Here is a 144,179-nt window from a genome sequence, read left to right as displayed (position 1 = left end):
TCAAGTCGGGCACCCAGGAAATGAGGATCACCTGAGAAAATTTGGGTTTAAGAGACTCTCCCAGTATCACCTAGGAACTCTGTGGCAGAGGCAGGGATAGAATCCAGTTCTTCATGGCTGCCTTCAACTGCCTTAAGCATGAGACCATCCTTCCTCTTCCTGTAGATCCCTGCCTCTTTATCGGCAGAGCTTCCAACTTCTGCAACAAAGGAGGTTGGGGTCCCACAGACAACAGCTTCATTCACTAGACAACCCTGATTCATTCACAGAGCAGGTTCATCCTATGCACTGAAGGAGGCAGGGAAGGAAATGTGATTATGTAATTAAAGACGGTCATAAGGCATATGTGCAAAGGGGGCAGAGTTAAGGTTGAACAGGCAACCTTAATTCTGCCACTTCCTAACTTCAGAGGGCTTGACTCTGCAACCTTAATGTTCCGTTTAACATACTTTTTTACATGTAATGTCCTAATATTGAAAAAAAATACACATTTTAAAAACAGAAATTTTATCATGTAGAGCTATAGTGACCCCACATGGGGCATCAGCAGGATTGGGGCCTTCAGACCTATAGCACAGTCCTCCACCACTTGAGCTAAGCTGTATAGTCAATTGCTTGACTGCACTTTGATTTGTTCTGATGTATGTGCAAGAGCCCAAATAGCCAATATCAGTCAGGTTCATTGTGACAGAGTGCAGGGAGTGAGTAGCTGAGCCTGCACGCTGATCACTTACAGCTGGGGCTCTCAAACTGGGGGTCATGACCCCTCAAGGGGTCGCAAGGTTATTACGTGGGGGTTGCGAGCTGTCAGCCTCCACCCCCAAACCCTGTTTTGCCTTCAGCATTAATAATAGTGTTAAATGTAAAAAAAGTGGTTTTCATTTATAAGAGGCTTGCGGTGTGAAAGGGGTCACCAATACAAAAGTCTGAGAACCTCTGACGTAGTGGGTTGATTAGGGCTCTGGAAGAAGCTGACTGGGGTAATTATCTGATCGGGCTGGGTGGGGTAAACATTCAATTGGCCCCATCATACCAGTCTCCAAGAAGCCATCTCGTGGCGTGTTGTTACATCCATCTTACGCAGAAGGTGGGTGCCCAAAGTTAGACCCCTAAAATCAACTTTTTATATCTAACCTGTTCACAAGGAAAAGGTACAGTGTACATCATCTGAATCAGATTCAGCCAATCAGCTGTCTACCTTGTTTTTCTGGGACCTCGGTGTACCCTCTTATCTCTTGGTTCTGAATACATGCATTCCAGGTCCCAAGGGGCGTGAAGGCACCTCCTAGGCCTGTAGGTGGGTAGAACAATCATAGTCTTATCCTTTTCCTTCGGGACATTCCAGCACTGACCTGGGAGAATAACTCCCTGGCTGTTACCATGGCAAAGCACTCATCTGTCCTCACCCTGACAGCTTTGCTCTAGCCAAAACTTACTTCAGTGAGTGCAAAGGATACTTAGCAGAAGTGTGCAGGGTTATTTTAAAAGCACTGCTATTCTGTTATTATTACGTGTTTAATACATACTCATACATATATGGTGCGGATAATACATATTGGTAACATGACATAAGAAGATAAGAACGGCCATACTGGGTCAGATCAAAGGTCCATCTAGCCCAGTATCCTGTCCTCTGACAGTGGCCAATGCTGGTGCCCCAGAGGGAATGAACAGATCAGGTAATCATCAAGTGATCCATCCCCAGTCGCCCATTCCCAGCTTGTGGCAAACAGAGGCTAGGGACACCATCCTTGCCCATCCTGGCTAATAGCCATTGATGGATCTATCCTCCATGAATTTATCTAGTTCTTTTTTGAACCCTGTTATAGTCTTGGCCTTCACGACATCCTCTGGCATGGAGTTCCACAGGTTGACTGTGCGTTGTGTGAAGAAATACTTCCTTTTGTTTTTTTTAAACCTGCTGCCTACTAATTTCATTTCGTTACCCCTAGTTCTTGTGTTATGAGAAGGAGTAAATAACACTTCCTTATTTACTTTCTCCACACCAGTCATGATTTTATAGACCTCAATCATATTCCCCCATTAGTTGTTTCTTTTCCAGGCTGAAAAGTCCCAGTCTTATTAATCTCTCCTCATACAGAAGCCGTTCCAGACCCCTAATCATTTTTGTTGCCCTTTTCTGAACCTTTTCCAATTCCAATATATCGTTTCTGAGATGGGGCGACCAGCTCTGCACACAGTATTCAAGGTGTGGGCGTACCATGGATTTATATAGAGGCAACATGATATTTTCTGGCTTATTGTCTATCCCTTTCTTAATGATGCCCAACATTCTGTTCGCTGTTCTGGCTGCCGCTGCACAGTGAGTGGATGTTTTCAGAGAACTCTCCACCATGACTCCAAGATCTTTCTCGAGTGGTAACAGCTAACTTAGACCCCATCAGTTTAAATGTATAGTCGGGATTAGGTTTTGCAGAACTTTGCATTTATCAACATTGAACTTCATCTGTCTTTTTGTTGCCCAGTCACCTAGTGTTCAGAGATCCTCTTGTAGCTCTTCACAGTCTGCCTGGGACTTAACTATCTTGAGTAGTTTTGTATCATCTGCAAATTTTATCACCTTTTTCCAGATCATTTATGAATATGTTGAACAGGACTGGGCCCAGAACAGCACCCTGGGGGACACCACTATTTACCTCTCTCCATTCTTAAAACTGACCATTTATTCCTACCCTTTGTTTCCTGTCTTTTAACCAGTTACCAATCCATGAGAGGACCTTCCCTCTTATCCCATGACAGCTTACTTTGCATAAGAGCCTTTGATGAGGGACCTTGTCAAAGGCTTTCTGAAAATCTAAATACACTATATCCATGGATCCCCCTTGTCCACATGCTTGTTGACCCCCTCAAAGAATTCTAGTAGATTGGTGAGGCATGATTTCCCTTTACAAAAACCATGTTGACTCTTCCCCAACAAATTACGTCCATCTATGTGTCTGACAATTTTGTTCTTTACTATAGTTTCAACCAGTTTGCTCAGTACTGAAGTCAGGCTTACTGGCCTGTAAGTGCCGGAATCAGCTCTGGAGCCCTTTTTAAAAATTGGCATCACAATAGTTATCCTCCAGTCATTTGGTACAGAAGCTGATTTAAATGATAGGTTACAGAATACAGTTAGTAGTTCTGCAATTTCACATTTGAGTTCCTTCAGAACTCTTGGGTGAATCCCATCTGGTCCTGGTGACTTCTTATTGTTTAATTTATCAATTACTGTTTAGTTTATCTATTTGTTCCAAAACCTCCTCTAATGACACCTCAGTTTGGGACAGTTCCTCAGATTTGCCCCCTAAAAAGAATGGCTGAGGTTTGGGAATCTCCCTCACATCCTCAGCTGTGAAGACCAATGCAAAGAATTCATTTTGTTTCTCTGCAATGGCCATATATACAGTAGCTCACTATATATTAGTCAACACAAGGAAGCTGGTAGCAGTAGAAGGTTGTTATCTTCCATGTGGGCCTGCCACTAAAGGGCAATGGTGATACACACGTATGTCGGTGGTGATTGTTCTCACACACACACATGCATGTTGGTGGTGCACATTCTCTCTCTCAGACACACATGTATGTCAGCGATGATTGCTCTTACACACACACACACGTATGTTGGTGGTGCACATTCTATCTCTCAGACACACATATATGTCAGTGGTGCACCTTCTCTATCTCAGACACACACGTATGTCGGTGGTGATTGCTCTCTCTCTCTCTCTCTCTCTCTCTCTCTCACACACGTATGTCGGTGGTGCACATTCTCTCTCCCAGACACACACATGCTGGTGGTGATTGCTCTCACACACACATGCGTATGTTGGTGATGCACATTCTCTCTCAGACACATATGTATGTCGGTGGTGATTGCTCACACACACACACACACACATGTATGTCGGTAGTGCGTGTTCTCTCAGACACATATGTATGTCGGTGGTGGTCTCACACACATGGCACAGTGGTCTCTCTCTCTCACTCCCCCACACTCATGTAGGCAGGGCCGTCCTGGTGGGGGGGGGGTGCGGGACCCAGGACAAATCAGCCTGTATGGGCCCCCCTGAACATTTTTTATACAGGTGAAATCTGGTGTGGGGAGGGGACACCAGTGCTGGGGGGCGAGGGACGATGGAGAGTCATAGGGTGGCACCTGTGCTAGGGGCGAGGGGGCCCCCTGTTGGTCTGGGGCGGAGGGGCAATGAATGGGGTCAGCCTGGCGCTGGGGTGTTCTGGTGGTGCTAGGATGCTGGTGCGGAGGCGGGTGAGCAAATACGACGTGTGCTTCCCGCCAATGAGTGCGGGCCAGACCCCTGCTACCGGCGCCAGGCCCCCTGCTAACCCCTTGGGCCGGCCTGGCCCCCTGAACCCCAACCCCACCCCCTTGGGATGGCCTAGTGCCCCCCGCATGACACACGCCCATTGAAGTGCGGGGCCCCCCAAAGCACGGGGCCTGGAGCGGTCGCCCCGATTCACCATACCCAAGGGACGGTTCTGCATGTAGGTGTGGCTCTTTCTCTCTCTCACACGCCCGCATATGTTGGCATGTGATGGGGTGTCCCAGCCCCATGCTGGGGAACAGAGGGTTATGGAGCAGCTCTGGGCCCGAGAGGCTGTGCCTGGCCGTGCTCGCAGTGGAGGGGGAGCTGGAAAGGGCAAGGCACAGCATGGTCAGGGTGGGCCGGGCCAGGGAGCAGAGCTGTGCAGGTAGCTCCTGCAGAGACCCAGCAGGAGTCTCTCACTGCCCAGAGCAGACCCCAAGAGGGAGCTGGGGAGAGATGGTGCATGCAGAGCAGCCAGACCCTCTCTGGGCCTCTGGAGAGGCAAGGGTGTGTGTGATAGTGAGTGACCTGGGAAGCAGGCTGGGGGAAACCATTGCCCCTGGAGACACATCTGAACTGCCAGCCCCAGGGCCCTGGGCTGGAACCCACAGCAGTGGAAGGATCTGGGTTCCCCTACTGCTCACCCACAGGCGTGGGCCACTAGGCGCTACTGCCAGACCACAGAGTGCAGCCACCAGAGGGAGAGTGAGCTAGTGCTCTGATCACTAGGAGCCACTCCCCTCACACACGTGTGCAGGTGGCGGTCTCTCGCACACACACGCAACTGTAGCGGTGGCTTAACAATACTCCAGTTCCTGGTGCACACCGGCCCGGAATAGCGACACGGTTAGAGGAGAGGATCTTCGCCCGCCGGCAGGGGGCCTGGCAGATCTCACCAGCTGGGCAGCGCTGAGCCTGGGAGGCTTGGAAGGAGAAGCCAGGTGGTACGGGAAGGCGAGGGTTGTGCGTTTTCCCGAAATCAGCTTTGCCTCCCTCTAGCACCTTCTGCCCAAGGATCCCAAAGCACTTTGAGGCCAGAGGCCAATTCAATGATTCCCACAACCCCCAGCAGGTACATCAGCATTATGATTCCCATATTACAGATAGAGAAACTGAGCTTCCCCCAGAGCTCTCTTGATGTCTCTCAATCCCAACCCACAGCCCTCCTCCCTGCTCCCCAGTTATTCCAGTTCTGGGCTTTCCCCGCACACAGCTCTGCTGATGCTCCTCAGTCTTGACCTCATCCCCCCTGCTATTCTCATCCTGGGCTTCCCCTCCTTCCCCGGCCCAGTTCTGTCGATGCCAGGCTGAGTGAAATGCGGATAGCAGTGATTTGACCCAGCTAGTTGGAGACGCAGCACGAGTCATCTTCTCCGAGGGACCCTGCCTCGTGCTGCCCTTTCAGGCCGGGAGTGGGGTTTCAAAGAGGAAAAGACCCGTGTCAAGGACTGAAGACCCTGACAGCTTTTCCACTCAAAACCCTCCCGCCTGTGCCCACCAGGGAATATGGGGCAGGTGACATCCCCATCTCCAGAGCCAACCAAACCTCCCTCATCCTCTCCGCGTGTCCCCAGCCCAGCCACATGGCAGGATGTGACATGCTTGCCTGGCCTGCTTTGCAGCCTGTGCCAGCTGGGTGGAGTTTCCAGCCCGGTTGGTGACTCATTTGGGTCTGACACTGTGAAAGTTACCTGGTGCTGGGACAGGGAGAAATACAGGAAATACAGGAGCTTAGACAGGAAACTGGCTGCAACCAAATCCCTGGCTTCAAACCTCCTTGGGCTTTGGGTTGTTTGGAGCCAGAGCTGGTCCCAGTCCAAACTTTGTGGGATGGACCCATCGGTGGGTTAGAGTGAGCTCCCGGAGGAGAGAACGTAGTATGGAACAAACAGCCTGCATGGGAGGAAGTATGGTCTAGTGATTAGAGCAGCTGAGTGGCTGTCAGGACCCCTGTGATCCACTCCCAGCTCTTCCACTGACTCACTGTGTAACCTTGGGTAAGAAACGTCACCGCTCCCTGCCTCGGTTTCCCCATCTGTAAAGGAGGGGTAATGATACCGCTCTAGCTCCCAGGGGAGTTTTGAAATGTGGTGAATGTTTGCCAAGTGCTGGGGCACCCTCAGCTGTCTGGGAGGGAGATCTAGGCCAGAGAGAAGGGAAAGGGCTTCGTTGGCCAAAGCGGACACGCAGAACAGGGCCAGCTGGAGAAGCCATTCTCCTATATCCCCCTCCAAGGAGGAGTAGCCAGGGCCGCCCGGGGGGGTAAGTGGAGCAATTTGCCCCGGGCCCTGCAGGGGCCCCGCGAGCCCTGGCCCGGCGGTGGTCCGGGTCTTCGGCGGCATTTCGGCAGCGGGGGGCCCTTCAGTGCTGCCGAAGACGCGGACCACGGCCAGGTGAGAACAAGCGCCGCAGCTCCCCTGCTTTGCCCCAGACCCCCTGAATCCTCTGGGCGGCCCTGAGTAGCTCAGGGGATTGGGTGTTGCATCTGAAGCCACCACAGGACTTTAAATCATAGGTCTGATCCCTAGACAGGCTCCCTCATTGCTATGGAGATAGACAGGCTTCCACTCAGTTTAATGTATTTGTTACGTGAGGCTTTAAAAACACAGCCATGTCCACTCTGTGAGAATGTTAAGGATCCCTGGGCTTCTCTTTGTAAGGGATTTGCTCCACTGTTCTTGGCTACAATTCTCCTTCCCTCCCGCAACGCTTGTGCTCTGCATTGGCTACAGCACTCCACCCCAGAAGTGGCTGCATTTCAAGGGTGTTCGGCTACTGCCGTGATTGAGGTGATCTAAGTACCTAAATAAATAGGTCAAAATCCAACCAGGCCGTGATTCTGCGTGGTGCTGGATGCTCCTAATGCTCAAACCCTTTGCTTGTGAGACACCTGAGATAAACATGAGCTTATGTGGAGCAGCTTCTGCTGTCCTACCTTACTGCTAGTAAGATTGCTGCTCAAAGGATTTCCTGTGGGGCACTCCCAGCAGAGAGTCACTGTGACTGTAACTAGAATGACACCGGCACCACCCAATATTTACTGCTTGGGACATGGAGGGTCTGGTATGTAGAGCAATGAGCTGGGAGCCAACATAGCAGGGTTTTGTGCTGGCTCTGGGATCGGAATGTATGTCGAGTGGTTAGAGCAGGGGGCTGGGAGCCTGGGCTCCTGGGTTCTGTTTTAGACTCTGCCACCGGCCTGTTGGGGGACCTGGCGCAAGTGGCTTCCCTTCTCTGCGCCTCAGTTTCCCCACCGGTAAAGTAGGGGATGGTTTTACATCTCCCAACTTGCCGGAGTGCTTTGAGATCCTTTGAGAAGAGCAAACACTGTTCTAGCCCGTCTGCCCAATCTGTCCGGGCCGAGACCCCACTCCATGTGATCTGCCTTCTTTTACTGTGCTCCACATGGAGGCTAAGGTGTCCCTTTCCCACAGACTGGGTCTCTCAAAGCTCCTCAGAGACCTGCCTAGTTTCCCACCTTTGCTCCTGGTGTGTGAGCATCCCCCCAAACTGTGCTTGGAGGAGCACCCAGTGCCTGGCCCCTTCCCCATGCCCGCTGCCTGAGATCCCAAAGCTGCGCAGAATAACTCAGCCCCTGCATCTGGGGCCAGATGTTTCCCCAGAGCTCTGGACCCTAGCTCTGAGCTTCCCCATGAGTAGCCAAGGGACGGTTGGCATGTCTGGGGGTTGCAGCTTTCTCTGGAAAGTTTCCAGGCTCTGCAGCAGATCGCTGCCCAGGGGTGACTCATTTCCCCCCCGCGCCCCCCAGGAAGGGGAAGGAGGAGATGAGCAAGTGCTGGAGCTGTGTCTGTGACTCATCCTGTTCCTGGCTCTCTCGGGGCGGGAGCGATGGTCCCGCGCATCTTGCCACGGGGATGACCTGCCACGCAGCGAGTCCCCGGTGTTCGTGGCACAGCAGGGCGTCCCCACGTGAGGGCACGGCGCTGGCTCAGGACGCAGTGCCAGGCTCTGGAGGGGCAGGTGGCTGGGTCTGCTGGTGGCTGGAGGGCACCTTCTCCCAGCAGAGATTCCTATGGGTATTGTGTCTCAGGCAGGCCGCAGGTCCAGAGACCCCTGCTACGCTCTATTACAGGGTAGAGTCTGCGTCTCCCCCAGCTGCTGGCTGATGTCTCCTCCCTTGTGGGGGGCTGGAGGCCTTCCCCGCTTCCCTCCCTAGCACCACTGCCAGTCCCAGACTGGAGCAGACCTGGTGCTCCGCGAGCAGGGGGACTGGCCCTTGTTCAGAGGCCCGAGGGGGAGTGGAAGGTGCTTGCTCCTCTGTCAGCTACACGGCTTCTCCGAGGGGCGCCACAGAGCAGGCGGGGGTCAGGCGTGCTGCTCCCAGCCATGCCTATCCACTCTGCAGGGCCGGGATGGCCAGGGGATGTGCTTTTCCAAAGGCAGCCCCTCCCCTCCTACTCTTTTCCTGCCCAGGGGACAGAGGTGACTCCCTGGAGGTGGGAATCGTCTGTTTCTAGGGTCCATCAGCGCAGTGTCTATGCGCTGCCCATGGATCTCAGCTGCCTTTTCCTGCTCTCATCTGCCCTCCACAATGTCTGGGGCAGGGGTATTGCAGCAAAGGGGCTATCGATACCAAATGCCGTGCAGTTTCTAGAGGATCACCACCCGGGACATCCCTGAGACTGCTGACAACGAAAGAGCCAACAGAGGGACTAGAACCCCGCGAAACCAGGGGCCCTTCAGCCCTTCCCCCTTACAAGGGCATGTGGGGCAATATGTGGCCTCAGAGCCCATCACGCTTCTCTAGTCAGTTCCAGGTTCTGCTCTGCAAAGCCTTCAGTGTGGCAGAAACCAACGTACCGCAGCATTTCCGCCCACGGCCTGCTGTGCTCCTCCAGGCCAGAGCACAGCATGCAGGAGCTGGAGATGAAGTGCAGCCCACAGGCCAGGGTATGTTGGGGGTCCCCCTCTGAGCCTGAGCCGTCAAGGATCTGAGTTTGGTACTGCCCCAGCTGCAGAGGCCGTCTCTTTAGCTCAAGCGGGGGTGCTGGCTCTGCAAAGACTGGTGCTTTTACCTCTGAAACTACCTGGTTCTATCCCCAGCATCAGCCAAGCTGGTGGCCACAACTGATGCCAGGTTAGGGAATTCAGCTGAGCAATAAGTTTCCAGAGGAGGTTAGTCCAGGGTCAGAATCCCTTTAGGTCCCATGGCCAAGACCTTCCTCTTTGCCAAAGCCTTTTTCACCCTGGCAGGAATAATTTATAATTACCCTGATATTTATACACACTCCAAGCAGAGCTGCCTCTAAGCAGGGAAGGTAGAAGAGCTGAGACTTCAGCGGATCCACCAGGGACCTAATTATAGGCCAGTCTGGTAGCAGAGCCTATTATTAAGATGCCTAACATTTCTCATTATAAGACTCTGTTTTCATTTATGTATAACTTCACCAAACTTTAGCCCACTGGACTGAAATCTGCCACCCCAGGAGTCTGCCTTGGGCTGAATTTTGTGAAAAATTTCAGCCACAATGGTTCCACCACTTCTGAGAACGAGGCTAGAGGAAAACACACTTTATGGCCTGTGTTAAAAAATTCTGGTGACCTTTTCTTTGAAAAGCTCTAGCGCTCCCATGCTCTGGAGCAGGGCATTGACATTTGGCAGGAGAGGGACCTTTGGGAGAGGGATGTGCCTTGTGCCATCCCCATGAAAATCTGGCCAAGTTAGAGGCCTTTGAAAAACTGCAGTTTACACATGCTCAGTAGAGATTACTTAGACCAATTAAACAGTAATACGTCACCGGGACCAGATGCTATCCACCCAAGAGTTCTGAAGGAACTAGAGGGACCAGATGTTCCAATTTTATAGGGACAGTCCTGATATTTGGGGTTTTATCTTATATAGGTGCCTATTACCCTCACCCCCATCCCAAATTTTTCACACCTGCTATTTGGTCACCCTAGAAGGATCTCAGATATGAAATTGCAGAACTACTAACTGTGGTGTGTAACCTATCACTCAAATCAGTTTCTGTACCAGGTGACTGGAGGATAGCGACTGTATGTCTATTTTAAAAAAAGACTCCAGAGGCTATCCTGGCAATTACAGGCCGGTAAGCCTAAATTCAGTGCCAGACAAATTGCTTGAAACTCTAGTAAAGAACGGAATTATCAGACACATCCATGAAAACAATATGTTGGGGAAGGGTCAACATGGTTTTTGTAAAGGGAAATCATGCCTCACCAATCAATCTACTAGAATTCTTTGAAAGGGTCAACAAGCATGTGGACAAGGGTGATCCAGTGGATATAGTGTACTTGGGTGTAAGCCTTGCATGAACAATGAAAGGAAACAGAGGTTAACAATGGACAAAGCATGAATTCACAAGTGGCCTTGTAAATAATATGTTGTTAGAAGATAAAGAAATAGTAATCAGAGTAGTGTGTGCTAAACTTACAGCAGCAGTTTTGTTTACTGACACACTTTGTAACACGTTGACAGCTCATGATCCATACAGGGATTTTTTACAAACTTAGTAAACCAATCATAAAGCGTGTCATACAATATAGAACAGGGGTCGGCAACCTTTCAGAAGCGGTGTGCCAAGTCTTCATTTATTCACTCTAATTTAAGGTTTCCCATGCCAGTAATACATTTTAACGTTTTTAGGTCTCTTTCTATAAGTCTATAATATATAACTAAACTATTGTTGTATGTAAAGTAAATAAGGTTTTTAAAATGTTTAAGAAGCTTCATTTAAAATTAAATTAAAATGCAGAGCCCCCCCCACCCTGGACCGGTGGCCAGGACCTGGGCAATGCAAGTGCCACTGAAAACCAGCTCACGTGCTGCCTTTGGCACCCATGCCATAGGTTGCCTACCCCTGATATAGAATGAAATGCACATGTGTTAGTCTGTTTTAGAATATGTATATAATCTGACTTATTATGTCTTGTGGAGTTGTGGTGTATCCTAACCTACTTCCCCTCACTCTCCCTACCTGAGCCTGATCACTCAGGTGTAGCTTTATGAAATGCCAGTAAAAAACCCTCAGTGACGCATCTGGATTCGAAGTGAGTTTTTGCATTCCAGAGACCTGGATAAAGTGTTCTCCCAGAACTGAACAAGGTGTTCTGGATAAACTGAGTGGAAAAGGTCTTGGAGGGAATCCCAACAGAGCGAAGGTCCTCTCATGGATCAATAACCGGTTAAAAGATAGGAAGCAAGAATAGGAATAGATGGTCTGTTTTCACAATGGAGAGAGGTAAATCATGGGGTCCCCCAGGGATCTGTACTGTACCTCGCATAGAGGGTGACAACTGCTGTCACTTACTCCAGTAGCTCAAGTGACAGAGGTCCGTGTGGTGGATCTAAAGGTTCCAACCCTGTTGATGACCCATGTGGGTGCCAGGGTGGTGCCACATGATGAAATTTCTGATTTTTCAGTTTGCTTTTTTAAATAATGTAGGAAATTACGCCCCAAACCCTATGTCCTTTTAACATCATTGAGGTTGCAAAGTCTAGCACTCAAATTAGGAAATGCCAGAATTAATGTTGTCTGGGCAACCTTAATTTGCCCGCCCCCCAAGTGCAGATCCATTTTGATACTTTAATTCCATGATCACATGCTAGTTTTTCCACAGCCTGGAATCCACTGCCTTTGATACGGACAATTCACGCTGTGATCCTTCTGGACCTCTTCTAGTCTCATTGTTATGTGTTTATAATGGGAAAGGAAAACAATCACATTAAAAGCACTGAAAAACACAAAAACCTCTTGCAAGACTAGAGATGAGATGAGTCAAAATCAGACTCACCGTTGTGTGGGGGAGACGCTTTCAAACTAAAAAGGGCTTTAGATCCCTTCAGAAATGTAGGCAAACAGGAGACCTTTCTTGGAACATGGGCATGGCCAGACTGGATGCACCCCATGGGATGTCTAGTCCAGTGTCTGACAAGGGCCAGCATAAGAACCCCCCCACTATGGACAGTTATGATCCAGAGGCCTGGGACTGCAGGGGGTGAGATATCTGCTGTCTGTTTTAGGTATTTTGGTGACCCCTATTACCATAGGATCTGAGAGCTGTACAGTATACAAGTGATTTAGCCGCACAACACCCTTGTGACATGCAGCGTTGTTATAGCTGTGTCAAAACCAGGATATTAGAGGCCAAAGGGGGTGATATAATATCTTCTATTGGTGAGAGAGACAAGCTTTCAAGCTTACACAGAGCTCTTCTGCAGGCCGGACTGTTATCCCCACTGTACAGATGGGGAATGGAGACACAGAGATCATGTGATTTGCCCAAGGTCACCCAGGGGGTCTGTGGTGGGATTGAACCCCGGTCTCCTAACGCCTTACCTAATGCCCTAACCACTGGACAATGCTGCCTCTCCACATAGGCCACTGGTGCCTCTCCAAACCCTCCAGACCAAAAGCCCTGCTCACGCTGGCCCCGGGAGAGGTCAAGACAGCTCTGGGACTAGTTGAGGGCCTGAAGCTGAGAGAGGTGCAGCACTTAGGAGCCAGACGATTCAGAATTCAGACAAACAGAAGCACAGGGGCCTGGCTGGCTCAGGGAGCGACACAGGCCACTTTGCCTTGAACCTAGGCTGGCAGTGACGGGGCGCTGGTTCCCTCTGATGGCTCTGTGGTAGCCCATGTGAAACTGGGTGGTGAATCTCAGCCCAGATCCCAGGGGGACCTGAGTTAGGGTGACCAGACAGCAAATGTGAAAAATCAGGACAGGGGGTGGGGGGTAATAGGAGCCTATATAAGAAAAAGACCCAAAAATCAGGACTGTCCCTATAAAATCGGGACATCTGGTCACCCTAACCTGAGTCCACCTCACAAAAAGCACCAGCACAATTGGCTCCCTTTGTCGGCAGCCTCAGCAGAGAGGCCAAAGGCTGCATGGGCCTGGAGAGAGCTCCTCCTCTCTTTGTCATGCCTGGCCAGGAGTGCGGGCTGCCCAAGGGCGGCTTGCTTTGCTGCTATCAGCCCCGTGTCTGGGGGAAGAACTGCCTTCCCACACGGACCACTGCTCCGACTCAGGGCAGCAATTACTCCAGACCAGTGGTTCTCAGCCTGCGGCCCGTGGGCCACTTGCGGCCCAATCAGCACACAGCTTCGGCCCATGTGACATCCTCAGGGCCATACAGGTAGTATTGGATGCGGCCCACAATGGTAAATAGGTTGAGAACCACTGCTCCAGACCGATCAAACCCAGCCCAGCGCCTTCTGTGGATCAACTGCTGTCAGCAGGGACAGATTTTCCTTTGTGGTGAGCTGGGGGGCGGCGACTGGCAACCTGCTTTTATCCTGCACCGCACCAGGCGAAAGAAACAGCTGGAGGCCGCGCTCCGGATTGTGCTGCTGCATCTCTCCGGAAGGCTCTGGCTCCCTTAATTAGAGGAAGGGCTTCATTAGCGGGTGTTTGTACAGATGAGCTTCGGTGGTGATTATTCCTCCCTTCCTCCGAGCTACTGACTCACTTCTCCTGCTCCCTTTCTTCACAGCTCACCTCGAAACCTGCCTTTGCTCCGCAGCTTGAATCGTCTCCTTCTTCCTCCTCTGCTCCCTGTGACACTTAGCAGCTAGGATGTCGGAGACTAGAAAGGGCCTGTTAGCTCATTCAAGCCGTCTTCCTCTCACGGGGAAAAGGACCCTAGCCCCCACCCTGACGGCTCATTAGGATTAGCTCCCTGCAGATCAGACGGATTCTTTGTGCTCAGGTGAAGCAGGGAGAGAAGAGAGAAAGCAAGAAACATGAGTGAGAGGCCCTGAGATCGCCCCAGACTGAAGCAACTGTGGGTAATCGTTAGCGGTACTGGGGACTGGGCAGTGGATTGGGGGACCAGGGTTCTACCCCCAGCTTTGCCACTCATGGGCTGGGTGACTTTGGGCAAGTCGCTTCACCTCTGTGTGCTGCTGCTTTCCTGCTCGCTCTGTGTCAGTCTTGTCTATGAGCCCTTTGGGGCAGGGACAACCTCCCTAGCTCCGTGTTTGTACTGCACCTCGCACAACGGGGCCCTGAACTCAGCTGGGCCCTCTAGAGCAGTGGTGGGTGACCTGCGGCCCCCCAGGGTAATCCACTGGCAGGGCACGAGACAGTGTTTATATTGACCGTCTGCAGGCACGACCTCCCACAGCTCCCAGTGGCTGTAGTTTGCCGTTCCCAGCCAATGGGAGCTGTGGGCGGCCGGGCCTGCGGATGGTCAATGTAAACAAACTGCCTCACGGCCCACCAGTGGATTACCCTGACGGGCTGCGTGTGGGCCTCAGGTTGCCCACCACGGCTCTAGAGGTTACAACTGTAAATAATGACAGTGGGGGGGTCAGGGGATCTCATGTTGGAGGCAGGGAATGTCAGAGGCCATGGGGGAGCAGAGAGCAGGATCATACCATAGAGCCAGAGATGGCAAAGGCCCACTAGGTAGCCCCGTACGGCCCTAACCCAACTCCACTGTTGGAGGGGACCAGGACTGGAGGATCCATGCCATGGTAGATGCTTTGGCCCCAGGCCACCTATGCACTGCCCCCTGTGCAGTGCTGGACAGGGACCTCTCCCTGGAGCTGCAGAATATCCAGTTCTGGTGCTTTGGGGTCAGTGAAATGGCGGGGGAGTGGGGGTGGGACTAATCCTGCAGTTTTCACACACACAGACGCCACAGAAGTCAGCGGGCTGCAGGTTCAGGTGCCAGGACAATTAGCACAATTACTGCTCTCAGGTGATGAGTTAGCGCAGGGGTAGGCAACCTATGGCACCTGTGCCGAAGGCGGCACGCGAGCTGATTTTCAGTGTAGAACCCTGCTCACACTGCCCGGGTCCTGGCCATTGGTCCGGGGGGCTCTGCATTTTAATTTAATTTTAAATGAAGCTTCCTAAACATTTAAAAAACCTTATTTACTTTACATACAACAATAGTTTAGTTCTATATTATAGACTTATAGAAAGAGACCTTCTAAAAACGTTAAATGTATGACTGGCACGCGAAACCTTAAATTAGAGTGAAAAAATGAAGACTCGGCACAGCACTTCTGAAAGATTGCCGACCCCTGAGTTAGTGGATCCACCAGCAGCCTGAGGCAGGATGAAGTTCTTGGGACCACAACCCCAACATTTATACTCTGCCGTGGCCTCTTCATGGTGCTGCCTCGCAGAAGAACAGCAGTGGTCTGGGAACAGAGTTTCAGAAAGCCTTTGCCAAGGTCCCTCGCTAAAGGCTTTTAAGCAGTCATGGGATAAGAGGGAAGGTCCTCTCATGGATCAGTAGCTGGTTAAACGACAGGAAACAAAGGATAGGAATAAATGGTCAATTTTCAGAATGTAAAGAGGTAAATAGTGATATTCCCCAGGGGTCAGTACTGGGACCAGTGCTGTTATATTCATAAATGATCTGGAAAAAGGGGTAAACAGTGAGGTGGCAAAATGTGCAGACAATACAAAATTACTCAAGCTAGTTAAGTCCAAAGCTGCCTGTGAAGAGTTACAAAGGGATCTCACCAAACTGGGTGACGGGGAACAAAATGGCAGATGAAATTCAATGCTGATAAATGCAAAGTACTGCACATTGGAAAACATAATCCCAGCTATACATACAAACTGATGGGGTCTAAATGAGCGGTTACCACTCAAGAAAGAGATCTTGGAGTCATTGTGGAGAGTTCTCTGAAAACGTCCACTCAATGTGCAGCGGCAGCAAAACAGCGAACAAAATGTTAGGAACCATTAGGAAAGGATTAGATAATAAGAGAGAAAATATCATATTGCCTCTATATAAATCAATGCTATGTCCCCATCTTGAATACTGTGTGCAGTTCTGGTCGCCCCATCTCAAAAAGATATATTGGAATTGGAAAAGGTACAGAGAAGGGCAACAAAAATGATTAGTTGTGGCACCTTAGAGACTAACAAATGTATTTGAGCATAAGCTTTCGTGGGCTACAGCCCACTTCTTCGGATGCATGTCCATTCCATGCATCCGAAGAAGTGAGCTGTAGCCCACAAAAGCTTATGCTCAAATAAATGTGTTAGTCTCTAAGGTGCCACAAGTACTCCTGGTCTTTTTGCGGATACAGACTAACGCGGTTGCTACTCTGAAAAATGATGAGGGGTATGGAACGGCTTCCGCCTGAGGAGAGATTAAAAAGACTGGGACTTTTCAGTTTGGAAAAGAGACGACTAAGGGGTCATATGATTGAGGTCTATAAAATCTTGACTGGTGTGGAAAAAGTGAATAAGCGTCTTAAAGAGCCTCCTTTACTGTATCCGACGAAGTGGGTATTCACCCACGAAAGCTCATGCTCCAATATGTCTGTTAGTCTATAAGGTGCCACAGGACTCTTTGCTGCTTCCTTTAGTGTAATTACTGATTTAGGGCATAAAGGGAATGCTGGGGGTGACGTCTGGGTTTCCATCAGGCAGCCCATGCAGAGCCACAGGGGACTTGGATAAATACTGGATGAATGGCAGAGCACGGATGAGAATGAAGGACCTGAGTCTCCTCTCACTTCCACTGGTGAAAATCAGCAGTAACATCTCTGAAATCAGTGGGGCCCTGCCAGCGTCACACTGGGGTGAATGAGAGCAGATCCGACCTAGCAGAATAATTATTCACAGCACACTGGCCACATGAGGAACAGTATAGAGCAGGGCGATGCAGGGGTTAATAGCGGGATCCACATTCTTTAGGGGCACCATCCAAAGCCCACCGAAGTCAATGTCAAGCCTCTAACTGACTTCCAGGGCCTCTGGAGTCAACTCTAAGCCGGGAGGAAGGGATGTGATTAGAGTGTCCAGCTCCTGGCTCTGTCACTGGTGCTCTGTGATGTTGGGTCCAATCCTGCAAGGTTGGGTCCAATCCTGCACACCCTCAACACCCACCGACATCCACAGAAGTGGGGGGTGCTCAGTACCTCACAGGCAGTGTCAAGGCCACCATCTTGAGATTGGTCCTGCTTTGAGCAGGGGGTTGGACTAGATGACCTCCTGAGGTCCCTTCCAACCCTGATATTCTATGATGCTATGATCTCTCTGGGCCTTGGTTTATTCATCTGGAAAATGGGGATAATGTGACCGGCTACACCTCCGGAGGCGGACAGTGAGTTGAACTGAATGAATATTTGTGCCTGGGGTCCACAGGGGAAGGCACCAGGACGAGTGTCGAGGTTTTATACTGAGCTGCTGCTAATCGAAGCTAGAGCTTTTCCTGAGCTGTCTAGAGCCTGGGTGATCCAATTTGCCGGTGACTCCAACATTGGAGGAGAAAGAGATGCGAAGGCGCAGGGCAGGCGTAAACCATAGAGGCATGTGGGGATAAGACCAGTGGATGCCATCTGGGACAGGAGGAAAGTGGACATGACACGGCAAGGAGACCCTGCACTCACCGAGCGGGGGCTTTGGTGGCATGGGCACATGGAGCTGGGGGGGGGTGGGTGGGTTTCAACCGGCTGAGGAGCTCTCTGTATATATGTAAATAAAATGGAGGTTTTGGTTAGCTGCCTGCTCTCTGGCCTCAAGTGATTGTTTCCTACACCGGCTGCCCCAAGGATATAACAGTGGGGGAAGTGACCGGAGGGCAGGGAGTGACTCCCAGAAACATATGGGCTGGTAGCTGTGAACTAAGGCTCCCTCCCTACCAAAGGTCCCTGGGGTTCCACCTCCTGAGAGTTGTGTGGGGTGGGGTGGGGGGGTTGGAATTCCTCCCTAGAGCTTGAGGCTGTCTTGACTTGCCTGCCCTCCCCTGCACTGTGGAGCCCCTCCCTCCTTTTGGGGGGGGCAGATCTGGGGAAAGCTGTGGTAAGGAGCGCCCCTGGAAGCACGACTGTGCTGACCAGGCCGGGCGGGGGGGGGGGGGGTCGTCGTCAGTGGATCCAGGTGGCAGAAAAGAGGCAAAGAGCATCTGAGCACATCCTCCGCTCTGTCCTGAAATCTGGGTGGATCAGCAGATAAAGGGCCCCCAGCTTCTTGGGCAGGGAGATCAAATCCTGGCCCCCCCATGGACGAACTGGAAGGAAACTCCATGCGCTCTGCTCCCCTACCCAGGCTTCTCCTGCAGAGGGGCCTGTGAGTGTGACTCGCAGGAGAGGCAGAGAGGGTGAATCTGACTAGGAACCCGCAGTGTGACTCTGTCGGTAAGAAGCCAGGGCTGCTCTCTGGGAGAAATCACCTGGAACAAACTCGAGGCAGGTAATAGCCCTAGTGCAGCCACACCTGGCATTTCCCACAGCCAGACCGGCTCCCCGTCACCTCGGGGCCTATCGGGACCATGCAAAGAAAGGCAGCAGAAGCGATTTGTGGAGGGGAGGGAGAGCTGTGGAGCCACGAAGGCAGCTAAAAATATAGTCGTGTCTCTGCAGGGGAGGTCATGAGAGTCTATAAATACCAAGAAGATAATAATATCAATAACGAGAGGAGGGAATAAGACACAGTCTCAGAGGATGAAAAGCAAAGGAGAGGAAAGCTTAGCCAAGACACCAGAAGGCAGGTCCCTGTAGGAGGAAGTGTTCTCCAAGGGTTAGTGCAGATGACTGTGCCCCAGGACTCCTGGGTTCTATTCCTGGCTGTGCTACTGACTCACTGGTGACTTGGGCCAAGTTACTTCACTTCCCTGTGCCTAAATTGTTCCATCTGTAATTTTCACTGCACCTGGGGTGGGGAGGGAGGATAGAAGGGGTCAATTCATATTTGTAAAGCAGCCTAGCCAAATCTTCATGAATATCCTTACAGTACTGAGGATGATCATGAAAAAAAAAGCATCATATTCTGCTTGCTTGTTGAGTAAACACAATCATCTGATCACCCTCGGGTTAATGGGACTTTATAGGGCTGCTGTAGAGCCTTTTCCAAGCAGCACTAGTAATGTTTTATTGTTATCACTATTTTCTTATATACAGAAATCTATATTAAGGTTGCATAGTTAGATACACAAAAGTTAGGAAATGCCAATTAAGGTGCCCCACATAACCTTAACTCTGCCCCCTTGTATGTCTCCATTACACTACAGTCTGCAATTATATGATCACAAACTGGACCAGATCTTCATTCCACCTACTTTGTCCTTCTCCTGTGGCACAAAGCTACCAGAAAACCAGTGGAGTTGGCCAGTTCAGGATTCCCTCCTGCCTCCAGATAGCATAGAGCCAGTAGCCAGCTCTATATCCCCACCTCCCTGCCTCCGGCACAGGAGATGTGGCTAGGTGGATGGGGATTGGACAGCATGAGGGTTTTCTCTGATATAATTGCATCAATGCAGTACAACTGGTGAGAATTTTCCCATTGTAGACAGGAACCATAACTGCTTCCTCCTAGTGCAAAAGCGGATGAGTGGGTAAATGCTGAGGGGACCAGAGAATGAGAAAAATGGCAAAGACAATGGAAAAAAGGAAGGTATGGGGAGAAGCAAAATTAAGCAGAGAGCAAAAAGTAAGGTCCTTGTGGTTAAGGAATTAGACAATGGGGGTTATATTCTGGGTTCTGCCACAGACTCACTGTGTGACTTTCTGCAAGTTATTTGGAGTGCAGATCCACTCTGAAAAGTGACTCTCTCAAAAGGATGTTGGGGCTCCTGTGTTTATTGTGTCTCCAGAACAAATGCACAGTTTTGGGTAGTTTATTGTTCTTAGCTGCCAGTTCAGCAACCCCCACATGGGATCTGAGACTCAAGCTGGGTTTTAGCTCCTGCGTGCATTATCATTGCAGTTGCTCAGATACTACAGGAAGGCACAACCTGAAGGACCGTGGCAAGATGTGCTAGATGCTGTGACCCCGTCTCATGCCCACACCGGTGCAGAAGCTGGTGCAGAGATGGAGGTGGATGGCCAGGGTCCAGTTTGGCAGACTTACGTGATGCATAGGCCTTCTGCTGGACCTCTGCATGGGGTGGATTCCCGCAGTGACTGGTGTGTGAGTGTCTGGAGGATGGGAGGCCTGAATGTTACCAGCAGCTGGCCCTGAGTGCTAGGAGCAGTTACAAAAATGTTGGGTGGGATTTTCCAAGGTGCTTAGTCTTGACCTAATTCTGCTCCCAAGGGCAAAACTACTTGAGTATGTCTACACCGCAGCTAGGAGCAAGCCGCCCAGCCCTAGTTAACAGACTTGTGCTTGTGTGAATATTGCAGCCCTGGTGGAGGCTGGGGCTAGCCACCCAAACTTACCCCAAAGGGTGGGGTGGGCTTGAGCTCAGATGGCTAGCCCAACCCTCTGGCTGGTGCTACAATGTCCACACAGGCTTACACAAGCCCTGCTAGCACAAGTCTGTCTATCCAGGCACACTCTAGCTGCAGTGTAGACTTACCCATTAAGACGTCAATGGGAATATCAGCATCTGGAGATGCTGTATGCTGTAGACTTCTCCCAGCTGCTGAAGAGTGTACGGGAATCTTCCCGAGACGACTTGGATTTGACACATACCAAGCCAAGGAAGCTTGGCAAAGCAAACACTGCACAGCAAAGCCAAGCTCTGTGGAGTAGGCAGTAAATGTTTCATGGTGACCACTTTACGGCCGCAACATCACAAGGTATTTTAACAAATCTGTGGTCAAATCTGTGCGCTCCAAGCGCGTGCCTGGGGCAGCAAGCCGTGCGGGGCACCCTGCCGGTCCCTGCGAGGGTGGCAATCAGGCAGCCTTCGGCGGCTTGCCTGCGGGAGGTCCGTCAGTCCCGTGGATTCAGCAGCAATTCAGCGATGGGTACGCTGAAGCCATAGGACTGGCGGACCTCCTGCAGGCAAGCCGCCGAATCTGTGGGACTAGGGACCTCCCGCAGGCATGCTGCTGAAAGCCGCCTGCCTGCTGTGCTTGGGGTGGCAAAAAAGCTAGAGCCGCCCCTGCATGTGCTGCACACCAGGCCCTCTCAGAGGACCAGAGAGGCCTGGGCCACTTCCAGCTTTCGAGGTCCCTAGCCATAATAAAAATAAAAAATGACGACACATGAAAACAAAATAAGGCACCAAACAGAGTGAGACATAATTTGATATTCTTTTATTTAACAAATGCTTTTCTAGCCTTTTTCTGTGCAAATGCACTAATTATTGAGGAAAAATCTAGCTTTCGTGCAGTGTCACAGTTGATATTAAGCATGGCGTTCAAATGCTCTTGTCCAACAGTTGAACGGTGATAGTTCTTTACCTGCTTCAGCATGTTGAAGGTGCGTTCACCTGAAGCCACTGATGAGGCAAAGTGACAAAAATACGCAATGCAATTGTGATATTAGGAAACACTCCAGAGAGTCCAAGTTTGAGTATTTCTTGAAGCAGTGCCTTTGGCTTGCAATCCAATTTAAAGATCGTCGAATATATTCGTTTGAGGAAGATGACCTCGTCACTGAGATCTTTTGAGATTTCTTTGTTGTCATGTTGCTGAAATTGTTCAGCTGCAGAAAGTAGATCTTCATTACTCAGTCTGTTGAACTGCCAAAGAAACCCAAAAAGTGTACAATTTAGTCGCAGTGACTCAAATCGACGTGTAAGATCTGATTGAATAGCGTCAACGATGACAAGGAAGACATTGACCCTGTAATGCTGCTCAGCATCATAAGAACATAAGAATGGCCGTACCGGGTCAGACCAAAGGTCCATCTAGCCCAGTATCTGTCTACCGACAGTGGCCAATGCCAGGTGCCCCAGAGGGAGTGAACCTAACAGGCAATGATCAAGTGATCTCTCTCCTGCCATCCATCTCCATCCTCTGACGAACAGAGGCTAGGGACACCATTCTTACCCATCCTAGCTAATAGCCATTTATGGACTCAGCCACCATGAATTTATCCAGTCCCCTTTTAAACATTGTTATAGTCCTAGCCTTCACAACCTCCTGAGGTAAGGAGTTCCACAAGTTGACTGTGCGCTGCGTGAAGAAGAACTTCCTTTTATTTGTTTTAAACCTGCTGCCTATTAATTTCATTTGGTGACCCCTAGTTCTTGTATTATGGGAATAAGTAAATAACTTTTCCTTATCCACTTTCTTGACATCACTCATGATTTTATATACCTCTATCATATCCCCCCTTAGTCTTCTCTTTTCCAAGCTGAAGAGTCCTAGCCTCTTTAATCTTTCCTCATATGGGACCCTCTCCAAACCCTTAATCATTTTAGTTGCCCTTTTCTGAACCTTTTCTAGTGCTAGAATATCTTTTTTGAGGTGAGGAGACCACATCTGTACACAGTATTCGAGATGTGGGCGTACCATGGATTTATATAAGGGCAATAATATATTCTCAGTCTTATTTTCTATCCCCTTTTTAATGATTCCTAACATCCTGTTTGCTTTTTTGACCGCCTCTGCACACTGCGTGGACATCTTCAGAGAACTATCCATGATGACTCCAAGATCTTTTTCCTGACTCGTTGTAGCTAAATTAGTCCCCATCATGTTGTATATATAGTTGGGGTTATTTTTTCCAATGTGCATTACTTTACATTTATCCACATTAAATTTCATTTGCTATTTTGTTGCCCAATCACTTAGTTTTGTGAGATCTTTTTGAAGTTCTTCACAATCTGCTTTGGTCTTAACTATCTTGAGCAGTTTAGTATCATCTGCAAACTTTGCCACCTCACTGTTTACCCCTTTCTCCAGATCATTTATGAATAAATTGAATAGGATTGGTCCTAGGACTGACCCCTGGGGAACACCACTAGTTACCCCTCTCCATTCTGAGAATTTACCATTAATTCCTACCCTTTGTTCCCTGTCCTTTAACCAGTTCTCAATCCATGAAAGGACCTTCCCTTTTATCCCATGACAGCTTAATTTACGTAAGAGCCTTTGGTGAGGGACCTTGTTAAAGGCTTTCTGGAAATCTAAGTACACTATGTCCACCGGATCCCCTTTGTCCACATGTTTGTTGACCCCTTCAAAGAACTCTAATAGATTAGTAAGACACGATTTCCCTTTACAGAAACCATGTTGACTATTGCTCAACAGTTTATGTTTTTCTACGTGTCTGACAATTTTATTCTTAACTATTGTTTCAACTAATTTGCCCAGTACCGACGTTAGACTTACCGGTCTGTAATTGCCGGGATCACCCCTAGAGCCCTTTTTAAATATTGGCGTTACATTAGCTAACTTCCAGTCATTGGGTACCGAAGCCGATTTAAAGGACAGGTTACAAACCTTAGTTAATAGTTCCACAACTTCACATCGGATTCAGTAGGTAAGTTGCAATTGGTGGAGAACTCAGATGAAATGCCAATATTCTGTACTACTAATTTGGACTCAGTCAGGATCGCATCCCATTGTTCATGAATCTGTTGAATGTCATTGATAAGACTTTCAGTGTTATCCCTCTCAACATCAAGTGTAGCATTGCGTGCTTCAATTACCAGATTAGTTTGGTGGATCATTGTAAGTAGCTTCATCCACAAAGATGACATCGGAATGCATTCAAATTTGGGCATGTGCTTCTGAATAGACTGAAGTTCAGTTCAAGCCTGTGCAGTGAGATTGAGAGATTCAAGCTCATTTAAAGCCTTTCTGACTGAATTCAAATACTGTGCAACTGGTTGAACACCATCAATCTGTGCAGACTATCTAGTTTTGGACATCCCAGGCACTGAAATGGGAAGATATTGCTTCAGAATTTCCCACCTTTGTGAAATGCTACTGAAGAGATTGTACATTTGCTGAACAATTCCAAAGTAAGTAATTGCCTCCTTGCATGATTCAGCACAGTCAACACCTACAAGGTTTAGTGTGTGGTTTCCATAGCTGGAGAAAATGCAGTTTGAATGATGCTCAAGCAGAACTGCTTGTACACCTTTGTACTTCCCATCCATATTAGATCCATTGTCATAGGCTTGACCAACACAGACTTGAAAATCTAACTTAAAACCTTCTAGAATTGCTAGTACTCGAGCAGCAATTTCTTTTCCAGTTTTTCTCATGAAATTATCAAACAAAATAAACCTTTCTTCAATTGAAAATATCAAATAACTAGAGTAGTCTGTTCCTTGTGAGAACAATCTGGAGTGGCATCAACAATGATTGAAAAATACTTGGCATTTCGAATCTCATCAAGAATTGTGTGTACGAATAACCCACACAGCTCAATAAACTCGTTTTGCATGCGTGTGGAGAGATAATGGACTTGCATGCACTTTTGACTCTCTCACGTTTAACATGCTCTGGTAAAAGTGGGTCATATTTGCTGAGGAGCTCAACTATGCCTAGAAAGTTTCCATTTGCACAATCACCAATACGTTGACTGGATCCGAAGAAAGCTCAGAAAGAAAAAGGATGACATTCAGGATGCGCTCAAGAAGTTTTTTCCAGTTATTAGTTTCTGTAGAGAGTTCAGTCGAGAGTAAATTCTCAACTGAACTTTCAGCTGATGCTGCCCTACTGGCTGATTTCGATGCAACATAGTTTTCTTTGTGTGACGTTGAACTCTCATGGGATGGTATTTGGTCTTTCAACTTCCTCCAACCTCTGTCGATGCTCCATCCTGATTGATCAGAGAGAACTGATGCATTTGCAGCACTTTTGTTTAAAATGAAGCAGGGTGCATAGTACAGAAATTGTTTTTCCGTACTCCAGCATAACCAGTCTCTTGTGCAGGTCTCACCATTTGGAAGAGTTTTTGTCAGCAGATGAGTAGGAAAGGCATGATTATCAGCATCTTGTGGACTGTTACTTGGAATTTCAAAACAACTAATTTGAAGAAAAGATTGCATTTAGGCAGCATTGCTCTTATCAATAATTCCAATGTCAGTCACAGTCAAACCTTTAGTGCTCATGAATTGCTCTTGCTGAGTAAGATCTTCCTGTTGCTGTTGAGTTTCTTGATCGTACACAGGATCTTCTGCTGCATCTGTTACTGTTGGCACATCTCCTTCTTGACTACTGTCCTCATGTTCAGGTACTGGCATTGAAATATCACCTGTCGCAGTTGCAGAGTTTTCATTATCTGTAGCATTGTTTGTTGGGTAAGGTGTGTTTTCCAGTGGTTTGAGAAATGAAGTTATTGGCTTTGAGCTCTTAGCTGCTGCTTCACTCAACTGTTTTCACCATCTCTTGCTTGCACCACTTTCAAATCTCCTCTTCGTAGTGATCTATCCAGTCATTATGTAGCCTATCCACACTTGAAATATTCTGCTGTAAATAAGTAGCTTATCTACACTTGAAATCTTCAACTGTAAACATGCACGCAAATGCTGAATGGTACAGAACTGCTGAAAAGCCTTAAAACGAAGGAATACTAATTAAGAATACAAAATGAAACAGTCAGGTTATTATCCTTATCACTGAATCAAAACTCAAGAACTCAAGGTATAATATAACAGGCTGAGCTAAAGACAAAGGGATGACATATATATAGTAAACACAGACACGGATACAGACAGAGGGATAATGTCCAAAAATTTCAAACATATATCCTCACAAAACTCACTGTACAAGATTGTCCTCACCTTGAATGTGGGCCTATAGACTACGAAAGCCTATGATGATGGCCAAGCTACCAAACTAGGGCTCAACCAACCAATCAGTCACCTCTTTTAGCTACCACATGAAGATAGTAATGAGGAATTCTCACACATAAATAATTCCTTAGTCAACCAGACGTAAAACTATAAAGACACTAAAATGTAACAATTCTCTGACTTTCAACATGCACTTGATCCAGCACCAGCCACTAGTAGTGGTTTGTTTATATAATCAACTGATCTGAGAGGACACGTTCATCACGATCTAATCTTGTGCCATCAGAACCGATATATTTTTATTAATATTTAGGGACATTTTTAACTCTTTAATATGACAAAATCTATATCAGTTAACAAAAAAATTATGTCTTTTATCAAATCACATCTCTTATTTGCTTAAATTTGCTGCTCTAAGCTGAGAGAGTGTGTCACATTTTGGTCTGATAAGGATGTGCATAAAAACAAGTTACGAAACTTATCAAATGCCAAAAAATTAACAAGTGCCTAAATTTGAGGCTCCCTTTGAGCTTGAGGCCCAGGCCAAATGGCCCTCCTGGCTCCCCCTCTGATTGGCCCTGCTGCACACTACAGACACTCATGCTGTGTCCACACTTAAAAAGCAACAGCTTCAGTTCCGTAGCATGTCAGTGTAATCACTTACTACTGCGATGGAGGGGTTCTCCCGTTGCTGTAGTTAATCCAGGTGGTACCTGGGTTGATGGAAGGTTAGGTCAGGGGGTTTGGTCCTCTTAACTATGTCTCTCAAGGGTGTGGGTTTTTCACATCCCTGAGAGACGTAGTTATGCCCATGTAAAATCAGTGTCGACCAGCCCTCAAAGCTTCACGGCGATGGCTGGAACAGAGCTCTGATCCACCTGCTCTGAAAGTACCAACCCCCGTCACTTGAGCTTGAGGAGAATCTCACTTAGCGATCTAGGACCTCTGAATGCACAGTACCGATTCCATCCAGTAGAAGGTGCATACACACGCTCTGCAGTCTTCATACAGTGTTTACATTTCCACAGTAACTTTTGTCCAACGATCTCAACATGTTTTACAAACTTTCATTAATTTAGTCACATAATCCCCTGCTCCAGGAGGCAGGTAAGTATTATTAGCTGTATTTTCCAGATGGGTAAACTGAGGCACGGTTAAATTATCAGCCCAAAGTCCATCGCAGAGGTGGGAGTAGAACCTAGGCGTTCCAGCCCCCATGTCTTAATTACACAGCCTTTCTTTCCACTTTGGCATATTAGCCAGAATGTTATTAATTTTGCAGTAGAGTCAATTGGAGAAGCTCATTCATTGGTAACATTCGACTCTGCTCTGTGTCCCTGTTCCTGCTCTGCTAACAGCCTGTATATAAAGGGTTGGACAGGCCCAAGAATACATTTCCCAGATCGCAATACTCTAAGGTCACACAAGGTCAAACAGCTGTTTGCTCCCATACGCTGCTCAGTTGTACCTGATTATGAGAGATATCACTCATTCCAGCTGCCCGCTCGGATCGGTGTCCCTTGCACATGGACCCTGCATTACTTCTCTGTAAATTATTGACAGCCGGAAAAGCAGAAACCAGAAACTGAGCTGGTGGAAAATGTGATAAACCTCCTGGAACAACTGCTGAAACTCTGCTATTGGGGCTGCGAGACTCTTCCCCATGTCAGGATGTATATGGAGTCAATAGTGAACTTCTTGTGTGCTGTGAATACAGTGTATATTGACAGTCCAGTCATACGCAGCTTGCAACAAGATATTGCTATATTTATTATGCCTCACAAAACCTGTTTGAGGAAGGTGTGGGTAAAAGTTGATTTTTACAGAAGACTTAGAGACACATTAAATGTTCACAAACCAGGGGTTCAAAAACAATGGACACCATCAGGCTGAGGGACATAAACAAATATGGGAGTAAAGAGAGTTTGGAAAATTGAAGTTTACAAAAATGGGATCTCCCTGCAGTATCCTCATATTGCAGCTGGGGTATAGAGTGGCTAAGTGACTTGCTCAACAGCAGTCAGCGATGGCACTGGGCGTAGAAGCTGGGAATCTAACTGCCGCACTATCCCACCCTCAGCAGGGAATCCAGGGGCCCATGACTTGTCTCTCACCAAACCCCAGTGCTATCAGCTAAGCAGAACACAAACAAGGGTGGAAACCATGACTGCGTGCAGATGAAATCTAGGCCAGCTGCCGGCTGTCATTGCGCAGACACAAGGTAACATCTTTTATGGGACCAACTTGTCAGTGGGCGAAAGAGACAAAGTTCCAGGCTCCTCTGCAGGTGTCGGAATGTACATGCACCTGGCTACCAAGGAGCTTGCTGGGAAAACCTGGGTCTCACCCTACAATTTTAGGCAGGGGGGACAGGGGCTTTAACACCTGCAAGAGCAGGTGCTGCAGGGAAAGTACTCAGCTCTATTGCAGGGGACAGGAAGGGACAGACCTCGAGCCGGCAGCCTGAAGAAGCCTAAACTGCTTCTAAGTCGCTGCTCCCCAAGGCTGGGCCACACACTTCTTACGCCTACAGCGCCTTACCCCAGCGCTCAAACGCATCCCCCTCCCGGGGGGGAAGAGACTACAACTCCCAGCAGTCCGCGGGGGGGGGGGCGGCGCGCTCTCCGCGCTCGCGTCACTCGCCGGCCCGCCAATCGGAGCGGGCCTGGGCGGTGAGGTCACTGTGGGTGACGTCAGAGCTCCAGAGAGAGGCTCTCCGGCAGAGGCGAGCGGAGCAGGGCTCGGGGCTGAGGGGAGAGCGAGTCGGAACTGGGGGAGGCAGGAGCGGCCAGGCCCCGCCAGCCCCAGGGCGCAGCAGCAGCAGCAGGAGGAGGAGGGGGCTCGCCAGCGGGTCGGTGCCCGGCGCCCCCCCCCGGGGAGCCGCCCCTGCCGGGTCCCCCCCCCCCCGCCGCCCGGAGGAGCCGGGGCTCTGACAGCCCGAGAGGAGGAGCCGGGCAGCCGGGGGCACCATGTCCTCCCCCAGCCCGGGCAAGAGGCGGATGGACACCGACGTGGTCAAGCTGTATCCTTCCCGCGCGGGGGAGAGCCCCCTACAGCCCCTGTGGAGGGGAGGGGGAGAGACCCCCCCCCGTTGCCCTGTGTGTGGGGGGGGAGACTTCCCCATGTTGCCCTGTGGGGGGGGGAACCCTCCCCCATCCTCCTGGGGGGGGAGAGAGACACCCTCTCCTATCTCATGAGGGGGGAGGGCAGAGAGAGACCCTCCCCCATTTCATGGGGGGGGAGAGAAAGAAAGAAAGATCCTCTCCCATCGTGTGGGGGGGAGAGAGACGTCCCCCACCCCCCTGTGTGTGGGGGGGGACCCCACAGGGAGGATGGGGGAGAACAGCTTCCCCCATTCGACAGTGGGGGGGAGAGAGTCCACATCCCCCTGGGTGGGGGAGAGAGAGACCCCTGTGAGGAAAATACCCTGGGGGAGAGACCCTCAGCCCACTGGAGGGTGACCCCCCCCCCCAGTGGTGTACGATTGCCAGGGTCAGTCCCTCTGATTTCCCATGGTGCAGGGGGGAGAGAGTGCCCCTGTGAAACCAGCTCTGTCTGTGGAGGGAGAGGGTGAAACTCCCCTAGACCAGCCCCACCTCTGGGGGACCCCCTTGCAAACACCTCCCCAACACCAGCCCTTCCCACTCTGCTGAGGAGAGGCCTCCTAGAAAAGCAGACCCCTCTCCCCCAGTCCTGGGGACTCCAGATCTCTCGCCCAGCCTGAGCTCCCCCCACAAACACCAGATCCCCCAGCCTAAGGACTGAAGGCCCTTTTAAACCACAGAGCCTCAGCCTGGGGGATATAGGCTACCCCAAGCACCTATCCTGCGGGGAGATTAGTACCTTTAAGGAGTGGGGCAATGGGACAGGATCCTTCAGTCCAGCCTAGGGCAACTCCTTTTCCTCCCCCTGGGATTGTGACTCCCCCAGGGTAAGGGAGAGACTCCCCCTCCCCCCATCAGATATTATGACAGCTGGTGGTCAGCCTCGGAAGGGGTGTTCAAAGGACTATACCCCCCCTTTCAGATGACACCCCCACCCCTGGCTCCCCTCTTTCCCCCAGACCCCTTCCCTGGAATGTAGTTCTACAGCTTAGGGTGGTGAGGAGTGGGGCTGAGAGAATGCGGAGGTCTTGTCTAATAGCTTCAGCCCAGAGAGAACCTTTTGTGATGTTTATTATCATTTACTCCATGGTTTCAGCCTGCAGTTCCCAAAGCTTCTGGTGCCAGCCTAGGGATTTGTTTGTTTTTTTTAAATTTTGGGGGTGGGGGGGAAGAGCCTAGTTTGCAACAAACCAAAAATAAGGTGCCATGGAGTGGGAAGAAGGGGTTTCAGTGCAATTGAAAAGTCTCTCTCCCCCCCCTCCCCTTTCTTGCTAGAGGTTTTGTTTATGTAACACTCCAGTTTAGGGTAGGTTTTTTTCTTTCCTAATGGATCTATTTTTATTTTTCTCAGTATTTTTATTCTCATCCCTCATAGGATGGTGTATCCCTCTCTTTTGCTGTCTGGAGTGTGGGTGGCTTTTGAAATATCGTTGGGAATTCGATTATAGAATTGTTTTATTAATAGTTTTGTTTACGTGGTGGTGGTGTGGTGGTGGGGAGAATCGACATAACCAACTGAAATGCTTTCAGAGATATTTTCTCCCCCAGGAGAATTTAGGGGTGAGGGATCTGTTTTTTGATTGTGGTAGGAAGGTTGGGGGTTGATAGATCTGATTTAGTTGCTAGAGGCAGAGATAAACAAAGTTATTTGGTTTTGTTTTTTAAAAGAAGGGATGAAATCGACAACACTGATGTTTATGGCATGAGGACAATTTACCCAAAGAAAACTTGCTAATGTTTTGTGTGTATGTTTTTATACAAAGCTTCTTTATTTATTTTTAATGTTGTTTATAACAAATAGGAAATGACTACCAATCCTGGTAGACTCTGAGCTATTTTTATTCTGGAGTTTAGAGTTACAACATGTCATACCCTCCCAAATGCAAATTTCAATTGATGGTTAATTTCACTAGGAGTAGGGTTGAGAACTCCAGCTGTTTAGTGGAAATAATCTTCATTGTGTATAATTTTTGAAGAGGACTGTGCTGGAGTGTGGATGAGGCCCATTATGGCCTGATGCATTTTCTCCCCCTTTTTTCCCCCCTGCTTGGTAGCCTACGTCTAGAATGACTACAGCATTTTAGGTGACAAAGAGCAGTTTTTGGTATATTATGGCTTGGTGGTAGATGAAGAGCAGTAAATAGGTTGACATTCCTCCCAATCTCAGTTAGTTTCCGATCTCCTGCTCTTTTCCCCTGACAAGAATCGAGAGGCTTTTTAAAACTGTAGCTTTTATTATTGTTACCCCAATGTTCTTGGTATTTGAGACAGAGGGGTGGAGCGGTTTGTTTCTTGTGGACAGCAAAGTTAGGAAGTTGTGTATGTCAGATGACTCGCCTCTCTACCTTCCTCCTTCCCCAGTCTTTTTGTTTGTCTGGCCTTCCTTCATATCTCTGGGCCTACACTCTGATTCATCCTAAACTACTGAGCCACTTAATTTTTCTGGGTAATCCTCCTATCTGTAAACCGATCTGCACATTATCTGAAATAAGTGTGTGTTTGAGGGGTGCGGGTGGGGTGGGGATTGAAGCTGGTTATGGTGGCGAGTAAATGAGAGAGAACTGTACTGAAGGAATGCACTTGAATGTGGCTTGAATTTTTTTTGTTTGCTGCCATTTTCATTACAATCTCCCGTTTCAGCCTCTCTTTAATGTCTCTAGTATATAATCATGGCTCAGATTTACAGCCTGCCAAGAGCTACCTTGTCTAGGAAGGAACTAGAGAGCAAGTTACAAGTCTGCTGCCTTTTACTGCTCTGACAGGTTTAGGAGAGGAGTGGAGTCCTTCTTTATTATTCCTATTTTCAATCCCAACACGTCCATGTCCTTTTGTAGATGTTTCTTTGTGACCAGAGAACAGGAGAGGTTGGTTGCTTGTGCATGCTCTCTCTCTCTCTCTAAATTGCAAGGGGGAGTGTTTTTTTTTAACTGATGTTTAATAATCAGCTGGATGATTATGTTCTGACACTGAGTCATTCATTGTTTCTCTTCTGATCCCTTCTCTAAATGCTGGAAAGAGCCTAGAAGCAGGGATTTGCGTTGCATTTTGACACTGTTGGATTGATTGTCTCCTTCCCCACACCCCTCTCGAGTGTCCTCACTGCCTAAATATCAGACCCAGTAGAGTTGTTCTATTACATGCAGTGCTGTGCACAAAAGATCAGAAGCTTCCTGTGCCCCCCACTGGAGAATGACTTTCAAGGAAGTTTTATACCCAGAATATAGGGAATTACTCAGATTACCTGAGATCTGATACTGGTGACCGTAAAAAAAAAAAATAATAATAATAAAAAAAAATTGATCAGCCTAGAGATGTGCATAAGTTTCCTCCTCCCTTCCACCCCCATACTTCTCCAGGTAGAGGGGGGAGCTTGTGCAGCTCACTATGTCCTCGAGGCTTGTGGGACTTGCTCCCTCCCCTGTTGCATGGCAGTTGCAATCCCCTCTCGCCCTGGATGAGCCAGTGCCCCCCTGTGAAATGACGAGCTGCTTGTTTTGGAAAAGTGTTTGCAGGCAAAAGGCCTCAGGCAGAGCTTGCAACTCAGCCGATTGGTTGCTCTGTTACTACCCGGAAACCGAGGCCTGGGCGGAGCAACACGAACAGCTGATAGAGTGTGTGACAAGAGTGTGTTTATATACTGGAGAGTGGGGGCTGGGGAAAGAGAAGGAGGCCCAGTGGAAGCCTTTGAAAACAAGCACAGGGCAATCTTTGGAGGAATGGGGTTTTTTTGGTGTGTGGGGGAAATTTCTTATATAGGCAAATACGTACAACGGGTATTGGGTATCCCTGAAATGTTAATCTGTGAGATTTTTGGAGTCCTGCAATTACATTTCTTGGAGGTGATTCTGGTAAGGATTACAATAGTATTGAGGTTGGGAGTTTGTTCTGCACCAGAATAGCAGTGTACATATGAATGCAGTTTATTTGCAGACTCTATTTGAACTCAGTTTTTCAGAATTTTACTTTATTTTCCTTTTATATAGAGAGTCTTATGACTTGATCACAATGTCTAAACTTTTAAGTGTCAGAGCTGAAGTTAGAAAATAATGTCACACGCTGTCCATGAAAGGAATTATAAATACAGCCACATTTAGCTTGGTGAATCTTGTCTTTTTGGCTATTGGGACACAAATAGCTGCTGCAGCAGCAAAAATTTTAAACTGCTGAAACTTTGTGAAGAACAGATACAACTTTAGATAATGCTTTCCCAGCCTAGTTGACAGAGGGATGACTTTGTTCGAATGAGATCATTTTAAAGTTATTCCAAAATTATCTGAGGCTAAAAATGAAAAATAAATGCTAAGATACATTTACCTGTGTATTGATGAATGATTTGTAATTGCAAAAGACAGTACTATTGGGTTAAATCAGTTGTTAGATTAGCTGAATCAGAGGACAGAAAATATCTTATGTTCAGGATAAATTTAATTTTAAGCTAAAACTTTCACAAGGTAGAATGTAAATCCTGAAAACATCATGGGGAAGTTTTTAAATCTTTTGGTCTCCATTTTAATTGACTCTGAAGGAATGGGGGAAGTCATGATACTTTTTCAAACTGATGAAGACTTGGAAACAAAATGCCTAGAGTTAGGGCTCGGGAATATGTGGGATTTTTTTTGTTTTTGTTTTTTTGGCATTAGTAGCTTGGGCTGTGGTAGCAAACAAGATATTGTTACTTATCTCAGTTGAACAGTGACCAGTATGCCTCATATTCACGGTCTGAGTGCATGTTCTCCTACCTGCCATTTTAAGAACTTAACCCCATGTATCATTTTGCTAAAACAAAAAAATTCTCTCAGCCTCAGTGGCAACCTTCAAAAGTATCATCTTGTTTGGTTCAGAGCGGAATTTACCTCTACTAGCTAATGAACCCCCCCCATCACCCATAAGTTCCATTGTTGCTTTGTCAGTCTGATTGCAGAGGTCACTGAAGCTTAGACTTGCAACACAAACCTGAAAGGGTGCTGCTGCACCTGCATCATAATATAGTCCATAGTTTTATGTCAATAACCATTGTACAATATGAATTTGGTTAAAACTTTAGATTGTAAAGATAGAGCAGACATTTTAATCTGACCCTATTTAAAACAAAGACTTTGTGGATTTTTCAGCATTTGAGTCATGTTAACTACTTGTGCCTACCATACTACTTGGTTTCAGAGCAATGATTTTAGTGGACTGTATGCCATTGCAGTCTTTTTGGGGATTACGTTTATGGTTCTCAGAAGCAATTATTGGTAAAACTAAACTGGAATTAGATTGCTGAGAATTGAGTAAAGTATACTTTACTAAACACTTACTGATTAAACAAATCTTGGAAGCAGTTACTTGATAGTAACAGTAAAATACGTATGTGTGCTTTTTAGAAAAGCTAAGTGGCTTGCTTTGTAAAATCATGTCTTTATTCTTATTCCTTATATTGCCATGTTTAGAAAGGCCTACTTTTAACACCAGTTAAAATGCTTTTATGTAATGTGAGGGCATTCTTCTGTAAATTGGTAAAGATTCAAAGTCAGTTGTGGATGATTTTGTAGTATAGTCACTAACTCTTAAAAGGGAAGCTCTTGCTATGATGAGAACCCCAAAATGTGTTAAAAATCATTTCTTGGCAGAAAGCAAATAACCTCCTACATCTGTCATGGCAGTGAATCACTCTCACACTGGTAAATTTCAACATGTAGGAGTAGCCATAAGATGCCCCCTGTTGAATCGTTGCCGTCTCCTCTCTGGGTTCTTTGGGTTATGTTTCCATTTGCCTCTGAGACCTTTGATGTAATGTCCTAAGTAAAAGAATGGACTGCAAAACACTGTTTTCTGTTATCAGTGCTACAGTAGACTCAAAAATAGCTGTGCTCTCTAAAAATCTTCTGAAAGGCATACGCATAAAATTGAAGCCTTGAATCTTCTGTGTTCCTGCACTGTTGCTATTGAGGTGCCCAGCAGAATGGTGTTGGAGTAGTGTTAATGCTCTTGCTACAGAGTGCTGTTGGTATATTACCTTGCCAAACATAGTCTAAATCAGTTCGAAGTAACCTGGGTTTCTGCTCAACAACACAATGTGAGGCCTTGTGATTTATTTCCATCCAATTGAGAGGAAAAAGTCCGTCCGTTCTAGTAGATGTAGATCAGCATACAAGTTGAGCTTTGTAGGATAACATCCTCAAGCATTACAATTTGGGTTTTTTTAAAGCAATTTAAAGCAGCAGGAGTGGGTAACAGCAGACAATTAAGAGGTGAGCAGCACAGCAGGAAGGGAACACATGAGCACTGCAGTGGTACAGAACGATCACTCACAATTGCTACATAACTTGTCATTCTTAGCACCTGTTGCTATTTTGTGCACTTTTAAAACCATGTAATTGACCACCATAACCAGGCTATATAAACAACAGATTACTATTAAAAGTAGAAAAGTGCCCACAGTTAAAGGGCCATGGGACAGTATGGAACTTTCTACTGGCCAAACGGCTATCCTGAATATAGCCATTAAGGTGTAAATTTGAAGATGGTAAGCGACATTTCTGAGTACTCAGTCATTTTTTTCCCTTTCCTGGAGTCCTGCCCATGCTCCTGGCAAGAAAGATGAAAGGTAACTGCTGAATAGCACATTTTTGAATGTTAGATGAGGCTATATATGTGGGTACATGTGTAAGTATTTAGCAGTTCATTATTTTCCTTCTCTTATTGTGTGTGCTCAACTCCCCTGCTTTCATCACATTTTTCAGTGGCCTCTGTCCATATATTTCTGGAATAGCCCACGTACACAGGGTATTGCTGTTTGCTTCTCCCCACCAAATAGTGCAGGGATGACTAAAGAATCATGCGATCTTACTGTCTCTAGTTCTAATAGGTCATCCAGTGTGTCTGTGTGCCAGCACCCTGTTGATCCCTACAGAACACTTGAAATTGAACTGCAGAAAACACTAGAAAATATCCCAAGTGATGGCTCTTCCTTAACATCACTTGGGTGACTATTCTATAGTCTAATAGATCTTGCTGTTAGGAAGTGTCTCTATTTTTGTCTGAAATTTTCACTTCTTTAATTTAATCCAGTTTCTCCTTGTTCTACCCTCTTACAGCACCCAAAATTCCTCTGTCCTTGATGTTGACACACTTCAAATACTACTAGGCTATAATTTTCCCCACCCCCAGGTTATTCATCACTAAGCCAAACTGTCCATAGAGATTCCTCACAAATCAGTCTCTATAGCATTCTGATCAATTTTATTTATATACCTAGGTGTTATATTTAGCAATATTTTTCTGGTAATGAGGTGCCTGGAACTGAAGAGGGGATTGCATGCAGTGTCTGGAAGGAGATATCTATGATTGCGTGGCCTTCAGGCCCTGTGTTCCCATTCATGTTTGCAGCTGCGACTGATGCCAGCTTCAAAACTAGTGTGGTTTTAACTGATGCTGCTTTCCAGGCACTATTTCTCATGGTGGTCTTGACGTTCTAATGACTCTAAATCACTTGCCTTGTTCTCCGTAGCAATATGAACGCCGGGAATAACAAGTTGACTTAGTCTCCAGAAAGAGGCCAGGTTAATCATGCTCTTCACACACTGCTGTTTTTGGTTTGGGATACCATATCTCACCCGTTGCTGAATGGAAGCATCTTTGTCAGTAGTGTCATTATAATTGCCATGTTGACTGACAGATCTACTATAACTATAGATTACAGGGCACGTTTTGCACACAACATGAAAGGAATGTAGTAAAATACAGAAAGTAACATCTGACTTCAATTTCTATTTAATCACTTTGAAGGGACTTCTAGTGTAGCCGTTTAAATTATATTCTTTATTCTGTAATGATGAGTGCTGCTCTCCCACGCCAGAAGTGGCTGCATTTTAGTGGCATGTACTCGCTCTAATTAAAGTGCAGTGGGATCCTTTAGCATAAGGGGAAGAGTATGGGTGTAAAAATAACTTCCATTACAGTATTAATACAAATCATTAGTTACTGTATTGGTCATTCTAAAACATTCTGTAATACCTATGAAAATTTGAGTCTGCAAATTTGGGTTCTTTCTGTGACATCAGCATTTTTATATTTTTATATCAAATTTTTGCTAACACCTTGTTAGTAAAATTAAGTAAAATTCATTGATAGTAACTGCTTTTTAGAGGCTTTCCATCCTCTGTGAAAGTCTGAGGTGTGAGGCTCTAGTTTAGTTATTAGTCTAGAGGCTACCAAGTCAGCCTCTGCAAGTGTGTCAAGGCCCTGTCTACATTGGTGCTAGATATGTGAGCTCTTTTGTTTGAGCACTTTCCTTGCTAATGACAACTCATTGCAAAATTTACTTAACATTATTCCTAAATTCCAGTGTGTTTTATATGTGGCCTTGAACATTCATAATACGTGTTGAGGGTGAGACCTGGAATCAAAGTTACAAATTTGCAAATCATTGCTGCCTTCTTAAATGCAAGATAACCTTGGTATAACAGCTGGTTGTTTCTAGTCAATTATTTGTGGAGCTCTGATAGACTGGTTATATTAGAGAGACGGTATCCATAATAATGAGTGGTGTTGGGGAGCAGACTGGTCACTGCTATTCATCCTGTCTCATAATATAACAAGGGAACAGTCAAATGGAAATACATTACATTTAAAACTGATTAAAAAATACTTTTTCACACAACACATCATGTATAGAACTTGCTGCCACAAGATGCCATTGAGGCTAAGAATTTAGCAGGGTTTAAAATAGGATTGGGCATTTATGAGTAACAAGAATATCCAGAGTTGTTATCGAAAAGGTGGAAAAAACCCAAAGGGATGTCTACACAGCCCGTGTTGGTAGATCTGGGCTAGCAGGGCACGTGCTGTGTAGACAGCACTTTGAAGTTGCTGCTCAGACTCTGAAGCCCACCCCCTGCTCCCTAGGTTTCAGAGACTGAGCTCCGGCCTGAACTGCAAGTTCAAAGTGCTCTCTACACAGCTGTTTTTAGAGTCCTAGCATATGCCCTGTTAGCTCTCCCCAAGCCCTGAACCTGCCACGGCGCGCTCCCCAGTCCAACCCTGGCCGGGGGGGGGAGAGGGGAGAAGGACAGGTGCCCCTCCCCCCGGACCTGCTGCGGCTGGGAGAGAGGCGCCTCTCCCCCCCCCAGCCCAGGTGCTGCTGCAGGGACAGAGAGTGGGGGGGGGGTGGATTCCTCTCTTCCCACTGTAGCCCGAGTGAGCCCCATTGCACCCAAACCCCTCATCCACAGCCCCACCCCTGAGCCGAGCCCCACCCCGCACCTCAACCCTCTGCTCCCCAGGCCTGTGCCCCCTGCCACATTCCAAACCCTTTAGCCCCACCCCACCACATGAATTTTATGTGCACCAATATGGAGGTCTTGTGTCACATATCACCTCTATATTGGTGCACATAACAAAATTCAATCCCCACATGGGTGGGAAAAATTAGAGGGAACACTGGCTGTGGGATATACCTTAAGCATTCTGGAAGGGAGAATCATCCCTTTTCAGGGCATGAGCTGACTTCTAACTAATGGTGGGTAGGAGGGAAGCTTTCCAGGGGCATATACTGCCAGGTTTCTTGCGCTATTCTGTAAAACAGCTGGTACTCCCCAGTGTTGGAGGTGCATCCACTGGACCTGATCTGATCCAGTACAGCAGCTCTTATGATGGTTCTTGGCTGCTCCAGTCCAGAATAGAATAGAAGAGAATTCTAGACTTTTCTGTATAAAGGAGCAACTAAAAGTTGCAAAGTATCTGAAATATTAATTCTGGATGTCCTTGATTTACCTTCTGTGCACTGGATTAATAGAGGCAAAATTGAAATTATTTATAAAATATTAACATAACCTCTTTGGCATCTTAGGAGACTAAGTGTTGCTTCATCTGTCCTCACAATGGCAAAGTCATGTGCCCTAAAACTGTTAAGGGAAAAACCTGGAAACATGGGAGAATGTCATCAACAAATCCACTGATTTGCAGTGGAATAACTATGGATAATGAACCTAGATCATCTGCAATGTATTGTCTGCAAAGACTTGACTGAGCTTAGAGCATTTCTAATCTTAAACAAGGCTGTCTGCAGAGCTGAGAAGTTCTATTTTTAAACTGTGCAGTGAATAAAGACTGAAACTTTGAGGCTCTAGTTTAGTTATTAGTCTAAAAGCTACAAGGCCCTGTCTACACGCTGCTGAATCTGTTATCTTACTTCTGTTCAAGTATGTTCCTTGCTAATGGGGTTTCCTTGCGATGCTGAGCTGCAAAAGGCTTGAGTAACTTTGACTTCTTCTGTGTGAACAACTTAAATTGAAAGATCTCTTTAAAAAAAATAGGGTTGGGGTTTTTTGGTTTAAAATGTGCTGTTTTGTTGTCTAGGTTAAAAAATGAAGACCAGCCTTTGGGATCTGCAATAGTGGGACCCTAGGTGTTGGCTACTCTTTTAAATAGTCTCTAGTCCTCTTTGCTGTATAGAGCGTAACATAAGCAGATGGCTGGTATCTTCTATACATTTCATTCATTATTTACAGCCACCTAGAGCTAGCCAGCCTTGGAGCTCATAGCTGTTGGGTCCTGGTTTGGTGGGGAGCTTGCCAGTTCTTGGCTGCTTGGGTTTCTTGTGACAGCACTAAGACTACTGTATGCTCCCTCCTAGCAGGCTGCTGCAACTGCGGCGACTCCTTTGAGCTCCCACTCCGGCCTCCCTCAATGGTGTAGGGGCAGTTCCTCCATGTAAGATGCTATCAGCTGAACCAGCTCCTGCACGGAAGTGTGGACCTATCTCTCCATCCTTCAGAGCCCCAGTGCTTGGATACGGTTGTGACGGGCACAGTGTAAGACCCTAGATGGCTAGTAATAGCACCCCTTAGGGAGCAGGGAAGGGGAAAGGAGGCAAGAGAGGGAGGGTCTCAAGACGGGGCATTGCAAAGGCCACTGATAATGAGGGGGGTGGGGAAAAGGTGGGAAGAGCAAGAAGAATGGGACAGAAGGGGAGAGCAAAGGGGAAGACAAACACGAGCGAGCAAGGAAGCGAATGATGGAGAACGGGGACAACCACAAGGAAATGGGATTCTAGGTTTTCAAAGAGAACAAGAAGACAGAAATAGGAATGGTAGGGAGGGGGTGTGGTGGGGTGCCCACCCCACACAAGGCCTGGAGGAGTTTCAGTGGCTGGGCAGGCCAACTAACTGTCCAAGCTGCACCTGCAGGAGACAAGGAGCAGGCCACTAATTGGAAATGTGCCCAGCTGGGCATAAACAGGAGGGGCCTGTGTAAAGCCCGGGAGCTATGGGCAGCAAAAGGCTGCAAGGAAGTAATCTACAGTCACTCCCTGGAGGAGGGAGCTTGGGCTGGCAAACCCAGAAAGAGAGGGAAGCTGGGGGGAGGGATAGCTCAGTGGTTTGAGCATTGGCCTGCTAAACCCAGGGTTGTGAGTTCAGTCCTTGAGGAGGCCACTTAGGGATCTGGGGCAAAAATTGGTCCTGCTAGTGAAGGCAGGGGGCTGGACTCAATGACTTTTCAAGGTCCCTTCCAGTTCTAGGAGATTGGTACATCTCCAATTATTACCTAAATGGATAAGTAGGAGGAAATGCAGGGAATCAGCAGCAAGGGGTAGGGCTGTACAGGCCTTGGCTGCTTGTGGTCCCTGGGCTGTTGGGAGGAGGGCTGAGATTTGTAATTTTAAGCACTTTGAGGCATCTATTGAATCATGAGTAACCAGCATTAATTAACTGTTGCAAGACTAATTTAAAACTCCTCACAATGTACTAGTTGCTTCCAGCTTGGGAAACGCTTCTGGGGTGTTCGTATGGAATCTCAAGTATTGGCAACTGTGCCTGGGACAGCTTGTGCTTCTGTATCAGAGGAGGCTGGCGGAGGCCCAAATGTTACCCTCCCCCTTTTTAAATTAAGCGTGTGGGGGTGGGGGACTAAGGTCAAATGAAACAGGTTAAGTTTGAGACACGAGGGCAGAGAAGAGAAATAATCTTGCTGACATTCCCAAAACCTTTAAAGCTGGCCCTACGAAAAACCACCATGTGCTGTTGGGTATTGGTTACATGTAGCAGTAATGCAAGTATTAAACCTTACAATAACTTGGCAGCTTCCATGCTGTGCTACTGCCCTGGGAGAGTGATACATCCGTATCAGTGGTACCTAGGAATAGTTTTGCTTGGGTTTTGCTACTATACTTAGTCAATTTGCATAAAGTTATTTTGTGTTTGGTTTACAGTAGTTGCAAATTTGAAAAGGAAGGACAATGTACTACAGGTGAGTGCTTACTAAGGTCTGAGTGGCGTATTCATCCTTCATAATCCCTTAAATCAAATGCCAGTATTGTAAATTAAATAAAGGAAGAGTAAAAACTCCAAAAAAAAATGAATCTCTTTGTGTCTTGGAAAATGTCATATCCACACTGATGTGACTCAGCGTAGAGTTGTATTGACTTAGTCCTGAACTCCGTTTAAAACATCACACGTTTGTCATTTAGGCTATCATTTTCAACATGCCAGTGTGTCACCTTTGAAATAAGGGATGCTGTGAAAACAAAAGGAAACTAGAAATGATGTGGCATTAATAAATTTAACATGCCTGACATCATAGAAAACTTAGGTTAGTCCTTCTGATTTGAATAACTACCACAGTTAGTTACAGAAAGCCCATGTGTGACAGCGGTGAGATGAACATGGATCCAAAATGAAGAACGTGGCATTTAGATTTGGTGGTCTCTTCAGTTGAAAAGTTAGTGGAGATCAGATCGTTGTAATTTAGCACCAGTGTCCAAGTACTTTCCCTGGGCTCCTTGAAAGGAAAGGTATTTGAGGAGAGAGGAGTACTAGCTCAGTCTCTATTGTAGTAGCAACTATATCAAACAAGTAAAGTTGGTCTTTCATCACGGCTCAAGATAGAAGTTTCAAAGCAGTGGTGAGGGTTGTGGCCTGGCCCCCACCTTCTATCTGCGGCCCCCCCCGGACTCCTTCCCCATCCAACCCCCCCATTCCCTGATGGCTCCCCCGGGACCCTTGCCCCATCCACCCCCCCAGCTCCCTGCCCCCAGACCCTTGCTGCCCCATCCAACCCCTCCTCTCATTCCTGACAGCCCCCCTCCCCCCCCGGGAGCCCTGTCCAGCCACCCCTTCTCCCCATCCCCTGACTTCCCCCGGAACCGCTGACCCTGACTGCCCCCTTCTGCCCCATCCAACCCCCCCCCTCCGTCCTGACTCCCTCCCCCAGGACCCCTGTCCCCATTCAACCTCCTGTTCCCCCCCAACCATCCTGACTCCTATCCACACCCCCGCCCCCTGACCACCACCCCGAATTCCCCTGCCCTCTATCCAGCCCTCCCTGCCCCCTTACCGCGCTGCCTGGAGCACTGGTGGCTGGCAGTGCTACAGCCGCACCGCCCGGCTAGAGCCAGGCCACGCAGCTCAGTGCACCGGGTCAGGCTGGGATCTGCAGCTGCGCTGCCCCAGGAGCTCACTGCCCCGCCGCCCAGAGCATTGCACTGGTGGTGGAGCAAGCTGAGGCTGCAGGGGAGTGGGGACAGCAGGGGAGGGGCCAGGGGAGAGCCTCCTGGGCCAGGAGCTCGGGGGCCAGGCAGGATGGGCCCGCGGGCTATAGTTTCCCACCTCTGGTCTGGTAAGTGTTTCTCTGTAGAAGTGCTGTTTTTTTACGAAGAATAATTCATTTGAAACTAAACTTTTGACAGTGGTACCATTCTTGGATTGCTTCATTCACAAAGCAGGCACATGGCTCAAAATAAGAATCAGATGCTTACATTTTATTACTAATTTTTTGTTGAACAGAATTGAGTTCAGTTTTTTAATCACTAAAAGGATGTCAGATTTCTGATTAAATCTGACTTTCTGTAGAATGTTAAATTCATGTTTATGGCTTAGTTTTGCCAGCCATTATGATTTTTATTGTGGTTGCCACAATATTTAGTGGTTTATTTTTTTTCTTAAAGCTGCAGCTCTTGGAGTCATGGGAGTATGAGAGAATCTCAGCTTTTATTTAAAAATAAATTTTGGGGGCCTGACCTGTGATTCTCTAGTGCTTGGAATTGGCAATATTGATATCTTCATACCTAAATCGTCTGATTATGAGTTTCAACATTTGCTGTGTTTGGTGGGGTAAGCAGCGAGAGACTTAACGGTAAATATTTAAGCCCTACTATACATAGAGTAAGTGCAGTGCTCTGAGCATAAATTGAGAGCAGCAGCACCAGTAATGGCTGGAAAAATGCCCACAAACGAGGGTTGTGGTTAAACGTGAGACTGAAACGTGAGGGTGTATTTCTTAAAGCAATCACTTAAACTAGAAGCCCTATTTATATTACTAATTTGTTGATATAATTTTTGTCAACAGGGACATTGAGAATTTTTATGCTTTTATTGACAAGATGTAAAATTGCAATGATTAGTTATAGGAGAGGATATCAATGTTAGTGATCCTCACATTCAAAAAAGAGGAACCATATTTCCCCATTTAAAAACCTTCAACAAATAAATGCACACATCTCCTTTCGAGGAAATAAGATACTTTGAACATGAAATGCTTAAATTTAGTTAGTCTCCTAGATTTCAAGGCCAGAAGGAACAATTAAGTAATCTAGTTTGACCATCTTTCTCATTTAGCTCATGCTACTTTTTAGAGTGTAAAAGTGAGGTTTTTAGGAGACAAATATTGATGGCCTAACTCATGTCAAGATTAAAAACAGACCATTATAGATTATAACAATAACCCAGTGTTACATAAATGAGTCAATTTGTATTTAACATCTGGGCTGCTTTCTCAGCTTTGTCCAGATCAGGTTTAGTAGAAAACAGATGAAGACTTGGGGCCAGATCCTCAGCTGTTGAAAATCAGCATAGTTCCTTTGACTTCATTGGAGCTACACTGGTTTATATTGCCTGAAAATCTGCCCCTTAAACTGCATTGTGTCAGTTCTTCAAATGTCAGTTGATCTGCACGGGAGGGAAAAGGTATTTTTGTCAGTTTACCCGGGCACTTTGGAGGAAATCAAAGAGGAAAAATCGCAGTTAAGCAAGACGCATTGGATCTTATTAATATTCACTCATGGCACAATTTGAGACTGGGCTCTTTAGGTGACTTCACAAGTAACATAATTAAATACAAAATTTATCAGTGTTCCTCTCGAGAACATCTTGAATATTTGTGGGGGGGAGGAGGCAGAATGAGGGAGTCTTTCTAGAAACTCACTTGAGGCCTTGGTCCTGTCACCTTTTCCTGTCAGTTGGGGTTACTCATTTGAGTAAGAGTCATGTCTGAGGACAGTCTGGTTGGGTTAGACCTTTAAACAGTCCTTATTGGCATCTCTACATTGTTACTCCCCAACAGTTAAAGATACTGGTGGTAACTTTCCATAAACTGCTTAAACAAGACCTACGCCTTCACTGGAAGGTTGAAATTTCCTTTAACAAATCTAAATGTCCTATATGTGCAAGGATCTTCCCAATATATTTAGGGACTAGTCAGGGTTCTCAGGCTTTTGTACTTGTATTCAAAAACATTTTGTCAAAATATAAATATTCTAAGTAACTTAACAGTGGTTTCAAATTCTCCCATGTAACTCTACAGGCTTCCCAACACATCGACTTCTCAGCTGTTACTACCAGAGGTGCAGTTCATTAGTCCTGCAAAGTGTCCATTTTCTAAGTGTCCTATCTTGCATCCTCTAGAGTTCTGCATAAAGTTTGTGATCTGCAGAAGCCTCAGCATAATCACCAGTAGATAATATGTTCTCTTTCAAACTGCTGTGGTACCAATCACCTGCCGCCATGGTAGTAATCATTGGGAATCTGTTGTGTCCAGGCAGTTGCACATAAAACGATCACCAGTCCAGGGCTTTGATGCCAGCATATTAAAGGTTTGTTGTCTTGCTGCTTGTAACTTCTTGTAGAGATGATCTCCTCCAAGGAGGAAGGCAACAAGGTGGTGTGGTGCCAGAGCACAGTCTGACCCAGGCAGTACAGTAATAGGGCTGCGTATTTTGGCTGTTATGGCTTTGTACTTTTAGCCAACTTCCCACCAATACACACTCTCTATTCTCCATGGCACCTTACACGAACACCAAATTAAGTCTTCTTTATCCACAGGCTAGGTATTGGATGGAAATGATGATAGAGAAGTTTGCATTGCTGACTCAGAGAGGTGCTATCTAGGCATACGCTGGTCATCAGTGTCCATGCCCTCTTCAGTTCTTGCTACCGTCTGAGACTACTGACAGGTTCACCAACTGGTATGGTAAATATGGAATATAGACACTCTGAATGAGATCCACCAATTTCTTCCACGTTACTAACTGATAGTTCTGTGGATTAAGAGCTCACTTTTGATCTGGGCTAAAGTCAAATAGACAAGCTAGAGGTGTGAGGCTTCGTATTCCAGTCCCTCAGCTCTCCAGTCCCCCATTTCTAATTTTTTTTGGCGAGGGCTGGTCTAATATTTGCATGCGTAAGACAACAGCTTGCGTATGCATTGAACTCACTGAGATGTGAGAGTCTGCAAGTACTTCTTGATTTCCATATAGTGCAAGTATGTTGCATATTAACACACCCTGTAAAAGCACTAAAATAACACTTTATACAAGATGGGTGGGGGGGCAGAATGGTTCAGTGAATTAGTAATAATGACCTTTTCCACCTCTTTAATTACTGGCTTGAATCCAGCGCAGGTTAGTAGTGACTGAGAAGGGCCTGGTGTCTTATGAAATGAATTGATCTGTCCATTTTCTAGATCACAGGATATTTGTTGGCAATCTCTGCAGAGGCCAGAAAGAGAACCCCTTGCACCCTAAAGGTGACCCTTTTTGAAACCTGCTGGTTATTTGTGGAAACATTTCTTTCTCACTTCGGGGAAATTGGGGAAAACCATTATTTTCTTATTAATATGTGAAATCATTTTAAGGAGAAAAGGATTTCTGCCTCCTTGCTTTCTAATTCTTTTCCCCTCACCTAGCTGCCATCCTGATGGCTTTAATGGAGAGGTATATAGGTAGGGAAGCTGAATGAAAGATTTCAGTAAATGTAAATGTGCTTGTGGATCATGCGGCTTGGATTGTTTGATCAACTCTATTCCTTAACTATTTTATGATTAGGAGATTGAAACAACTTCAAATTGGGGGGGGGGGGGGTTGTGCACTGGCTTAATGGCTACTTCCTGTTTAAACTTAGTTGAATGTTGGAGGGATCTTGTTTATTTGCATCAGCACAATGGTTAAGTTTCTGTACTTGATTAGTAGATATTCTGTAATCAAAGATTGTTAAAGGTGTCAGGTTTGTTTATAATTTTGATTGATTACTGAAGGCTGTGACAAATGCTTGTCTTTGAAATTGTTACCGATCTATGTGAGGACACCTGTAATTCATAGGATCTGCTCTAAGTTCAGCAGTAGGTCTCTTACTTTGATGCTGTCATGTAAATTTCTGCTTTCGGTTTACCTCTGAAAGTAGAGAAATTCAAACTCATTGATAGGAAGCCACTTACAATGAAAGCAACTGTGCTGTAGAGAACAGCGGTTCTCAAACGTCCTTGTACCGTGTTCCCCCTTCTGACGACAAAAATTACTACACAACTCAAGGAGGGGGGACCGAAGCCTGAACCCCCCTCCGCCCCAGGCGGCGGTGGGGGGCAAGGTCGAAACCCAAGGGCTTATGCCCTGGGCAGGGGGCGTGAAACCTTAGCTCTCCTTCCCCTTGGGCTTCAGTCCCGGGTGGTGGCGCTTGGGCTTCGGCTTCAGCCTTGGCCCCAGCAAGTCTAACACCAGCCTTGGTGTCGTGACCCACAGTTTGAGAACCCCTGCTGTTGAGGATTTAAATTCACTCTAATTAGATTTCAGAGCAATTACAATAGTGTCATTTGTCCCTGGTCTAGCACTGACCCAAAGATAAAATGTCAAGGAATACTCTTCCTATCATTGTTCATCAACTAATTGTAATTAAGCAGTATTTCTTTTCCTCATCCCCCGAAAGAGTTAGAGTACAAAGCTCAGAGTACCTGGGGGTCCAAGAAATGAAATTCCTTTACGTTGGCATTACAGTTGATAGCGGAGATTAGATTACCTTGATGTATGCAAAATTTAGTTACAAAGATAAGTTATTAAACTGAGGCTGTTCTTTTGATGTGTAGAACAGAAATGTAGCGTATTGTTGCATTTCGGGAAGCCTTAGGGTGAACTCTTTCCCTCTGGCTATTGGAAATGGGTGGACATACATTTAAATTGTTAATTTATAAAAATCCCTAGAACTCTAATCTTCAGGCAAATTATATGATTCTCATTAGGGAATTGGGAGGGAGGAGGAGGAGAACAAGTAAAGCCTGATCTGATATACCAGGAGCAAAGTCTGGTAACTGAAGCACAGGATTGGGAGTCAAGAGGGCAGCCTGGCTTCTGTCCTTTGGCAAGTCACTTAAATCCTTTCTCCCTGTTTCCCCACCTTTGAAATGTGCACAGTGATACTTCCTGCCTAATAGAGTTGAAGCTTAATTCATCAGTATTTGTAAAGCACGTTATTTCCTGAGTTGGAAGGTATCGTTATTATTATTCCAATAACTTGTCCAGCTACAGTGAACTCCTGAAACTTTCTCCATGGCAGTCTCGAGACTGTCATCAATTTATCCCCCCTCAGTTCATTCACAAGGCCCAGTGTGTGATGTCTTTCAGATGGAACAGCAGCAAACAACCAAATGAGGTTATGGGATTCCCTTTCAGAACGCTCAGTACTACTTCACTAATGGTTGAAGATCATATTGAATGATGTGATATACTACATTTCTATAGCTTTCCTCATCCACTGCCCATGTGGCGGCGTGCTGCCTCCGTCATGCCAAGTTTAGTTTTTAAAGGGAGTCTCTGCCTTGCTCTGAGATGTAGTCAGATCTCAAACTTAGTATCATTTGTGGAGGCTGCGTCAAGGCTAAAGGGGAAGCCGCAGTGTTTGTGCCATACACAGAACATCTTGCTAACTTTGTTCTGGATGCAGCTGTTTAATTATTGGCTTGTGGTGATCTGCTAGGCAAGTAAAATGCCATTGTGTGAATTAGAGGTTGAATACTCACAGTACTGCTTTCATTCTGGTGCTAGGACACACTACATACGGGAAAGCATTCGACAATGCTGTGAATGATGTTTAGATTTGACTAGGCATTGTTAATGATTTGTGAAATTTCTGCACTGGCATATTAACTTGTAAAAACAAAGTCCAAAATACTTTTTAGCTTTCTTCTTTGACAGCATTATTTTAATCTCTGAAGCTTGTATTTCTGTTGCAGTATGGGACCATTGTTACTGAAGGAATCACACTTTGAGACTGAGTCAGCATTTGTTTAAAATCCCTACCTCTTGAACACAGCAGTAGACCTTTTGTCATAATGAAACTTCTTTAAGAAAAGCCTTGTAGTGTTCAACCCCTCTGGATTTGTTTTAATTTTATTTTTCCAAGAGGCTGGTTAGGTATTTTTTTAAACACTTGCCTTTAGCAGGTATCCTGATATTTAACTTTTTGCTACTAAATCTGTCAGCATGGGTTGGTTAAAAGATGAATAGCTAATGGAAAAAATAGTCAAAGCACCAGACTGAGTTACTAAAACCTCATGGGAGAATAAACAAGTGAACTCTTTTCTTGCAGGTGGTTTGACTATTAGCTGAAAATATGGCATAGCTTTCTTGGGTACATATTTAGCTCTGTGGATAGGAAATGATATGTAACTACCGTGTGTGACCCTGAAAACTTGCATCTATTAGTGTTTGCTCAGGAGTGATATTGTAAACGGAAGCCAGTCTGACTTTTGACCTAAGGTTTCAAACCAGATGTTGGTGTAACAAACCAATCTGAATGAGAAGCTTATAAATGAAACCCTTAAATGCTGATGGTTGAGTTGATTGAGAAAATGAGGCAAGGGCAAAAATTCTTATCTTGTGAATCTTGTCTGTCTACAGCTAGCAGCAGCTGAGACTTCCCATCTCGAAAGCTATTTAAGAATGTCTATTGGAAAGGTATTGAATATGTTTCAGTGGTGAGTATAGTTACTGTATAGAATGATAGCAGACAAGAGCAGTTTGTTTGTAATTGTCTGCATTTGCTTGGTTTTAAAAACTGAGATGTCTATCTGCAAAGGGTACCAAGCAAACGTATGTATAATTTTTAAAGCAAAATCAAAATACAGTCACTTGTTGGATTATAAAATCATATAACTCTTCAGAACTCTTATCAGGTTTCGGGTTAAAGGTGACCAAACAGAAGAAAAATTGGGCTTGTGCCCTCTTGCATCTGTGATGTGTAAAGAAGGCCTGATATCTTTTTACCCCCAAATCTGTTTTTCTCGTTCTGTAGAAATTCGTGTTGTCTACTGAGGAAGTCTCTGGTGACTGGAGAGAGCTTACAATATTGTGATGTAAGAGGCTGTTAAGATGAGCAATTAAATGTGTTGGGGATGTTATTTGAAGTTTTGTGAAACACCTGTTTAGCTTTGATGCCAAATGACTGCTTTGAAGAAAGGACATCTTTGTTAAAGATTGGAAAACTCTAGTTCAGATTTGTGAGTTTCCAATAAACATTTGACATCCCAAGATGTTCTTCAACAGTATCAAGGGAAAGACCATACTTTTAAGATAAAGAGCAAGCAGGAAAATCTCTTAAGCCTTTTAGGACTTCTTTATACATCATAAAGAAGCAAAAAAGAGTCTAAATTAATATCTAAAAATCTTTTTGCAAGACACAGTAAATATCAGGGGAGGGATGTAGTCCCCTCTTAAATCCTGAACATAAAGTTCATAAAGGCTCTTAGTTACTGTGTAGTTGCTACATCAAATAGGCACTTTGCCAATTAACAAATTACTTTGTTAGTCAGCTGCATAAGCCACAGGTGTTGGCAGTGGGGAGAAGAGAGACAGACATCCCTAAACCAGCATTTGTTATAATTTTCCTCTTTATTACCAGTCAGTGAACCAGTTAAAATGGGGTGCAGTTTTGCTCAACTTTAAACAAAAAATTAACTGAGTATCATCTTAGAAATTCAAGGAGAAGCAGAAATGTATTTGCTTTGAAAGAATGTAGTTCAACCAAAGTGGCTTGAAAGGAACTGAAATTAGCAGGTGCCTGGAATATGACCCACCCTGAAACTAACATCCGTATTTCTTGTAGTGTGTCATGCATTACTTCAAATTTGGCATTAATGGCCACAATGGGAAAAGCTAATTTCAACCAGGCACTGACTTTTCAACAGGTTACTTAAGGTCAAGGGAACTTTTTTTAATCACTGACTTAATTCTTTGTAATGCAACTTGTTGCCTTCCGTCTCCTACAATCATGCTATAGAAAAAAATCTAATGGGTTCTTAAAGATTTTTGTTAAAGTTGCTTCCGAGTGAGGCTGATAAACCAAGGTCTGGGCTTTGGCTAGCACATTCAGGAATTCTGAATCAAGCAGTGAAGCATTTTGTTGCAGCACAAACACATGCAGACCATATCCTATCCTCACACCAAGATGGACCAGGGACTCCAAAAAGTCTGCTTGACAATAGCAAGGTCCCTGTCTGTTTTATATGGAAAGTGCACAGATATGGTTTTGTATTACTGCTCATCATCGAGGTAAATTACATCTTACATAGAGCAGTAAGGCATTTCTGAAGCAGAGCTTCCTTATCTCTCCCATGATGCACCACAAGAAGTCATGAAGAGGGCAGGTTGTGATGCGTCTTGGGAGATCATGTAACCAGAGAGCCTGGCTCATAGGGAAGAATGGGAGCATGAGGCACCTGGACTGTAACTCCCATGAGGCAACATAGGTGGATGCTATTTAATGCCACGCTGCCCTGAAATGCAAGGTTTTGATTTGGTTCAACAAACTGAACTATTTTATTCAGATTATCTCTACTTGAAACAAAGTATTTTTTCAACTTTCCTGACAAACTTTCAGTTTTCAGCCAAAATTTTTTACTTTGTCGAAATCCCAACACTTTCTATGGAGAAATATTAGTCAAAATGACTTTTTTGGGTTTTCCACTGGGGGAAATTCCCATTGTTCCCTGATTTCTGGTCATAGTTCAACCATTAGTTGTTTAGGGTAGTGCTGTGGATTACTTGTGGACACAGATTATCCTTGCCCCAAAGAGTTCACAATCCAAGACTTAATCTCAGCTCTTGTTCAGCTGTAGTCATAGTTGAGGTTGTTAGGCTCGATCACAATTCCTAAACGGTTGTGTAGGTTACTTAGGACAGAGAACACATTAATGGACTCTCATAGAATTTGAAAAACCTCTTGGCAGAAAGAGGCCACATTTTAAAAATATATGCGTCTTAGGCAGTCTAAAAATTGTTTCCAGTCTCTTCCTTAGAGAGAGGCTTTTGTTCTAAAACAAAAAAACACACACACACACCTGTCTGATCAAAAAACTAAACTGGTGACCCTTTTTTGCAAACTTTGACTAGATTTCAAATTGGCAATGACCCGTAACAATTTAAAAAATAGTCTCAGGTACCACATCTTCTCTTGGGTTGTCTGGCTACATTTTGCAGTTTTACAATCACACGTTCATCTCTCCTCTAATATCTGTCTTCTGGGTTGGTGTGGGAAGGGCCTCATGAGCAGAGACAATGGCAAAAATAAAATTGAAAGACCATTTTTTTCCGTAGTCTTTCAGTTAGCTTCAGTTCAGTTATCTAAAAAGTTTGACCTACTGTTTTACAAGTGTGAATTTTAAAGACCATCAATCACTTTATTGGAAAGATTGAAATGTGTAAAATCACTTTGGTAAAGATGTGTTTAACTTGCTAAATGCTTGAACACCACAAATTGAGTTTAATCATCCAGTTTGGAGACAGCTTATATGGCCCTTTAAACTCAGTTTACTGGTTGGGCTAGTCTATAATAATTTGAGATCCACCTTCGGTTTCTTCTAGGTGTAAATTCTGTTTCCTTCAAATTAACTTTCAACATTATAAGTAACAAACTCAAGTACAGTGTGTGGTGTGACTTCATGGTTCTTGTGGCTGTCATGAGTTGGTCTGGCAATGCAATCTGACCGAGGTGGAAGGACTAAGATGGCCTGTATGAACAGCATAGCAAAACTGTAGCTCTGGTATGTCCCATAATAGTTCAAATGTTTTTGCCTACTCCCAGAGCAATACCCAGTCCTGACCCCACTCCCAGAGCCAGCATGCCATACCCTCTCCTGCATGCCAACACTCTGCCCCAGCCCCCTCCTGCACCCAAACTCCCTCCCAGAGCCCGCACCCCCTCCTGCACCCCAACACTGTGCCCCAGCTCGAAGCCCCCTCCTGCACCCAAACTCCCTCTCAGAGCTTGTCCCCCAACCTCCTGCCCCAGGCTCAGCCCAGAGCCCCCTCCCACACTGTAAACCCCTTGGCCCCAGCCCAGAGCCTGCACCTGAATCCCTACCCTAGCCAGTGAAAGTGAGTGAGGGTGCGGGAGCAACAGAGAGAGGGGGGAATGGAGTGAGTGAGGCACGGCCTTGGGGAAGAGGCGGGGTAGATCCTGGATTGCCCTTAAATTCAAAAAGTGATCTTGGGCGTAAAAAGGTTGGAGACCACTGCTGTAACACAAATGGGTCAAATGAAAGTCAGTTACGACTCCCAAACCAGCTCCTCAAAGAATGCCAGATAGGGGAGAGTTTGAGTAGAGAAGAGATCCCTTCCTTTAGAAGACCCTGGCCACACCAACAGGGTCATGATTGATACCTGTTCACTTCCATAGTGTAATCATACTTATCTGTTTGGCTGTTAACCCTATGACAGGGGTTCTGGTTGCTCTGTGCTTCACTCTCTTGAGATATTTCCCATTTTAAGGTTGTCATTCAAAAGGTGCATATGGAAGGATTATTCTGTAGTTCAGAATGAGCTGTAGTCTCAATAAAACAGTCCTTGCCTGATTTCCAAACTAATTAGGCTGAAGTCTGGCGTAGAAGTGCTCAACGCAGGGACCTTGTCCAATGGAAAGAGGAACAATTTATGATTAAACTTCACCCTTCACTCCTGATCTCGGTGATCCTCCTTTCCTGGCTTGGCAATAGAGTATAGGAATGTTTGCTAGATCTGTTGCTTTGCTCATATAGTATTTAATGGACTTGCCCAGTTCTGTTCAGTTGTCTCCAAACCTGCCCCCCCCCTTTAACCTTCCATGAAACAGATACTGTATGGAAGGAAATGTACATATGGAAATAATTCTCCCTTGAAACTGAAACACAATTCTTTATAAAATGTCACTTCTTCTCCTTTCATAGCTGATGCCTTGGAGGGAGGGATAGCTCAGTGGCTTGAGCATTGGCCTGCTAAACCCAGGGTTGTGAGTTCAATCCTTGAGGGGCCACTTAGGGATCTGGGGAGAAATCAGTACTTGGTCCTGCTAGTGAAGGCAGGGGGCTGGACTCAGTGACCTTTCAGGGTCCCTTCCAGTTCTGTGAGATAGATATATCTCTGGTTAAAGTAGATATGAGTTGGGTCATCAATTGTTATGCTTTTTAAAAATCTGTCCTTGTTCAAACAGGAATTTTGGGGAAGTTGAATGGCCTGTGTTATACAGGAGGTCAGACTTCACTAGAAGATCACAGTGGTCCCTTGTGGCCTTGGAATCTATGAATATAAGCGGTGTGTGAATCTTTTTAGAGTGAACTATTGATTAAGGTTTCTAACAGGAGAATGTGTAGATGCTTAAACAAAAAACTACTTTAGATTACTATGTATTAGAGCTGCAGTATCCACTGACTGGCATTTGACTTTCCCTGCTCCAGGAGATCATGATACAGTCCACAGAGTTGAAGAAAATAAATAACTAGATAGTGATAAACCCTGATATAATAGTTATCTTGCTTTTAGGGTGAAGCCATCCCTAAATATGGAGTCAGAAGGAACTTTCATTGTGTCATGTTGGCAGGAGCTATGTGTGGTAGGAATTGGGGTCTTTTCCTTTTAGCATTGAGCAGGGATCAAATGGGCATATTGTACACACTTCCGTCATTGCAGTGGGAGGTGGTCACTGATGGACTGCAGTCCTTACTGTCTTTCATTTGTTTCTACCTTAAGTTACTATGAGTTCCTGATTTAAGTTTTTAAATCCTATTTACTAGTACAGCTGCCAAAATAAAGTTGGAAGTCTGCTAGTAAACCAACCCCCCTCCCCCTAAACAAAACAAAACTCGTTGTTGGTACATCAAGTCACCTTAGCAATGTTCTGGTAGATCCTTCCACCACTTCTGTGGATTGGTACAGAACAGATGACTAAGTGGGTAGGTCAGGAGTTGTGCTAGTTAGGGCTCAGAGTACTTGGCAAATGTTTGGCATATTTGTAGTGTCAGAAAGTTCTTCGATTTAGTTTCAAGAAACAAAATGCTGAAAACTGGAGGCCGTGAGTCATTAGATGCAGGGAAAACCCTGTCAATCTTAATTTTTAGCCTAGATTTTGGGGAATTTGTCTAGAATGGAAATTTAAAGATGACTTGCAAAAGAAACGTGTTGTCCGTTGCTGCTATGTGAAATGGTAAAAAGCATAAGGGAAAAAAAACTTTACAGTTAGAAGCTCACATTCTGATCTGGTTTGTTTTTTGTTTTGGGGTTTCTTCTGGAGCACTAATAGGATTTTAACATCACAACCATAAAGGAAGTGAAACATGATTGATTAAAGGGAAAATATTTTAGTAAGAGAGGGTAAGACTTAATATTCTTGATATTTAGGGTTTAAAAACAAACTTTTTTAGACAAAACCTTTCAGCATGTATCCCTCGGAGCAAAACTCAATTGGTTTTTCTTTGTAGGTCACTTCAAAAAAAGTGAGAACAGTAATCATGTTGCAAAATTTTGTGTGCATACTCCTAATGGCATCAAGAGAGGTGTGAATTCCTGTTTTACTGAGATGAGTACTGGTTCCTGCAGCAGAAACAGTGAGTGTGACTGGCTTTTCATGAGGTACCTGGCCTTTCACAGTGCTTATCACTTGCAATGCTCTTTGCAAATCCAAAGTACCATATAAACACTAATCATACCTGAAAATATCCTCCATTTTTAAATATGCAGATAGTGAGATGCAATGTTGACTTATCCCTTAAATAGCTGAGGTGTCCTACTGATCTCTTTAAAAAGTAAGCGGAGTGGTATGTTCATTGCTGTCCTCCAAAATGTAAATAGCTGTCATCCATCCAGCTGTCTTCCACTGGAACAACAGCAGTTGCACAAAGGTTCTTGAAAATATATACAGTAACTCCTCACTTAACATAAGAACATAAGAATGGCCATACTGGGTCAGACCAAAGGTCCATCTAGCCCAGTATCCTGTCTACCGACAGTGGCCAATGCCAGGTGCCCCAGAGGGAGTGAACCTAACAAGTAATGATCAAGTGATCTCTCTCCTATCCTCCATCTCCACCTCTCTGACGGACAGAGGCTAGGGAAACCATTCCTTACCCATCCTGGCTAATAGCCATTAATGGACTTAACCTCCATGAATTTATTCAGTTCTCTTTTAAACGCTGTTATAGTCCTAGCCTTCACAACCTCCTCAGGTAAGGAGTTCCACAAGTTGATTGTGCGCTGTGTGAAGAAGAACTTCCTTTTATTTGTTTTAAACCTGCTGCCCATTAATTTCATTTGGTGGCCCCTAGTTCTTGTATTATGGGAATAAGTAAATAACTTTTCCTTATCCACTTTCTCAACATCACTCATGATTTTATATACCTCTATCATATCCCCCCTTAGTCTCCTCTTTTCCAAGCTGAAAAGTCCTAGCTTCTTTAATCTCTCCTCATATGGGACCCGTTCCAAACCCCTAATCATTTTAGTTGCCCTTCTCTGAAACTTTTCTAGTGCCAGTATATCTTTTTTGAGATGAGGAGACCACATCTGTATGCAGTATTCAAGCTGTGGGCGTACCACCGATTTATATAAGGGCAAGAATATATTCTCCGTCTTATTCTCTATCCCCTTTTTAATGATTCCTAACATCCTGTTTGCTTTTTTGACCGCCTCTGCACACTGCGTGGACGTCTTCAGAGAATTATCCACGATGACTCCAAGATCTTTTTCCTGATTCGTTGTAGCTAAATTAGCCCCCATCATATTGTATTTTTTCCAATGTGCATTACTTTACATTTATCCACATTATATTTCATTTGCCATTTTGTTGCCCAATCACTTAGTTTTGTGAGATCTTTTTGAAGTTCTTCACAGTCTGCTTTGGTGTTAACTATCTTGAGCAGTTTAGTATCATCTGCAGACTTTGCCACCTCACTGTTTACCCCTTTCTCCAGATCACTTATGAATAAATTGAATAGGATTGGTTCTAGGACTGACCCTTGGGGAACACCACTGGTTACCCCTCTCCATTCTGAGAATTTACCATTAATTCCTACCCTTTGTTCCCTGTCTTTTAACCAGTTCTCAATCCATGAAAGGACCTTCCCTTTTATCCCATGACAACTTAATTTAAGTAAGAGCCTTTGGTGAGGGACCTTGTCAAAGGCTTTCTGGAAATCTAAGTATACTATGTCCACTGGATCCCCCTTGTCCACATGTTTGTTGAAATGTCCTCCTGCTTAACATTGTTTCGAAGATACGTCACTGCTCCATTAGGGAACATACTTGTTTAAAGTTGTGCAATGCTCCCTTATACCGTCGTTTGGCTGACTTTACAAGGGAGCATTGCACAAGTTCCTCTTCTCCACCTCCTCCCCCTCCTTTCCTCCCTCCCTCCCTCCCCAGCGCTTCCCCTGCTGCCAAACAGCTGTTTGGCAGCACTTAGGACTTTCTTGGAGGGAGGGAGCGAGCAGGGAAGTTGCCCCCTCCCCCCCACCCCCCCGGCAGGCAGGGCCACCCGGAACTTAGGGGCTGCAGGGCCCTGGTCTGCAGCTCTAAAGCCCCTTTTGGAATGCAGCCCTGCGAGCACGGGCCAGAGGACTCAGGAGGAGCAGGGGCAGCCACTCAGCCAGCGGCCGGAGAGAAACGGCGCTTTCCCCTTCAAAGCTGGCCGGAGAGAAGCAGCGCTTTGAAGGAGAAAGCGCTGCTTCTCTCTGGCCGCATGGCTGCCCCTGCTCCTCCTGAGTCCTCTGGCCCGTGCTTGCAGGGCCGCATTCCGAAAGGGGCTTTAGAGCTGCAGGCCAGGGCCCCGGGGCCCCCTTAGCCCAGGGCCCCGCAGCCCCTCAAGTCCCTGTGTTCCGGGTGGCCTTGCCTGGCGGGAGGAAGGGGGGCGCAGCTCCCAGAATTGCAGCTCCCAGAATCACGGCCATGGGGATGGTGCCGCGCTGCACAGAGCCACCTGCACACCCCCTGCACCAAACAGGAGCTGCCCCAGGTAAGTGCTCTGCACCTCCTGCCTGCCCCAGCCCTGAGCCTCCTCCCACACCCCTACCCTGAGCACCCTCCTGCATCCTAACTCCCTCCCAGACCCTGCACCCCCAGCCCTGAGCCCCAGGGGTAAGCCAGGGGCACTTCCCCACCACAGTACAGTACTGTATATAATGCCTTTTGTCTGCCCCCCAAAAATTTCCTTTGAACCTAACCCTCCGCATTTACATTAAATCTTACGGGAAAATTGGATTAATTTAACATCGTTTCACTTAAAGTTGCATTTTTCAGGAACATAACTACAATGTTAAGTGAGGAATTACTGTATAAGAAATGGGGGAGGGGGAGTGATCATTAAAGTTCCAATAGTAATGAGGTGGACTGCCAGGAAGAGACTGGAACCCCAAATCTGAATTCAGACTTTTGCCAATTTTGAGATGTTTCAGCATTCTGAATGTATTGCCTCTTCAGGGCAGGAACTGTCCTTGGCTGTTTGTACAGCACACTATCACACGTGTGTCTGTGTGTGTGTGTTTGTGTTTGTCTCTCTCTCTCTAATTAAAAAGACAAAAACAAAAAAGTCAGTTGGCCCTGGCACTTATGGCATGCTCTGACTCACTGTACAGGAGTTTGTAACCAGTTGCAACAAAAATCCCCTCCCTGTTTCCCTCTTTAGCAATCTCTTCATAGCTGATATTTCTAAATGAGGTTTGTTTTCCAGATTGTCAATTAAAATTTTTCAACGCTTCAAATTGTTAAAATTCTCAAGGGTCTCAGATAAGGCTAATTATCTTCAGAACTTAGTCTCCTCTCCCCTTTTTTCGGTCTTGAACTAAAAGTTTTGAGCCTCTTATCCATTACAAACAGAAACCTGAACTGCATCTAGGCTTTTGGTACTTTCTGATGACTTTTTACTAACTGAATGTGACATAAAGTCAAATTCTCATCTTTAGATAAGACACCAAAACCAGCAAGGGCAAAAAGATCTCTGAGGCTAATGGAAACAAAATGAAAACTGTTCAAGAGACCTGGGTTTATTTTTAAGCCTTGTAGGATGTCTAATATGTTACAAGTTAGGTACTTAGTGAAATAGGAGACTCATGACACTTTCTTTGCAGATCCCCATTGTAGGAGTTGTGTGCCCTGCTATACAAGCCAAAAAAGCATTTCAAAGTAGTATAACCCTTAGTCAGTATTCTGGAACAAAGACTGTAAAAGGCCTCTGTCCTCTAATGATTTCTTATTTCTCTTTCTGGTGCTCTGAGTCCTCTCCCTGGGTCTGACTGTTGTTAGGATTTGGCAAGCTTTAGCTATATAGTGACTAAATCAGTGTTGATTCTTTGTAGTTCTAGGAGAACTTGTCTGTTCAGATGGATATGGAGCCAGAAATTAGGTCTAAGTCGGTGGTTTTGCCCCATAAAGTGTCCACTTTCAGACAAGAGTCCTCCGTGGTCAATGGTGTGGAGAATATGAATAAGAAAGTGTTGTTTATCCTTCACATAACACAACCACCAGGGGTCACCCAATGAAATTAATAGGCAGCAGGTTTAAAACAAACAAAAGGAAGTACTTCTTCACACTATGCACAGTCAACCTGTGGAACTCATTGCCAGGGGATTTTGTATAAGTCAAAACTATGAGGCTCAGAAAAGAATGAGACTCGTTCATGGAGGATAGGTCTGTCAATGGCTATTAGCCAAGATGATCAGGGACACAACCCCATGCTGTGGGTCTCCATAGACTGACTGTCAGAAGCTGGGAGTGGACGACGGGTTGGATCACTCAGTAATTGCCTGTTCTGTTTGTTCCCTCTGAACCACCTGGGATTGGCTACTGTGAGAGAAGGCAGGATACTGGGCTATAGAGACCAGTGGTCTGACACAGCATGACTATTTTTATGTTCTTATGTGCTTGAAAAATTTGGGTGAGAGGCACTCAACAAGACTGCTTTCTGTGCAGATTTTATACCCAGTGTCTGATGAAAATGTAGTTGAACTCAAGGTCTGTTTACAGAATAAGCCTTGAGTATTCCTGGACACATGCAGCTCTCCAGAAAGAGTTTTCACAGGTTTGATTCAAAGTATATGGCATCACAAGACTCTTAGAAATCCTTGAATTAATATCTTAGATCCTTCACTGACAGATATGAGGACAGATTTGCCTCGAGATGGATCCAAAGTCATAGGATCCTATTTCTGTAGGTTGAGCTGGTCAGTCTTCGAGAGGCTCAAAACATTCCTTCAGTGCCTCTGAAAATGAGGCAGCATAGGCAGGCATGCTGAGTATCCAGCAGCAGGAACTACTCTCCATCAGGCTAGCTCTTGGACCAGCGGGTTGGTTCTGATTGTGCCTCGGCACAGGTAGACTCCTTGGGATCCTACAGGCCCCAAAAGTGGCAGGATGTTTTTTAATCTGAGGCAGCCATTCACTTGTTGGAGCCTTTGGAACTGTCTTCTCATTTAAAATTTGTTTTTAAGGCCATGGAAAGATGTCTGAAAGCAAATACACCTCTACCTCGATATAACACTATCCTTGGGAGCCAAAAAATCTTACCACGTTATAGGTGAAATTGTGTTATATTGAACTTGCTTTGATCCACCGGAGTGCGCAGCCCTGCCCCCCTGGAGCACTGCTTTACCCGTTATATCCAAATTCATGTTATATCAGGTGGCGTTCTATCAAGGTAGCGGTGTAATTAGGTCAGAGTCTGAATTCTTCACTCCTCAGATCTGGTACGTTAGCGATGGATGAATTTTCTCTGGAACGATCACCCCTTAGGGGGACAGTCCTGTCTGGTACAGTACCGTCTGGTCCTCAACATGATTTATGTTTTGTTCTTTACCTGAATAGATTTCTCCCTAGTGATTCTACACCTGAGGCGATTTTGGTTTATGGCTTCACCTTGACAGCGTAGTAAGATCTTTTTTGAAGCAAGAGGCCCTAGTGAGGTCTGTCCAGATTGGTAGGGACCACTTCCTGTCTCTTGTAGTCATCTCCAGGACCATGTGTACAAAGGGATGACTTTTGAGACTCTTTAAGGATGGGAAGAAACAAGCGGGACAGTTATTGGAGGTCCTCAGTCTTCCATTGGTGATTGTTCTTGACCTCTCTTTCCCTAGGTGATGACAGGGCTTGTCAAGATCTGATAGGCAAAATGGTTGAAATCTTTGGCATCTATGTAGCTTATGTTTAAAATGAAATCGAAACCCCATACAATTAGAGTTGAGGCAAAGGCAGAAGGTTATATACTTCAAGTGAGTGACAGACTCCTGGAGCCGTGCTGAAATGTGGAGTCACTTTGTGTCTATCCCATGTGTGTCCTGAAAGCCCGATTACTACAAAAAATTTTGTCTTATGTGTGATAATACTTCCAGTGAGAATGTCTTAATGCTAAAAATTTATCTTATTACTTTCCACTAGATTTCAAATGTTCATTTAGTCACATTTGTTGCAGTTTTGTATACCAAGATAAAGGGTATAAAATTATGCATAAAAACAAAGAGCATAACAGGTCTGTTGCCTGAATTCTGTTCAGCTGTCTTTGTTTTTTGGAGATGGGAGTTTTATCTATAATGACACTTGGCAAGCAGGTACAGTAATTAGGCATTGCACCATGCAACTCATTTTGCTTACTAATAGCTTGTGAGCATCACAACTATTGCATACCTGTGCTCAAACAGGCTTGCATTTATGGTCAGTGTGGACTTGCAAAGTGTACAAGTTTGTGTACAACAGATGCTTCAAAAGTTTTGTTCCTTAAGTCAGACTCATGGGACATTTAAGTGATGTTTGATTAGTCTTAACTAGATCCACTTGTATGTAAATGGACTCGCAAAGTTGAATAAATGTTAATAAGCTCTTTTAATATGAACATTTTACTCTTTTATGCTTCACTCTGACAGATTCATGGAAAGGCCCAAACTTCCACACCTGTAGTTCATGTTTATGCTGTGGGAGCCCTTCTTGCCCTGTGAAACTTAACCTCAGTGTGTCAGTGCTGAGCTGCAGCAGCCATTTTTCTGGAAGGTGGTGGAGGAATCTCTCTCCCTGTACACACACAGACCCAAAATAAAAATAAGCTGACAGTTGTCCCTTAATATGAATTCCCGTTAGCTTGCTGTCAGAACTTTGCATGCCAACCTTTCTGAGCTGGTGAGACAGCAACATTAGCTACCCAAAGTGAGAGTCTTCCTGGTACTTTATCACGGGACCTATTACAGGATTTGCCCTGTGTTGGTTACCACGCTGACTTTTCAGGTGCCATCTGAAAACAATGTTTCTCTCCTCCCTAACAATCCTTTTAAGGTTTTGACTTAACACTTCCGGTTACAAGATCAGCTCGTAATGGAATATTTTTGATGCTGAGGGTGACTGTTCTGAAGTAAATAGACCAGGGGTCTCAAACTCCATTTACCTTAGGGTCAGTGCCAGTCCTCAGATCTTCCCAGTGGGCCAATAATGTCACTCATGATGCCCAGAACCTGCCCCCCAAAACTCCACCCACCCAAATTCCACCCACTGCCTGCCTACGGTTCTGGGAGGGAGTTTGGGTGGGGGAGGAGGTCTGGGATGTAGGCTCTGGGCTGGGGGTGCAGGAGGAGGGGGTGGGGTTGGGGTTGCAGACTGGGAGGGAAGAGGGGGAGGGATGCAGGCTCTGGGATGGAGTTTGGGTGCTAGGTGCAGGCTGGAACGGGGTGGGGGTGCAGGAGGAGGGGTTGGGGTTGCAGGCTCTGGGAGTGTGTGTAGGAAGGAGGAGGGGGTGCAGGCTCTGGGAGGGGTCGGGGGGTGTGGCACTTACCCAGGGCTCCAAAGCGGGGTGGGCGGGGGGGCCTTCGTGCACTGCTGCCTCCAGGTACCGCCCCTGCAGCTTCCATTGGCTGCGGGGGCGCTCAGGGTGGGGACAGTGTGCAGAGGCACAGCCCCGCCCCAGGGCCACAGGGAGAGGCTGGCAGCCATGTGGGGCAAGCGCGCAGGAAGCAGCTCAGCTCTGCTGCACTGCCAGTGGTGGGCGGGACCCTGGGCCATTTTAAATTGTCCGGGGGACACGTGGGGGGGGGAGCCCCCGGGGATGGCAGGCGAGGCCAAGGGAGAGACTCGGCCCCAAAATTGCTGGAGCACCACGGGCCACATTGGGGAGGTTCTTAGGCCGGGACTTTGAGACCCCTGAAATAGACTTCACAGCATGTGGTCTGGTCGATAGAGCAGTGAGCTGGGAGCTTGGGAAGTCCCTAATTCTAGTTCTAACTCACTCTCTCTCTCTCAGTACCTGTTAGTAGGTTTTCTAACTTGATTTAAACCAATCAGTCAAATGGGTTTACTTATGTCACCGGGATGAATGGAGGATTGTTTGCACAGTGCCTTGAGATGAAAAGTTGCCAGCATAAATATTTATATTTTAACATACTGTTGAGTAGAAAAGCTTCCTGTGTATTGTGGGTGCTGGGAGCTCTTGGAGGACAGCCTGAAGCATCTCGCTTATAAAAATGGAAATTCTCTGCATGTCGTGCATTCCTTTTAGTCTGAAGAAATGTTTTTACCCTTATAGTGCTCAGCTCCTCTCATCAGAAGCTTTCAAAGTGATTTGCAATGAAGGTTCCCCATTTGTAAAATAGGGGCGATACTTAAGGTACATAAGTAACTAACTGAAGTTCATATGGGAGTAGAAGCTGGATTCCCTGACTGTTAATTCTCCTGATGCCTCCCTCAGAACTCACATATTAAAAGCAATTGCTGTTGGGTCATATTCACAATTGATTAACACTGCTTTATATTGGAATATTTCAGCAGACTAGGAGACTGAAACATCACTGTTAATTGTTTTAACTTGTTACTGAAACCAAACCTTTTTGCCTTTCAGTGCTGTATTCCCTTCACAAAGCACTGGCTGCTTTGATTTTTTTGTAAGTTACTATAACTTAATGTTTAAAAATAGTTCTCTTCTAGTGTTCTACCAGCACATCATCATCGGCCCCTCTGCCATCTCTCTAGAGACCTCTTGTGTTTTTTGGCATTGCAAATCAAATTAACTTTAGATTGCCATAATTTGCATTCTTTCAGTGGGAGGCCATCTGACAGCACTAGGCAGCCAAGTAGGAGTGAATGCACCAGGGCTTGCCATTGTCATAGAAGAGACATGCGGAAAAACTCTGCTTAAAAGTATAAACAGTTAATACCAACTTAGAAACTAAAATGTGATCGGCAAGAAAAGTTGCACTCTTCCTGTTTAGTGGATGTTGCCCCAATGCATTTGAGTAGGGAAGAGGGTTGTCTTTAAACCATGGCCTTGCCCCATTGAAGATGGTGCTCCTATGGTTCAGACTTCAGTGTGGGCAAGTGCAATCAAGGTTTCATCCTTTCATATCTGAGCTACCATTGTTTCTAAATTTTTAATTCCCCTGCTCAGCTGCATACCAGTCACTAAGGTGGTGCTGACAAAGAGTTCAGTTTTTAATGAAAGCGTAGATTCTGCAGAAACAGATAGCAACGGTCCCTCTCCTCCCCACCTCATCAGAGAGCGCTTTCTGGAGTTTTCAAGTTCTGAACACTGTTACTCCCCCAGTGTTAAAGAGAAAAGTATGAGAAGGTTACTTTGTTCTACTTAACATGGGGGTGGAGGCAGGGAACTCCCTCTAACACTTGTGGAACTAATGTCCATTAATAATTGGAATATTCAAATATATTTCAAGGCTTTTAAATTTCATGTCTGTAAGGATCAGTGGTTCTCAACCTAGTTATCATTGTGGGCCGCATCCCATACTACCTGTGTGGCCCTGAGGATGTTACATGGGCCGCAGCTGTTTGCTGATTGGGCTGCGAGTTGAGAACCAATGGTAAAGATATTCTGAATATTAAATTTTAGACTGTTCAGTGTGCCATGTTTCCAGTAAGGGTCATGACTGTTTGAGTTAATATGTTGTCATCTAGACTTAACGTTTTCCTTTACTTAATACATCAGTATTGAGAGCAAACATGAAGTCACAATCCTAGGAGGACTCAATGAATTTGTAGTGAAGTTTTATGGACCACAAGGAAGTAAGTATATGTCCTGTGCTATTATGATGCCTGGAAACTGGAAGTTGGAGCAAGAGGTCAAGGGATGTCATTGCACTTAGGTTGCATCTTGACCACAACCTGTCCGATTTCTCCCAGCTGACAATAGGGGAAGATGGGGATGAGAGCTGAATTTCAAACCTTAATATTGGGTGAAAATCATCCTCTCTCATAGCTGAATGGCAGGTTAGTAGTTTTGACTGCTGTGCAAAGCCACAGCATTACCTTAAAATAGAGCTTAAATTTCAAAGGTCCTGAGCGGCACCACTCCTGGGGCTCGGCACTTTGGAAAATCTGGCCTGTCAGTCGAATTTTATAAAGTGCTTGTTTACAAGATTGAAGGCAAAGAGAGATTTTTCCGAAAGAATTAGCTCTCTTGCTGGATCTCTGTGTTTTAAATTAGTAATGTCTCTCTGGGTAAGTAGATTATTCTAACTTTTTTTGTGGTCTGAATAAGACTCTTGGGCCTTTGTGCTGAAAACTAATGTAGTATCAGTTAAAATCAGAGCCTTAATAGAGACCAATGCCCTTCACATCTTGGGAGAATGGCCAATACTATGGTCTTCCTATCTGTGCTCTCTGCCAAAGGAAGGAGGTTTGACATGAGGGCTTATTCTAAGCGGTGGTTATTTTTCCAGGTCTTTTTTTACTTAATGCCATTGTGCTTTTATTCTAGGCAGCGTTCTGCAGTATGTCTAATACCTGCATTTTTCTCTGATTGCAGCACCATATGAAGGTGGAGTGTGGAAAGTTAGAGTGGACCTTCCTGATAAATACCCTTTCAAATCCCCATCTATAGGTAACCAATCATCACTTCCAATCTAAATCTATCTTGTTGCTCATGTAGTAGAGTCGCTAACTATTTTATAGCATTTTCACAAATTAAGATATACCAACAATTACTGTAATTACTTTTTCACTGATTTTTTATGTAGCGACTTTACTGAAGTCAGAGGCCTTCTGCAGGTTTCTGATAACCTTAAGATTAAAGCATAATATTAACATTAAGGTATAGAAGGATGGTCTTGTACTTGAATTACTGGACTAAAATTTAGGAAGTCTGGATTCAGTCCCTGACTGAGCTACAGACTTTCCTGTGACATTGGGCATGTTACCGTCTCAGTTCCCCACCTGTAAAAATGGGGATACTTTCCTATCTCAAAGGATTGTAAAGATAAATTCATTAATGTTTGAGAAGCGCGGATGCTTACAGTGACTGCAGTGGGGTGCACTCACAGGTATCTGGATAGCATTATTCATTAACGTGCCGTGCGGTCTGTGGGCTCTTTATGCTGTAATGTGCCTTCTTGGATTGACCTCGGATTCAGAAGTAGGCTGTCAGTGACCACCTTTCCAGCAGCATGATTTGGAGGCCTGAAATGCAGAAGCTGAAACCCGGTTTTACTAATCACCTTGGTTTTACTAATAACAATGTTCTTGTCGTTTGTGAAACACAATGTAGGGCTCTGTTGCTATGGTCAATATTAGCAGCAACACTATAAAATTGGGTCGTGCCCATTTGGCTGAAGTAGTAATTATCCTTGTTCACATTGAACAAATCAATATCTTGGCAAGCCAAAGTTCTTATTTTAGGGCATGTCCATTGTGTCTTTCAGTCTTGAATAGCGGTGATCTAATTTCAGTATTTTTAAACTTCTCCAGTTTGAAAATGAATAAAAAATAGCTAGCATGGTTTTGAAAAACTGAATCAAATACAGCTACATGATTAGGTTTCAACATCGCTTTCTTGGATTATGAAATAGGTGCTGCTAACTCATGGAGTGACATGATAGTTGCCCGTTGAAAGGGCAAACTTGTAGTTCAATCCACTGAAGTATTTTGAGGAGTCTTCCATCTAAAGAACTGAGAACAGCTTGAGGAAAATTGATATGGAAATTTGACAAAGTGGGTTGGAGTAGATGCTTCCCTTCCAATCCCAACATCCTGATGTGCAGACCGTGGGTATTTGCTGATGGCTTAATACTCTTACGTGGAGACTGTTTTGTTTAAAATCTTCGCCTCTTGCGTGCGAACTAATCTTTCTGGTCCTTCATATTAGCTATGCCCATTGTGTCATTATTCCCCATCTTGTATCTTTATCTTACTTTTATATAAAAATTCTTGTATGCACGTCTAATCTGAATAACCACATGATCTTCTGCTACTACCCTTTGGCCTTCCTCTCACTATCGGTCTGTCACATGGACAGACCCCGGTTGTCGGCAGGTGGGATGGAACCTGGGATCTCTGAAGCTTAGTGTATGAATCTCTACTGCATGAGCTAAAGTCACATGGCTCCTAGCCAAGGCTGTGGCAGATTTATCAATCTCTCAGTGGTTCTCAACCTATTTACCATTGTGGGCCACATATGTAGCTCTGTTAGATGGGCTGCATCCACACAGTATTTATACTACCTGTACATCTTCAAAAAAAAAAAAAAAAAAGGTTTACTATTTGTTCTGACAGCAATATGATTCAAATTGATACAATACCTGTCATTTCAACACTGGCAAATGTCTATAAAGAGCTTTTTAAATTAGCAAAATAAGTCAAAACGTTAACTGTTCAAATTAATTTATGTAAGGACGACCTGGCCTGGTGTGTTTGCCATCCTCGCTGCTTCTGGGCTGAGTGCTCAGAGTGCAGCTGCGGAGCCTGCGGGGAGCCCTGGCCAGGGCTGGGTGCCCCCCAGCCAGGGAATGCCCCTCATCACCCAACTCCCTTGGGACTGTCCCTCCCGCCCCTCTCAAACACTGGGCTGGTACACATGCCTTCCCTGCAGAGACAGGGTGCCCTGTCCAGGAAAGACTGGCTCTCCCAGGGACAGCCCTCTCCAGCTTCCAGTTCCCCACCCAGGGACTGCTCCCCATCATCTCCCAGTCCCCCCCGTCCTGGACTGCCCCCTGGCACTCAACCCCCCCCCCCATCCAGGGATTGTGCCCCAGTATCTAGCCCTCCATCCAGGGACTGCCTCCAGTCCCCCCACCTAGTCTGTCCCCCGTGCACCACCCTACCCATGCCCACTGGTCTCTTACTCAGTTGCAGGTAGCTCAGTCACCCTGCCTGCCACTGCAGTTCTAGTGCTGGGGAGCCTGCTCAAGCCAGGGTCCCTCGACCTGCGGGATCAGGGGGATGCTGAGCATCCTAACTTCCGGAGGATGATGCTGGGCCCAATCCTGCTAGGAGGGGGCTGAGGCTGAGCCTGATCCTGTGCTCCCCCATTTTTGCAACCAGCTCTGTGCCTAGCTTTGTGCCCAGGGCAGGTACCCCTCCCACCCTGTCCTAGTTATGGCCCTGAGGATGTCACATGGGCTGCAGGTGTGTGCTGATTGGGCTGCAGGTTGAGAACCACTGCTCTGCATGGTGTAGGTGCCACTGGGGGCGGGATGGTGCTACACCAAGCAGACATAGGTTATATGTCCACCCTGGAGTCGTCATGTCTTTTCAATTGTAAACTCTTCAGGTTGGGGCCTGTCTCTCTGAGAAGTGTAAAACACCCCAAAGGGTGCTATAAAATGATTCTCCCATCAAATCAGACTCCCACCCCCAAAACTCCCCATAAATGTTTGTATCAGTTTGCAGACTATAAGTATAGTGCATTGCCATGCCAGCAATCTTAGATGGGAGTGAGAGGCTGCCCTCGACAAAGGGTACTGTGCGCACAGCCTCTGCCTATCTTATTTAATTTAACACATTGATAGAAAGTAATTCTACTCTGAAAACTCTCTCAGTGGATCTTCTCCTTGTGTGTATTGGAGTCATGCTGCTGACTTAGCTGCAAAAATAAATTTTGCTCCCACAAGCCCTGCAGAGCCTACACAGCTAAAAGTAAGCCAGATTCTATTCCTTGTACATCAGTTGTTTGCTAGGTTCTAGTCAATTACATGGAAGATAGTGACATTGCACTGGTGGTGTTGAGGAGAACCTTTAGTACTGGTTGTGCTCTGCTCTGGGATCAGAGACTGAAGTAAACTGAATTAGCAGAGCTGACAAAGAGAACATCTTTTTTTTTTTTTGCTTGCAAATTGAGCATGTTTGATTGTAAGTTAATTGTCTTGCTGAGTCTCAGTACCCCATTCTTACCTCACCAGATACCCTCTTGCACTCGTACTCTGCCTCACAAATACCCACCTGTGGCTGTCAAAGGACTTCCTCCCCCATTGAAGTGTCTGCTGCTCTGGGGTCCATCCTCTCCTCTTCTTGAGAGAAGGCTGCTAGCAGCTCAGGTTACCAGCTGGGTGGAATGGCATTGAGCGGAGTCTCCAGGCTGAATACATCAGAGAATTTTAGGGCTGAAAGGGACCTTGATAAGTCAACTAGTCAAGTTCCCTACACTTAGGCAGGACTAAGTATTGTCTAGACCGTCCCTGAGAGGTGTCTAACCTGCTCTTTAAAAACCTCCTATGTTGGAGATTCAACAGCCTCCCTACATAATTGATGAATGCTAATAGCTCTGTTTGGTTTAGTCTCAGACCTGGCACAGTGAGCAGAATTCCTATCAGCTGCTCAGCACAGGAACTTCTGGGAGGAGGGAGCTTCAGCTGGGAGTGGAATTGGGCAATCACTGCCAGGGGGATAGGACAGAAGACACTAGTATCCAGAGGAGGCAATGAGGCAGCTGCAACAGGGAAGAGGTTTGTATTTTCTTTGGGTTACATTTCTGCCACCTTTTACTCCTGCACCTCAGTCTGGCATATAGGCGAGAGCCAAAGCTGAGTGAACGTTTGGGCCTTCTCTCCAGGGACAGCAAGATTTCACTCTAATGTTCTTGTGGAGAGGGGGAGAAAGTACCTCATGCCATTCTCTAGTAACCAATCTAACTGATGCCGGAGTGATGGAAGCTTTGGAGGAGCTCTGTCCAGTCATCCTCAACTAGAAGCTGTGCCAGGTTTGAAGGAGGCTTGTGAGTAAGAGTCAGAGGAAACACAGCAGTAATCTGCGACTGGGTTGTGTGCTGTTCGGCCAATGGGACTCCCTTCAGTTCCCATGAGGCAAGAGGTTGAAGACACTGTTTGCCCTACCCCAAGCCTGGGATCACTAGAGTTCGGGGAAATTAATGAATATGGTTTAACTGGCAAGATTCTTCTCTGATTTGGTCTAACTAGTTTACTGATCTGTAACAAAAGGAGAAAAGGCAAGATCATTTCAGTGTGATGGAGATTTCTATAAACAGATGACACGACTGCCTATGGCAGGCACAAGAAGTTTAATCCCTGCACTCACTAGAGCACTAAGGATATGGATTACGCTACGCCAGTTGCATGCAGAAGGCAGTGTAAATTGTCTGTGTACATCAGTGGATCATATAAAATAGAACCAGTTCTCTTTTCTCCTTAATTATATCTTGTATGTTGAAACTTTTAAAACGAGTGCTCTTTTCGCAGCTTTCCATGTTTCTCTCTAGCGCTCTGGAAGAACTTGGGTATATTCCATTCAGGTTTTAGAAACCGTTAATGTGAACTGGAATGTAACACTTTTTCCCAACAAAGTAGCATAGTGGCTTGGGGAAGTGTATTGCATATTCAAGGTGCTCTTGATGAAGTGTTTAGTCCTTCCTGTGCTTAAAGTGGACTCCAGTAGACAGTTTCCAACCTTTTAGAAACCAACTTTTATTCCAACATGGCACAGAGTAAGGTGCACAAGAATTTGACTCATCACACTATTGGGAGCTTCAATGTATTCTCCTTAGAGAAGTGTAACTAAAATAACTTTATTCAGTTTGTTAAACAGGGGTTGGGCCGGGTTAGTACCCAGAAGGTGAACCTCAATGGAAAATCCAGATGCTTCAAGAAGTGGCGTAGATAATTCATATGTTGCTCTTCTTGATTTTAATATTAAACCAGTGCTCCAGGCAAGTATTAGTGACTCTGTGCTGCTGGAGAATCTCTTTCAGAATAGATTTAAAACTGAAATCCTGCCTGCTTGTCTTTGAAGATCATATGGCACTTCTTTCAGGAGAAGTATTAGCCCTGGTGTGGTGGCTGCTTTCCAGTTTTGGTCATTGTTTGCCTTATATAACTGAATGTGTGTAAGGAATTACTTCCTTTCCTACTCAGCTTTGTAATATTGTTGTGCTGTATTAAATAATTCCTCACCACAGAGGTGGCACTCTCCCAAGTGCTTCCCATTTATAGCTTATAAAGCATCCTGGGCTCTTCCTGCATGAAAGGAGCAATAGAAATGGAAGTTGTCATCACTAATGCATTTGCAGCTTTCATTACCTTGGCCTGTGGGTACCTGCCACTTACTTCTGACTATGCATATTCATGTTATCTTTGTGCCTGTCATATAACTCACTGAAGCTACCAGGCTCAAAATAGTCTTGATGCAAGATCTGATTTTTCTTTCAAAGCAAGTGCATTTTTATCAGAAACTGGCATTTCCTTTTAGAATGCATGCATATAAGCCCAACATCCTTGTGTCCGGCTCTGACTCTGATCCTGAGGCTTCAAGTGTGGAAAAACTGAGCAAATTTATACGCTGCCACTAAAATCCTGGCCCTTGAGAGTTGAATTGAATCCACCCAATTCAGACAACTCTAAAACTTGTAATATTTAAGTATTTGTAGAGTTGGCTTTTGACGTTGGTTTAAGCTGCTTTTCATGGTGCCCTCAGCAGTTGGTTTCATTATTCCACCCCCTGCACATTTATTTAAAAAAATAAAGCTCTGTTAGACTTAGAAGTTCCTTCTCTTTCTCCGTTGGGTGATCTGTTTTGAGCTGTTTACTATTTCAAATACCCTGTTGGCCTTTCATTTTTCCTTTAGGTTTTGATATCTTCAGGAGAACATGCTTTTTAGCTTCTTCCTGTTCTTTAAAAGGAAAATTGAGATGTTTTTAAATGTACTGTTTCAAGATCCCAAATCATGAGAATACTTGGTGTAAATGTAAAAATATAATTATCTCTTCATAAACTTCCAAAGGCTGAGATTAGGATTTAATGCAGGCCTGCACAACATGCGGCCCGCGGAGGCTCACTGTGCGGCCCGTGGGGGGATTCTAAATCCCGCGCACACGGCGCTCTGCGGGCAGCCCAGAGCCCTTTGAATCCTGGCGGCGGCTGAGATTTAAAGGGCTCAGGGCTCCCCGCCGCTGCGGGCAGCCCAGAGCCCTTTGAATCCCGGCCACTGCTCCAGCGGCTGGGTTGGGGCTGGGATTTAAAGGGCTCGGGCTCCCCTCAGCGGCAGGAGCTCTGGGCCCTTTAAATCCCTGCCCCAGCCCCGCAAACCCAGCTGCCGGAGCCCCGGGCCCTTTAATTTGCCCCTGAGGGCTCCCAGCCACCTCTTCAGCTGGGAGCCCCTGGTTGATTTAAAATCAAGTATCACCTCCCCACCCCCAACCTTCCTTTTTGGCCCACAGCTGTTTTGGTGGGGTGGCGCTGGGGAAAGAGGATTTGTTTCTGCAGGGCTGGGCGCCGCTGGGGCGGGGTGTTTCCACGGGGCCGGGGGGTTTCGGCCCTCAGCTGTTTTCTTTGGAGTAATGTGGCCCTTGCTGCTTTGAGTTGTGCAGGCCTGATTTAATGGGTCTCTGTCCTGGATGCCACAAACACATAAACCCAAGACAAGTATTTCCTGCCCTACTCAGATGTTAGGTGATGTTGCCAATGGCTTGTAAGAAGAAATGGAAACCTAGGAGCCTGAATTCCTGTTTTGGCATCTAAAAGCTGCTGTGTATTGCTGGAATCACTTTGGTTCCTTATTGCTATCTTTTCTCTGCAGCGTTTTGGCTATAAGTGCTCATAATATTCCAAAAGACCACAATTATATCTCAAAATAACTTCCATGTATTCATATATCAAGTCCTTGTTTCTCCTCCAATTCTGTGGCTTGTCTAATTTAGCCACAGTATCTTGCATTTATATAGCACCTTTCATCCCAAAGTAAACTACCTGCTATATATAGGGATCAGTGCAGCCACTTCTGGTGTGAAACATGGTAGCTACTTAATAGTACTTGGCAACGCTATACAAGATCACCAGATATCTCCTCGGCTGTACTCAATTTTTATTTTTTATTGCAAGTTCTATTTTTACTTCCAGCTCCTAGCTGGATTGCCTTACAATTTGCTACTTAAAATTTCATGAGTCACTTATCACCCCTGATCATTATTAATTGCTCTTGCACGTATATACCAGTTCTTACTCTAACCTATAAGAAACTTGAAAATGCCCATTCCTCCAAATATAGAGGGAAGGCTGAAACACCAGAAGGCAGTATGTATCCACTCCTCCATTCTGTTCTGTTGACACATACTGAATACTCAGTACAGCTTCCCTGCCACAGTCAGGGAATGATGGAAACAGGCTGACAAAATGTAGAAGCTGCTTTCAGCATGACTTGGCACAGATTCACAGTGTCTCTTGTGCCAGTCACCGAAGCCTGTGTGTCATGTGACAGTTTACCTAAACAATAAGGTGAATTGACTCTTGGAACAATTCCCACTGTGGCAGTTCTGCAGGTTTTGCTAGATTTTCTAGAATCTGCTCTTTAACCTTGATTTTAGTTAAATTGGTGAATAGTGTCTTCCTAGTTAGGAAAGGGATTATCTTTAATGATTAACCCAAGACTAGGAGGCCTGAGATCTCAGGTCTGCCACTGTTTTGCTGTGACTAAAGACAAGTCATTTAACCTCTCTGGCTGAGTTTCCCCATCTATTTATACATCAGAGCTTGGAGGTATAATGTTGCAGAAGTATCTAAGATACTGTATTAAAAATGCTACAGACGTGAAAAGTACTGTAATAAAAATAGCTGTGGGACAGTTTACATTACTTGTGATGTTTGCAATGTAAACTGTCCCAAGCTGTTTTGTTAGTGATTTGGTGTTATAAAGCACATTTCACACTTAGCTTAAAATGCTTAGAGGTAAACAAACAGCCAAATCCTGTACTAAAATAGGCTCTGTGGTCCAGAGCTGGAGTACCAGATTCCAGGACCTCTACCGTTGTGTAATGAATGCCTCTGTGCTAAGGTGGTGCAGTGCAAACAGCACTATTTGTCTGATATTACCAGTTAATATGCTGAATAATCTCTTAACCTGAGATTCCTTAAAAAACCTTTATCCGTAACTTTTACTGGCAAGGAGAAGAGGTTACCTAATGCAGAGCTGTGCACAAGGTAGTAATCCGCCATCCCCTGTGAGGTGGGTAGTTATGCCCGCTTTACAGCCAGGGAAACTGACACAGATGAAATGACTTGCCTGAGTCCACAGAGAAGGTCTGTGCTGAGCAGGGATTAGAATTGAGGTCTTGGCTTCTAGCCCTGTGCTTGGTCCCCTCTAGATCACACTACACAGTTTTTGAGAGCTCTTCTGGAAGGTGGCACTGGTATTCCTCCCTCCCATTCTTTGTGTCTGCATTACATATGACCCTAACTCCATTATTATTTGTATTCTGATAGCATCCACCACCCTGTTGTGCTAGGTGCTGTACAAACACAGCACAGAAAGATGGTCCCTACCCCCAGGCGCTTGCACTCCTGAGTATCAGACAAGACGAAAGAAAGATACAGACAACAGATGGGGGAATACAAGGAAACAATGATACAGTGTTGGTCAGCATGATAGGCAGCAGTCCCAGCACACCAGAAGCTTAACCACTGTATGGTTTGAACCCAGTACGTCTTGGTTCAGAGGCAAGAGCACAACCGCAGAGTTGTGCTATAGTCTGACTGAACCTTTACATCACTCTAACAGGATGCTAAAATCACAGCTTCCTTGTGGCGGTTTGCATGTTAAGTACTGCGCTGAGACAATGGGCCAGGAATGGCCAGCTTATACTGAAGCTGGTTACGGTATTTGGCTGTCCATGTGGCAGTAACAGAGGCACGTTACATAAGAGAGATGAGATTCTGCTGCCATGATGGGTCAGGCAGGAATGAGGTTGAAAAGTCCAACTGGCCTTGACTTACGAGATGAATACCCTCATGAGGACTTCGGGGGGAGGTATAAGTTTGAAACCAAAAACAAGTGGATATAAACTGTTTACACTTCTGCTAGGTTCCACTGAAATGGTCTGAACTCCTTTTAAAGGTGGCGTTGCTTTATTCCTGGTGCAGTTCAGTCCCATAAGGTTGTTTCCTTGTCAAGAATGAAGAGACAACTCTGAAAGTTGAAACTTGCTATGTTCGTGCCCCTTTCTTGTCTTGTTTGTGTCAGCAAGGCTACCTCTCCCTGCTCTTGTTAGAGGGCTGTACTATGCATCAGAAAAAAAATCTTCATGGGACCTCTCACAACCTACCGGCTAACTGGCTGTACTTTGAGCACAGATAAGTAATGGGCTGCCCTTTGAGGCAATGCCTGGCGGATTGCAGCCAATTCCTGACATGGAGGGGAAGTAGCAACTGGTGTAAGAATGTCCCAGCTGCTACAGGCCAGCACTGCAGGTAGTTTGTGCAGTGGCAGTGGTGGAAGGGATAGTGAGACAGCTTCCAGTCGATGTTCCCATTGATTCTTTCTCCTGCACTACCATATTTCCAGTACCAAAGCAGTCATTCTGCCTGAAGAGGTGGACAGGAGGCCCTGATGCAGGCAGGACAGTCTGTCTCAAACAGTCCGTGGTGTTAAACTCCAAAGGCATGTCTACACTGGAACGAAGAACCCAGGATACAGAGTCTCAGAGCCTGGGGTCAATTGACTCTGGCTTGTGAGGCTTACACTGTGGGGCTAAAAATAGCAGTGTAGAGGTTCCCGCTCGGACTGGAGCCTGGGCTCTGAGACCTGAAGAGGGGGGTGGTTCTTGGAGTCCTGCTCCAGCCTGAGTAGGAATATCTAAACTGCTATTTTTAGCCGCACAGCCCAAGCCTAGGTCAGTTGACATCAGTTCTGAGGCTTGGCACCACAGTGTTTCTTTCCAGTGTAGATATACCCTAAAGTTTGAATGACCTAAAGAGCAATTAAAATATGAAATATGCCTTCAATGGAAAGAGCTTTTGGCTCCAGTTCATCAGGTAGGACCAGGACAGTTGCCCTTCGAGATAGCAACTAGTCATTTTGGTAATCTTGCTCTGCCTCTAAGGAAAAGTATATCCGAGAGAAGGTAGTTTGTGATGGTGAACAAGCACTGCCAGTACTTTAAACCCTATCTTTGGGCTATTCATAGCCCCATCTTACTTGGCTGACCACTGTCTCCAGAAACCATCCTTGATGTCTGCTTAAAGAAGTCTTAAAGAAGAGACCAAGGACAGGGTAGGCCTGTTACTCAGTGAGGGCGGAAAAACAATAACAGAAAATGTGGAAATGGCAGAGGTGCTTAATGACTTTGTTTCAGTTTTCATCAAGAAAGTTGGTGGTGATTGGACGTCTAACATAGTGAATACCAGTGAAAATGAGGTAGGATCAGAAGATCCTAAAATAGGGAAAGAACAAGTTAAAAATTACTTAGACAAATTAGATATCTTCAAGTCACCAGAGCCTGATGAAATGCATCCTAGCATACTCAAGGAGCTGACCGAGGAGATATCTGAGCCATTAGCGATTATCTTTGAAAAGTCATGGAAGACGGGAGAGATTCCAGGAGACTGGAAAGAGGCAAATATAGTGCCAATCTACAAAAGGGGGAAATAAGGACAACCCAGTGAATTACAGACAAGTCAGCTTAACTTCAGTACCCGGAAAGATAATAGAGCAAATAATTAAGCAATCAATTTGCAAACATCTAGAAGATAATAAGGTGATAAGTAACAGTCAGCATGGATTTGTCAAGAACAAATCATGTCAAACAAACCTGATAGCTTTCTTTGACAGGGTAGCAAGCCTTATGGATAGGCGGGAAGCGGTAGACGTGGTATATCTTGACTTTAGTACAGCTGTTGATGCTGTCTCACATGACCGTCTCATAAACAAACTAGGGAAATGCAACCTAGATGGAGCTACTATAAGGCGGATGCAAAACTGGTTAGAAAACCATTCCCAGAGAGTAGTTATCAGTGGTTCACAGTCATGCTGGAAGGACGTAATGAGTGGGGTCCCGCAGGGATCAGTTTTCAGTCCAGTTCTGTTCAATATCTTTATCAGTGATTTAGATAATAGCATAGAGAGTACACTTATAAAGTTGGCGGATGATACCAAGCCGGGAGTGGTTCCAAATGCTTTGGGGAGGATAGGATTAAAATTCAAAATGATCTGGACAAACTGAAGAAATGGTCTGAAGTAAATAGGATGAAATTCGGTAAGGACAAATGCAAAGTATTCCACTTAAGAAGGAACAATCAGTTGCACACACATAAAATGGGAAATGACTACCTAGGAAGGAGTATTGCGGAAAGGGATCTAGGGGGTCATAGCAAACCACAAGCTAAATATGAATCAATAGTGTAACACTGTTGCAAAAAAACAAACATTATTCTGGGATGTATTAGCAGGCATGTTGTAAGCAAGACATGAGAAGTAATTCTTCCACTCTACTCTGCACTGATTAGGCCTCAACTGGAATATTGTGTCCAGTTCTGGGCACCACATTTCAGGAAGGATGTGGACAAGAGAATCCAGAGAAGAGCAACAAAATTGATTAAAGTCTAGAAAACATGACCTATGAGGGAAGATTGAAAGAATTGGGTTTGTTTAGTCTGGAAAAGAAAAGAGAGAGGGGACATAACCGTTTTCAAGTACATGAAAGGTTGTTACAAGGAGGAGGGAGAGAAATTGTTTTTCTTAACCTCTGAGGATAGGACAAGAAGCAATGGGCTTAAATTGCAGCAAGGGAGGTTTAGGTTGGATATTAGGAAAAACTTCCTAACTGTCAGGGTGGTTAAGCACTGGAATAAATTGCCTAGGGAGGTTGTGGAATCTCCATCATTGGAGTTTTTTTAAGAGCAGGTTAGACAAACACCTCTCAGGTATGGTCTATATAATACTTAGTCCTGCCATGAGTGCAGGGGACTGGACTAGATGACCTCTCAAGGTCTCTTCCAGTCCTGTGATTCGTTGTGGCACATTGCTGTGAATACTCCATTCAGAGGGCCATCTTTGCAAGGTGTCTGAGATCTATGGTATGCTACCATTGTGCATGTTTTTAGTGAAGGTTTTGACAAAATGAGAAGCCAGTACCCTGAATGCACAGATCTGTCCATAGAAGCCATCTGAAGTAGATGACAGAAGTTGGGAGTCTGTCCTCAGATACAGAAGTCTGTAGCTTCTCATACCAGAGAGGTTAACTGGTTTCTGTAGAAATCATCCCTTGTGAACTTCAATTTATTTTGACTATCAAGATAGCTTCTTACTATAGCCGCTTAGTCTGTAAGACACAAGTTCACTTATGTCTCTTTCAGTGAAGGACAAACTTTTGTAGGTTCAAAAGTATAAGATGACTCTGAGAATAGTTCACAGGTTTAGACTCTTATTTCTAAATTTCAGACATCAGAATGCCACTTCACTGTCATTCTGCCCAGAGAGCCAAAATCTCAGAGGAAATTTCATTAAGGTGCCAGGAGCCCACTGAAATCTGTCCAGTTCTTGAAATTTTACAGACCTGTTAACTTATTTTGTTTAGCGAAGCCAAGAAAAGACTGGCAGCCTCAAAGCTGTGTATATAAAGGTCTGTGCAAGAATAAATTTATGTATGGTTGGGCTCTGTCAGCCAAAGAAATGGCTGCTTCAGTGCTTTCAGGGAAGTATCGAGAAGACTTTTTTGCAAGGAGCATGTTGGGCACTCAGTACATACATGTGCCTGTTATCAAGGGAGGGCACCTTACCCTCCTCTTCTAATTCTCATCTGGCTTCCTCCCATCACGATACAAGCCTATTCTGGTCTCGTCCAGCCTAAAAAAGCAAAAGTCCTTGACCCCATCTGCCTCTCTGACTTAACACCTCATCTTCCTTTCACCTTCAGACTCAAATACAGTCTACAACCGTTGCCTTCGAGTTCCTCCATCTCCACCCTTGATCCTCTCCCATTAAACTGTTCTCTCACCCAGATATCTAATGGCATCTTCCTGGCCAAATCTCTACTCCAGGGGTCGGCAGCCTTTCGGAAGTGCTGGGCCGAGTCTTCATTTATTCACTCTAATTCAAGGTTTCGCGTGCCAGTCATACATTTTAGCATTTTTAGAAGGTCTCTTTCTATAAGTCTATGATATATAACTAAACTATTGTTGTATGTAAAGGAAATAAGGTTTTAAAAATGTTTAAGAAGCTTCATTTAAAGTTAAATTAAAATGCAGAGCCCCCCAGACTAGTGGTCTGGACTCAGGCAGTGTGAGTGCCACTGAAAATCGGCTCGTGTGTCGCCTTTGGCACGCGTGCCATAGGTTGCCTACCCCTGCTGTATTGTATTTAAAAATATGGTTATGGAGAACATGCCAAAGAACTTAGCCAACTGGAAAACAGCTTTATATTTAAGACGTATAGCTTCCAGTTCACTGAAATCTTATGCTCCAATACGTCTGTTAGTCTTTAAGGTGCCACAGGACTCTTTGTTGCTTTTTATATATGTATGTCATTTCAACCATGCCTAGTCTTTATTTGGAAATATAGACGACATTCATTATGCTAACTCATACGGTAACACATCTCTACCTGTAATATTGCAGGACTAAGTGACTGCACAATTTCAAGTAATGTGTGGGACTTGAAGGGCCATTCATAATCAAGGACAAAATGAGGAGGGCATGGGATGGAAGTATCCTAGAATGCAGATCAGCTTGGCCTAGAGGAAAAGATGTCTGAGATGGAGGACAAGTCCTGTGGAGAATCTTGAAGATTTGGAATGAGATGTCATAGTGGATTAGGAAGCTGATTAGGAATGTGGGCAAGGGGAATGAGCGTTTTGTAGTCCTTCTTGCAGATGAGACACTCAAAATTTGGAGAACTTGAGCCTTAGGACATCATATAAGGGAGGGAGTAGCAATTTTCCAGTCAAGAAGCAATGAAGAAATGAATAAGTTCTGGGAGAAGAGTGATCAAGATGTCAAGTGTGGCTGGTGGTTAGATAGAAAAACTTGCCTCTTCACCTGTACAATTTTGGAGTTAGTCTGGCCATCTAGGCATATAATGAGCAGGGTGAGTTTGGTAGAGATTTCAGATACTCTTGGATGTGGGATCTCTCCTGTTAAGGAGTGAGTATATAGATTTGCAGGCTGCTATAGTGGTGCTAGGAACTGACTAGTCAGAAGAGGAGTAAAGGGCTAAAGTGTGAAGGAAATATAGATATAGGCGGGGAGGGATAGCTCAGTGGTTTGAGCATTGGCCTGCTAAAGCCAGGGTTGTGAGCTCAATCCTTGAGGAAGCCACTTAGGGAACTGGGGTAAAAATCTGTCTGGGGATTGGTCCTGCTTTGAGCAGGGGGTTGGACTAGATGACCTTCTGAGGTCCCTTCCAATCCTAATCTTCTATGATTCTATATGGGTGCCTTTTGGGATGGATGGAATACTACAGCCTAACCCGAATTAGAGGGGAGCCAAATTCTGAATCTAGGAGAGTTACAGGCAGCAGAATGGAGAAATGTCATTCTAGCAGCACAGCTAGTCTGTGCTTCAGTATCCTGTTTTTGTTACCTTATACTTTCCACCTACCCTTGTGTGTTCCTTCCACCTGATAAAAGTCTAGTCTTTTTTTAGATTTTAAGATCCTTAAGGCAAGGACTGTCACTATATATGTCTAGTGCCTAGCACAAGGAGACCCACAACCTGGTTCAGTCCTCTAGATGCCACTGCTATATGAATATTTGATGATGGAAGAACATCCATTTCAGGCTTGCTTCAGTTTCTCAAAGTGAAATATGGAAAGGCTTTTAATAGAGGTTTGTGTATCTGACACTAGTTACTTAAAGTGGAGGCATTAAAATATAAAGAATCAAAGAATATTTTAGATGAACAGGGATATCTGTTTGCAGAGAAGTTTCATGTGGTTAGGTAATATTTGTGTCTCTGGAACAGTCTGGGATGATTTCGGCATAATTTTAAGCTTGCATTGTATGTGTGCGAGTTTTGAGCAGGTCAAGTAAATATTACATTATACTTGTGTTATAAGAAGAAACAACAGTTAATTCCGTATGTCAACTCCAGCTGGGATCCATTCTGTCACTCACAAATTGAGATCACTTCCTCCTTTGTCTGGAGATGGTATCAAAATATTTCTTCAGTTTTCTGCGTAGAATAGCCAAATATAACATTGTAGCGGCACAAGTTTGAACTCAAACACCTTGTTTACTACAGAGCAATATTAGGAATGTAAAACTGATAAAGTCTTGATTGAAACAGCAAAAATATTATTGGATACCTACTGTATCATTACAGGATATGCAACCTCCTTAAAGGGTCAAAATAAAACTTATGCCCAAGATTTAACCATCAAAGTTATTTGGTAAAGCTTCTTCCTATTTTTTTATACATGTCACTAGGAAATTAACTAGAAGAGACAAAATAATGCTTATTGCAGAAAGTTCAGATTACTTACCTATCAAGCAGTGTTCCCTCAGGTATTCTGGCCTCCAGGGTTATGTTGTTGCACAAAGTGAAGAAGGCTGTATTTTAAACTCTGGAAAACAGCAGTGTTAAGATCTTGAAAAGCTTTTGATGGAAATTTATATGAAGGTGACAGCAGCCCTGATGGGGATTTATAAAGAGCTAAACTTATTCAGTGGCAAGTTAGTAGATGCATGTATAAATATCAATTTAGCTAGAAGGGAAATAATCTTTAAGAGCATCACCTTGTATCCCCTCAACAGTCTTTGTTATGCATCTGTTAAAGTCCCTTCACCACAGAATCTAGGCGTTTATCGCAGAAACTACAAAATCTAGTCTGTAAACGGAAGCCTAACTCTGCGTCTGTTACCAGCGGGAAGAGTATATGAAACACTTAGACTAATGAGCTTTTGGGGGCAGAGATTGTGTTCCTCTATGTGTACAATATACATCACCTAATGCAGCACATATTATTATAACAAAAATAAGAATACTATGCTGAGTATAGGCTTATAAGAAAAAGTAGTCTCTTCTATTGCAGGGCATGGGGAATCTGAGGTGCCATCTACACTTTACTCTCAGATGAGGTCCAGCCTCTCATCTCACAGCTGGATTACTGCAACATTCCCTCTGACCTTGACAAATGCAGTCTTGTCCTGCTTGTATCCATCCAGAATGCTGCTGCAAAGATCATTTTCCTAGCCTGTCACTTTGACCATGTCATCCCTCTTTTCACATCCCTCCACTGGCTGCTCCTTCTCTCACATCAAACAAAAGCTACGCCTTCACTTTCAAGGCCCTTCATGTTAGGGTTGCCAACTTTCTATTTGCAGAAAACCGAACACCCTTTCCTCCACCCCTTTCCCAAGGCCCTGCCCCCACTCACTTCATTCCCTCTCCCTCTGTCGCTTGCTCTCCCCCACCTTTGCTCACTCACTGATTTTCACCAGGCTGGGGCAGGGGTTTGGGGTGCGAGAAGGGGCGAGGGCTCCGGCTGGGGCCAGAGATGAGGGGTTTGGGTACAGGAGGCTTCTCTGGGCTGGGCCGGGGGAGAGGGCTCTTGTTGGGCTGCAGGCTCTGGTGTGGGTCTGGGGATGAGAGGTTTGGAGTGAAGGAGGGGGCTCAGGGCTGGGGCAGGGGGTTGGGGTGCGAGCTCCAGGAAGGAGTGTGGGTGCAGAAGGAGGTGGGGGATGTGGGCTCTGGATGGTGCTCACCTCAGGCAGCTCCCGGAAGCTGACGACATCTCCCTCTGGTTCCTAGGTGGAGGGAAGCATGGCCAGGCAGCTCCGCGTGCCGCCCCTGCCTGCGGGTGCCACCCCCACAGCGCCCATTGGCCGCAGTTCCTGGTCAGTGGGAACTACGGTGCCGGAACTTGGGCCAAGGGCAGCGCATGGAGCCACTGGGGCTGCCCCTATACCTAAGAGCCAGAGGGAGATGCTGCCAGCTTCCTGGGAGCTGGGCGGAGCCAGGCAGGCACCATGCCTGCCCCGTTGCAGGAGGCCAACCGGACTCTTTAACGACCCGGTCAGCAGTGCCGACTGGAGCCACCAGGGTGCCTTTTCTACTGGGCATTCTGGTTAAAAACCAGACACCTGGCAACCCTATCATGTCATAACCCCACCCTATATCTCATTCACTATTGAGATGTTGATTCCTGACTAAGATCAACACGTCACTTCCATTGCCCACTTGTTAAATTTTCAATCAGTCACTTTTGTGTTTTCTCCCATGCTGCCCTCTGTGCTTGGGAAGAGCTCCCTGTGAACATCCACAAAAGTAGCTCATTATTCACCATCAAAACTCTACTTACAGCACTTCTTTTCCATGATACCTACAGAAACTTGACAACAGCTAGGTTGCTGGTGTGCGGAGACCAGTGCCTAACATGCTGACCAATATTCTCATTTTCTTTCCCTGCCTGTATCCATCTCTTCTCTTTTACTTATATTGGAAGCTCTTTGGGGGAGGGACAGGCTTTTTGGCCTGGATTTGTACAGCATCTAGCATAATGGGGCCCAGTCCATGACTAGAGATCATAGGTGCTACAGTAATACAAACAATGAGGTTAATTTAACATTAGTTAGCTAACTGCTGAAAAATGTGCCCCTGGGTGCTGTTTAGCAGATGTAATCTTAAAGTGCAAAGCAAGTTAGTTTATTGTGACATTCTTGTCGCTGTCAAAGCATAGAATTTTTCATTTCTGTAAACTAGAAGTCAGAACAAAAAGCATTATCAAAATAGTAACTAATTTTAGTTCAGACCACACTTCTTAGTCTTGAAATTGAAACATTTCTGTTGCTGTGTTTTCTAAAGATCTGAGGTATCAATTGTTCTCTTGCTATATTGCTACAGAATGTTGACAAGTGTTAACTGTATGTTTCTGCAAGTACCAGATGCCTCTAAATGCCTTACAAAAGCTGCTTAATATTGAGATTGAAAGTTTCTAGCAGACCTTTGTTGGAAAGACCATTTTAGAAAGAGAGTTTAATCCTAGAGCAAATGTTAAGCTTAGATCTTTTTGTTCCAAAAACCCTACAGTTTTTTGTAAAGCATTTTATCTAAAAAAAAAAAATCACGTGCTTAATGGTTCTGATGGGCAATATTTTTCAAGATAATACTGGATGCAAAACCTTGAAATACAGTTGTCAATATAGAGGGGCTTTTGTAAGCTTGAAGTGAACAGCAGAGACCCTAGGGTCAAATATGACTTGTATATTTGAAAGGTCACATAGCTATATATAGCTAAGCCAAGGTTTCCATTGAAATTATTCAAATGAGGGCTCACTTCTTTTCTGTAAACTGCTTACCAAGCGTGCTGATTTTTTGTGGCTACTTTCTGCTGTTAACCACTCTCTCTCTTTACAGGATTCATGAATAAAATTTTCCATCCCAATATTGACGAAGCGTAAGTAAATCCTTAGTATATGGTATTTCTGATTAGTGGTACTATTTAATTCTAGTTGTTGTTTTGCTTTCATAAGAAAGCCAAAGCAGCTTTTTCATAGTGTGCTAATAGGGCTGGATAAAGCTGTCGTCTAATCTAACACTAACAGTCCAGGGTAAGAATTTGATCTGAGAGGATCGTGTTTCATAAAACTATCCCACAGGTAACTTTTCCAGAAGAGTTCAGGCTGTATGAAGTACTGGGTAGGAAACATACTGCAGGAGTTTTCCTCGTGTGATCTATGCATAGGCAGCATTGGGTGCTTTTATAAATAAATGAGGCACATGTTGTGGCATAGAAGGACCAGGGTTGCTAGTTCCTCTTTTCAAAGATACCTTCTCAAGACAGTAACTCTAGCTGGACTCACCAGCCCCTCTGTCGGTGAGCATTAGTTCATAAAGTATGTAAAATACAGACTAGAAAACCCTTCTTAAAGGAAACCATAAAAATCTGGTCACTTTCATGTAGTCAGTTTGTTGAGATAGCTGTTGATTCAGAGGTTCTCAGCCTTTTTCTTTGAGACCCTCCCCACAACATGCAATAAAAACTTCAGGGCCCAGCTGGGGGAGGGGCAAAGGGACTCGGGGCTCTGGGCTGGGAGGGGGCTTGGGCATAGGTGTAGTTTGACTTCTGTTTGTGGGTGGCGGGGGCCAGGAGGGCTCGAGCCAGCTCTGCACAGCGGGGTCCAGGGGGGCAGCGCCACCTCCACCCCCAACTCACCTCAGCAGGCCACCCAGCCTGTTTGGGTGGGGGCGGGGGGCAACTAAAAATTATAACTCAGAGGTGCGGGGCTCAGCTCAAAATGTTTGAAAAGAGCTCAGGGTGCAGGGAGGGGGGGTGGCTAGGAGCTGTGTGGGCAGGGGGGTAGCTCAGGGTGCAGGGAGAGGGGTAGCTAGGAGCTGTGTGCGGGTGGGGGGGTAGCTCAGGGTGCAGGGAGAGGGGTAGCTAGGGGCTGTGTGCAGGCAGGGGGGTAGTTCAGGGTGCAGGGAAGGGGGTAGCTAGGGGCTGTGTGCAGACAGGGAGGGGGGGTAGCTCAGGGTGCAGGGAAGGGGGTAGCTAGGGGCTGTGTGTGGACGTGGAGGGGGTAGCTCAGGGTGCAGGGACAGGGATAGCTAGGAGCTGTGTGGGCAGGGGGGTAGCTCAGGGTGCAGGGAGAGGGGTAGCTAGGGGCTGTGTGCAGGCAGGGGGGTAGCTCAGGGTGCAGGGAGAGGGATAGCTAGGGGCTGTGTGCGGGCAAGGGGGTAGCTCAGGGTGCAGGGAAGGGGGTAGCTCAGGGCTGTGTGCAGGCAGGGGGGTAGCTCAGGGTGCAGGGAAGGGGGTAGCTAGGGGCTGTGTGCAGGCAGGGGGGTAGCTCAGGGTGCAGGGAGAGGGGTAGCTAGGGGCTGTGTGCGGACAGGGAGGGGGTAGCTCAGGGTGCAGGGAAGGGGGTAGCTCGGGGCTGTGTGCTGGGAGGGCTCCCCTACTGGCCCTGTCCCCCGAGGGCTCTGCCAGCCATGGAGCCGGGTCCCCCCACCCAGGCGGCTCTTACCAGCTGCATGAGCAAAGCGGTTCTGGGAGCTGAGGAGCAGCTTCAACCCCCAGCAGCATCAGGAGACGAGGATCGCCGTGGCGGCCTGCTCCATGGCACCAGCCAGAGCAGCAGCTGTACTGCACTGCCTGGCTGTGGCTTCCCGCCTCCGACCTGGCTGGGGGTTGGGGAGAGGAGGAGGTGGAGAGGGGGCTGGAGCTGCCTGAAGACTGCCCTTCTCCCCGCAACTCTGCCCATGGGCTCAGGGCTTCTGCCCCGTGGGGAGCACCGGGGCTCAGGGCTCCAGAATTCAGCCCTGCGGCTCCCAGCTTCAGCCCCGTGGGAAGTGCTGGGGCTCAGGCTCTAGGTTTTAGCCGTGGGGCTCCGCAGCCCCCCCCCAAAGGGTTCGCAGACCCCCTGTTGAGAACTGCTGTGTTAAATGAAGCCCCTCCTTCCTTTCCAGTCTCTTAGTCTCACAAGTGAGATCCCCCTGTGTAAATACTGGCTCCAAGTTACTGTGCCCTTTCTCTTCATCCCTTGCTTGGAAAAATCTCGTTTCTGTACCTAGTATGGAAGCTCTCCTAGTCACTATGGCTGCCCTATATTTTGCTCTAACCAACGTGTACATAATTGGTCCCTGCTTGGTGTGGTGAGGAGTGTGGGGGGGGGTTAAAACTGTTAAATCCTACACGTATTTTGCTAACTTGTACATGTTTTAATTCCATTCTCTCCATCTGTTTCAGGTCAGGAACTGTATGTCTAGATGTAATTAATCAAACTTGGACAGCTCTCTATGGTGAGTTTGGCAATCCACTGAGTGGTGACACATTTCATCATTTATTTGGTTTTAATACCCTAATATAGCTTGTTGGAGGTAAGTGCTCAAAGGTCTATTTTGGAAAGTGTGAGCCAAATTGTAGGGTTTTTTTCACTGAACCAAGTTCATTTTAGTAACAAAAGCTTGATATGAAAGTATTGCTTACGCAGCTCCTTTCATCCCAAAGATGCTGAAGGATTCTGTAAACATTGTACTGGAATCACTCAACCCACCACTAAAGTGCAGCCGTCTCTGAGGTGGAATGTGGCAACTGCTCAACAGTAACGCAGCAACATTTCAGGATAGGAAGTGAGAATGCTACAGTATCCAGATGAAAATAGGGGGGAAATTTTTAAGTAACCAGACTGCAGTAATCCAAATTGAAATTTAGATAGGAAGGGTGAAAGCATTCTTTGACTCTGGTTGGGACCTTGATCGATTTTTTCTTTAGAAGCTAGCATCAGAAACACTTACTCCCCTTCACCATCAAATTGAGGCATTGTTTCAAAACAACTTAGGAGAAGTGATACCATCCACTAATTTGTCTACACCACTTCCTGGAAAACTTGTTTTCCTGGGAGGTCTCCGATCCAATTACTGGCCAGACATGATTCTGCTTTGCTTTAGAGGTCTAACGAGATCAATTTATAGTGACAAGGACTCAGGAAAAGAAACGGTTAAACAGAACAGATATTTAATAGCTCATTCTCTTGCATGGCGGGCTGCATCGAACTTCTCAGAGTGTAGTAAATGGACACTATTCACACTTCGATGTATAGTGTTAAGCAGTATGCACACAATATAAACGCTTTACCTTTGACTTTTCACCTTGAAAAGTTGTCTCATCTATTTCTAGTTTCCCTGGTTTCTTGACTCAATGTTCTGAACCTATTGCCAAAGTAACAAATTGCTACTTTAAGGCAGTTTGGTCTTTAGTTTTCTTACAAATATGCAATGGAAACAGTGGATCCAAGTACTGGACCTGCTACATACCTGTAGTAAAAATGCCAAAGTACTTATGTTGGGACTGCACAATGAAAAACTCACGCTGTTATGTTGCAACTGCGGCTAGGGGTCAGGTTTTCTATTATATGTATTTTTTTGCTGAGGAATGCAGGAAAGACGAGTGGTAGTTTATAAGGTGAGGAGAGTTTTCTTTTACTTCTACACTGATCGTACCAGGAATGTTCATTCTCAGGAGTGGACTTTACCCTGAGAAAACCGAACAGTGGGATAAGTAGCCAAAGTACTAAATGAGCAATGTGCAGTTTTGTTCAACAGTCTTAAAGCAGCTGCAGATGACGTGTCTGACTGAGAAATTAGAGTTGCTTCCCTGTGTTTGCTATTCTGATGTTGTACACTAGCAATCTGGGTACTGGTTTGTAAGCTGTGCAAAAATCGCTTCCTGTTTTGAGAGATGCTACTGTGGACTGTTGCAGCAGGGTTTCTACAGTATTTACGAACAAAATGTCATATGAACACTTTTTGTAATTGATTTCCTAAGAATGCTTCTGTATTCTTGGCATTTTTGTGGACTGTAAAGGGAGGGAAAACAACTGCAGTACTTACTGCTCTTCTATGATGTGTAAAGGTGATCTCAGAGCTTTCAAAAATCTATAACTAGTATACGTTATAGACAAAATCAGGATGGAGTGTTGGTATGTTCCACCACAGGGGTGCTACGTAAGTGGTGTTCTACACCAACCAACAACTTGTCAAATAATGCACTTGTTTAATGCCATTCATCTTATTCCAAACGTCGTTATTTATTCTGGAGGGTGCTTTGGAACACTGAAGAGGTAACTCCTTTTTGTTCATTGATTGTGCTGCTGGTGTCGTAGTCTGCATTAGACCTACCTTTTTTTTGCCCCTCCAGTTATAAGCCATCAGTCACCTTGACTTTTAGAGAGACAGCCGTATACTCCAGGAACACAAGAAATTTCTCTCTGCAGCAGAAACAGAAGGATCTAATTTTGGAGGGTGAAAGCAATCTTGGGAAAAAATCTTCCTATATAAAATAATACAACTATTTTGTTGTGCCTTTGACCTTTAAAACAACCAATCCTGTATCCATAGAGACGGTACGGACTAGCTGACCCAATAGAAATTAGATGGAAACTTATGATTGCTACTAATAAATCCACTAGATTTAAGACCATAGTTTAGTAGATTCCTTTTATTTAACTAGTAAAGCACCAAACCCTTCTTAGCACAACAGTGCCTTCATTTTAGACATACTGTGCACGTCCAAGCAATAATAAAAATGAAGCATTGATTTAGTTGGTACTTGTAAAAAAGAGACCTGGAGAAGGCAGGCATTTAAAGGGAAAAGGGGCTATTTTGAGCTGTCTTTCATTTGGGCTTTGTTGCTCTGTCGCTAACTAAACTCCTCTTTCCATTTAATCGTAAACTGGGAAGCATTAAGTATTTCTAGTTTTCCCAGTGGAAGGAGTTGAAACTGGCAGCTGGGTTATAAAATAAGTCCACATAAACTGAAGCCATGTCTACACTTACCGGGAATCCACACTGCTGCAATCAATGCAGCGGGGGTTGATTTAGTGGATCTAGTGAAGACCCGCTAAATCGACCGCAGAGCGCTCTCTGGTTGACTCTGGTACTCTACTGGAATGAGAAGAGTAAGGTAAGTCGATGGGAGAGCATCTCCCATCAACGCAGCGCGGTGTAGACACCGCAGTAAATCCACGTAAGCAGTGTCGACTCCAGCTACGTTATTCACATAGCTGGAGTAGTGTAACTTAAGTCGACTTGCCTCAGTAGTGTAGACAAGGCCTAAAAACAAACCTGTTGCTAATAATGGCTTAAGTGCTAGAGTAGACAGAAGGAACTAGTTACAATACCATCGGAAAACAGTCTCGTCTTCGCTTGTGCCACGCTATTTTTCTGATCCCTTTTGAGAGTAGGACTACACTTCGAGAACCTGTTGCACTTCAGCCTACAAGTAGCTGACGGTGACAGCTGGCATCTCAATGCACCAGCCTTGGCAAACTTGGCCCAGAGACTTTGTGTACTTCTTAAGAGTGTTTCTTGTAGCCTTCCGTTCTCTATGTGCCTGCCCTTGAAAAGGGCAGTGGCTTTTCTGTTCAATAGGAAAATTTTATGTTTTAAAAAAACTGGCATTTTAGAGACTCTCTTGTATAGCTTAGCGGCAAATAACTAAGGGTTGGTGTATGCACAAAGTTGCATTGGTTTAACTCAGGGGTAGGCAACCTATGGCACGTGTGCCGAAGGCGGCACGCGAGCTGATTTTTCAGTACCACTCACACTGCCCGGGTCCTGGCCACCGGTCCGGGGGGCTCTGCATTTTAATTTAATTTTAAATGAAGCTCCTTAAACATTTTAAAAACCGTATTTACTTTACATACAACAATAGTTTAGTTACATTTTAATGTTTTTAGAAAGTCTCTTTGTATAAATCTATAATATGTATGACTGGCACCCAAAACCTTAAATTAGAGTGAATAAATGAAGACTCGGCCCACCACTTCTGAAAGGTTGCTGACCCCTTGTTTAACTAAAGGTGTGGTGTTGCACTTACTTAAAACTGTGCAACTCCTGTGTGTAGGCAAACCCTAATTTCCGTCCCTGTTATGCCACGTTCACAGTGAAGTGACTCAGCTAGTCAATACCCTGGAGTTTCTACATATGCAGGATGTGTTAACGCAGGAAGGAAGATTTGACAATAATTGAGTAGTCTCTTCCTCAGGGCCATGTCCAGCCAGAGGTTCCCACCGTGTGTTCTGTAGGAGCACTTGCAGGTGGTCTGCAGAGAGCTAGCAGTTCACATGGTGCTAGTTCTCCTAGGTTATGTCTACACTGCAACTAGACACACGCAGCTGGCCTGTGCCAGATAACTCAGCCTGAGCCCCACGAGCCTAACGGGCTGTTTAATTGTGGTGTAGATGTTCAGGCTCCATCTGCCCAAGCTCTGGGACCCTGCCCCCGCACTGGGTCCTAGAGCCTGAGCTCCAGCCTGAGCTTGAGAATGTCTCCACAACAACTAAACAGCCCCTTAGCCTGAGCCCCACGAGCCCAAGTCAGCTGGCACAGGCCAGCTGTGAGTTCTTAATTGCAGTGTAGACCTACAATGTAAACCAATAGGGGTAAGATCCGGGTGCAGGATAAGTTTAATCTTGACCTATTTAATAAAGGCCTGAGAGGTACAGATCAGATCCTAGTGCTGTCTCCATCAGGATCTGATGTGCTGAGAAACTGTGGGTGGGGTCTCTTCCTCCCACTCCCCCCCAAAAAAAACCAACCCTCTTTTTTGATTAGCAGCAGTAAGAGACATTTTTGTTGTTGTTTGTGCTGTAGCTACTCCATCAGGTTTTCTTTGCCACCAGAAAGGAGGTGAAGGACGAAGCGAGCCTACGTACTACCCAGATGAAAAGAATTTGCTAATAAAATAAAAAGATTGAGTATTTGAAAGGGTGTACCTGCTTTTTATTTAAAAAAAATATATATCTACATGCACCTGCTAGTCTTTAACCGCTGAAGTTAAACATTGTAAAATCACCCTCCTAACCACACACTGAGGGCTTACTCTTCCATCTGTGTGGGCGAATTCAGCCCTTCTGGCACCTGCCTGAAACATCCAAGAAGGGATAGCACAGTCCATTGCTTCACACCGGCATCTTTGAAATATGGTGCATATGTCTCTTTTGGAGGTGGGGTGTGGAGGATGATTTTATGTGTTCTCAATTACTCACCAGCACCAGAAACATGTTTCCCTGTCATGGATTATTAGTGGTAAATGCCAACTCGCAGTAAGGCATTAATGTGGATCTCTTCGCATGTTGTTAATTGTTTTGAAATGGGAGAATGAACTTGTTGGGTTGCTTTTTTTATTATCACAAGTGTCAAAGCTCTGTAGAAATTGTATTATCCTGAGATGTGTCACTTTTAAGTCTAGGAACCAACTTATTTAAAGACAGTAATGTGAGAGGAAGCATGGGGAATTTGGTGTGGGGCAATTAGGAGGGAAAAGTGTCCAAAGTTTAAAGCATAAAAGAATGGTCTGGGTCTAATTCCTGCTATACTTGCTGCATGACCTTGGGTATATCATTTAACCTCTGCCTCCATTTCCTTAAGGAACAGTGTTTCACAAATCTCCATAGGGATGCTGAAGAGGTTATTTGTGTTTGTAAAGTGCGTTGAGATCTTCAGATCAAAGATGCTGTAGAAGTGTAAAATACTTTGGGCATAAAGTATTGGAAGCTCCATTATCACCCAAATTCTCAACTATATGAGCAGTCTAGGATAGGAAAACGTGTATGAATTTAAGCTTCCATGAGCTTTACACCATCTTAATATCTGACTATGGCAATACGCAGTCTCACTGACATTTAACTAGGTTGTCTGTGGGTCTGAGATGTGGATGTGCAATGTGATTTTGTGTTAATTTGTCTTGCAGATCTTACCAATATATTTGAGTCGTTCCTGCCCCAGTTGCTGGCCTATCCTAACCCCATAGATCCTCTAAATGGTGACGCTGCAGCCATGTATCTCCACCGACCGGAAGAATACAAACAGAAAATTAAAGGTGAGGGAGTCAATGGAATGTTGAAAAATTAATGGTATTGCTTTGATCTATTGCTGCTTGGGAGAAACATGTCCTCTTCACTATACATCTTAAATACCTTTTCTCTGATGACCACTGTTGCTCTAAAATAAATCTATTTAATTTTAGAGCAGGATAGTCTTCTGGGAAGAGTGGATGAACCATTTTAAATTTAAAGCTGGTCTGTAGAATACAGTGTTGGGAATGGTTCTGCTTAGCTTGGATGTGGGGAATGTCTTGGCAAACTATTAGAAGTTAGAGACAGAAAGGAACTAAGTTAAAGGCTGTTTCCCAAGGTCCCCAACTTTAAAAACAAACTTCAGAAGTTTGGAGGAGTTAGGAATATTTTTGTAGCTAAAGTAGAACAGAAATTTTTCTGGCTGTTTTTTCCCTGGGGTATTTTATTTAAAAGTAAACAAAAAATAAGGATATTCAAAGCTGTGCACCAGTCATGCCATTAGCTCACCCCATTTTGTGTGTGTTGGAGCACGCATGTGCCTGTCTGGCTGCCTTTAAAATAATGTAGGAATTGTCATGCTGGATCAGTGCCAGATACCTCAGAGGAGGTATAGGAACCCTTCAGTAGAAAGATGTTGGATAATCTAATCCCATATAGGTCTCATCTGGGTCTCTAATAGTAAGAGATTGGCATAAACCATGAAGCACACAGACAGGGAAGACCTATTATTCAACAAGGAGGAAACGAGAAAAAATGCAGCAAAGGCTGAAATAAATGACTTTTTTGTTTCAGTTTTCACCAAAAAAGTTAGCAATGATTGGACTGCTAACATAGCATCAGTGTAAATGAGGTAGGATCTGAGGTTCAAATAGGAAAAGAACAAGTTAAGAATTACTTAGACAAGACAGATGTCCTCAAATTGGCAGGGCCCGATGAAATACATCCTAGAATACTTAAGGAACTGTCTGAAGAGGTGGCAGAGGACTGGAAAAGGGCAAATAGAGCACTTGTCTATAAAAAGTGGAATAAGGGCAACCCAGGCAATTATAAACCAGTCAACTTAACTTCAATACCTGGAAAGATAATGGAGTAAATAATCAATCAATTTGTAAGCACCTAGAAAAAAATAAGGTGACAAACGTCAAGAACAAATCCTGTCAAACCTAATCTCCTTCTTTGAGATAAGCCTTGTGGACAGGGTGAAAATAATAGATGTGATATAGCTCAACTTTAGCAAGGCTTTTGATACTGTCCCACATGACCACCTCAGGAGGAAACTAGAGAAATATAGCCTAGATGAACCAAGATGGTTCTACAACTGGTTGGAAAACCATACTCAAAGAGTAGTTATCAGTGGCTCACATCAAGCTGGAAGGGCATACCACGGGGCAGCGGCCGGAGCCCAGAGCATTTTAAATCACCGCTGCAGCCCTGCCTATCGCTACCCCGATAAAATGGCGTTTCACCTATAACGCGGTAGGTATTTTTGGCTCCCCACGACTGCGTTATATCGGGGTAGAGGTGTATCTTCATAAATGATTTGGATAATGACAGCTTTTGAGGACAGGATTAGAATTCAAAATGATCTTGACAAACTGGAGATACGGTCTGAAATAAATAGGATGAATTCAGTAAGGACAAATGCAAAGTACTCCACTTAAGAAGTAATCAGTTTCACAAATACAAAATGGGAAATGGCTGCCTAGGAAGGATCTCGGGGTTATAGTGGATAACAAACTAAATATGAGTCAAGAAGATAATACTGTCACAAAAAAGGAAACATAATTCTGGGGTGTTTTAGCAGGAGAGCTGTAAGCAAAACACGAGAAGTAATTCCTCTACTCTATTCAGCTCTGATAAGGCCTCAGTGGGACTATTTTGTCCTGTTCTGGGCACCTCACTTTGAGAAAGATGTGCACAAATTGGAGACAGTCCAGAGAAGAGTATTTTGCTGATACAGACTAACACGGCTCCCACTCTGAAAAATGATTAAAGGTCTACAAGGAAAGGTTGGGGGGGAAAAGGGGTTTGTTTCGTCTGGAGAGGAGAAGACTGAAGGGGAACATAACAATCTTCAAGTATGTAAAAGGTTATAAAAAAAGAGGGTGATAAATTGTTTAAGTTTAACCACTGAGGACAGGACAAGAAGAAATAGACTTAAATTGCAGCAAGGGAGATTTAGGTTGGACGTTAGGAAAAACTTCCTCACTGTAAGGGTAGTTGAGCACTGGGACAAATTACTTAGGAAGGTTGTGGAATCTCCATCAATGGAGGTTTTTAAGAACAGGTTAGACAAATACCTTTCAGGGGTGATGTAGATAATACTTAGTCCTGCCTCAGTGCAGCGGACTGGACTAGATGACCTATCGAGGTCCCTTCCAGTCCTACATTCTGTGATTTACTATGCCTTCCAAACATTGTAATCAATTCATCTTACATACCGTATGCATAAGAGTCATGCGTCCACTTTGAATACTCTGGCTTCTTACCGGTTTTGCATGACTACCATAAGATAGAACTGAACGCTGCCATTCTGTGAAATCCCTCTTTGTAACGGTAGTATTTTTAAAAAGTCTTGGACATGCTGGAGTTGATGCAATGGATTCTAGCAACTTCTTTGCTCTGGAAAATTAAGTATTGTGAATACATAATTTATCTCATCTTCCCTTTACCTTCTCATTTTTTTTAGTTATGAAAGTATAAAATATCTGCTTGTTGTGTGTGTTGGGGATTGCTCCTAGGACTGACACCTGGTACAAAGTTCTCAGCCTGCCATAATCCTTATGAAGTGCAAAACCCTTAAATAAAGATTCATAATGGAACCTATAGGAACCAACTACACTGCTACCTCGATATAACATGAATTTGGATATAACGTGGTGGTAAAGCAGTGCTCCGGGGGGAGGGGGGGCAGGGCTGCGCACTCCAGTGGATCAAAGCAAGTTCAATATAATACGGTTTCACCTATAATGCGGTAAGATTTTTTGGCTCCCAGGACAGCGTTCTATCGAGGTAGAGGTGTATTGTGTATACAGCTGGAAAGATTTTTGTTTAACACTAGTACAGCTTTTCACTCTTCAGCTATAAAACTTGTTAATGGCCACAGAGGTAAGAGAACCTTTTTAGTCTTTCCATCCTAGAAGAGAGGAAATTGGGGGGATATTTTTTTCCCAAAGGCACAAAGAGCCAGTTAAGCAATCAACTTCTATTGAAGGTCAGTGGGATTTGAGTGCTTAACTCCCATTTGTGCCTTTAAAAAGAAAAAAAAATCAGGGCTTGCACTTGATATTGGTGCATAATTTTAGTAAATGGTTAAATACTAATAGAGCTGTGAATGGGGTATAGATATCGCAGTTTTGCATTCCTTTGGGGCTAAAATATTTGAAGCAATGTTGGTTCTTTCTTGGTGTGAAATCTTGATTTCAAACCTTTGTGCTAGACACTTGAAAATATACTTCCTGTGGTATCTACAAGGCCAGCAGAATGTACACTGCAGTGTCATCTTGCCTTAATGGATTGAAAAATGACTAGATCCTCCAGTGTAACATGAGTTTAACCCAAAAAGAGGATTAATTGTTTAGACATGAAAGTTCCCTGGAAGTCGGGAATTTCCAGAGGTTAAAATGAATGGCCATCCTGCTGATGGCTAGGCAGCCTCTATCCAGTTTTCTAGTATTGCCTAGGGAACAAGTGTCAAGGGTTGAAATGTGTTGATGGGTGGTAAGTATCTATTTGAGCTAAAGTTGCCTCTGTGCTTTATAAGCTGTGGGCCTTGGGTCTTTTGGGCGGTTTCTGAGAGTCAGTGAAGTGGCAGGTGGTCACATGGCTCCTGTCCTTGTTTTTACCTGCGAAATGTCAGGATGACAGCTAGCTGCTGTATCTAATTGCTTTCTTAGTAGTATTCTCCCACATAAGCAGGAGTGGTAGTGAACTTGGGGATATTGTGTGGTTGCGAATGGGAAGAGGTGTTCACAAGACTATCTGAGGTGGTGTGTGTGATCTGAAACTTCTGGAGAAGAGGAAGGGTGGGACCCTGTTGCTGGGGTGTGCTGAAATGTTTATCTGGGCCAATACCACAATTTTTTTACTAGAAGTTCAATTGATAAGCAAGACACACACCAAAACTGGCACCCAAGAAGTGAAATGCTGCCTTTGAGCAGATCATTCTTGTTAGTATACAAGATCCAGTTGTACGGGACCAGGGCACTTTCCTTTATCACATTATTGTATTCATGATATGGTTTCCAAAAGGGTAGGGAGCCTGACCGTCTGAATGTCTTCACGCTGCATGCAGCATCACTGCAAATGTTCTACACTTCCTGGTGTTTACAGAACGATCGTTATTGAGCCATTCGGGCAAATTCTCACGACACAAACTTCAGCAACCTCTCACAGGTGAACAATGCAAATTAAACCATTAGAGAGAAGCTGCTTGTCATTAGAAATCAGCATGTGCCTCCATATGAGTTTGAAAGCCCCTTTTAGCCATTTGGCTCAAGTACTTTAAATGCAGAGGGTCCCTGCAGTTCAGCAGCACTTCAGAGTCTATTCTTGTAGCAGGTATTAAAGCATCTAGTGGCCTAATTCCGTAGCCTCAATTCCAGAAACCTTGGCTTCTTGCAACTTAGCCAGCTGGTGCCTGTATAGACAATTAACTGTTTGAAGATTCTGATGTACTGTGGGTAGCTGTACGTCATGCTAGAAATAAGCACCGCAGAAATTTGGAGGCAGTGGGAAGAAAGATGTTGCCAAAGATTTAACATCCAGTTTAACAGTCTCTTCTACTGAACTGAAAGATGCAAGTAGATTATTGATGTTACTTAAACAAAACTAGCTTTTCAAATGCAAGTTTCTATGGTCATGTGTATCTGGCATCTCTTATTACAAGTGACATCCCACAGTTTCATAAGCACATCTGTCTCTTGGCATGACATGAAACAAAGGATTGCCAATTAGCAATGTTTTAGGCCGGTGGAAGGGAAAATACATTGTGCAAGACTGATCCTCCCTCCTTTCTGCCCCATGAAACTGAGTTAAGGAAAAGAGCAACACTTTCAAGTCCTTTAGGCTGGGATTTCTTGATATTGAATTCCAGTTCATAACATCTCCTATTGTGGGAGCTAGACATTAAGCATAAAGGAATGGCTGCTGCTTTAAAAAATCTGTTTTGGGGCGTAGAAGCAACCCATCTTGCCTTCTGCTTATGTCCATCCTGTGAAAACTGCCAGATTAGCAACTGAAATCTAACCACGGAGCAGGTACCGCATAAGAAATGCTCACCTCACCTTGCTCATGTACCTCAGTCCCAAACTAGAGGGATGTACCAGACTTGGTTAGCTCGGTTTACATAATCTGTTCAGTGTGGGCAGTCATGCTCAGGTGGGAGGCTGGGTTCCAGGACCCTACCCCCTTGCCAGGCTTCAGAGCCCCGGCTCCAGCCCAAGCGGGAACATCTACGCTGCTATTTTTAGCCCTGCTGCCTGAGACTCGGTGCCACAGGTTTTTCTTTGCGGTGAAGATCTACCCAAAGATACTGGGTTGGAGGAATGATCTGGTTTTACTTTCATCCCCGCATGTACACCCTTCTTCAAGAGGTTTGCAAATTCAGGACATGGCTGCTCTTAGAATGTCATGTAGTGTCGGCCAAGAGCCTCCTCTGTAGGCACATGTAGTAAAGTGATTGTGACCCTCAGATTTGGACATTAGTCTCAATAATCCTGCTCCCAAACTGGATTACTACTGTGCATTCTGCATGGAGCTATACTAGAAAATCTCTCATGCCACAGCTTGCACAAAATGCATTTGCCTTCCAGAATCCTATTAAACCAGTTTTGTGACCTGTGCTGGCTCCTTAATTGCTTTTGGTTGTAATTCAAGGTGTTGATCTAGATAACTACAGCCCTGCATGGTTTGGGTCTTGGCTTTGAAACCTCATCTCTTTCTAGGAACCACGGCAGTAGCTGAGATTGGCTGGGGTCCTTGTGTTTAGAGCTCCTAGGATTAAATGTCTGGAAATTGATGGCTGGGAGTTCCTGGGGAGAACCCTCTAGAATTTTTTCTCTGCTACTCAGACTGCCCTTGTCTGATACTAAAGCATAGTGCAAGGCCTGTCTCTTGGGGAATAGAGAGGTGGGTTGTTGTGGTTTTATCTAGGGAACACAGGTTTGCACTAGGTTAAAAGCAGTAAATCTGTATTCCAGCTTTTTCTCCAACCTTCTTCATCTCCTCTCATCTCTTTCCTTCTCTGGAAGTTATGGCAGTATCATCAGTCTCTAATTCCATAAAGCAGTGTTCTTTAACTTTTCCATCATGTGGATTGTACCTTGAGAGGGTCTCCAATTCTCCTTTCCCCTTGATACTGCGCGCACTGCATTGCCTCCCGTTCCCAATGGCATAGCCATACCGTGGTACTAATAGCAATTGCTGATACATAATATGAAAATAAAGTATTCAAGATACTGTATTATAGGTCAGCAGGACAGACCAGTACAGTAGCGCTCAGCCTTCCTGCCCGATGACCAAGTATGGCCCTTGTAGAATGTCCCAGATTTTTCTTCTTTTCCAGGAGACCTGGATTCACTATGACTGTGAATTTTCACAGCCTAACCCGTTGTGCCCCTAACGGCATTGTGGGCCAGCTCTTATCTCAAGTTTCATGACAATGTTTTTTGGGGGGGTTTTTGGCTGACCTCTAGGTTGGATTTTTCTCATTTGATCACCTTAATATGGGATGAGTTTCCATTTTTATAGCAAATGGGTTCTCAACATGAGGCTTTTAAACTGGTGCATGTGCAGAAGTAGAAAGGGCACTGGCTGTTTCTAACTCCAGGTCTAGTGTTCAGTATCCTAACAATGTGTGCGTTATCAACATGTATGCCTCAGGACTTCATGCATTATCCAAGGGTCTCGTACCTCCCTTTGATTTCTCTAATATGGCTGTTGTCAGATGAGGTTGACCTTTGGTCTAAACCAATATGGCAATCCCTATGTTAATTTATATAATCATGTTTTATTATCCACATATGGCACTATCCCACCCGCTGTTACATTAATTTCTTATTCAGCCATGCTCAGTACCAACCCATTTTTATAAATGGCTGTGGGAGTTGAACATATGCTGATTATACCCTTTTCTTTCCTCACATACAGAATACATTCAGAAATATGCAACAGAAGAAGCACTAAAAGAACAGGAAGAAGGTACCGGGGACAGCTCATCAGAGAGCTCCATGTCTGACTTCTCGGAAGATGAGGCCCAGGATATGGAATTGTAGTAGAAGAAGCAACCTGCTTTTCAGAGAGACTATTATTTCCTAACCATGAGAAGCAGACTATAATATTCATATTTAAACAAAGCAATTTTTTTTATTACTAAACAAGGTTTTTATGAATAATAGCATTGATATATATATATCACCCTTTAGATCTTGATTTCTTGGTCATTTCTCAAACCCAAGGTATATAGCATATTCCCACATTCCATTTTGGTAGCAATATGCAGCCCGAATGCATGCATTCATAATTCCATTTGGTCAAGTCAACTTGTGTGCTACTGAACTGTCAGCTCAAACAGCTGCTCTGATAGGTAGGGACTTAGAGATTTCCTTTTTATCAGTGGTTCCGCAGCTACCACCTTGGATGATAAGATGGAACAGAGCTTTCGCAAAGTAAAAAGTCTAGGGGATAATGTAAGAACGCTTTTAGATCAGACATTGAAATAAAAAGTGCTCCTTCAGGTCAAACTCGCTATCATAGTTTATGTGGAGTTGCATTAAAAAAGTGCACGGAGTTATTCAGAGCATCGAAGCTTAAAAAAAAATGACTTGGATTTTAAGTACACTTTTATATTGGACTTCTGCCCACCCTCTGAACTATAGGGACCTACAACCACTCATCTGTTTGCTTTTGGGACTTTGGAAAGCCTTCATCTGGACTTTACTCATTTTCTTGGTCTGGATTATGAGCTGTTCCCTTTTTTCAGGGGGAAAAAACACAATGCTACATGAACAGTGCTTTAATTTACCTGGAGCACATACAAAGGCAAACTCTTTGTCATAGTGAAACTGCTACCCTGTAATAGCTTCAAGCTTTCCTTCTTGCTTGAAGTATGATCAAACACCTTGCAAACTCTCTCTCCATCTCCTAAAAGAGGGTTCTCTGACCAGATGGACTAGCCTTGCTGAGAGCTTCAGACCCATGAAGATTGACCCATTGGCCATAGTTCATGAATCCGTTGGCACATTCTCTCTCCCATTTTTGTTTTCCTGTTTTCCCTTCTGCAGCAGCTTGGTAGCCATCTGCTTGTGTGTACAACAGACCAAACTAAAGTTTAACAAAGAAATGCTCTAGGAATATTTGATTGATAAAAATAAAAACCATAAATTGGGGAAACAATTGAATAATATTTTCAAGAATTCTTCTGAATGAAAAATTTGATTTCGTCTGGTGTATTTCAACATACTAAGTTTTTTTATTATTTTTATTTAATGGTAAGAGAACCTAATACAGTAAATGCCTACCTGGGTTGCCAGTGATACTTGAATTTGGATAATTGTGCATTTGAAATCCTAACTAAAATGGATTTTAAATCTGAATGTTACTTGCTGTATTCTTAGGGTTTTCTGAGGGGTTTGGATAGACAGACAGATACTTTAATTTTTTTGGTGAAACCTTCAGGACAGTATGTGGAATTCAACCCACGCTGAGTGACTCTTGAACAGAGAATTTTGAATGACAGACTGGATTGAGTAAACACTTTTTTCATTGTCCCACAAATGTTTTTCTTTTAGGAATGCCACCAAGTTTTGAGTTGATGGGGTTGAAAGATACAATCCTTTTTTAATCCATAAAGCACAATCAGTTTCTCTCCCCCCCCTTTTTTTTTGGAAAAAGCTATATGAAGTACAATTTTGCTTTAGCATGATTATTTTCCTTAATAAAAATAACATACAAAGGGTTTACTTATTTTATGTTAATTACGGGCATGAAGCAAAAGGTTTCTCTCTTTTTTTTAATAAAAAAGCAGTAATGTAGGACTGTGGTTAGTTACTGTGCTGAAGCTCTTTATCTAGCATTTGTGGCTTGTTGGAAGGGTAGTAGTAACTATTTAACATGTAATGGTGTAGTTTAACTCTTACCTAGCACGCTGGTTTCTCATTACTTTGGGGAGGGGGCAGAACTGTGTTGGCACTGTTTAACTTGCTTACCCGCTGAACTAGCAGTTTGCTTGTGCTATAACCTTTAACTGTAGGTGCTATTTAGGGGTAGTCTTAAGTGCTGGGTGGTGATATCAGTTTAAAAACAACAAAACAATAAAAATTTGTATTTTTTCAATATTGTATAAAAAATAGTGTTCTAATTACCTCTAATTTTTTTTCCAGGTAACTGTATTACTCTTCCCCCAGTCTATTCAATGACCAGGTTTAACACAGTGAACACTTTCATTCATCTCTCATTTGAAGAAGCCAGTTTTCTAATAAAAAGGTGTCCCGTCCTAAGCTTCCAAAAGAATTACAATTAGAGCTGAAAATCTAAGGTAGACTCCTGGAAAAGTAAGCACATGTTTTACTGGGTTGATTTTCTAGGTTGTGAAGATGCAGTTTGGCTTCTATTAGTTGTCCAAGTTGCTCTGATTCCTCTGCACGTTACTTTGTGCATACAGGCAGCCGAAGCAAGGTATTTGTGGGTATAGATCTGGAACTTCTCCAGCAAGATGTTTCCTTGGATATTAATGGAGCTTTACACATGAAACCTATAGCATTGCCTGCAGCATGACGAAAAGATCATCTTCTTGGTAAATTTCATGTTTGATCATTCTCCCCTGTAGTGATTGCAGCAGGAAAGGAAGCCCTACAGTAAATTGTCAAAACACCTGCAGTTCAAAGGAATATGGCCTAGTGTAAAACTCTTGTAGGGAATAAATTCAAATGGATTTCCCTTCTTTCTAGACTGGAACAGCTGCTTATTGCCTCATTCTGCCCTTTTTCCCATCTTTCACCTCCCTCCCCATCTCAAACAAGAACCGTCTGTAAATAAACTACACACCCCTAGTCTGGAAGAGAAAAGTGGAATCGTTTTGAAGCGGGATGACCAGTTTTTTTTGGTTCAGGTTTCTTTTGAAATGCTAATGTTCTTTTTCTGAAAGAACCACTGCCATTCTCTTCCCTGTTCAGATGACTGAATCTCAAAGCATCAGCCCAGGTGGAACTTAACAAGCCTACTCCAACATGACTACGTTTGATCCACTGTATGTAGATTCGTGCTTTCAGTGAATCCCTGAATATGAAAGCTTGTTAGTAACCTATTCTAGCTGTTATGGAAGTAGGCTCTTGGCTTCACGTCTGATAGCTTGTCACCTTGTTCTTGAGCTTTGTGTGACTTATACAAATTGAGAACTATCAAAGCTGCCCCAGATCCGCAGAAGCGTCTCAAGAAGCTACCTACATTGCCAACTAGGTTAAACTTGAATTTAATCAGGCATGTTTTCAACTCTCCTTGAGGTTTCCAAGTGTATTTTCTTGGTTCATTTGACTTTCCATAATAATTTTAGACTTTAAAAATAAAAATTAAGGAAGGGAGTCTTGGCGAAAGCAAATCTTAAAGGAGTGGCATCTTGATATGAACTGAGTGGAATAATAATGCTTTGTAAATTAACTGGGAATGTGTAAACCCTCGGTCAGAGGGGGGAAAATGGAAGTTAAATGCTATTTCCGTTACCCCTAACGTTCAGACTGGCCACTTAGGTTTATGGGAATATTACGTACATAGTCACTTCTGTAATCTCCCATATCCGTGTTTGATCTGCCTGCAGTGCACACAAACCAGGGAGATGGAGTCCCTTTTCCCCATAAGGGATGAGAAATGCTGTAACCTGTGCTGCAGTTGGGTTGCCCTGGCTTTTTCCCCCCTCCCAGCAAGACTAATCACAGGGCATTCTGATGTAAGTGGTAGCTCTCAGGTATGCAAGGACACCCCCCACCCCCACCTTTGATGTCAGTTCTATACCACAACATGCAGGGGGCATTGAGGAGAGGGCAGGGCTGTTGGTTGGTTTTTCTTTTGCTTCTTTTTGCTCATCTGAATTCCGCTGGCACTTTAGCAGGAGCGTGTGCAGCATGAGAAATGGCCATTATTTTACTGACTGTATTTGATACCTGTTGTGTGATACTTGAAGAGATAAAGGGTGTTTTCCCTTCATTTGAGTCTAAGCTTTTTTCTTTTCTTTTTTTTCCCTTTTTTCTTGCATTGTGATGATGTAGTGGGCATGCCTGTCACCATGACAAATGCCTCTTCTCTAAGAATATAACCTCTCAAATAGTTGTGTATAATTAAAGAACTGTAAACTTTTTTAAATAAAAGATGTATATACCTTGACACTTGACTGGTACTTGATCAGTAAGGTCTCGCTCTCATAGGCAGCATCCCCAGTGCCTCCCGTCTTTTAAACCTCCAGCCCCCGAGATTCAACGGCAGCTGTTAACCAGACTGCCCAAGATTCTGCCTTCAAAACCAGTCCAGGTTTTTTCTGTAGGAGATGCTCTGGTGGAAGAACATCCTGTTGCATATGCAGAGTGTCTGACTGCAGTGTTTGATGTAACTAGGTTATTAAGTCAGGAAGTTTGTTAAAAATAGCTGTACTGTACCATTGTGATGGGTGCAGTAAAAGAACCTGATTAGACTAGTATAAATTGGTTTATTTGGTTGTAGGCTCATTGGCAGTTAAGGTTTGTGAAACTTGCCTCTGGCCAACACTAGATGGCGCTATTTGCCACATTCTCCACAAAGTGGTCTGGCAGATTTCAACCAAAACTGCTGTAAATTCGAATTATGCCCTAAATGTGTTGGTAATGTGAGCAAGCAAATGAGCAGGTTTCTTCATCTTGTTAGAATGGATGTTAAGTGAGCTCTTCTAGGAAAATACCTAATGCATTATATGTACATAGATCATGCCAAGTACTTTATAAAATGTGAATTGGGGGAGGGTGGGTTTCCAAGGTGTTTGCAGTTTAAATTGGCCAAGGACAATGTGGAGACAACGGTGCCAAAGCTAGAAAGCTGACACCTCAACAGTGAGATCTGTGCAGGAAGGCTTTGGGGAAAGTGGATTTGAAGGGTGGGTGGATATAAAAGTATTGACTTACAAGCACAGTGTGTGTCAGTCATTCCAATTTTACACCTAAAGGACATACATAACCAATGCTCTTTCAATAAGTTTCTCTAAATGTAAGAAGAAATGAAGAGGTCTGTACATTTTTCCTGAAAACTGAATCTGAAATGTATTAAACATAAAAGCAAATGGCCTCAATTCAGAAGCTAGCTCAGCCATTCAGTAACAAGTACTAAGGGATTCCAATTGCTTGGTCAGCAGGTGAAACAAAGTTTTTTAGCTTCAAAATACATACTTGTCCTTGGAGTTTCGGTCTTTTTACGAAGCCAGTGCCCTATTAAACATGCCGCACAGCAGTTATGTTGGATGCACCAATGTAATCTGGGCTTTGTACAAGGCAGGAGAGCCCTATGTCAAATGTGTGTGTATGAAACGTTTCCACCTGGGTTGGGCTCATGCCTGTTCATCACAATCTGTTAATGGACCCCCTTCATCTCGTCTGTTACCCATTGTTGTGTCATGTCTGAACTAGATTGTAAGTTCGTTGGGGCAGAGACATGTATCTAGTGCATATGGCATTGTACAATGCTCGAGACACAATATTTGCAAAGATTTTCCATAGCCTTCCCCTTGCAGATCTGCTTCTTGTGGTTTCATTAGCTAAGTTCACATCTACCAGGGGACTTGCTTATTCTAAAAAAGCGAGTGGAACTACTTTGAGCTCTCCAGAGAAATATGCCCGTGGTTGAATTCTGGAGAAAATCCTTTACGTTTTCCAATAGTTGTGGTTGTCTTCGTTTGTCTAGTGTTTTGATAAGGTATGTGTGTGCTGGGTTTATTCCACTTACAGGTCTACCTGAATTCCCCCCTCTATTTTCAATGGGAAACACTATTTCAGCCCTATCCTAAGCAGCCATCGCAGTTGAAATACATGGTTTAGCAGCTGCCTTGCTATACTTAGTATTTGTATTACAGTAGGGCTGGCCAGGTTGTCCCACCAAGAGGTCTCATTGTGCTAGTACAAACATGCTAGGACAGTCCCTCCACTAAAGAGCTTAGTCAAAACAAGATGCAACAAGTGTTTGTAATGGGGGAGAAAGGACCAGTGTAAATGTGATAGGAGCATGTGGTCACATAAACCACCAATGGCTGAGTCCATTTCTTAAACTGTGGTGCACCTCTCAGGATTACACTACAGATCTATGTACCAAGAGAAAATTAAAATCCTTATCACGTCTACAATGCAGTGCACTCTCCTATTATCCAGTTCAGTCCTTTTCTTGCTCCTACCGCCATATATTTCTTGTATGATCTGATAACACAAATGTGGTGATGAATATATATTTACTGAAAAATAATTTGAAAGTTAATTCACTGCGGTTTCTTCAGCTGGTAAATGGGTAAGAGACACAAGACGTAGCTTTAAATTCAGAAGAAAAATAACTGCTGTTATGAAGTACTTTTTAAAGGGTTTTGTTTGTATTATTTCTGAAATCATGGAACACAATACAGTATAAATAGATAAAACGTTGATAGCTATTTCATTTCTCTTCCTAGCTGTGGTTTAATTGTTATGGCGAACAAGAACTTTTATTCATGAATGAAGTTTTCCCTTTTCCAAACCCCTCAGGTCTGGCTTGTTTTAGAGGGAAGATGCTTATTTTACAGCAAGGCAAGCTATTACAGATAACAATTCTTTAGACGTCTATTACAACTGCTGCAACAATTAGTGTCTTGGGTCTATAGTTCTCATTTGAGTTGGTCATTTCATTGTAATTTAATTGTTTCTGGTTGATCGTAAAGGTGTTGAATTTTTTTGACATATTAAATTTACTTGTTCATGACCCAGAAGTGGAGTTTTTGGTAACGTCTGTAGAAAAACAACTGAGCTCTTATTATGAGCTGGAACTAAACTGGTTTCTGACTGAGGCCTTTGGACGCTACTGCAATGTGAGGGTTTGAGAGGAGCAGGGTGAGATTAGTAACTGCTTCCAAGTCCTAAATCCACATTTCCGTCATGTGACTTGTGGAATTCCTGAATCTAAATAAATTAAATTGCACTTGATAGTACCATCGCTTGTTGGGGGTGTAGTAAGATGAGGGCCTGACATATAAACTCTTGTCAGAGGCCTAGACTGAGGCCTGAAGCCTGAACCAAAATATTTCCAGGCACTGCTAAGCAAAAGCTGGCCTGTGAGCCAGAGGCAGGCCTCACTCACAGAAATTGGCAAGAAGAGGTTTGTTAGAAGCAGGTGCGTTCACACACAAGGGCTAATAAGAGGAACTTGTGCCAAGATGGCACCTGGAAAGTCTGATACAAGGACACTCCATAGACATAACAAGGAACAGGCAGGTGCATCTTAAAGACAGGACAGCATGATGGATAGATCTGTATGTCTGGAACAACATGATCAAAGGGGAGACAGCACCCTAACGAACCAAGAGGCTGTACCTTAATACGTCAAGAGGGATGAGTGATCTGTCCTGTAACTGTATAAAAGTAGGTCCCGGAGTGCACATCTTGGCCAGCCTAGGGGGCAATGGAAAGTCCTGCCACTGACTGAGCCGGTCCATTGCCAGGGGGGGCACAAATTCATAGCATGTCTTGTAGAGTCTATAGGAAACTATTACTGTGCTTCGGTTGACAATAAACCTGGCTCGGGTTCCTTCGTACTTTACTAGAGCCTGTGGTCTTTGGGAGATCTCTCGGGGTTTGCTGCGTCAGCGACCTGCGCAGAGCCGGGGCAGCACACAGAGGGAACACGCACGCAACCGACTTATCATCGAACAAGAGCAGAGCACCACACGGGTAGCTACTGACAGGGGGATGTCAAATGAAGGTAGAGCTCATTGTAAACTCCTTATAACTGATCAAATAGAGTGCCACCTATGGGTGAAGTGAGTAGGCCTGTGAGTGTATAGACCTAAAATGACTTCCTAGAGAAGTTAGGAATGGGGTCAGGAAGACAATGAGAATCCAATTTGCCATGCAGTTCTCCTGCCTCTCTAGTGTGGGAGGGGAAGTGTGTTGCATTGCAAAAACCATCTGTTATATTAGAGGCAGAAGCAGGAAGCAGCAAGACGATCTCCATAGATCTGAAGGGGATGTAGCTGCAATGACTGCACTTCCTTCTGGGAATCTCAGTTGCAGGAAGTGCCAGATACACTAAAAAAGAGTTTAGAAACCCAACAAATTTTATTGGGCTGGAGTGATTGTATCTCTTTCATTATAAAGACTAGAGAGCTCAGATTTCTGATCCTGGGTGGTATTTAATCTGCCTGGAGTGGGGTTGCACCTCCAATCTTCACTCATCCTGGCAGCGCCAGAGCCGGACAGCGCAGGCCTGTGATACCTCTGCTGACAAGAATCCTGTGGACTCCGAGCTGGGATTATAAAGCCACCATTCTCACCCATATGCCCTGAGGTTGCAGTGGTACTGCCTCTATAAATGCACCCTGGGTGCTTTGATGATAAGCATCTATAAATACAGGGAGCGTGAACAGTGATTGAGAGGAATGTGGGATGATGCAAAGGGGGTTACAACTAGGAGTAAAGGAAATATCAGGAAGCATTTCCTTGCAGAGACCAGTTGGCCTCTCCCTGCTCGTGATGTCTTTTACTGAAGACTGGATAACTAATGTACTGTTGAGAAAGCCTCGACGCTGGCCAGGTGGATGGATTACTTGAGCTAAAGAGCTGCTTGCAGTCCTTCAATTGTATGAATGATGGTTTGTTTGCCCACTGGTTCCTCTTGACTGTTACCACTTGACAGAGCTATCTGCATTCTCTCCTAGAGCAAGGTTTGCCTTCTGCACCTGCCTCGGCTGTTCTCCTTGTGCCTTTAAAAAAATAGAACCCTTGGCTGGAGGCACACCTGGTTTCAAGGTCTCCACGGCTGGCATAGGCCTTTCAGAATCGGTGGTGGTGGTCCCTTTTGTGTGTATTTTTGTCCTTCAGGAGTTTCCCTCTTTGCAGCAGATCAGGGAACCAGCCGGTGTGCTTTCCAAAGTGCCCCCAATGCAAGCTGGAGACTGGTCAGAGGGACTCGTGGCTGTGGTCTGCTTGAGCCATTGGGCTTTGGGGAGAACAGGCTGGTTTCTTGTGAAATCCCCTGAAAGGTGTTTCAGTTTATTTGCATGTAGTTGAAGGTAACAACAAAATGTCCCAGCTGGGAGTCAATGTTCTGCATCAGTTGCTAGATTCAGCACCGGCCTGACTTGCTGAGCTCTGAGTGCTGCTCCAGTGTCCTGGAAGCATTTAACCAGCTCCTGTATAGTGGAGTTCGGGGGGCAATGGCTGAACTGGACATGCCTCCATTGATGCTTGACTCTGATTCACCCCTTTAGCTGCATTTGGAGGTAGGCTAGAGGCCTGTGTCATTCAGGCATCGCTTGCCATTCCCTGGCTCTTGGCATACCCTTGACACCTGCCTACCTTCAGATACGCTCAAACATGGCTGGCTGGGATGATTTAGTTGGGTTTGGTCCTGCTTTGAGCAGGGGGTGGGACTAGATGACCTCCTGAGGTCCCTCCCAACCGTGATATTCTATGATTCTATGGCAATCAATCCCACTCTTCCTAGCAGCCTGAATGCAGGGCACGTGACCTAGTGAGTAGCTTCGACCTCTGTGCCAGCAGCCTCCCTTCACCATACGTGCTCGAGGTGACCAACTTTCCTGGTCCGTAGCCTGCTTCAAGTTCCCAGTCCAAAGGTGCGGATCAGACATCTTTGCTAACCCTATCCCATAGCTTCCGACGTGGTACGTTCAGCACCAGACGTAGGCAGTGGGTTATATGGGCTTGAGGTGCCCCTGCTCCAGCAATATTTAGGAAGGTGGGTCCGGCTCCACCAATGTTCGGGCTTATATTTTCAGAGCCATCCCCTCCGTAGGACAGATGAGGCAACTGCCCCGGGCCCTGAGCTTTGCGGGGCCCCATGCTTCAGGGTGACGCAGGGTCCAGGGTGGCCTGGGGGACTAGCCGGGGGCCTGGTGCCGGCAGCAGTGAGCAACCTGGCCCCAGCCTGCTCCACCCCCACTCCTTTCCCCCAAACCCCGGGGCCGGGTCACTCACTGCTGCTGACGCCAGGCTGCCCTGGACCCCATGTCCCCCTGAAGCGTGGGGCCCCCCAAAGCATGGGGCCTGGGGCGATTGTCCTGGTCTGTCCTATGAACAGGACAACTCTGCTTGGACCCGTTCTGGGCACCACAAAAAATTATACAAACCTGGCGCCCGTGGCACCAGCTGGCTGCTTTGAGAGAGCTCTACATTCTTGGTGCCAACAACCTCTAACCAGTTGCTATTGGTGGCTTCTGGTGACTGTGACGCATCCGCCTCCTTTCCAGCAGCTAAACTGGCCATGCTAGGAAAGAGATGAAAGGAGTTCACCTACCGACCTCAGTCAAGGACTTGGAGCAATTCCTAGCATCCTGCATGCATCTCCATGGACAGAAGAGGTCAAAGATCTTTCCCGGAAGATCTGTTCGTAACCCTGTTAATGGAAAGGATTGGTAAGGCCATCCCTTCTGTGTGTGAAACAAGCCAGCGGCTCCAGCACTCGCAGACTTCCTCTAGCGGAAGTTCTCTGCAGATCTGACGGGGACTGTCCAATCTATTCCAGATCAGATGCTGGCAGTGCGTTCAGGCTCTCTCTCACGCCTCGCTCGAATGGAATGGAGCACAAGATCACATCATGCTATGGACGGCTACACAATCCTTCCTGCTCTTTCTTCCTCCACCATCGTTCCCCCACCAGTCTGCCGTTTAGTACAGCGGCTCTGGCTCCAGCCAGTTCTGGGCCTTTTTTGACCTGCAATTCCAACGCACTGAAAGCTGGGGTATTAAGAATGTACCCCCCCATGCTGGTAACATCTCGTGGTGCCGTAGTCCCATGTGGGCAAAGGGCTGTTTGAAATGTGGGAAGTAGGCTGAGGGTTGGAAGACTGCCCTAACCTGCAGTGTCTTGTGCTGGCCCAGCAGCTGGGGAAACATCCCGTGTTGCAAGTGATTAGCGAGGGGGATAGCCGCCTCCAGGCTAAGGGCCTGCAGCTGTGTATGGCTGCAGACCTCTGCCACAGGGCTGCCCGGGGGGTGGGGGGGGGCAAGTGGGGCAATTTGCCCCAGGCCCTGGGCCCCACAGGGGCCCCCATGAGAATTTTTCGGGGGTCCTGGAGCGGGGTCCTTCACTCGCGCTGGGGGCCTCGGAAGACTCTTGCAGGGCCCCCGGAGCTTCTTCCGCTCCGGATCTTCGGCAATTCGGCAGCGGGGGGTCCTTCCACCCTGGGACCCACTGCCGAAGTGCAGGGTCTTCGGCAATTCAGCAACAGGGGCCCCCCGCCGAAGACCTCAGCCCCCCTGAATCCTCTGGGCGGCCCTGCTCTGCCAACAAAAGCCTCAGCACATGTCCCCTCCCGTCTGTCTGGGCCGGTGTAGCACAAGGGCCACCTACAGACCAAACAAGACATAGGCTGTGCTTCCATCGGACATCAAGGGTTTAAGGCCCAACAATGGCTAACTACTTTCACTGAGACCAAGTGCGGTTGTGCACGTTGCCAGATGTGCTTGGCCGTTCTATGGGACACAGCTGGAATGTCAGAAGTTCTTAAAACCTCCAGTTAGCATTGGATCCACCGCACACAGGAAGGTATTGAAATGGCCAGCTTGGAGTTCATTGCCATTTTAAGCGTTCACAGTAGAGCACAGGAGAGGAAGCCTGGGGGCTGAGTTTACCTGATGTCTTTCTCTCCCAGCCAGGGAAGCTGATGCATCCCTCCCCTTGAGGAGAACGGATAATGCGTCTGTCTCAAACTGTGCTGCACGGATAGTTCTTGTTTGCCCATCACTGGTATGGAGACACCAACAGCGTGAAGAACAATCTCTGGAAAGACAATGCTCCGCCCCTGCGATGCTGTAGGTCTGGGTGAGAGTGTGACACCACAAACTGTAAGAGCTTTGGGGGGCAGTGGCTGTGTCTGTCTTTGTACAGCAGCTAACACAATGGGGCCCTGAACCGCTCCACCCCTCTGGCTGTGTTAGCCCTGATACCTTTGAGTGCTGTTGGCCAATACCAGGAATTAACCTGAGGCTTTAAGAACCTCGCTTTCCAGCTGTCTCCCCGAGAACAAGACTGATACCACCAATACTTAGCTCTTTATATAGCACTTTTTGTTGGTATCCATCAAAGCTCTTTGCAAAGGGAGTCAGTGGTGGTCTATCCCCATTTTACTCAAGGGGAAACTGGTACAAAGAGAAGTGACTTGCCCAGGTCACCCAGCAGAACTGTCCTGGGCTACCTGCACCCAGGGGCGGCTCCAGGCACCAGCACGCCAAGTGCGTGCCTGGGGCGGCAAGCCACGGGGGGGCGCTCTGCCAGTCGCCGCAAGGGCGGCAGGCAGGTTGCCTTCGGCGCATTGCCTGCAGAGCATCCGCTGGTCCTGCGGCTTCGGCGGACCTCCCGCAGGCTGCCGCCGAATCCGCGGGACCGGGCACCTCCCGCAGGCGTGCCCCTGAATCCGCGGGACCGGGCACCTCCCGCAGGCAAGCCACCGAAGGCAGCCTGCCTGCCGTGCTTGGGGCGGCAATATACCTAGAGCCGCCCCTGCCTGCACAGGGACAGGTGGCCACCTTCACTGAGCCACTCTGGTCCCTTGGCACCTGATAGACGTGCCAGCCATTCTTCGTTAGTCCACCAGGTGGCCCTTGTGCTTCACGTTCTGAAGAAGGGAGGATTTTTACCCATGAAAGCTTATGCCCAAATAAATCTGTTAATCTTTAAGGTGCCACCAGACTCCTCAGTGTTTTTCTGAGCACAGCTCGTTCTCACCTGGCCTTGCACGGTGACCTTGCCAGCTGATTTAGTGGCATGAACCTGAGCTGCTTTATAGTGAAAACCCTCAGCCATCCCACCCCCAAATCCTCCTGCACCTTAAGGGGAGTGGGGGTTGGGGTGTTAATAAGGAACTAAAGTAGCTTCAGGGTCAAATACTCAATGGGGGGGTAGTTGCGGCTCAGTTGTGTGGTTATTGTGGCTCCAAACTGCAGCAGCCGTCTTCAGATTCCAGAACAGCCGCTTGAGCAACTGACAAAAGGCTTCTTGCACTGAGTCCATGTCATCCCTATAGAAACTTTACCTTCTACTGATTCTCTATAATTCGCCTTTGTGAAAACATCAAGCCCCGCACTCCTGCCCGAAAGTTCATCTGAGTCTGTCAAGCCACTGGTGTAGCCCTGGCCAGGCCTTGCTCTGAAACAAACTGAATTTGTTGACATGGAGGGTCCATGGCAAAGCTCATCTTCAGGGAGATTAGTTAAACAAAAGGAAAAGAGAACCCCTTAAAGGTCCATTTAGTTCCTGGTCGGTGGGGTGGCGCCTGCTGGGTCATTTCTGGGCTTTGGCTGTGCTTTTAAATAATGGTCAAGCGCCTGGAGGTTATTAGGCCAGCATAATTACAAGCGAAGGGACGTGCTCTTTATGCTTGTAGTCAAGTTCTGACCTGTTTATAGCTCCGTAGATTATTGCAGTGGACATATTTGCTAGTACCTGGCCTAACTGCTGGACAGACAGCGTCCTTGCCCCAAAGCGCTTACAATCTAAATAAGACACGATGGATGGGGAAACACAGTGACTTATCCACAGTCTCACAGCAGGTCAACGGCAGAGTTCGATGTAGGCGCCCAGAGGCTCTTGATCCTCTTCCAGCATTCTGGGCCCCGGCTGCTGCTCTTAGAATACCACGTTCCACAGGAGAAAGGTAAAGACTCAGCGACCAGTGGCCCCTCTACCATCTCATTAGGTGTCTATCTGGGGCCAATGTTTGACACACTCACTCACTCTCCTCCCCCTCAATTCTTGTGACTTACTTTTAGCTGGTGGCCGTGGCTCAGCTGCATAGGCTGACCTCCTGAGCGCTTTGGGGTAATTAACTGCTCACCTGTTAATGCTGGGAGTTGCTGCTTATCTCCCCAACCAATGCTTTGGAGGGGGTGGGGCGGGGGAGCAGTACATTTCCTAAGGGATGGATTTGGGGGCCGGTGGGCTTGCAGAGCTGCAGATTCGAGCATGCAAACGTATCCTGTTGTATGACAGGGATAAATCACCCGTGCATCAAAGTTGTGAAATGGGCTCCAACGGCAATAAAAAATTAAGTGTTCAAAAGTTTAACAAATGGAGCAGGTGCCATTTGCTCTAGGGCCAGCCTTGCATTTCCTGCATCTCTCAGAGGCCAAAGAAACAGCCCCTGTTGCTAATAGATGCTCTATCTACTGGCCCAGGCACTCAGAGCCAACCTGTGCTGTACCACTGGATCCATCCCCCGCCCCGGGGGCGGGGACACCCGTTCTAAAGCATTAGGGGGAGATGTGCTGCTCTCTCCCCTTTCCCTGGAGCAGGTGAAGCTCATAGAACAAGGCCCGAAGGGAGCCCCTGGGATTGAGTCTGACCTCCTGTATGCCACAGGCCCTAGGCCTGCCCCGAGTTACTTCCCGTTTGAACTAGAGCTGGAGAGTGTCTCTTAAAAAAAATCCAATCTTGATTTAAAAGTTGCCAGTGGGGGCGGATCCATCGCAGCCCTGGGGCAGGTGTTGCAATGGCTAATTACCCACTGTTAAAAACGTGCAGCTTTTTGCTTCCAGTCTGAATTTGTTTAGCTTCACTGGCTCTTGTTAATACCTTTGTCTGCTACACCGAGGAGCCCAGGATCTCGTCCCCTTTTAACCGTCTCGTTCCTAAGCTAAATGGGTCGAGCTCCTTTGAGTCTCACTATCAGGCCTGTTTTCTCATCCTTTACTCGTTCTCGTGGCTCTTCTCTGCACCCTCTCCACTTCATTAACATCCTTCTTGTAGTGGGGACAGCGGAGCTGGACACAGGATCCCAGCAGCAGTCGCACCGGTGCCAAATACTGAGGTAAAATCACCTCCCTCCTCCTACTCAAGATTCCCTCTGTTGATTCATCCAAGGATCACGCTAGCCCGTTCGGCCGCGCTGTTTCAGCGGGAGCTCATGTTCAGCTGATTATCTGCGGTGATCCCTGGTCTTTTCAGTCACTGCTTCCCAGGATAGAGCCCCCCATCCTATAAGCATGGCCTGCGTCATTTTGTTCCTAAAGATACACACTTAACATTGGGCCGCATAGTGCTTGCTTGTGCCTAGCTTACCAAGTGATGCAGCTTGCGCTGTCTCAGAGACCTGTCCTCTTCAATATTTACCACTCCCCCGGTCAGAGATGACTTGTGCCTGCTGATAGTGTGTGTGGGGGGGGGGAGGGGGGGGAGAGACACAACCCTGGAACAGCTCAAGTTGTACCCCTGCCTCCTAGAAAGCAGCAGCCCCTCCCTGTTCCTCCTGGCTCAGCTGCCTTGCAGGGAAGGGGCCCAGCTGTACCTTGTGACCGAGCAATCTGGGAGGGAGGGGCACGTGACCCCACATACCCCCCGCCCCCGCATCGCCTCTGCCCCCCAGTCTCGGTGTCAGCTGCAACCTTTCAGTAATGATTGTCTTCTCCCAGGTCATTGATGAAAATGTTAAATAGTGCAGGGCCACAAACTGCTCCCCGCGGGACCTCACTAGAAACACACCTGCCACCGGGCTGGTTTCCCCGTTGCTGGTTAGCTGCACGGATAGCGATGAGAGGATCAGTTCTTACCTCTTTTGGGGCCAAACCAGGATGAAATGTGCATGGTGCAGGCTTGTTGGGGCTGGGGGTGGGTTTGCAAAACGTGCACGTGCTCTTGGGGTGGGCAAGGTGCTCAGAACCCTGCAGCCAGGGGCCCTGATTGCCCTAGTTCCGGAAACTTTCCTCCACCTGCGCCCAGCTGATCTACAGGGACTTCACGGCTCTGCAGCGAGGACGGTGTCCTCTGCTCCTTGAGGGACTGGAGTAACTGACATGAACTGTTGCTGGGGCCCTCTTCTGGAGGGGGAGATAATTACGTGCACTGGGCCAGTCTGTCGCACCAAGTTGCAGACCGAGCAGAGGAGCGTCACCAAGCCTGGTTCATAGCAGAGAGAGGAGCCTTGCATGCCGCCAGACCGCGCACGCTGGGGCAGCAGCGTCCTATCCAACAGGGCTGAGACATCCCCCGAGGGTTTGCTCCTTAATCTTTCGTTCGCTAGCTATGCACCAGCAGGGCGTGACGTTTACATACACCAGGGCTGTGCAACCTGTTGCAGTAGGTGCTGGGGGCAGGGCCAGCTCCAGCGTTTTTGCCGCCCCAAGCAGCGGGAGGGGAGAGAAAAAAGCCGCCCCTCTTCGTTGGCCGCCCCAAGCGCCTGCTTGCTGCGCTGGTGCCTGGAGCCGACCCTGCAACCTTTTATAACAGAGGGGGATTGGCCCTGGCACTTCAGATGTCCCCAGTGCCTGTGTGTGTTAAAGGCAGGGTGGCTGGTAGCTTCTCAGAGTGCTGCCCCACTGGGGAAATGAGGGCAGGTCCGACCCCGGGCCGTGTACATATTACAAAGCTCCCTCGCTGCTTGCTGTGAGTCTGCACTAGCTCTCTCCTCCCTACACCTCGCCGAAGCAGAAGTGGGGAACCGCTCCCTGGGAGGGGCTGATGAAGGCCTGAAGATTGGGCTCCGCCAGCTGTTGCCTGTAGTTCCCCTCCCCCCAGGGGCCGGTAGAAACGCTGTTGCATATACCAGGGGTAGGCAACCTATGGCACACATGCCGAAGGCGGCGCGCGAGCTGCTTTTCAGTGGCACTCACACTGCCCGGGTCCTGGCCACCGCTCCGGGGGGCTCTGCATTTTAATTTAATTTTAAATGAAACTTCTAAACATTTTAAAAACCTTATTTACTTTACATACAACAATAGTTTAGTTCTATATTATAGACTTCTAGAAAGAGACCTTCTGAAAGGTTAAAATGTATGACTGGCACGGGAAACCTTAAACTAGAGTGAATAAATGAAGACTCGGCACCACTGCTGAAAGGTTGCCGACCCCTGGCGTATACTAAGACCATATTGCTTTACAAAAGGAGTTGGTTTTTGTCTAAAACCACTAGTGCTGGTCCTAAAATCCTCCAGCATTCAGCCTTAGCCCACCAGCCTGGAGCTTGCACCCTGGTCTTGGACTGCAGCTGCAGTGTGTGTTTAAGGAGATGACCAGCCTCTGCAGCAATGGCTGGGGCTGAGCTCTGGTGCGCTACAGTTTTAGCAAAAGTGACAGTGTTGGGATTGTCCCAGAGGGCTGCAAAACTCAGGCGCGAGAGAGACTCCGAGTCTGGGAGCTCGGGTTCGGTTTGACTAGTCGCCTACGGTCACTCTAACCCCCTGCATCGGTGCCTCATTTCCCGGGAGCGCCTCCCAGCGGAGTGTCTCGAAGCACTTCCCCTGTGATCATCCTCACCTAGGGTGACCAGACAGCAAATGTGAAAAATCAGGACAGGGGATGGGGGGTAATAGGAGCCTATATAAGAAAAAGACCCAAAAATCGGGACTGTCCCTATAAAATCGGGACATCTGGTCACCCTATCCTCACCGGGTGCAGGAGCGAGGTGAGCGCCGGGATCCAGGTTTAGATAGGGTTGGGGTGACCAGGTGTCCTGATTTTATAGGGACAGTCCTGATTTTGGGTCTTTTTCTTATGTAGGCTCCTATTACCCCCCACCCCGTCCTGATTTTTCACACTTGCTGTCTGGTCACCCTAGGGAGGGTGGAAATGGAGGCATAGACAAGTGCGGTGCCTTACTCAGAGCCAATCAGGGGAGGGGGGCATTTGGCCTGGGCCTCAAGCTCAAAGGGGGCCTCACATTTAGACACTTGTTAATTTTTTGGCATTTGATAAATTTCACAACTTGTTTTTATGCGCATCCCTATCGGACCAAACTGTGACCCGCGCTCAGCTCAGAGCTGCAAGTCGAAGCGAATAAGAGAAGTGATTTGGTAAAAGACTTAATTTGTTATTTTTATTATGGCTGGGCCCTCAAGCTGGAAGTGGGCCAGACCTCTCTGGACCCCTTCCTCTGAGGGAAGTCCGAGCCTGGGGGAGGAGGGCACCTCTCTCTCCTCCCCGTGTGCCATCTGCCTGGGCTGAAGAGAACCAAGCCCCCATCTCCACAGGGCTCTGGAGCCTAGCAGCGGGGGCTCCGGGTGGATCCTAGCCCCAGCTGGAAGCCAGCGTGTGCAGGGATTGGATGCAGGCTGGGACGTGCGCCCGGGTCTCTGTTAGCTGAAGGGTCCCTGGGACTTTCAGGTGATCCAGCCGGGGGCTAGCCAAGGCCCTGATAACTACGGACGCTCCACCGCCGCGAGGTAACCTCCCGCCCAACCGTGAAATCCTGCTTGGCCGTGGCTGCTTTCTGGGCATCCTACAGTAGCCGAGCACTCGGGGTGTCTGGGGTGCGGTCTGGCCCACCTCCCATCTGTTTGGCCCCTGGGAAGGGCTCTGGTATCCTTCCCCAGCCTGCAGGGGCACAGACAGGCAGGGATAGGGCAGCCCTTTCTCCTGCTCCCACTAAGATGACCACGTCCCAGAGGGCCAGGATGGAACTTCCAGTTCCCAGGGCCCGACGCCCAGGCTTGCAGGGAGGTTGGCAATAGTTGCCTTCATCTCTGGCTCCCCTGTAGCGGCAGGGAGGCGGGGTGGGGGAGTTACCCTTCCACTCCTGTCCATGACCTGAGCTGCTGGTTGCAAAGGACCCGACAGCCTGCGAGAGGCCTGCAGCGGTGTGGCTAAAGCCGGCTGGCACCAAAGGGCAGAGAAAGGCGGTTGTAACTGTCTGACTTTCTCTCCCTGACCCACCGATCCTGAGAGGCCGTTACAGAGCCTGGCTTAGGAGCTCAAGCGGTTGAGATGGGGGAGTTGCTCCAGAGAGCCTGGGCTCAAATGCCAATGGTGACCATTGCACCCCCCAAACTGCTGGCTGGGCCAGGAATGAGCGTGCAGGAATCCTGGAGCTGGATGCCTCCCCGGTCGGGGCAGGAAGGTGCAGCTGGCTGGGGCTGCCGTGCAGTCCAGGCCCTGCTGCTGCTGCCGCGCAGTGGAGCTGAGTGACTGGGCTGAGTAAAGGTCAGGGGTTCCTGAGCAGCTCCAGGCCCTGGGGCTTGGCGAAGCAGGGCCCAGGGAAGGGGGCACAAAGGGAGGGGAGGGGCTGCTGCAGCAGCAGCACCGCGGCTGAGGTCGAAGCAGTAACTCCAGCTCGTACTAAATAATTCAGGCGCTGCGGCTCTGCGGTGCTGGAGCCGCGGGCCAGGCACCGGGCTGCAGCGGGGATGATGTCATCTAGGCTTGCTAGGCCTGAGCCAAGATACCGGGTCATGTGACACCCCCCGCCCCAGCTTTGACATGAGCCGGCTGCAGATGCCTCTTGCTGATGGTGACTAAGGCACAAGCTGGCCTTGGTCTCCCTGGCCCCAATGGGGGACCCCCCCCACTCCAGGTAGGGTGACCAGATGTCCCGTTTTTACAGGGACAGTCCCGTTTTTTGGCACTTGTTCTTAGATAGGCGCCTATTACCCACGTCCCATTTTTTCACAGTCGCTATCTGGTCACCCTAACTCCAGGGCCTCTCTCCTGCGAGGTGCGGGAGTCGGCCCGGATCCTGATCTCAAAGCCGTTCTTCTCTCTGCGGAAGGCAGCCCTGGAGCTGCCATTGGCATATGAGCTCTGCTTGGCTGCAGGCCGGGGCAGCGCAACTGTCCCCCAGCCCCAACCCGGAGGGATCTGCTCCAGCGAGCAGCTGGGGCTCGCTCTCAATGGCCCATTCAGTCCTTGGCCTCTGGGTCAACCTCCAGCCGCGAGGCCACGGAACGTGATCGGCCCCTGTTCGCTGCAAACTGGCCCCAGCTCCCCCGCCCCAGCTCGTTTCAGATAAGGGCCCCGCGCAGCCAGCCGCAGGGTCTAGCTTTCCCCACAGCCGGCCCGGGCTGGATCCCACCCGGTAACGCGCTGCAGAACGGCTGCCGGGCGTGGCTCCGATCACCTGCTCCATCCCGCCCGCCTTGAAACGCCTTCACAGAGACGCTGGGCGAGACTCTGTTTCTTCCTAGGGGATCAGATGAGCTGCTCTGGTCCTGTCTGGCCTCAAACTCCATGATGTGCTGGGCAAAGTCACCTCTGGTGGGCCTCCAGCCTGACCCCCACGCTGGGGCTCTGGCATTTCCCGTCCCCCCGGGTTTGTTTCAGAGCTGCCCTGAGGTCGGGGCCAGGCTGAGGTCCCTGCAGGGTCCGGTGGTGTGTTTGTGCCAAGGGGTGGTGTGCGTGGGTGTGGAGGGGACTAGTGGGAGGAAGCGTGCTTCCCCGTGAGCAGCACGAGCGTGATCCCTGATAGCTGCAGCCTCCGTCTTCGGGGGGAAGGGAGGACCTCTTGCTGTGCCCACCGACTGGCGCCCTCCCCAGCCGGGGGCCGTTCTGGCAGGGCAGACGGGGTCTCCGGGGGCGTCTCCTCCCCGGATTGCCTCAAGCCTGGCTGAAAAGGACACACACAGCAGGCTTACGGCGGTTCCTTTGGCCGGGTCTGACACCTAACGAACAGCAGGGGACGAGCAGGCGGCTTAGCAGCTTAACGCGGCGAAGCGAGGTCAGCCCGACCGGGTCGGGCCCGGGCAGCTGATGCCGACAGACGGTTCCGGTGCCTGATGTCGGGGGAACATTCCCACTCAGGGAAAAACCCTGGCGCCAGGGAGCAAAGAGCCCATTGGCACCCAACCGGCAGCTGTGGGGGGGCGTCTGGCTGCACAAAGCCACTCCCTTTAAGAGGCCACTGGTTTTAGTTTTAAAGCACTCGATTAAGATCCTGCCCCTGCAGCTAATAAACCCCGAGCCGCTCGCACGGCTGGGTTTATGGACTGGGAGATCCTGGCTTCTCCCCGGGTTGTAGCTGGCCTGGTTTCTACTGCTGGTCCCCGTTCTGTGATCATAGGCATGTTGTCTCCCCTCTCTGTGCGTCTGGCTCCCCTCCATCCTTCACCTGTCCTGCCGGTTAGCCTCTCAGCTCTTCGGGGCAGAGCTGTCTCGCTGTGTGTATTTGTACAGCACCTAGCACCCACTGGCCCTGGGCTCAACTGGGGCTTCCATAATGCACATCATAAATCCTCAGCGTCAAAGGAACCCAACCAGCAGCAGCAGGAGCTGCAGCCTTTGCTGGCTGCCTGCTGAGGACTCCTCCGTCCAGCCTTCCTCTGGCGCTGCCCGACGCCCTGAGACTTTGGAGGCAGAGCTGAGCTCCCCACCCAGCCTGCGTCCCAGCCGAGTGGTTCAGCTCGGTGCCTTTGATCCCTGGCTGGAGACGGCTGCAGGAGGCTTTGGGAGAAGGCCCTGCAGGTGGATTGAGGCCGCCTCAGGCCAGCCCTGGGTGTACGTGGCTGTAGGTGTCATGGCTTGCTGACCCGTCCTGCACCCGGGAAATGGAGAGCCTGGATGACACCTGAGCCTGCTCCACTCAGCCCAGCGCTGCAGGCTCTGGTTACTTCCTGCAGCTGCCCCCCGGAGCTGGAAAAAAGGCCGTCAGCTCAGGGCAGATTGGTGGCCATTACTAATGCATGACGAGCTGATGGAGAAAGGAACTCAGCCTGGGCGCTGACTGAGGCCTGGGGACAGGCTGCTTTCCGGCGAGCCGGACCAATGGCACGTAGCTGCATTGCTTGGGCGTAAAGGGCTGCCTCTCTCTGCCCCGCGGCAGCTCTGTGAATGTGGGCCGGGCTCTCTGCGGAGCTGTGATCCCATCCGTTAAATACTCACCCTTCGCCCGGTCACCAACCCTCCCACTCGCCCAAGGAGTTCAAAGCCCCTGAGGTTACGTCTACACTGCCATGGCCACAAGCCTTAAAACCCCCTCAAGTGACCCGGGCATCTGCTGTGGGGCTAAAAATCCCTGTGTCGATGTTCCCACTTGGGTGGGTGACCAGCCAGCAAGTGTGAACCATCGGGACGGGGGTGGGGAAGTGATAGGCGCCTGTATAAGACAAAGCCCCAAAGATCAGGACTGCCCCTATAAAAGCAGGACAGCTGGTCCCTCTCCCGCTTGGGCTCTGAAACCCAGCAGTGGGCAGGGAGTGGCTCTCAGCGCCTGAGCTCCAGCCCAAGCGGGAACGTCTACACTTGGCGCCCAGTTCTCAGCTGTAACCACTAGGCAACATTGCCACAATGTGTGCCCCTTGGAGCAGTGGCTTCAGCGCATGGCCTGTGTGCGACGCAGCATGGACTGGGCAGGATGGGGTACCCAGACCTGGCCGCTCTCCCAGGCAGCATCCACAGTCCGGCGGGCGGCCGCAGCTCACATTCCCTCTCCCGTCAAGGTCATGAGTGCTGCTGTGACAACCTCCTCCTGCCCAGGCATCCAGCAATCTGCCACCAAAATCACCTTACCGGCCCGTTGTGACACATCATTCCCTTGCCTCAAGTGCCCCAGCTGGTTCCCCACTGTTCATGCTCTTTGGCCTGGCCTTCACAGGCCAACCTCGCTCATCCCACGCCCATAGCTCTGACCCTGTCTGCTTCATGGTCTCCCCCGTCCCCATCCTCCCTTGTCCTTAGCTCATGGTGCCAGTCCTAACGTTCTGTCTCCCACTCCTGTCGTATTCCACGCTCCACATTATGCTTCAGACACCCTCCTGCTATCCATGCGCTGAGCTGCCTCCATTGCCTGAAATTCCCCATCCCTAAGACTCCTTCCTGCCTTCCTCTCGATGAGAAGGGAGTTAATTCAAGTATCTTACAGAGCCATTGAGTTGTGCCTGTGCCTTACCTAGCAATTGTGTGTCACAGACTGGTTTGAAGCACCCGGTCCCATTCGCTGGTGGCAGGGGCGGCTCTAGGAATTTTGCCGCCCCAAGCACGGCGGCACGCCGTGGGGGGCACTCTGGCGGTCGCTGGTCTTGCATCCGAAGAAGTGGGTATTCACCCACGAAAGCTCATGCTGCAAAACGTCTGTTAGTCTATAAGGTGCCACAGGATTCTTTGCTGCTTTTACAGAACCAGACTAACACGGCTACCCCTCTAGTTCTCTGCTCTCTCTGGTGCTGGGGGGCAGTAGAAATCTATCTCCCACTCCCACAGAAAGCTGCCATTCCCACCCATCCCCTCAGTGGTGGAAGCAGGGTAGATAGACCTGCTCGGTAAGGTAGCCGACCTTGGTGTGCCTCACTAGCCAGCTCCAGGAGCAGGAAGTCTGGAGCCAATCTTCAATGCTGACCTTTCTCACCACAATCTGCATCTGCAATTTGCTTTCCCAACAAGAAAATATGATGCTGGCAACTGTTTCTCCTGTAGCCAAAATGAGTCAACTCATGTGGGGTTTCCTACCCTTGAGGACGAGCTGATCAGATTTGGCTACAGCTGGGCAAATCGCTTGTAATGACCATCATATTGGTTGTCACTGGAGATTGAGTCTGGGAATCTCTGAGACTAAATCAGGAGCCTCTTGGGTTTGAGCTAAAGATCTGAGTACCCTAGCAGAGAGCTGCCGTGAGTAGTGCTGGGCAGGAAATGGGTTTCTCACCCTGCCAGAATTGTCAAGGTTTTGAAAAATGTTCCTGTCTTGAAATAGGATGGAACATCCATCTTGAACGCTTTTGCAAACTGATGAGCCAAACATTTTTTTTTGGTTCAAGTCCATTAAAAATATCTTGTTCTGATTTTCACCTTTTTTAATGTAAATTAAGTTAAATTTTGAAAGAACCAAAACCAAACTTTTCATTTTGTGAATGTCAGATGGGACATGTGATCATTTTTGAAAAAAAAAATCAAAAAATTTTTGAGTTGGGAAATTTTTTGAAACTGACCCATTCCGTGAACAGTTTAGATTTTGACAAATTGGCATTTTTTGACAAAAAAAAAGTTTAATCCAAAAATTTCCAACCAGTGTTAGCAGAGAAGTTTACTTGCAGTTACATCATGCAGCCACTAGATGTCTCTATGTTGTATAGAGTTCAAGCAGGGTGTTGTTCCTGGTAAACAAGCTAGATCAAGCTGGAATGGGAGCTGTGTGGAAGGCTGTTAATTTGTGTCTGTAATGTCTGATTGTTTATTAAATGTCTCCTGCTTAAGAGGGACTGTGATTCCATGCATCAAGACAGGAGTCACCGCTAACGTGTATCCTGTGTAGGTCACGTGTAAATGGGGGAGAATCATTTGGTTGCATGTTCACAGCCAGCAACGTTGTCATTGAATTTACCCTGGGTTTTCAGTTCACAATTATCTGCCACCAGATACTGATGATTTTTTTAAAACAAATTTGTTCATTATCCTAACGTGAGGCTTGGCGGTGGGTGAAGCAATCAAATGGTGCGCCCAGGCTGGCTGTGTTGGTAAAGAGGAGGAGGTCAATGTGCTAAGAAATGAAGGCAGAGGGATGAGGAGGGGCAGACTAATGAGAAGAAGATGCTTGCACTTGATATGGTGGAGGAGGAGGACCCAGTAGTGAGACATCAGAGAAATACACTGGGATGGGAGACTGGAGCAGGGAACCATTGATGTGAAGATGGCCTTGAACATAAGAATGGCCACACTGGGTCAGACCAGTGGCCCATCTTGTCCAGTATCCTGTCTTCCGACAGTGGCCAATGCCAGGTGCCCCAGAGGGAATGAACAAAACAGGTAATCAGCAAGTGATCCATCCCCTATTGCCCATTCCCAGCTTCTGGAAAACAGAGGCTAGGGACACCATCCTGGCTAATAGCCATTGATGGACCTATCCTCCATGAATTTATCTAGTTATTTTTTTAACCCTTTTATAATCTTGGCTTTCACAACATCCTCTGGCAAGGAGTTCCACAGGTTGACTGTGTGTTGTGTGAAGAAATACGTCCTTTTGTTTGTTTTAAACCTGCTGCCTATTAATTTCATTTGGTGACGCCTAGTTCTTGTGTTATGAGAAGGAGTAAATAACACTTCCTTATCTACTTTCTCCATGATTTTATAGACCTCAATCATATCACCCCTTAGCTGTCTCTTTTCCAAGCTGAAAAGTCTGTCTTATTAATCTCTCCTCATACGGAAGCTGTTCAATGCCCCCAATAATTTTTGTTGTCCTTTTCTGAACCTTTTCCAATTCCAATATTTTTTTTTTGAGATGGAGCGACCACAACCGCACACAGTATTCAAGATGTGGGCGCACTGACTGAACTGATTAGATCACCCAGAGAGAGGGTTTGGAGAGAGAAAGGGAGGGTGCCAAGGACAAGAGCCCCAGGGGGAAGTGAGAGAGGGGAGGAGGACCCAGCAAAAGAGATGCTGAAAGCGAGGCTAGAAGCAGGAGGTGAACCAGGAGAAGGCTGTGCTGTGAAAGCCAAGGGTGGGCAATATTAGAGAGAATGGGGGAGATGATGCGGAATGGAACAGAGAAACCAGAGACCATAACAAGAGCAGAGGAGAAGGGAGAAGCTGGAATCTTGAGTGGACCAAGGATGGAGAAACTAAGCCCTGGTCTACACTGGTGGGGGGTTGGTCTAAGTTACACAACTTCAGCTACGTGAATAACGGAGCTGAAGTCGACATACTTAGATCAACTTACCGTGGTGTCTTCACTTCAGTGAGTCGACTGCTGCCACTCCCCCGTAGACTCTGCCTGCGCCTCTCACGGCGCTAGAGTATAGGAGTCAATGGGAGAGCACTCGGGGGTCAATTTATCGCAGCTAAACTAGACACGATAAATCGACCCCTGCTGGATCGATTGCTGGCCACTGATCCGGCGGGTAGTGTGGACATACCTTAAGGCTATGGGAATGGATTCCACTTGCTGCTGTCCTGTGCCTGATTTGAACCCGTGATTCATTAGGGCAAGCAACCCAACTATCTTCCTAGCCCCTGGCTTATAGCATCCACCCGCTCTGTCTAGGTATGGAGAGTGTCACTCCTTATATTGTCTTACCCTGGTCTCCAGTATTCCCGCTAGTCCTCTGCCTCCCAGTAATGAACATCTTCAGCATTGCAGAGCCAGCTCCCAGCCGGTAGCCCAGCAGAGCGGCGTGCATTGGTGGGTTTTGTAACTTGGGAGAACAAAGTTCTTTCCTGAAGGCTACAGAGGTAGGACGGTTTGGTGCCTGCTCACTCACAGCTCCCACCCTCTTCCCACCAGGGTAGGAGTAAGGTCCTGCACACGAGGGCAGGGGCGCTGGAAGAGTTTGTATCGTTGGGGTGCTGAGAGCCAATGAACCAAGCTGCAAACCCTGGATATAATGGAAACCGCTTCAAGCCGGGGGGTGCAGCAGCATCCCCAGTTCCAGCACCTATGCACGAGGGGAAGATGATAGGATTTTCAGCCCTGCGGATGCTGCTGTTGTTGGGTTTATTAATTAGGGGACTTGTCTAGCATGACAGCCTCTGTTCGTCATTATCGGAGGCCATCTCTCGCGCCGGCTGTGTTACAGCGAGGGATACGTGATACTGAAATATTTATGGTGGCTCAGACACAGAGAAGGAATGAAGTCACCTTGCGGGGGGAGCGGTAGAGCAGAAAAAGCTCCCTGTGACTTCTCGGTCTCGGTCTCAGGCTGCGGGGAGCGAGGGCTGGTTCTAGCTGCGTGGGATTTGCACAGCTGTGGGCGACGTCCAGGCATCACCCTTCGCCACCCGTCTCTGTATTTGGGAAACAAACCGCTCAACCCGTCCGGCTTCTGAAATGCCGCGATGATGAGTTGGTACTCACGGAATGTTACTCCCTTCCACTGTTCCTGGAGTATTAGCCAAATGCGCTGGGATAGGTGGGAGTAGCAAGCGTCTGTCTCGCTTTCCTATCTTTTCCCATCAGCGTTTGTTGGTACAGGTTATTGTGACACCCTAGGAACTTACACTCGCTTTTCAGTCACACTCACCATGTGTAGGCCCAGTTCTCACAAGAGGCCCCCCCGGGGGCGAGCCCCCCTCTGCTTCCTGTACGCAGCGGAGTCACTTCCAGTCCTCATCTCCCTTCGCTGGTGAGAACGCTACCCAAGAGCCGGCAGGCTGGGGATCGCAACGCGCTGGGCAAACACTAAGGAACTGAGCTTTCAGCCAACACTTTTACCCCTGCGAAAGGCCAGGCGCACGGCCACTCACACCAGCATCCAGGGCAATGGATCCTGCTAGCGAGCTAAGGACATAAAGGCCCGATCCAAAGCCCTTTGAAGTGTTTCCTCTGATTTCAATAGGCTTTGGATCAGGTGTCCAAGTACCTAGCCCTCCCTGTAGATTTCCTAGTGTCTGCTGGAGCCGGGGTCTTTTCCTACAGACAAAGGGGTGAGAATAAAGGGCGTACAGGAGAGGAAATTGATCTCTTCCCCTGGGCCCTGCAGGAGGGGAGAAGCTCCGCCGGGAGGGGGAGGTTCTTCCCACTGACAAGCCACCCTATCAGTGAGGTGACTCTCTGAGCTAGGCCAAGAGCTGGGCTCTTCGTGGTTCATTGTTACTGAGGGACTTCAGGGCTCGCATTGGTAACCCAGGCACACTGTTCCCAGACCTCATCTCTACCCCTCCTACCACGGGATTCACCCCGAAGGGGGCCGGCCACACCCTATATTTGGTCTTGGTGTTGGGGGCCTCGGAGTTATGCTCCCTCTGGTCAAACAACTACCGCCTCGCTGTAGGGAATATGGCCCACCCGTGCTAGTGGGCCCCTCACGGCTCTCCCTTCTCAGAGAAGGTCGAACCCAGCCAAGGGACCAAGCTGCTTATGACTGTGTGGGGCCCTGACAGCTGCCTGCAGTCCGTGACCACTGATCTACTGCCCCCAACATACCCCGTCCCCCAACCCTGCACCCCATGTAGAACAGCACAGATCAGAGAGACCTGGATGAGGAGCATCAAAACCCCAGCCAGAACGAGGAGATGCTGGCAGGAAAGAGAAAACAGTGAATCTAAATTCATCCCATCTCTCTGGACCAAAGGCTCCCACCCCCGATGAGCAAGGCAGTTCACCGTCTCTGGGCCGGCCGGACGCAGCTGATCCACATGGCATCAGTAGTTAGAAATACCGGCCAAGGGCGACGCCCCTTCCTGTTGAATGAAGACCACAGTGCATCATGCGTGTCCCCCGCTGTGTTCAGTTACAGCTGTGGAGAAGCACCACGTGCCCCCACGCGCAGCAGCCCCTTTCCCAAGCAACACAATTCACCCAGCACATCACCCATGTGCTCCAGGGAGCCTCGCACACAGGCTGCAGGCAGCTGGGATCAGGGTTTGCTTCCCGTGAAACAAAAAAGGTTTGGGTTCTGTAGAAGGCATTGTTCAAAATCCCAAAATGTTTTGGTCTGGGGCTGAAACTTTTTTGCTTTTGGTTGCTGAAAACGGGGACGTTTTCCACAGAAATTTCCACTATGGCCAAAAAAAACCCAAAAACCTAGTTGATTAAAAAAAAAAAAAAACAGCAGCACTTGATATGAGACTCTTCCCTCTGATTCAATCCTGGGCCAGTCCCTCAGTGTGCACGAGGGGGCGCTGTGCTGCAGGAAGTGCCCTCACTCTGAGACTTCTTACAGCGCTGGTCCAGGCCACCTGTGATCATTCAAGATCCAGTGACTTGTCTTGCAAGCGTAGGACAGTTTGATCTGGTCTCCTGGAAGAATTCCAGTCTGGGTGATTTACATTCTGTCTCCCCTAAGCCCATCTGGCAGTTCCAGTTGGTGGCCATATCCACTTCCTGTCCCAAATTCATGTATTGAGCTGCTCTGTGCCAATAAGCAGCTGCCACGGTGCATGTCAGGGGCAGCTACATTCCAGTGAAGTGGGAAGTGACCCTCTGGACAGTGTGTAATTCAGTTGCTCTCCACTTGTCCTCCATAGAGATCTCTCAATCTTCTTCTCCCCCGCCCGTGAGTCTCTGCCCATCGCTGTGGGGGCTGAATGCTGCAGCTTTGGGATAACAGAAGCAACAATAGAAATATCAGATCATCACCATGTTTCAGTCATTTAAGGGTTACATGGCTGGTGTTTCACTAAGGGGAGAAGCAAAATATTCACGGCCCTCTGACACGCAAAGAAAATCGCACCCCTGGCTGGAACAGTTTAGGACAGGAAGTGAAGATGAACTGGCTCTGTCTCCCCCACACCCAATCAGTCCTGGGGCTGAGTGCTGGTTGCACCCAGTTGACCCCTAGCCAGGCTTGTGTAATCCCATCTAATCTGGCAGGAGAAGCAGCTAGTTTCAGAGCTGGGCAGTAAAATCCAAAGGCTAAAAGCCTAGTTACAGAGCACTCGCTGGGTCCCGTCTCTCTGACGCACTGGAAAATGCTTTTCAAGCACTGTGGCCTTTGGAATCCATGCCCAGCAGTAACAGCAGTGAGCCGCCCACAGCAGGAGCCTGCTAGGCTGTTAGTCTAATGCACAGTCGCCTGGTCTTCTGATGGGAATTCTTAGGTTTCCATTGCGCATCGCCTCACATATGTGCTGATTGTTTTATCTCTGTCTGGAGCCAGCTGTGTTGTGGAACGGGCTGGACGAACCTCATGGACTTTGAAGGGCTGGCAACTTCTTTCTTCTGGGTGCACAAACCCCCTTTCCTGTAACTTAAACCTGTTTGGGGTCCCCCCCAGCCTCAAAGCTGATTCAGTTTTGCATTCAAGCTTCCCTGCGTTGTCTAGCTAAAGGAAGCCTGTGCTGTATGTTATTACTACTAATAATATTAGCATTAGAAGAACCATTCTTCAGAATCTCGGCAGGTGTAACAACATGCTGGCAAAGTAAGCATCACGTTCCCCTTGTGTGGCTAGTCTGCTAAAGGATAACAACCTACTACTGCTATCAGTGACCGCAATTACTCCTGTAGCTCAAGTCGGAGAGCCCTGCGCAGCGATGCTAAAGTTCAAGATTCAAACCCTGCTCTGGTGCTTCTGGAGTGACCCCCCGTGTAACTCAAGAGGATCCCCTTTATTCTATTCAGTCTGCAACTAGGTTCACTTTGCTGCTGAAATTCTCACCTATTTTTTTAATTCTCTCGGAATTTGATTTTTCGTACCCACTCCCTGCTCCATTTTTTCACCTTATTTTTTCAGCTGGATTTTCTCTTCTCTGCTCCTCTCCTGCAGTCTGATTGTTTTTCACTCTTCTTGTTCCCTTGCGTTTTTCCAGCCTATTTTTTCCCGTTTGATTTTTTTCTCTCTCCAGCCCACAGCTTCCTTATTTTCTCCCACGCGCTCTCCTAAAACCAACACACTCCCCGTTAACTTCCACCTGTCAATACAGGACAGGAGAATGGGGTTGAAATCAGCCAACTGGGTTTGTTTGTCGCCTTTAAAAGGGATTGTTGAAAAATCCTGTTCTCTGCTACTGTGTGAGAGTCCGGTTGAACCGGCGCAAGAGCGCGGAACAGTCATTGTGCATCTCACCTCAGTGCGTTAGTTACAAGCCCTCACTACCAAGGGGCAAAGGAAGGGGGCACAGATGTGACACCACTTAGAGGGAGACGGCCCCACACAGAACCCTCTGTGCTCCAGACCGAGGGTTGCCACTTCAGAGGCACAAAAACCAGGACATCCAAACTGTTTCACCCAGGACAGCTACCTCAAACAAAGGAACAATCCTGAGAAACCCTACCCAGGTGACAACCCCACCCATACGCTCAGTTGATTCAGGGAACCAGGAAGTGAATGTACTGATATGCCATGGAGGTGGGCAGAGAAGCGGCCATTTTGTCCCTGGGCAACCCTGAAAGCAGCCATTTTGCCATGCTCCTGCCATGGTGGCACTGGGCAGTGCCCAGTCCTTGGGAGGGGTGGAGGGGGTGGAATGATGGGATGAACAGCAGGGTCATATGTTACATTTCTCGTCCTTGCATGCGATCTGGATCACAAATCAGAATCCTAGTGCACCCAGGCCGTGTGTGTGTGTGTGTGTGTGTGTACACACACACACGTATATATATATATATAGGTGACTTCATATCAACCCTGCTAATGGAAGCTCAGGGTAAGACGGGGGCAGGGCTCGGGAGTTCAGAAATGAAGCCGATCGATAGAGAGGCTTTGTGGGAAGGTGAGGTCCGGTAAGGGTCTGAACAGGGAGCTTTTTCTCAGCAGTGGAGCGGGCAGCCGAGATGAAATGGGCCTGCACTAGCCTGCGCTCCCTGGCTAATGCAGAGCATCCACCGAGCTTGCTAAGCCTTTTGCATCAACATTACATCAGCCCCCTCCTCATCCCATCTGGGCCCAGCACCCAGGCTGGCGCTGCAGCGTAATCCTCTCGCAAAAGGAGACCGGGCCTGGGTTTTTTTAACTCATCTTCTCCATAGCAGCATCTGCCGGCTGCTGGGCCCTCACCGTAGCAAACCTAGTCAGATGGCCACTGCTGCTGCAATGCGATATTATTGCCCGGCGAAAAGAATCGCTGGCAAAAAATGGACAAAATATATTGGAGAAGTCCTGCTTCCTTCCCCGTAATAAAGGGATGTTATTTAAGAGGCCCGGCTATTTCCTCCAGTGCTCAGCAAGGTCAGATCCAGATTGCTAGTTACTAGTTACTCCAGTGCAGTTACTCTGGATTGCATCTGGCTAAAAGAGATCGGAATCAGGCTCACAAGGATAAATCTCTGAGCCCTCAAATGCTTGCTCACATGAGTCACTTTATGCACAAGAGACGTTCCATTGAACTCAATGGGAACATGCACGGCCCCGATCCTGCAAACGCTTAAGCGTGTGCTTAACTTTAAGCACACAAGGCAGGTACTGGCTGAAAGCTATTAAATCAACTTTACCTGTTCTTCTCAGGCAGGGCTTTACCCTGCTCTCTGGGAAGGCAATGGGAGCTTTGCCACAACTTCAGGCTTGTCTAGCTCATTAAGAACATAAGAGCGGCCAGACTGGGTCAGACCAAAGGTCCATCCAGCCCAGTATCCTGTCTTCCGACAGTGGCCAATGCCAGGTGTCCCAGAGGGAATGAACAGACGGGGAATCATCAAGTGATCCATCCCCTGTCGCCCACTCCCAGCTTCTGGCTAACAGAGGCTAGGGACACGTTCTTATTATTTGTATTATGGTAAGACCTCATTGCGGTAGGTGCTGTACAAACGTATAACGACGAGTCCAGCCGCTGTCCCAAATTGCTTATGATCCAATTTATCCCAGCAGCCTTTGATGCTGGGATGTGCATAACACACCTCATGTCCACACACAGGAAAGCGTGTGCAACGGTGCACACCAGCTGACAGCCCCTTTGCATGCACGTCCCTTTGCTCTGAATAAGGCGAAGCTCCGTGAGTCCGCTTCAGAAAGGGCAACGCCGTAGTGCAGACAGGCCCTCAGGTGCAACATTTTTTCCTTAAATGACACGATTATTTTTTTTCTTAACTGGGTTCCCATCTCAACAACCAGTCATGGGGGAAGGATGGTTTTGTGCTAAGAGCCTTGCAGTGGGACTCAGGAGACCTGCCCTCAGCTCCTGGCTCTCCCCCACACTTCCTGGGTCACCGGGGGCAAATCACTCCCGGTACATCTACGTTTGAGCTGGGAGGCGTGTGTGAGTCTTTGCCTGCGTAGCTGCTTGAGCTAGTGCCTTAAAATAGCCGTGGCAGCGCGGGCTAGATGCCCTGAGTACAATCCTGCCTGACCCCCTATTCCAACAGCTAGGTTGGCCCTTGGCTGGAGTCTCGAAAAGTGCCATGGTAATCAGGGGCGGCTCCAGGCCCCAGCACGCCAAGCGCATGCTTGGGGCGGCAAGCCGCGGGGGGCGCTCTGCTGACGCCGCGAGGGCGGCAGGCAGGCTGCCCTCGTCAGCTTGCCTGCGGGAGGTCCGCCGAAGCCGCGGGACCAGTGGACGCTCCGCAGGCAAGCCGCAGAAGGCAGCCTGCCTGCCGTGCTTGGGGTGGCAGAATTCCTAGAGCTGCCCCTGATGGTAATACACACAATCATTTTCTACTGCTTGCTGCATAGTTCTGGGCCCGATTCTGTGTGAGAAAGAGGGGGTGGGTTTGGAGTTGGCACTCTCAGCTAGGGTGACCAGACAGCAAGTGTGAAAAATCGGGACGGGGGTGGGGGGTAGTAGGAGCCTATATAAGAAAAAGACCCAAAAATCAGGACTGTCCCTATAAAACACAAGTCTCAGCTCTGTGCTTTGAGTCACTTCCGGTCACAGTTAGCGACATGGAGAGCTGTAAATGCTTCTTTGCACGCACAAATCAGACAGTTAGACGTTTATAGACTAGATCCCTTGTATTTGCAGTTAATTGTGCAAACCGAGATGCCCAGGGTGAGGCCCCTTTAAAAATGTTGCCCTGATTCTCTAGGGATTAGCCCCTGCTGACAAGCCTGTTTGCAGCCCTATAAATAGCTCTCCTGAAAGCTCTCCCATGCAGGCTGCAAACAGTCCAAGTTGCCTATACAGCTGGCTTGCAATGGACGTGGAAAGGGACTTGCATCCATTGTCTTGGCAGCATGTGGCTGCATTGCTGTTTGCTGAATTAAATAGATCTTAAAGTTGTGGGTGTTGATTTTGGATCCTCGGGGTTTGGGGGGCTTTATCAGCCTGTTAGGTTCTGTGTAGTTAGGGCCTGAGGAGGGGTTCTATTAAAAGACTCTTCAAAACCCTGCTATGCCAAGGGTTCTGAAACTGATCCCCAATTCCCTTCCAGCTGCATGACTGCAGGTCATTCCAGGCCTCTGTTAGAGGTGAACTGCAAAGCGAAAGAGAAAATGGAGAACTCCCGGCCCCCACCTGTATCCAGCCATTTCCTCGGCATAATTAATTACTTGAAATTAATTACTTGCAGTTATTCAATTATTCAAATATGTTTGGCGCTGGGCCCACAAAAGGTTAACCCGGCCCTGTAGTGCTGTCAACATCTTCAGAAATTATTTGGAAAAAGGGGTAAACAGGGAGATGGCAAAGTTTGCAGACTTGCAAAATTACTCAAGATAGTAAAGTCCAAAGCTGGTCACAAAAAGCTACAGAGGGATCTCACTAAACTGGGTGACTGGGCAACGAAATGGCAAATGAAATTCAATGCTGATAAGTGCAAAGTACTGCACATTGGAAAATATAAGCCCAACTATAAATACAAGATGATGGGGTCTAAATTAGCCCACACCTTGAATACTGCATGTAATTCTGGTCACCCCATCCCAAAAAAGATAGATTAGAATTGGAAAAAGTACAAAGAAGGGCAACAAAAATGATTAGGGGTACGGAACAGCTTCCCTATGCGGAGAGTTTAGAAAGACTGGATCTATTCAGTTTAGAAGAGATGACTGAGGGGGGATATGATAGAGGTCTATAAAATCATGACAGGTTGAATAGGGAAGTGTTATTCACCCCTTCACATAACACAGGGACCAGGCACCACCCAATGAAATTAATAGGCAGCAGTTTTAAAACAAAGAACAGGAAATACATCTTCATACAACACACAGGAAATGCAGCCCCAGAGGCCCAGAGCCACAAAGTTTCCATTGAGATCAGTTGAACTTAGGAGCCTAAATACCCCTGTGGATCTGAGCCAGGGAGGGTAAGTGCTTTGCCCCAGGCACAGAAGAAGACTTGAATCCAGCTCTCTTCAGCCCCAGGCCAAACTTTAAAACAGCACCTAAGCACGTGCTTCAGTCCCATTGACATTAATGCTTAATGCGTAAGTGTTGTCCTGAACTGGGGTCTTTTGAAAACTAAATCAAGAGCTTGCAGTATTCCCCTAGTGGCACGTCTAGCATCTGGAATGGCACACCTGGGGACCTCTTTCAGTGAAGCAGGAACTGGTAAGAGGATTCCATGGAGACCCAAAAGACGTGTAAAAAGGTTGGGTCGTTGCAAAGTATTTTCGTGCTGCATTTTCTCCACGTAGCTGGGCATTCGGCACAGCAATCTGGGGGTGGGACCGTTTTCCCTTTTGCCTTTTCATAGATGAATAGATTCGAAGGCCAGGCGGGATCATTACAATCTTCTAGTCTGACCCCCCGTATAACACAGGCCGGGCACGGCCCCACAATAATCCCTAGAGCAGAGCTTTTAGAAAAACATCCCGTCTTGATTTAAAAATGGTCAGCGATGGAGAATCCACCACGATCCTGGTAAATTTTTCCCAGTGGTTAATTACTCAGGGCTTGTCTACATTACCCGCTGGATCGACTGGCAGCGATCAATCCAGCGGGGGTTGATTTATCGCGTCTAGTCTAGACATGATAAATCGACCACCAAGCGCTCTCCCGTCAACTCCGCTACTCCGCCAGGGCGAGAGGCGCAGTCGATGGGAGAGCGTCAGCCACAGCGCAGTGAAGACACCACGGTGAGTAGATCTAAGTACGTCGACTTCAACTACGTTATTCACATAGCTTAACTTAACTCGATCCTCCCCCCCCCCCCCCAGTGTAGACCAGGCTTCACTGTTAAAAATTTACACCTTATTTCCAGTCTAATTTGTCTAGCTTCAGCTTCCAGCCATTGGATTGTGTTAGACTTTTCTCTGCGAGACAGAAGAGCCCATTGTTAAATATTTCTTCCCCATGTAGATACTTATAGACTCTGATCAAGTCACCCCTTTATCTTCTTTTTGTTAAACAGATTGAGCTCCTTGGGTCTATTGCTACAAGGCATGTTTCCTAATCTGTTAGTCATTCTCGTGGTTCTTCTCTGAACCCTCTCCAATTTATCCACAGCCTTCTTGAATTGCCGGCACCGGAACTGGGTGCTGTATTTCAGCAGCAGTCGCACCAATGCCAAATTTTGGAAACAAAACCAAACCAAACCATGTGAATATTTCAATACCACTTGGCCACTTGCTCTGCTTTATCCATGTGTGTTGGGGTTTTTACAAACTAGTGAACCATTCTCCTCAGTCTGAACCTCCTCCTTCCAAAATATCAATGCCACCCTTGCATGATGTATGCATGCTAAGAGAGAGGCACTTTCTAATGTCTATTGCCTCCCGGTTACTCAGCAGGAGTCAACAGGGATTTTGCCTGAAAAAGGTGGGCAGCAGCTGACCCTCAGTTTTCCCCTTTGTGAAATGGGTGCAATAACACTGCCCTTCCTAATGGGGGCAGTGAGGGTTATAAAAAGCTTTGCAAGGCCCAGTGAGTGTCTCAGAGAAGTTGCTCCATCCAGTCCAGCCTCGTGTCTCCAATGGCGTTACCAGATGCTTCAGCGGAAGGTACAAGAAATCCTGCAATAGGCAGTTATGCAATAACCTGCTGCAGGGTAAATGCTTCCTAATCACTACAGGTTGATTTAAACCTGAAATAGGAGAGTTTATAACCCTTCCAAGACTCGTGGTTTTTTTAATATTTATCTTTATACATCTGGATATTCTTGTCATTCATATAAATGCCCAATCCATTTTTTTTAATCCTGCTGAACTCTTGGCCTCAATGACATCTTGTGGTGGTGAGTTCCACCGACTAACCAGGTATTGTGTGAAAAGATATTTCTGCTTTATCCATGCTGAGTTGATCACTCTTCAGCTCCATCCCCTGGTGAAAGAAGTGCAAAGCGAAACTGCAATCAGGTATGTTGGCGCCAGTGCTTCAAGTGTGTTCAGCCAGAAGGAGCATTTTTTCATTCGGGAGTAGGTAACAATTTACACTCTAACTGTACACACAATTTATAGGCTCAATTCTGCAGGCACTGCTGACCTGAGTAAGGGCTGTGGGATCTGTTTGATCCTTAGCAGACTGATAAACCATGTCTGAGACGTATAGCAGGACTGATGAGTGCAGTGTAATGAGTAGAAATGCTGAAGGTGTGCATGAATTTCATAGAGGCACTGACAAGTAGCTTTAGTTCAAGATGTAGCTAGATTTTTTTGTCTAAAAAAGTGCAGGGGGGGAGGGGAGAAAGAGGCCATTCTAAATCACACTGGCTTGCAAGCATATCACAGACTGCCTTTTTGCTCTGTATTTGTACAGCACCTTGCACAACAGGGCCCAGATCCCTGATTGGGGCCTGTACATGCGATGGCAATTCCGAGAATGCAATTAATTATGAACAGGCATGATTTCATACACTGATTTTTACTCACTGAAAAACAAAGGTGGGGGGGGTAAATAAATTGAAACTTTCTTTTACTCTTTATTTGTACCAAGCACAATGCAGGGCTAGTCCTTGGGTGCTGTTAAAACAAAGAACAATACAGCACGTGCGACTGCCCAGTCTGTTTTCATTGTCCCAAGCAGAGTGCAGCTGAGAAGTCAACAAACAGCATCAGTGGTGAAAAGTAAATTGTGCGTTACTATAGGGTAAAGGGTTGTTACTCTGAGGGGCTGACAATGACCTAGCTAAAGAAGCCTGTCTCCAAAATATTGGCCTACATCCCTTTTAAGGGAGTGGTGATCTGGATGCCTTGATTTGGGGGTGAGTTTGAGATGCTTTAAAGGGGGCTGATTTTTTAGAGGGCGGGTGCTCAGCACTTTCTAAAATTCGGGCCCTTGAACACATCTTGGGTGGACACCCAAAAACGGCTGCCTCTCAGATTGCTAGTCACTTCCGAAAACCAGCCCTGTGTTCCGTTAACCTTGACGGTGCCCTTTTAGCTGTCTCCCTAGCCAGCTCTCCATGTGCGGGGTCAGCTCTAGTTCTGTGGCTCTCCTCTGGCTGCCCGGCCGTCGGCTGCACCCTCAAGCGTGCAACAAAATCACAAGTCCAAAAATCCTTCAGCCGGGTGCTAGCGGAGACAGACCTCAGCGGAAGAGATGCTCCCAAAGGAGCAGTGGAGACTAGAATCATTTTCTCATCCTGACTATTAGCTCTTAAGGGAATTGGTTTTACTCTCCTGAGTTACAAAGTCCCACTCTCATTCATTCAGGGTGTGATCCAAAGCCCGGTGAACAGGGGACTTCCTATTAACCATCATGGGCTTTGCCTCCAGCCCTATCTATGAAGATACAGGAGCCAATTCTGCCACCTTTAATCAACTGAGCCTGGGACTACTTGCTGGAGTGAGGAATGCTCCTGTGAGTACGAATTGCAAGATATAGCCTCTTACTCCCACCAGGGTGCCTAGCGTAGGTGTGTGTATGAATTAAATCATGGGTTCTGCATAGGGTGACCAGACAGCAAGTGTGAAAAATCAGGACAGGGGGTGGGCGGTAATAGGAGCCCATATAAAAAAAAAGCCCCAAATATCTGGACTGTCTCTATGAAATTGGGACATCTGGTCACCCTAGTTCTCAACCTGGCAGTTCCACCCACCCTACCCATGGTACTAAATGAAATGGAGATGCTGCTAGATGGGAGGCGGGTGCTGGTGTGGAAAAGGATGAGAACCACTGAATTAGACTGTAAGCTAGTCAAGGCCCGGTCTGTCTTTTCTCTGTGTTCTCTAAAGCCCTGTAGAAATGCCGGATCACAGTTGGGAAACAGCTACTAAGAAAACAACAAGGAGTCCGGTGGCACCTTAAAGCCTAACAGATTTATTTGGGCATAAGCTTTCGTGGGTAAAAAACCCACTTCTTCAGATGCAATGTGGAGATAGTCTTACTATGCTCTGGGCAGAAGAGAGCATCTCTCGAGGGAATATGGGAAGGGTTTATTTATCCACAGTCATGGCAAAGATCTATTTTTTTCTAGGCCAATAGCAATGTCTGTCCTGAAGGAAAGACAAACACTATGCAAACCAAAAATAAAATATGTGTTTTAAACCCCCTCCTTTTCTCTCTCTTCTGTGCTGGCAGAGAGTCCCTGGGTGCCTTCCCAATTTCCAGCTAGTCCTTTTACCACAAAGAGAAGCAAATACACACACTCATCTCCCTTTAACACCTTCTGCCATAAAGACACCCAATCCCCAAACTAGGAGCTGGAGGAAGCTGAAATAGTAATGATGAAGGCACTCTTTAATAGCCACACTAATAGTCCAGCCAAATACAGAATGAGTCATTTAAGCAATTCTGTGTTTTGTACACATGCACAGCTCTTTTATATACTCGTAGCTAATCTACTCTAAATATATACACCACTTTTATACCTCCCACCATTCATTTAATCCTGCTTCACCTCTGCCTCTCATCTTTAAGGGCTAAGACCTCCCCTCCCTCTTCTACTACATGGAGGAGTCACACCACTTTATTTTTCATTCCAACCTCAGATATTATTCTTGAAGTGAATTAACATTAACACCTCCCCTCTCAGGTCATTGCCTGTGTTTGGGTCCTTTCCCCACCTTTTCTTTCTTTCTTTTAATCGCCCTCTACCTCTCTGTCTCGCTGTCCTCGAGGACCTGACTCACAGCCCAGGGAAATCAACGGGAGGCTTTAGGATCAGGCCCTGAGTCGATCTGGTTCTTTCTCTCGCTTTCCATATCGATGCAAACAAAAGTAAATGCAGGACTTCAGTGCCCCTTCTGTTGGCAGAACACCTGCCATTCAATTCTTCTTCCAAGTTGCTTGCTCAGACCAGAGCAGTGTCAGTGATGCCACCTTAACTGATCACTCTCGTGAGAGTGTGTATGGTAACACCCATTGTTTCATGTTCTCTCTGTGTGTGTGTGAATATATATCTATAGCTATATCTATATATATATCTGTATCTTCCTACTGTATTTTCCACTGCATGCATCCGATGAAGTGGGCTGTAGCCCACGAAAGCTTATGCTCAGATAAATGTGTTAGTCTCTAAGGTGCCACAAGGACTCCTGGTCTTTTTGCGGATACAGACTAACAGGGCTGCGACTCTGCAACCAGTGGTGCCATGAGCTCACTTCTCCTGCCTCTCAGCAGAGCTCAGTGGCCCTGCGCTAGGAATGGTCCCGCGTGTTTGTGTCTGGGAGACGCTCCCCCTCGCCTTGCCTTGCCCGTCCATGGCTGAAGTCACCAGACCAGAGCTAAGGGGCAGCCCCGGAAGTCAGACCCAGGCTCCCTGCAGCACTGCAAGGAACCCACCCGGGGAACAGCTACGAACCGTTCCCTCCTCCTCCTTCAATCATTTCTGCTTCGTCCGGCAAAACCCTGGACTCTGTTAGACGCTCAGTAGCTCGGAAGGACTCCGATCCCCAGCCCCCCCCCCCCCAGCTTTCCTTTCTGGTCTGTGCTTTTTCATTGTCAAATTAAACAGACCTTGGGCATGATGGGGGGAAAAAACCGAATATTGCTCCACCATTAATCCAGGGGGAAGGATAATCTGACGTGCGGGCACCAGACTAGATCTAGCTTTTAAAAATCCTTAAATCGTCAGCCCAGATCCAGGTTTGGGGTGGGGGGGAGGTGGATATTTTCCTGGCAGGGCGGTTAGTACTTTAGGTGCTGTGTTTAATGAATGAGCTGGCGGCCAACAGAAAATCTGGCCGTGGGAAAGGAGAGAGGCGCCGTTGCGCCGCAGAATGCGGACTCCGTTCACACACCCAGCGTCGGGGCAAAGTCAGACAGACAGAAGACCCAGCATCTCCTGTGGGTTGAACACGATCCTGTCTGTTGATACCGACACACAAATCTACTTAAAAACAAACCAACCCCCAGAATATCGCTCCCAGAGTCGGCCAGATTTCTAGCCAATGGACTATAGATGGCAGATCCCGCCGGGGGGAAGCCTGCAGTCAGCGCATTAGTCTTGGGAGGGGCCTTTTCCTGGTCTGCCACAGGCTTTCCGTGTGTCCCTGGGCGTGTCTCCCTGCCTCGGCTGCAACAAGCCTAGCCTGTGACTTGTAACAAAACACACACGGTAGGAGGAGATAATAAGCGTCCAGTCTACATACAGCTATGGAGGGGTCGGATAAGCCACCAGAGCATTTGCTCCGATTTAAAGAAATAATAATACAAAAATTGAATTTTCAACACGGTCGAGACTCATTTTTTTAATGGATTTAAAAGCAGTTCGGCGCAGATTCGTTGGCTTTTCCCTCCCGGCAGCGCGTGGCGTTAATGCCCCAATAGAGGGGATTTAATTCGTGCTTCTGCGCCTTTTCCCAACGAATTCTTGCTGCGTTTTCTTTGCACGGTCCTTTGTTTTAACGGGGTCCTAGGTGGAACCCGGGTGAGTTCCCACGTGGCTCATGGACCTGCAAAGGGCAGCCGGTCAGATGCTTGCACCGAACGGGTTCTCTAGAGACACGACCGAGAACCCATCGCTTGCAATGAACGCAAATCTCTCTCGGGCCCTGTGGTCAATGGGCCTGATCCGCCTCTCGTTTACACGGGGGCAAATCTGGAGCGACTCCACTGACGTCACTCCGGATTTACACTGCTGTAGCTGGCCAGAATCTGGCGCGCTGTTTTCTAGAGACCTGATCGCCTTCCCGCGTGTGTGTCGCCTCCCTCCCCACTCCCCCGGATTATCCACTTTAACAGCGATGTATAAAGTGTAACACGGACACACTCCAAAGGCTGGGCGCTGGGTTTTTTAATGTCTTTTCCAACACCGCATTAGGAAATTCTTCCTCCCCCATGAGCTGCAGCTTTCCTCGCTAATCCTAAACTGCAGGCTTTCAGCAATCTGATCCCATCGCTGGCAGCCCTTTGCCACAGACTGGTCAGACGGGTTTGCTTCTCCTACGTGTCCGATTCCCTTCTGGACACATTTCCATAGAGACGTGCTCTGTTCTCCTCAAGCCGCGCTGTGCTGGGGCTTTCCCCGCCATGTGTTCCGAACAGCGTCCCCAGAAATCTGGTACGCTGCGCGCACACACACAGACACCCACACACACACCCCATCTCCAGAAATCTGGTACACACACACACACACACACACCATCTCCAGAAATCTGGTACACACACACACACACACACACACACACCATCTCCAAAAATCTGGTACACACACACACAGACACACCCCATCTCCAGAAATCTGGTACACACACAGACACACACACACCCCATCTCCAGAAATCTGGTACACACACACACACACCATCTCCAGAAATCTGGTACACACACACATCTCCAGAAATCTGGTCTACACACACACACACACACAAAGTACAAGGAACATTCAATTGCATGGACGGCATTAAACTAGTTTTTTTTCTCTAGGAATTTAAACACACGTCTCTCCATTTGTGTGTAGTGCTCATTGCAGGAAAGGCAGCTCTCGAACAACACAGCAGCTGGGGGTGGGGAGCAATTCTTAAAAATGCGATGTTTAAAAGCACCTTTCAAAATCATGCTAAATTACACACCGAACAGGCGAGTTTTCTGCCCGTTTCCCCAGCCCTTTTAATAGTTTCATTCGGATACTTACAATGTGAAATACAAACTGCTTTTTTTTTTTGCATCAGCTAAAAAAATAAACACAGAAGCAAAGGTAGCGTGGAGGTGGTTTCCCACGTGTGTTTTTAGACGCTTCACGTATTGATCCCAAGGTAAAAACAGGTTCTTTTGAAGGCGATCTCTGGTCAATTTCAACCGAAGACAAAACAGAGGGATTGAATAAACAAATGTGTATGTATATATTTACACACCGACAAATAATAGCATATGCAGACATAAGATAGATAGATAGATAGATAGATAGATAGATAATGGGTATGTACGTATCTGCATAAAATACGTATATGGTGCTATATATAGTACACATTTGATTTATATAAATACGTATATGCACATATACATATGTATGCGTATGAAAATAACGTGTGTGTTTTTATATATTGCATACACACAATATCTATCTATATGTAGATAGATAATGTGTGTGCTATATGTAATATGTATGTGTGTGTGTGTGTAATCTGTATTTATGTATGGAATCCATTTGTCGATAGCAGAGGTTATTGGTCTCTTTAAATCGTTTGTATGTAGAATGTTACTGGTAAATCTGCTGCAAATGAATACAAGTCCTATGGAGAAATCTATTTACAGTTTTTTCCCTTCACAAATATCACTCGCATTTAAAGGCGCTACCGCCTACGATCCACCAAAGAAAGCCAGAGAGGATTTGTACATTTCCTCGTAGTTTGAGCTCCTGGAAGCCTCTGACCTGTCAAACACCTGCAGCTGAATGGGAAAAGGTGTGTGGCTGAGTCTCCTCTGTGTTGAGACAGAACAAATAACCCGTCTCTGGTGTCTCTACTTGCTTTCTCTGCCTGCAGTGACTTTCCAGGAATGTAAGCTCTATATTTCGCATTTCTTTAAATCGCCTGTAGCTGTGACCTCTCGCCACTCGGAAGGGTTTTCTGTGTGTGCTGCTTTCAGACATCATCGCGCTCACGTTTTCTCTGCTGCCTGGCTCAAAATGCAGGGCGCCCGTCCCTGAGCTCAGCTGGGCTTCCTCACTTTTGAGACCGGGGGACCGCTGCGATGCCGGAGTGTTTCACTTTAGTGCATTCACATCCGGCTGCGTGTGGCAGGGATTGGCGGCATAAATAAGGGATAAGCATTGAATAAATGGCCTGTGTTTAGTGCCCCGGTCTCTTACTTTGGGGGGACACGGGGAAGGGCAGAGTGGTGACTTATTAAATAGCAATGGCTGTCCTCAATGACTGGATTGTGAGGTTGAGCCCGAAATGCGCATAGGGGTGAATTGAGAAATAACGCGAGGTCTTTGCCCGAGTAAATTTACAATCTCCGATTAGCCCGGAAACAGCAGGGATGTCTTCGGGAATGTGTCCAGGTTGAAATGGAATTTTTCGCTGATCTATAGTCTAATTTTTTTGCTTTTATCTTTTGCGATCTATCAGTTCCAGTAGACAATCCGGAGGGAAGAGCGGACATATTTACACTGTGCGTGTCTATACGAGCTCTGTATCACTTTTGTGCTAGGAAATGTATAGACACAATATTCGTCTACACAAATATACTTGTCTATACCTAATAAGTGTAAGTCTAAAAACTTGACATTTTAATACATGCGTATAATTAGTGTACATCTCAATTAAAGGTATTGTATGTGTCTATAGCTACCCAGATATATTATTCTATATATCCATCTATAGAGAGTTATATACATATATAATTATGTCTAGATACGTATATATAATTATATACGTTATATATTTTTTCTTTTTTATGTTTAAATGTGGATATACAAATACCTAGTAAATTATAATATAGATATAGATGATCTCTCTATAAATTATAGATCGAATGATGGATGATATATCACCTTATCTATCTGTCGACCGATCTATAATTTATAGAGAGATCATCTATACCTATACTATAATCAGGATAGATAGATGGATGGTATATCATCTAATCTATCTATCGACCTATAATTTATAGAGAGATCATTTATGTCTATATTATAATCACGATCGATGGATGGATGGTAAATCATCTAATCTATTTATCTATCTAGATTATAATATGGATATACATGATCTCTATATAAATTATGTAAGGATAGCTAGATCTATGTCTAGATTATAATATAGATATAAATGATCTATTTAAATTATAGATAGATATACTATTACAGATAGATAGACTATCTATCTAGATTACAGTGTAGATACAAATGATCTCTATATAAATTATGGATGGCTAGATCTATCAATATAGACTATAATTTAGATATAAGTATATAAGTAACCGCTCTATATAAATTATAGATAGATTACAATATAGATACAAATGATCTCTCTCTATAAATTATGGATGGCTAGATCTATCAATATAGACTATAATTTAGATATAAATAACCTCTCTATACCATTATAGAGAGATATACTGTTATAGATAGATTACAATATAGCTACCAATGATCTCTCTCTCCGAATTATGGATCGCTAGATCTATCTCTCCGCAGAGAACGAGGTAGGTTCAGTTCACACGCGGAGAACTAGATCCATAGAATTCTATGGGGCTGGATCCTGCTATCCCCCAGTCTCTGGGGCTGGATCCTGCTATCCCCCAGTCTCTGGGGCGGTAGACAGAAATATTCTCTCTGTAACTGAGCGAAGGGCCGGCTCGCTCTCGGATCTGACCTAGGACGTGTCAGGGTGGCTACGGCTCCGCTTTGGGGCCGTGCGATGCCTGGTCAGTGTGTATCCAGCGCCCCCGCCCCCCAGGCCGGCTGCACCCCCTCCCCCCAAACCCTGGAGACGGTTCAGTCCCACTCCCAGCCCCTTGTGCGCGCCGGTATGGAGCCCAGCCCCACGAAGGGAGCCGCAGCTCCCCTCCTGCCAGACGACACGCCCGGCAGCTGCACTCCGCTTCTGCCGCCCGCCTCCTTTCACAGCCCGGCTAAGGTTTCCGCGCCTGCCCGGAGCCCATCAGCCGGCAGCGGGAGAGCCCGGGGGCAGAGGCGGGGGTGGGGGCCGCCCGAGTCGCTGATCGCCCCCCTCCCGCCGCTTAAATTTTTAAACGACCCCCGAGGAACAAAGGGGGCGCGGGCGGATCCGCTTTCAACCCCTGCTTTTAAAACGTGGAAACTGGATCCCCCCTCGCCCGGCCCGGCCCCGGGATCAGATGTGACGAGCCCGGTTCTTTTTTCCTCCGAAGGTGTCTAATTATCGACAGCAGGTAAATAGACAGAGAGGAGCGCGGGGGGGAGGGGAGTCGGGTACCTGTATAAATTACCTCTGGAAGGACCCTGAGGGATCAGACCCAGGTAACCTTCCTCTGGGTGCTGGGTAGGACACACGCCTCCTCCTGTCTCTGGGAGGCGCAGTGAAAGGCAGGGGAGCGGGCGGTGCATTTCACTCCGAGAGGTTGGCACCTGCAGGACAGGCTGCTCGGCTGCCAGGTAGAGTATGGCGCTTCGTTTGCTGCTGGGGGACCGTCACAGCGGGCTGGGGGTACGGAGAGGGGACGCGTTTGGGTGCATCCTCCAGACCTGCCAGGTAATATAAACTCCTTCCCCCAACCCCCGCCGCTCCAGCTAAACCTCTGCTCCGATTTCATCAGAAATCTGGATCCTGACAGTCAATTCACCGCCCCGGGAATAGGGTGACCAGAGGTCCCGATTTTATAGGGACGGTCCCGATTTTTGGGGTCTTTCTTATCTAGGCTCCTAGTACCCCTGTCCCGATTTTTCACCGTT

The 144,179-nt window shown here is 46.6% G+C and overlaps 1 protein-coding gene across 2 annotated transcripts; it reads left to right on the top strand.

The window, feature by feature from the left end:
- Positions 1–28,428: 28,428 nt before the first annotated feature.
- On the top strand, positions 28,429–104,970 carry UBE2H (ubiquitin conjugating enzyme E2 H). 2 transcript variants are annotated; one of them, XR_006581764.1, is made up of 8 exons: positions 28,429–28,735; positions 64,043–64,119; positions 64,862–64,936; positions 83,398–83,437; positions 85,727–85,779; positions 91,232–91,360; positions 98,487–99,826; positions 100,718–104,970. XR_006581764.1 is itself a non-coding variant. In XM_045028295.1 (7 exons), exons 1-7 carry the CDS (start codon positions 28,683–28,685, stop codon positions 98,609–98,611), a joined length of 552 nt encoding a protein of 183 aa, XP_044884230.1. In that variant the 5' UTR covers positions 28,429–28,682; the 3' UTR covers positions 98,612–102,710. The 2 variants fall into 2 exon arrangements, 1 of the variants encoding a protein (XP_044884230.1); XM_045028295.1 differs by having other exon boundaries at positions 98,487–102,710.
- Positions 104,971–144,179: the final 39,209 nt, after the last annotated feature.

The sequence above is a fragment of the Mauremys mutica genome, chromosome 1 (genome assembly GCF_020497125.1).
Source record: "Mauremys mutica isolate MM-2020 ecotype Southern chromosome 1, ASM2049712v1, whole genome shotgun sequence".
NCBI classification, from domain to species: Eukaryota; Metazoa; Chordata; order Testudines; family Geoemydidae; genus Mauremys; species Mauremys mutica.
Note: the sequence above shows the minus strand (reverse complement) of the source record. Positions and strands in the feature narration are given on the sequence as shown.

Coding starts and splice junctions, on each gene's coding strand:
- UBE2H (XM_045028295.1), top strand. CDS start 28,683: ATGTCCTCCCCCAGCCCGGGCAAGAGGCGGATGGACACCGACGTGGTC. Junction 64,937..83,397: donor TTTCAAATCCCCATCTATAG/GTAACCAATCAT, acceptor CTCTCTTTACAG/GATTCATGAATAAAATTTTC. Junction 91,361..98,486: donor ATACAAACAGAAAATTAAAG/GTGAGGGAGTCA, acceptor CCTCACATACAG/AATACATTCAGAAATATGCA.